This window comes from Salvelinus namaycush, chromosome 24, assembly GCF_016432855.1.
Source record: "Salvelinus namaycush isolate Seneca chromosome 24, SaNama_1.0, whole genome shotgun sequence".
Taxonomy (NCBI): Eukaryota; Metazoa; Chordata; class Actinopteri; order Salmoniformes; family Salmonidae; genus Salvelinus; species Salvelinus namaycush.
In genome coordinates, this window is record NC_052330.1 from 8,470,971 (window position 1) to 8,615,149 (window position 144,179).

A 144,179-nucleotide genomic window follows, 5' to 3' on the forward strand; every position below is an offset into this window, starting at 1 on the left:
TGTTGTAGATGCTGGAGACTTCCGTGATTCCTCGGAGGCGAGGTGGGAGCCGTGGACGAGTGAGTGTGACTGAGAACATAACTCCTCTCCCTCCTACATTCCCGTAACCGCCCATCGATGTGTATGGTCAAGGCTATGAGAGAGTTGAGGTCCATGGGAAGCTCCCGGGCTGCGAGCTCAACTTTAACCACTGCCGATAAGGAACGTGTCGAATAGAGATTCCGGTTGCGTGGTTCTCGGGAAGCCAGGGCAGGCTGGAGAGAAGTGTCACTGGTAGCGGGATTACTGAGAGTCTGGGGGGTTTCTATTAAGGCTTGCTGCCTAGTAGATAATCTGCGGAATTGCTCCAGCAATGCAGTGAAAGCGTAGTCATGGTGTCCCGCCAAGGTCTGGAGTCTATCTATAAGGGTTTAAAGTAACTCCTTGTGTCTTCCAATGGCGGCTCCTTTGAAGGAGACAGCGTTGCGGAGCTGGTCCAAGTCTGCTGGGTCAGTCATGGCCAGTTCGTACTATCAGGACTCAGGATATGACCCAGATGCAGACACGGGAGGAGGATAGTACGATTCTCTGATTATTTATTAGAACAAAGGGAGCAGGCAAAAGGCAGGTTGAGGGAAGGCAGTGGTTCGTAAACCAGGTCAGAGTCAGGCAGGTACAGAACGGAAGGAAGGCAGACTCAGGGTCTGGACAGGCAGAAAGGTCAGAAGCAGGAAGATTAGAAAACAAAAACTTGATAACAGGAAAAACGGGAAACACGATGGTACGACCGGACAAGACAAGACGAACTGGCAACAGAAAATGCAGGTATAAATACACAGGGGATAATGGGGAAAATGAGAGACACCTTGTGGAGGATGGAGACAAGCACAAAACAGGTGAACCAGATCAGGGTGTGACACAGATGTATCAAGTTTTGAGGGAGTGAGCAATTGGCATGCTGACTGCAGGAAAGTCCGCCAGAGATGCTGCCAGAGAATTGAATGTTAATTTCTCAACCATAAGCCTCCTCCAATGTCGTTTTAGAGAACTTGGCAGTACGTCCAACTGACCTAAAAACCGCAGACCACGTTTACCCACGCCAGCCCAGGACCTCAACATCCCACTTCTTCACCTGCAGGATCGGCTGAGACCAGCCACAAAGACAGTGGATGAAACTGTGGGTTTGCACAACTGAAGAATTTCTGCACAAACCGTCAGAAACCATCTCAGGGAAGCTAATCTGTGTGCTCGTTGTCCTCACCAAGGTCTTGACCTGACTGCAGTTTGGCGTCGTAACCGACCTCAGCGGGCAAATGCTCACCATCAATGGCCACTGGCATGCTGGAGAAGTGTGCTCTTCACCAGTGAATCCCGGTTTCAACTGAACAGGGCAGATGGCAGACAGCGTGTATGACGCCATGTGGGCAAGTAGTTTGCTGATGTCAACATTGTAAACAGAGTGCCCATGGTGGCGTTGGGGTTATGGTATGGGCAGGCATAAGCTACGGACAACGAACACAACTGCATTTTATTGATGGAGATTTGAGTCCACAGAGATGAGATCCTGAGGTCCATTGTTGTGCCATAAATCCGCCGCCATCACCTCATGTTTCAGCATTATAATGCACAGTCCCATGACGCAAGGATCTGTACACAATTCCTGGAAGCTGAAAATGTCCCAGTTCTTCCATGGCCTGCATACTCACCAGACATGTCACCCACTGAGCATGTTTGGGATGCTCTGGATCGACGTGTACGACAGCATGTTCCAGTTCCCGCCACTATCCAGCAACTTCACACAGCCATTGAAGAGGAGTGGGACAACATTCCACATACCACAATCAACAGCCTGATCAACTCTATGCAAAGGAGATGTGTCGTGCTGCATGAGACAAATGGTGGTCACATCAGATACTGACTGGTTTTCTGATTCACGCCCCTACCTTTTTTTTAAGGTATCTGTGACCAACAAATGCATATATGTATTCCCAGTAATGTGAAATCCATAGATTAGGGCCTAATGAATTTATATAAATTGACTGGTTTCCTTATATGAACTGTAACTCATATATAGAAATCAACTGCCTACAAACTGGTTGAGGAAGACGAGGAAGTAGACGAGAAACACGACTCCACAACCGACATCTTTGAGCACAGCCCAAAATCTATACGGAAACATTCTCAGTGCTAGGGAGAAAATAACTTCCTGTAGAAATTCTCCATATAGGTCAGGGTGAATTGCCATAAGTTGATTTAGATCCTTTTCCAGACAGTTCCCTAACTGAAGTATGATTTACACTCATCTAAGTCATATCAGAAATATCAGTGGCACCCCTCATCTCTCCCATTAACCCTGGAGGGCTGATCAAGCTGGAATCAGGCCATGATGGATGTTGGTGGGATTTCAACTTCCCATGACCCTTTGCACCACATACCAAACTTCACTGGCAAAGGTGACTGGGAGCTAACCTAGTTTACATTGTAATAACACCCCACCAAGGTTATTAGGGGACATGTACTCCATACATCATCGAGGCTACAGCTGTAAGCAGATTTTCAAACAGGGGCTATACACCATAGAGAGCAGTTTACCTCATGTATCATAAGTTCCTTCAACATAAATTCTCAATATTCGTAAAAGTCCGACAAGAGTTCTGTTGCAAGGTGCCATTTTAAATACTCTCTACATTGTTGGTTAATCAACCGGGAATCGATCTGTGAGATGGAAAATACAATGTGTCTGGGGCACAGCAACTACTCGGTACACTTTCCAGGGACAAAACAGAACCATGTTTAGCACAGTCTTTCCCATTAACCCATGGGGAGAGTACTGCGCCTCGATCAATAGTGGCCCCATTAGGGACACCCGTGGAGGGTGGGCTCATGGCATTGACTGGTCTTTAGCCATCATAATAAGAGTCTGGTAGAAGCAGTTGCGATGCTTGTGTAGCGCGCGCGCGTGTGTGTGTGTGTGTGTGTGTGTGTGTGTGTGTGTGTGTGTGTGTGTGTGTGTGTGTGTGTGTGTGTGTGTGTGTGTGTGTGTGTGTGTGTGTGTGTGTGTGTGTGTGTGTGTGAGTTAGTACATGTGTGCTAAGGTGTAGAGAATAAGAGTAGTTGGTCAGTCCAGTTCAAGTGTTCAGCAGTCTGATGGCTTTGTAGATACAGTCGCTGAGCCTGTTGGTATCAGACCTCATGCCCCGATACTGTCTACCCGACGGTAAGGGAGAGAACAGCTCGTGGTTGCCTTGTGTGGGGTCCTTGATGATGCTGCGGGCCTTCCTCAGGCACCGTTCAAGTAGATGTCCTTGATTGGGGGGAGCACGTTCCCAGTGATGTACTGGGCCATCTTCACCACCTGCTGGAAGGCCTTGAGGTCGTGGACAGAGCAATTCCCGTTCCAGGCCGTGATGCAACTGGTCAGGAAGCTCTCTTATTTTGAGAGGAACGGGGTGGCATGCCGAATTTCTTCAGCCGCCTTAGGAAGTAGAGATGCTGTTTTGCCCTCTTGACAAGAGTAGTGGTGTTGGTCCATGACAAGTCCTCAGTGATGTGAACGTTGAGGAACGGGGCATGTTCCCTCCTCGGCTTCCTGATGTCAACAATCAATTCCTTTGTTTTGCTGATATTGAGGGAGAGTTTGTTGTTCTGGCAACACAATGCCAGTTCGCTTACCTCCTCCCTATAGCCTGACACGTCATTGTTGGTTATCAGGCCTACAACTGTGGTGTCGTCAACAAACTTGATGATGGAGTTGGTGTCGTGCAAAGCCACGCAGTCAGGGGGGCCCTCTGTTAAGAGTCAGTGTGAAGCAGGTGTTGTTGCCAATCAGGAAGTCCAGAAAAAAATTATGAAACAATAAAACATTTTCCTTTTTAGATAAAACTATACTAAATATGTTCACGTCACCAAATACCTGATAAAAACACACTGTTTTGCTATGAAGGTCTACAGTAGTCTCAACAGCACACTCTAGTCTAGCACCATTGTGTAGCTGGAGGTCAACTATTCCCCCTCTTCCTCTGGCTACATTGACTTTAATATAAAACCTAGGAGGCTGTAACGTTCGTTCTCCTCCTCGTCTGAGGAGGAGCAAGGATCGGACCAAAATGCAGCGTGGGTTGAATACATAATCCGTTTAATAAAGAAAAGACGAACACGAAGCACACTTGAACAACTACAAAATAACAAACGACGTAAACAGACCTGAACATGAGAACTTACAGACAACGAAGAACGCACGAACAGGAACAAACTCACAAACGAAACAGTCCCGTGTGGCACAAACACTGACACAGGAACAATCACCCACAAACAAACAGTGTGAACAGCCTACCTTAATATGGTTCTCAATCAGAGGAAACGTAAAACACCTGCCCCTGATTGAGAACCATATCAGGCTAATTGAAAAGAACCCAACATAGAAACACATAACATAGAATGCCCACCCAGCTCACGTCCTGACCATACTAAACAAAAACAAAATAAAGGAAATAAGGTCAGGAACGTGACAGAGGCTCATATGCCTTACCCCCTTTCATAGATCTACACGGCAATTATGACCGCTTCCCGGAGGACGTCCTCCAACCAATCAAAGCTTTTGTAATATGAACTAACATGTTGTCCATCCAATCATAGGATTAGGAACAGAGAACTAACTTAGTGTGGTGTATTGTGGTTGTGCCACAGAGCATTATGGGGGTTCTATGTGTTGAGAAGCTTGGTGAGTTGGTGACATATTGGATTGAGAGTGAAGAATGATAGTTGAGCATTTTTTGGATATTATTCAATTCAAACAAATTTCTTCAAACTACAGGAGACGGAGGAGGTAGATTCTATATTGTTTTCTTTGTTTTAGGACTTTATTTTTAGTGCAATTAGTGCAATTAACTTTAGTAGCAAGTGCTAATGTTAGCTAGCTACCAGAGTGCAGTTTTCTCCTCCAGAATGGCTAGCTAATGCAAACAACAATGAGGTGGATTTTTTGTTGAAGAATCCCTTACATTGCCCACATCAGATTCAAGCTTCTTGGAAAAAGCCTCATCGAACATGTAATGGACGAACGTCTGCATATTCAAATAGCATCTGCTATTTGTATTTACACCTAAGTCCCATCCTGTTCCCTTATTAGAGGTCATGACCTCTCCACTCCACTACCATTGCATGAACTGCAGCCATGTCTCATGTGCCCGCTCATCCACTAGCACATTGAATGTTTCCTCTCCAAGCACTGTGAGTAGACCTGTCAATTTTCTCTCATTACTGTATGTTGAGTCAATCTCATACACAAACACAATCACATAATCAAACATCAATGATTTACTCCTTGCTTGGACAACACTGTGTAAGTAGCCCTCTCATTCCCAATCCCCATAATATTGTACTATAAATGTCTTTATTAAATGCTTTAGGTTAAAATAATTCATGTTTGACAATTTTTTAAACACGCTTTGTCGTGTCCGCGCCTATACCGTAGGTTTCCCATCCTCCTCAATTTTTCAAGTCACCAGTCTCCTCTGAACTGTACTCATCCATCAGGCCCTAGTTTATCTCTCCAGCCACAGCCACCACAGCTCTCTCTCCCAGGTACACAGCACTAATGGCGGCCTCTCATCTATTCTAGTGGGTTTCAGTGTTATTATGAGCTGTGATTATTGGCTACTTAGGCAGCGCATTTATCAGCTGTGTTTATCCAAATCAAGCATCCTGCGAGAGGACAGCCAAACAGCTGTTGACCACTTTTGCTGCTGGAATACTATGCATTCACAGTGTATTATTTCAGGTCTCAATGAATTGTTGCTCATTTTATTTTAGTCCTTTGGAGATTTTCTTGTGTTGTTTTTCACATTCATAAGGGCTCATGTACAATACCACTACAAAGGGATAGAGAGGGGAATTGCCGTTAATTTACATATCAGAAAAAAAATCTGCACAAGAATGTAATCGTTTTTATAGGGATGGGGTATCATGCATGTATCGGTTCATAAACAATCACAAAGCAAGATTTCTTCTATATCACAAACCCGGGTCTATCACATTTACCCAGTTACCCCTCTGCTGCCTGAGCCCTTGGCATCTCCTATAGTATCTATTCATTTTACCATGAATAATGTGGCACATCTTGTGTGAGATGGAAAGATAATGGTGTCACAAAGCTGGCACACATCTCTCTATTGACAATGGGCTACTCTGTGATTTCACTGCCTCTTCATGCCTCGCATTGCTGGCCAATGAGAGGGCTATTTGCAGAGAAGATGCATGATTGACCCTTCGGCTGACCCTCAGTAGGGTAGCACCCACGCAGCTCACAATACTTGACCTCTTGGTGCAGTGGATGGTAAAGATCAGGTCTGATTTCACTGATTTCTTCCCCACTTGCCCCCCCCCCCCTCATGATTCCCTTGAGGCGTAAAAACAGAATTGCTTTGTTATTTTCCCAGGTTTGATTTATTTCTATCCTCCCTCCTTAGAACCCAGCTGAGCAAGTGGTACCAATGCTCCAAGTCTTGAACCAATAGAACCCTGAACAGCTTTTACCCTCAAGCCATAAGACTACAAAATAGTTAACCAAATAGCTACCCGGTCGATCTGCATTGACCCACTTTGTAGTAACTCTTTTGACTCATCACATACGCTGCTGCTACTGTTTATTATCTATCCTGTTGCCTAGTCACTTTATCCCTACCTATATGTACATACTGTATCTACCTCAAATACCTCGTACCCCTGCACATCGACTCGGTACTGGTACCCATGTAAGTAGCAAAGTTATCGTTACTCATTGTGTATTTATTCCTAGTGTTATAATTTTTTTTCTATATTTTTTGTCTGCATTGTTAGGAAGGTCTATAAGTAAACATTTCACTGTTAGTCAAGACCTGTTGTTTTAATAAGCATGTGACAAATACAATTTGATTTAATCAATGATCTTTGTTCTTTGGCTGACTGACCCTTCCGTAATGTTATGGAATAGTCATCATCATGCTCTCATTACACTGCAGTGAACAGCAAAATGCAAGGAGACAGATAGGGAATATCTATGATGGTGAGTAAACACCATTGACCTCTCTGAACCCAAGAATTCTGATTCTTTAGGTTTCATAAGAAGGGCAGCTGGACATAAATGGCATTTCAAATCCTCCCTCAGCCCAAAAATGTTATCATGAATATATTCCACCATACTATGTGCAGCTACATGGCTTTGTGAGGCTCGTCTTCACAGTCAGCCATTACTGGGCCAGAAATAGAGCCTTGACTAGCTCATGCCATATGAGCTGTCTTCGCTACTGACCAGCTAATGGCAGGGATGCCGTAAATCATTTCTCTCCACTGTGTCTTTGAAGAAGCCATCAGATCTGCCAAATCCATCAGCCTTCTCCTCAGAGGCATTTGCCAGCCTGTGAAATTGATCATCTTCCCAGGGGATGGCAGTCCATAGAGGGGGGGCCATATCTTACTAGCCCCTAAATACTTAATGCTGCAAGGTGCCATGGGCCAGGCCGTAAAAAGGAAGCCGTGTGAATCCATGGTGTCCAGGCTATTCCCAATCAAATAGCCCGCGGTAGACTGATATGGTAAAAGCTTCTGAAAGGCTTTTCATACTCAAGTCATGCAGCAATCTTCATTTAAAAAAAGAAGAGATATTTTGAAAGATATTAAAATAAAAAGGATTATGATTTAGTATTCTTTGGGGTAAGACGAATGTCAACTTTGCATCAAAAACGCAAGTGACAATTATCCATTTATCTGCCTTGAGCAAACCAGGCTTCAATCAACTTAGCGTGAGTTTGCGGAGTTTATGTGTTTATTTCACCCTAATAAGGACTGGTGATTCTTATCTTTAAGCGTTTGAATGTCAAGCAAAGAAACGACTCGGCTGTCATTATCTTAGGTGAGCAGACAGAGACTGTGGTTATTATCCGGAAACCTTTCCCTGCACTTTGTTAATTATTTCTCTGCGTTTCCAGGAAATATTATATAAGCAGAGAAATTATAACGTTTCTGTTTGTCTTCTGAAGGGAAGTCGTGTCTGAGGTAGATCAGTTAAATTGATGGCAGATTGTCTCTTCAATTCATACAATCGTTATGTGAATTACATTAATCTCATTAATTCAACTCGTATTTCTTAAAGCCAAACGTGTGTTTTTAAAATGTCCTTGTATTGGATGTTCATGCTTTTAATTTGCATACAATCCTGTTCACTTGTCTTTATATGTCAAATAAATCGAGCTCCAGAGGATACATTTCTTCCTTCGAATATAAATATACTTCCTGATGTAATGATCAAACCCGCCTGATGATTAAGCCTAAATGGAGACGTTTGAGTTTTGGCTCATTCTTCTTACCTGACAGAGTTGGTGCAACATCACGTCCAACTGTAGTTTCAATGACATACCTTACAAAACAGAATAGTCTTCAATTACATAGTCTTCAATCACATATATTCACATGTTTTGTGGAATGACTAAAGACAGACTCTCAAACAATGCTATTAACAATCTCAAACAATGCTATTAAACATCTGCAGGTTTTGCTTAACAGATATTTTCAAATTATAGTGTGTTTTTGAATGTTTAATCAAATCCTTAATTGCTTTTTAAAAAATGTATCTTTTCAGAAAATATGATCAGTCTTTACCTGGCTAAAAGAGAAGGTATATAATATATTTCGTTTACAGGAACTCATTCTACACCTTTAGATGAAGTTCTATGTAAAAAAGGTCGGGGGGCTAAGAAACTCAAAAGGTGTGATGATAATTAACAATCATTTTGATCTGAATGTGCAAACAGATCTGCAAGGAAGGTGGATCCTTTAAAATATGCTATTGGACCATAAACATACAGTTGAAGTCGGAAGTTTATATACACTTAGGTTGGAGTCATTAAAACTCGTTTTTCAACCAACTCCACAAATGTCTTGTTAACAAACTATAGATTTGGTTAGTCGGTTTGGACATCTACTTCGTGCGTGACACATACTTTTTCCAACAATTGTTTACAGACAGATTATTTCACTTATAATTTACTGTATCACAATTCCAGTGGGTCAGAAGTTTAAATACACTAAGGTTAACGTGCCTTTAACCAACTTGGAAAATTCCAGAAAATGATGTTATGGCTTTAGGAGCTTCTGATAGGCTAATTGACATCATTTGAGTCATTTGGAGGTGTACCTGTGGATGTATTTCAAGGCCTACCTTCAAACTCAGTGCCTCTTTGCTTGACATCATGGGAAAATCAAAAGAAATCAGCCAAGACCTCCACAAGTCTGGTTCATCCTTGGGAGTAATTTCCAAATGCCTGAAGGTACCACGTTCATCTGTACAAACAATAGTACGCAAGTATAAACACCATGGGACCACGCAGCCGTCATACCGCTCAGGAAGGAGACGCGTTCTGTCTCCTAGAGATGAACGTACTTTGGTGCAAAAAGTGCAAATCAATCCCAGAACAACAGCAAAGGACCTTGTGAAGTTGGAGGAAACAGGTACAAAAGTATCTATATCCACAGTTAAACGAGTCCTATATGGACATAACCTGAAAGGCCGCTCAGCAAGGAAGAAGCCACTGCTCCAAAACCGCCATAAAAAGGCCAGACTACGGTTTGCAACTGCACATGGAGACAAAGATCGCACTTTTTGGAGAAATGTCCTCTAGTCTGATGAAACAAAAATAGAACTGTTTGGCCATAATGACCATCATTATGTTTGGAGGAAAAAGGGGGAGGCTTGCAAGCCAAAGAACACCATCCCAACCGTGAAGCACGGGGGTGGCAGCATCATGTTGTGGGAGTGCTTTGCTGCAGGAGGGAACATTTGGTGGATATATTGAAGCAACATCTCAAGACATCAGTCAGGAAGTTACAGCTTGGTCGCAAATGGGTCTTTCAAGTGGACAATGACCCCAAGCATACTTCTAAAGTTGTGGCAAAATGGCTTAAGGACAACAAAGTCAAGGTATTGGAGTGGCCATCACAAAGCCCTGACCTTCATCCTATAGAAAATTTGTGGGCAGAACTGAAAAAGCGTGTGCGAGCAAGGAGGCCTACAAATCTGATTCGGTTACACCAGCTCTGTCAGGAGGAATGGGCCAAAATTCACCCAACTTATTGTGGGAAGCTTGTGGAAGACTACCTGAAACATTTGACCCAAGTTAAACAATTTTAAAGGCAATGCTACCGAATACTAATTGAGTATATGTAAAGTTAAAGATCCACTGTGAATGTGATGAAAGAAATAAAAGCTGAAATAAATCATTCTCTGTACTATTATTCTGCCATTTCACATTCTTAAAATAAAGTGGTGATCCTAACTGACCTAAGACAGGGAATTTTTACTAGGATTAAATGTCAGGAATTGTGAAACACCTTAGCCAAATACATTTAAACTCAGTTTATGTGAACTTCCGACTTCAACTGTAATTTTCTTGGCTCATTAATCTATATGGTCCAAATAATGAAGATCCACACTTCTTCGAAAATATATATCATAATTTATTATGTTTACAGGCAATACATGAGGCAATTACTATGGTGGGAGATTATAATACGGTTTTAGGTACCTCAATGGACCGTAAAGGAAATCACACTACAAACTATCACCCTCATGCACTTAAGGATGTTAAGAATATTATGGATATTGGAACTAGTGGATATATGGAGGCTTAAATATCCTGACCTAATGAGATATACAGTACATGGCAGAGGCTCAGTCAAGCTGGTTGTCTTGACTACTTTCTTATGTCATTTTCGCTGGCTCCAAAAGTTAAAAGATAGGAGACAGAATGTGGTCGGACCATCAAATTATTTGTATACACGTTACTCTTACAGAATTTCCGCGAGGTCGAGGATATAGGAAATTTAATCAAAGCCTACTGGAAGACAACTTGTTTTTAACCAAGACAGAAGAATTTATAACAGACTTTTCCCCTACATAACATGGGTACAGCATATCCCCTTATTTGTTCATAACTGATTTGCCTAGTTAAATAAAGGTTAAATTAAAATAAAATAAAAAATATTTGTATGGGACACTTTTAAATGTGCCTTTAGAGGCTATGCAATTCAATACTCATCTTTAAAACAAAAACTATTTAGGTTATAATAGTTTCATCTTAACAAAGGAAATAGAGGAACAAACAGTACAGATAGCAATAAAAGCTGTAACATAGAGACATAAAACAAGTTAGAGGAAAAACAAAAAGAAATAGAAAAAAGAAATGGAAGAACTTATTCAAGAAAGATCATATTATAAAAAATAAAGCCAATTTGATGGAATATGTGGGAAAATGAACCAAATAGTTTTTTATGTTCAACATAGAAATGCTACCAAAAATAATTTACAGAAACTTGTTACAAATGACGGAGTCATCCATGATTCACTAAACAATATTTAAAAAGAGGAAGCAAAGTACTTTAAGCATATGTTTTCATTTCAGTCTCCTCCATCTCTACTAACTGAAGTTAATTGTAAGGATTTTTTTCTAATAATAGTGTAAAATTAACAGCTTTACAGAAAGAGTCATGTGAAGACCTAATTACAGAGGAGGAACTTCTAGATGCAATTAAAGCCTTCATAGGGCCTCGCACAATTGGCCCTGCGTCGTCCGGGTTAAGGTAGGCCGTCATTGTAAATAAGAATTTGTTCTTAACTGCCTAGTTAAATAACGGCTCAATAAAACATAAAAAAAAAAAAAAAAAAAAAGACAGGGAAAACTCCAGGGCTGGATGGCATACCAGTTGAGGTATATCAAATATTTTTCAATGTACTCAAAGGTCCATTAACATGTTTTAACCACTCCTATAGAAATGGTAGACTGTCATACTCAGCAAGAAGATGAGATTTCACTATTACTGAAATAGGACCCAGGTGGTAAAGATCCAGTCCACCTAAAAAACTGGAGACCCCTTACACTTCAGTGTTGTGATGCCAAAATCCTAACAAAATGCATAGCGTATAGAATTGAAAAGGTATTGTGAGATGTTAGTCATTCTAATCAGATAGGTTTTTTACATGGACCATACATAGGAGATAATATAAGTATTGGAAACAATAGAACATTATGATATCTGGGAAGCCACGCCTGGTATTCATAGCTGACTTTAAAAGTACGACTGGAATTTATATATAAATGCCTGGACTATTTTTTATTTTGGAGAATCTCTTATAAAATGGGTTAAAGTTATGTATACTCACCCCAGGTGTAAAATAGTGAATAACGGCTACTTCTCAGAAAGTATTATATTGTCAAGAGGAGTAAAAGAAGTTTGTCCACTATTGGCATATTTATTTATTATGGCCATCGAAATGTTAGCTATTAAAATCAGATCCAACAATAATATCAAGGGGCTAGACATCCAGGGCTTAAAAACTGGTGTCATTGTACACTGACGATTCATATTTTCTTTTAAATCCGCAATTTAAACATTTTTACTTTTACATTACTGTGTAGTTTACTAATAAAATGGTTTGACAGTGAAGTGGACATACACTGTATGTAAATCCTGAAATAAATGATCTCACTTCACTGTCTATTTGTGGAACAATCCTTTAGTTTTATCCCAATTTACCTATTTACTTATGGGCCTTATACTTAACGACTTGTTTTTTAATTATATGAGCCAAAAAATATTGCACTTTACTTGAAATGGCAAGCAAGACAAAACTAAACGGGTCTATTTATATAATGAGTATGAATTCAAAGGGCAGAAATTATAAATATTAAAGCATTGGACCTCTCACTAAATGCTTCAGTCATACAAAAACTATACTTAAATCCGAACTGGTTTTCTAGCAGACTAGTAAGAATGGCTCACACCGTGTTCAAGAACGGCCTTTTCCCTTTATTCAGGTTACAACCTCTCACTTTCGGTTATTTTAAAAAGAAATCATCTCCAAAATATTGCTATTTTTAAAACAAGAAAGCTGGTTGCAATTTGTGTTTAATCCACCAGAAAAGACAGAACAAATATTACAAATATTATGTTTAAACTCAAATATACTAATTGGTTAAAGAATATATATACTGTATATAAAAAAAAAGTTTAAAAACGGTATAATCTTTTAAAATCATAAATAGGACTGGTGGAGTTATGTCACACATGCAGCAAAACAAAATACATGGATATGTCTGCTCTATCCAAAATTACAACCAACTGATTGCAGCATTACAACAAAAATGGAGGAGGTAAGTGGAAAGGGGAGGAGGTAAGGAACTTGCCTGTTGGCCCTGCGATAAAGACCAATCTTGGCAAAGGAAAATTCTGATGAATACAAAAGTTTACCAGTTTCATTTAAAACTTGACAGCTGCGCCATACAGGTTGCTAAATAGCACAGTAGAAAAATATATGGCAGCTATAAATCAACTGGACGGTCTTCAGAGATAGATGGGAGGGGTTGAGGGAAGCTGAAGGCAAAAAAGAAGAGAAAAAGATAACTAATGTAAAATATACTGTGTCCGTAAGCTATAATTAGAAGCATAAGTGTTGTTGTCCATTATTTTACTCAAATTAGGTGAGGGGTGGTAGGGTTGGGAGAAAATAATGAAGGAAAATATATATTAAAAATAATATATACATGTTTACAAAAATATATATATATTGGGATTGGAAGTGATGCAGACAACTAAGTTGATAGAAGACACAATCTATCAGCAATATTACATCTGATCTACTCCCTAATTTGTATTTATTTATAAATAAATTTATATTTTGGCTGCATTAAGACCCCCACAAACAAATACATTTGCATGCTCAACGTCATCATTATTTAGTATTAACACACTCATCAATGTCGTCACCTTGGGATCAGACATTATAAATAGTCCCGTGCTCAGTCAATTACATGCCCAGATTACCTTTGATGTAGTGTCCCCCAGCAACATGTACCTTTTCTTTGTTTGGGGATTTTTTTAATGTGTGCAAATGACATATCTGCCCTTGTCTTTTTCGTTCTTACAAGTCCACTAGCTCCAGTATTCATATTTCAACCAGAAGTGGGTTATATGAGGCGTTAAGCATCAAGGAAGGCACGTTTTCTAGTTAGGCACCTACTACACACCTGACTTACATCGTATACTACATAGAAGAAAACATCAGAATATTGGATGGTGAGCACTTCCGTTATAGACTTTATTGTATCAGAATGGAGTGTAGTTTTAGACTTTATTGTATCAGGATGGAGTGTAATTTTAGACTTGATCGTACTAGGATGGAGTGTAGTTTGTTTCTTGAGTGTACAAGGATGGAGTTGTATGCATGCATTCAGTCTGGAATATCAGAGCAAGGAGGGCTGCAGTAAATGAATGATGAGCAGGTGAATGTGTATTTGCATTGTGTCCGAGAGCCCAGGATGACCATACCCTGTCCTCTCTGTCCTTTCTACAGTTGATGGGAACAAGAAGTCGGTGACCCACACTGCAGGTGCCAGCCCACACAGGCCTGTGGCCCAGCCAGAGGAGACTGAGGACCACTCCATGGCCCAGGGTCAACCCAAGAAGACCATGGAGGAGGCCAGACTACCTCCACCACAAGCTTCTCAAGCTCTTCAAACTCTGCAAGCCCCACAAGATCCTTAAACTCCACAAGCTCCACAGACCCCACAGTCTCGTGACAGGAGCAAGGCAGTGCCCCCAGTCCTGCCACAGCCAAGTCACAGTGAACAGGAGAGCCCTGTCAGTCATTGTGTAAATATTACTTAGCTATGTACATCCTAGCTATAACTCTGGGCTCCCGAGTGGGGCAGCGGTCTAAGGCACTGCATCTCAGTGCAAGAGGCATCACTGCAGTCCCTGTTTCGAAACCAGGCTGTATCACATACAGCCGTGATTGGGTTTGCAGATGACACAACAGTAGTAGGCTTGATTACCAACAACCTACAGGGAGGAGGTGCGGGCACTCAGTGTGGTGTCTGGAAAATAACTTCTCACTCAACGTCAGCAAAACAAAAGAGATGACCGTGGACTTCAGGAAACAGCAAAGGGAGCACCCCCCCATCCACATTGATGGGACAGCAGTGGAGAAGGCGGAAAGTTTTTTAAGTTCCTCGGTGTACACATCACGGACAAACTGAAATGGTCCACCCACAGACAGTGTGGTGAATAAGGTGCAATAGCGCCTCTTCAACCTCAGGAGGCTGAAGAAATGTAGCTTGTCACCTAAAACCCTCACAAACTTTTACTGATGCACAATTGAGAGCATCCTGTTGGACTGTATCACCGCCTGGTACGGCAACTGCGCCGCCCACAACCACAAGGCTCTCCAGAGGGTGGTGTGGTCTGCACAATGCATCACCGGGGGCAAACTACCTGCCCTCCAGGACACCTACAGCACCCGATGTCACAGGAAGTCCAAAAAGATCATCAAGGACAACAACCATCCGAGCCACTGCCTGTTCACACCGCTACCATCCAGAAGGCGAGGCCAGTACAGGTGCATCAAAGCTGGGACCGAGAGGCTTCTATCTAAAGGCCATCAGACTGTTAAACAGCCATCACTAACAGAGAGATGCTGCTGCCTACATACAGCCTCAAATCATTGGTCACTTTAATAAATGGATCACTAGTCACTTTAAATAATGCCACTTTAATAATGTTTACATATCTGACATTACTCATCTCATATGTATATACTGTATATTATACCATCTATTGCATCTTGCCTATGCCGCTCTGTCATTGCTCATCCATATATTTATATGTATATATTCTTATTCCATTCCTTTACTTAGATTTGTGTGTATTAGGTACTTGTTGTGGAATTGTTAGATTGAATGTTAGATATTGCTGCACTAGATATTGAAGCACAAGCATTTCGCTACACTCGGAATAACATCTGCTAACCATGTGTATGTGACCAATACAATTTGATTTGATTTGATTATAGATTAAAGGTTTTGGTCAGCTGTGAAGAAATGTAATCCATTTGGTATGACTGCATATTATTCTGGTGGCCAGGATTTTGTCTGTGCTAGCAGAGAGCAGAAAGCCTTTGTGTGTTAGCTAGTCAGCGCAGAGAGAGACAGATTGAGCCACAGAGGAGTCTGATTATCTCATCAACGGCATATACCTGTAGCAGCATAGCAGGCACATGCACAGATCGGGCTCTACCTGTGCAGAGCCCAGTTATCTAAAAGGGTCATGATCTTTTAACCTGTGACGGCATACTAGTATTTATCTACGCCAAGTATATTCCAATACATTTGAACTGCCTCTTAAACATTCATCTCAATATCAATGTTGACCTCAGTATTTGATGTGAATTGTATGAATAGTAGGGAACTAGTGCTTCAGATTATTCAAAAAATAAAGACATTTCTCCCCCTTAATCCTCTACTGGCACTCTTTCAGTTTTCCTCCCTCCTTGTCTGACAGTTGGGTTTAGTGCAGGATATCTGGGAGATATAAGCTTTTCCTATTCAGACATGGAGAGAAGGCTTTTATCAAGAAGGTCACTATTGTAACACCTCAAGCAACTGACTGGAAATAAAACCTCCCCTTTTCCAGCGAGTTTGCACTTTGCAGAGCTCCTTTTCTTTACTTGTTCTGTTGGAGTTTGCATGTTCTCAGCATTAATACTATGTCCAATCAGCCTGCAACCACTCAAAGTGTCCCCATAGTCGTGAGAAAAAAACAACCTCTACCAAAATACCTTTAACATAAATCTGACAAACTAGGAGCCATGAGGCTGGAAGAACACTCTGTGTTCCTATTAAATCAGTCCAACTTTACTGTGTATATCAAAATACCTAAACATTTCCCCGTCCCTGTTAGATGGCAGGGTGATAAGCAGGCTGCAGTGTACTGTAGGGATTAGTGGTGACAGAGGAGTAACCATGGATCCTCTCTTCCTCTCCCAAAAATGCATGGATGGGGGCCAAACTCCCCTGGAAACATATATTATGGATGTGTCTTAAATGGCCCCCTATTTGCTATATAGTGCACTAGTTTGACCAGAGACCTATGGGCACTGGTGAAAAGTAGTGCACTATGAAGGGAATAAGGTGCCATTTGGAACGGATATTATATGTTTTATGATTGAATTCCATCAGCCTCTGGGACGAGATGTTAAGATTCCACCAACTTAATAAAATAAATATTACAATAATGGGAGATATAATCTTTATAAATCCTTTAAGGTTCCTTTGTTTAGCCTACGTCCCTCAGGATGGAGCTTAATTAGATTTTTTTGTGCAAGGTTGGAGGACTGGTAATGTCTTTTTAATGACACCATCCCTTGCTGTCTTTCTTCATATATACTTTACCCACCCATGTCATTCACACACACACACACACACATCACGCAAACACACACGCAAACACGCACACACAATCACACACACACACACACACACACACACACACACACACACACACACACACACACACACACACACCATCACGCAAACACACACACACACACACACCATCACGCAAACACGAAAAAGTCATGCATTCCATTTGTTTACATTCAATCAAAACAAGTTTGATCATATTCTTACTTTAACATTCAAAGAACACTGATTAATGATTTACAAAATGGTGCATGCTGATGGATATATAAAACGAGATCCTATGTAAAGACATGACACTAATTACGATGGAAAAGACTCCAATGAGAGAGGATTTCTATAGAGATTGTATTATATTTCCAAAAATATATGTACAGTCTATTACAAAGGTTACGAAGCAAAAAAGAAACGTCTATTTAACAAGAAATCGTCTAAGTAATGATTTTACACTTCTGCTGTTTGGGGAAAATACTCTTGACCAATGAATACTCTCAATACTCTCATCACAGAAAAATAAATAATAAATTGACAATTCGTATTACTGTACATTAAACTAAAAGGCAAAAATAAAAACAAAATACAATTCTAAATGGAAAACCTATCAGCTGTCTTTGGTCCTAAATGAGAAAGTATGTACAACTGAAATCTTCTGCGTGACAGTAATCATCTGCAAGTGAGATAGAAAAATATAGTGCATTTTCAATGTATTCAGAGCTCACTACAGAGTAATGTGTGTAAAAAAACAACAACAATATAAATAAAATGTACAAGTTTTACAGTTAGAACATATACAAAGTCTCCTCGGATCTCTGATCTTTCTGACACCATCAACAGTGCTGAACTCTTTGGAATTATCCACCATCTATGCAAAGGCGCATTCACAATTTCCAACAGTTTGTCCAAAAGGTTTGCAAAATATTAACCAGTCTACTTCATATTTTAAATGACTTCTCATTCTTGAATCCAATAAACCCGCCACACAAACTGCCTTAAACTTAGTTGAAACACAATAACACCCCCATATATTGAGTTAAACATCCTCAACTACAAAATGGGTAAGAAACAATGTAAAAGCGAACAGTAAAAGGTGACATTGCCTGTGAAGGTTACAGATGATTTATATGGCGGATCGATTGTATCCACGTCTTAATCTCAATTTGGCTCAAATTGCTGTCTCTACAGGACCCCTGACTCACAGGGAGAGAGGGAAGCGGGAGCGGGGGCCTCCAGCACCGAGGTGTGAAGGCCCCCAGGGGCCCGCTGCTTGAGATCAGAGCAGGGGAGAGTAGACAGAGAGAGAACGGGAGAGGGGGAGAGAACGAGGACTTGACTGCTGCCTGCCTGTGAACTGGGGAGTTTTGTGCTGACTGAAAGCCTTTGCGCTGGTATTCAATTCAAAGGGCTGGCATAGACCCAATTGCTGAGCTTTGCTGTATGGATAAAGAGTGGCTCTGTCTATCTGTGACACAGGGCCCAGAGTAGGCTGGGCAAGGTCTGATTCCCAGGTATCCCCCTACCACAGGGGTGAGTCCCTTTGGACTGAGCACAATGGAAATGTATCTAGGAAAGAATAGACAAAATCGCTAATGGCTTTACAAATGCTAAGCTTGCAGCCAAAGTCCATGATGGTGTTTCAGGGTTGGCTTTCCGAAGACCATTTCATTCTCTACAGGCAAATGGAAGGGCATCTTAAATAATCATTGGAAAAACTGCAGCTTTAAAAATCTGTATCTATGATGAGTCCACAGGAACAAAGACAGCATCAGCTACAGCCAAATACTCTAACATTGGGTAAATATACAGTACCAGTCAAAAGTTTGGACACACCTACTCATTCCAGGGTTTTTCTTTATTTTTACTATTTTCTACACTAAGGAATAATAGTGAAGACATCAAAACTATGAAATAACATACATGGAATCATGTAGTAACCAAAAAAGTTAAACAAATCAAAATATATTTGAGATTTGAGATTCTTCAAAGTAGCCACCCTTTGCCTTGATGACAGCTTTGCACATTCTTGGCATTCTCACAATCAGCTTCATGAAGTAGTCACCTGGAATGCATTTCGATTAACAGGTGTGCCTTGTTAAAGTTCATTTGTGGAATTTATTTCCTTTGTAATTTGTTTGAGCCAATCAGTTGTGTTGTGACAAGGTAGGGGTGGTGTACAGAAGATAGCCCCATTTGGTAAAAGACCAAGTCCTTATTATGGCAAGAACAGCTCAAATAAGCAAAGAGAAACGACAGTCCATCATTACTTTAAGACATGAAGGTCAGTCAATACGGGAAATTTCAAGAACTTTGAAAGTTTCTTCAAGTGCAGTTGCAAAAACCATCAATCGCTATGATGAAACTGGCTCTCATGAGGACCACCACAGGAAAGGAAGACCCAGAGTTACCTCTGCTGCAGAGGATATGTTCATTAGAGTTACCAGCCTCAGAAATGGCAGCCCAAATAAATGCTGCTCAAGTAACAGACACAGCTCAACATCAACTTTTCAGAGAAGACTGCTTAATCAGGCCTTCATGGTTGAATTGCTGCAAAGAAACCACTACTAAAGGACACCAATAAGAAGAAAATACTTGTTTGGGCCAATAAACACGAGCAATGGACATTCAACCAGTGGACATGTGTTCTTTGGTCTGATGAGTCCACATTTGAGATTTTTGGTTCCAATCGCTGTGTCTTTGTGAGACGCGGAGTAGGTGAATGGATGATCTCCGCATGTGTGGTATCCACCGTGAAGCATGGAGGGGGAGGTGTGATGGTGTGGGGGTGCTTTGCTGGTGACACTGTGTGTGATTTATTTAGAATTCAAGGCACACTTAACCAGCATGGCTACCACAGCCTTCTGCAGCGATACGCCATCCCATCTGGTTTGGGCTTAGTGGGACTATCATTTGTTTTTCAACAGGACAATGACCCAACACAAATCCAGGCTGTGTAACGTCTATTTGACCAAGAAAGAGAGTGATGGAGTGCTGCATCAGATGACCTGGCCTCCACAATCACCCGACCTCAACCCAATTGAGATGGTTTGGGATGAGTTGGACCGCAGAGGGAAGGAAAAGCAGCCAAGTGCTCAGCATATGTGGGAAATCCTTCAAGACTGTTAGAAAAGCATTCCAGGTGAAGCTGGTTGAGAGAATGCCTAGAGTCTGCAAAGCTGTCATCAAGGCAAAGGGTGGCTACTTTGAAGAATCTAACATCTAAAATGTTGTTTAACACTTCTTCGGTTACTACATGATTCCATATGTGTTTTTCCATAGTTTTGATGTCTTCACTATTATTCTACAATGTAGAAAATAGTAAAAATAAAGAAAAACCCTTGAATGACTAGGTGTGTCCAAACTTTTGACTGGTACTGTATGTTCTTCTCAAAATACTGTGAAACCCCCCCTATTTTTTACACAACTGCAGTTGGAAATACCTATATTTTCCTTACTTTGAATGAGAAAGAAATGAGTGAACCAACCATTCGTCAGAGAATAATACAATGCTAAAGACATATATGATAACATTCATTTTGTTGTAAAAGGTGAAGACTGATGGCACCATTAGGTTGGCTTTTTAGCACATCTTTGCAGAGCCCATTCCTAATCTCTGTGTCCTGATTAGCATACAAAGGGGAAGGGAAGTAAAAAATAAAAATAAAAAAAATAAAAAAAGGATGGATGGATGGATGGAAACTCTTTTATGCATGTTACATCACCCATACTATTTGCCTCGCTCTCCTGAATGGCTAGGGCTGGGACGGTAAGTGATTTTCACAGTATGATCATCGTAATAAGGAGTATCAGGATTTTCTATATATCATGATATTGAGTTATTAGATACTGTAAGTACCTCATACCAAACTGAAGGCCTTCAAATTAAGTGTGGTGCAATGGAAAGGATGATGTCATGACTAATGCGTGTGCCTCTCTGCTGCTTGAATGTCATTTCACCCCACTGTTACAGCCATATATTCCAAATATAGTCATACACTGTGACTTCGTTATTAAGTCATTAGCATATTCCGGGATACCATTTCGTAAGTGGCATTACTATTTAATGATTTGATAACTTAGTATACCGGTATATTATCCCAGCACAACAGACATTTCTGTAAAACCTAGCACCTTCAAATCTCAGAGGAGGACCATTTCTACCTGGACTAATTATTGCTCTGTTTGGTCAATCTTCTACCCTACACTGACTGTGCCAATCATCAATCGTGAAATTCAACATACGCAGGTGTGCATGATTTTCAAGTTCAGGATGAATGGAGCAGGTTGGCATTTACTTTCATGAGTCTTGCCCTGGAGGCAGCTCTGCAGGGTGGTCACTAGCTGGCACAGCCACAAAGTCATCAAATCTGATTTTAAACTTAACTCTAACCTTAACCCTAACCTTGAGGGGTTGGGTTAAATGCAGAAGACACATTCCAGTTGAAGGCATTCAGTTGTACAACTGACTAGGTATCCCCCTTTCCCTTTCCTTTAACCACACTGCTAACCCTAATGTCTAACCCGTACCTTAAATTAAGACCAAAAAGCGAATGTTTGTTTTCATGAATTTTTACGATATAGCCAATTTGGATTTTGCAGCTGGCCCATCTAGCGGAAACTGCTCAGTTCTGCCTCCAGGGAAAGATTCGTAACAATAAACGTCAACCTGCATGAAAGGATACCACAAAGAAAATGGGGAACCTTTCCATTCAACCCTACACAAGACCTGTCTCACTGAACTGCAAAAAGCATTGCCATTGAATAGCCTAAAAATAATGTCAATACATTAGTCCAACACGTTTTAAGGCATTATTACTTCTAGAAAGAATGTACACAGCATTTCCTAGATTCACCCTCAACTATTGTATTCACTAAAATACGAAACAAATACCGTTTGCTGCAACATTTTGGGGTGGGGGGGGGGGGGGGGGGCATTTCAATGGCAACACCGTTTGCGGTGGATCAAGTCATCTCATTAAGTTTCAATACAATCTTTCTGTAGAGCTATCTGTGGAAACGTTCATTGATGATTTAAACAACGGAAATCAAAGTTCAGATTGAAAGCATATTGGACAATATGATCAAATGATTAATGTGGTAAACATGAACATGTAAAGAATGTTGCCACTTTGATGCTGGATATTAGATATAAAAGTTGTGATCAATCTTAAATCAATTTGAATGATTGGTGTCATACTGTTTCAAAATTTCTACATACAAATTTGAAATATGATTTTCCATCATAAATTGGGAGCATCTGTGTTCAGAAAAATGCATACAGCAAAGCACTCCTGTAAGCTTCAAACGACCAAGAGAATACTACTATCTCTGAAGTCACTTATCTGAGGTGCAGGATACCATTTTTCACTTCAAAAACATCAGGAGGAAAAAACACAACTCACTGCAAACAGTTAAAACAGCCAGTAGTGTCTCAAGACAAACTGGTCAAAGTACCTCTAAATCATTTTCACCAAAATGTTCAGACACCATATTCATCCTTTTGGATGGGAACGTTTACCCTGTTGTCAAGTCCAAAATGGAAAAAAAGAAGAAAACAATTGTAAGGGGAAAATAAAAATGAAAGATTACTGTACGTACCACACCATATCACTGTGGCTCCTGACACTAACAAAATGAACAAACTAGTAAAGAAAATACTGAAAAACCACCGCAAGGGGAATAAACAAATTGTTTGAAATCTTTTTTCTTTTTCCTTTTTTTAAGTGAAATCCATTTTCATGGTGCACAAATAAAAATCATTCACGAGGTTAAAAGAACAAGGTAATACGTATCAAACTCATTTTCCAAAGCTCCATCTCTATTTGATATGTTGTTGAGAGTTCCTCAGAGCGGTTTAAGTTTGGCATCATGTTCAGGTAGTATTCTGTCATTCTCTCCTTAATACCCATTCTAAAGAGGGGTTAAATCCTTCGCCAAGGATCACAGGAATTATTTCATTCCGAAACATCCGGAAAAAAATAGTCAGATAGGAGACGACATCACGTCACATGATTTTCAATGATTATCCTGGGAGGTTTTGCCTTAGTGCTGCTCTAGATAGCCCGTCCACAGGGGGCACTGTAGTCTGTCATCACACCTGGATTCCTGTGCCATGGAGATGCAGCATCTGGGCTCTCATAGTCTGTATGCTGCTCATGATCTTCTTCTGATGGCCCACTAAACTGATCCCCAAGCTCATCACATCCCTGCAAGACAAGACGGCCAATCATAAATCACAGCAGTGGACAACAGAGAGGCTCAAAACATCCCACGACGTATAGCAGCACCAGGTATTTAATTAATGGAGAAATAGATCTGAAAACATGACAGGCTTGTTTATGAATCACAATGATGAAATAAAAATGCAGTACTGCCATGTCCAATGATATTGAATGAGAAAATAATTATATGACAACTCTCCAGAACTGGCTATATTGGATTTGACCTCCACAAGTGTTGTAAAGTTCAGGTTCCTTACTCAATTGACATCCTGGCCACAGAGTCCAGTGAGCTGTAGCCAGCGGCGGTGAAGTTGTCTCTGTATCTCTCCATCTTGATGGCCTCCAGCCACTCCCCAACCGAGCGGAAAGTAGTGAAGTCTGGTGTGCTCTGGTCTAACAGGGGACTAATCGGTCTGTTGGATGAGCAAGAGGAAGCCATTAACGTCTCATGCGAAAACTGAAACATTCCCATAACAAACACAAATTGAGCCGGGAGCAAAACACAAAGACATCCCGGGGTAACAATAAATTGCATGTGAAAAAGAAATGAACACATTTTGAAAATTTCAATCGATGTCAAATTCAAAAGTGCCGATGCCATCTGATCCTGTTTAAAAAAAAAAAGCGTGTGCTAAGTAACTATCAAAAACCCTCAACATCATATGGATGGTAATTCTACTTCAAACCTCCACAAAATGGCCTTCAAAAATGCACTTTCTAACAGTTATTTTTTGAGGGGTTACGCTGTCAATCTCACCCAGATTGTGTTCCGAATGTAAATAGAATTAATTTGACAAATGTCCCAGAGGGGTCCAGAGTTCCCACAGCACTTAAAAACCCCAGGAACTCATTACAGGGATTGATTTAAAAGCCCTGCTATTGACCATAAAGCCATGGAAGCTGTTTTGGCTTATTGATTCTCCGGGATTTATCTTTCATCTGTGAACTCCTGTGGATAAATCAACCCCTGGATGCTTTGGATTGTCCACTAATGTAGCTCCATAGGAAAGAAATATGAAGAAGCAATACATACTTCCATAGTCTTACAGCTACTTTGGTCAAATCTTATAACTGAATCTGCTAATTTATTCCATTGGAGGTTTGTAGTGCTCAGTTACAGGGTTTAATGAGACAGGCTTTCCTTACCTCGTGCAGGTTCCCACTGGGGTTTTCAAGGTATTGGGATTGCGAATCATCTTATCAAGGATGCCAACTATTTGATCAAATTTGGGTCGATCGGCCCTGTCTTTCTGCCAGCAGTCCAGCATTAGCTGGTGCAGGCCTGGAGGGCAGTCCATGGGAGCAGGGAGGCGGTACCCCTCTTCTATGGCCTTTATCACCTGGGAAAACCAAAACACAGGCAAGTCTTTAACGGCTATTACCACTACCATTACCACCACATTAACACAAGTCACCATGTACTACAGTTAATTTCCATTTCATTCTCTAATCAAGATGTTTGTAAACAGGAAGTGTCAGTACAAGTCTTGTGTGGTTCCCTATTTACAGAAGTGGCGCTTTGAGGAGAAACAGGCCTAATCAGATGTGATCACTCAGTCTCAGCTTGTTAAGATGATGGTGAGACCCAAGGACCCAGAGTAGCAGGACCCAAATTAGGAGATATTGAGAGTAGCATCTAGTGTCCCTGTATGGTACAGAGATGGGTCTCTAGAACACCTGCCCATGCCTGTCATACTATACAAATAGACCCGATTGTAATTAATTAAGCAAACAGTGGCTCTGTTTTCCCTTAGATGCATCCGTCATATTGTTTGTACTCTTTGTCTCATCAATAGACTGCATTTACACAGGTCTAATGAATAATGAAAATACGCAAAGTTGCATATCTTCAAGCTACATCTATTCTCACTCTGTCAATAGTTAAAAACAAAAGTCCATTGAAAGTCAACGGCATGAGAACTTTAAACATTAGGGGCAATGGGCACCTTTGACTTGAGACTCAACCGTCTCTTCCTCTATTTCGGGGAATGTGAGTTTGTTTATTTTCCGCACATATTCATCTGTTATTCCTGTCAAGGCTATTCAAACAAGACTGAGCTACGGAAGAAAAAGTGTCAAAGGAGCTGTTTGCCAACATCTTGACAGAGGAACCGTAATCTCTGACATTGACGCCTGTCAAGCACGCTACTTCCATCACCAATCATGTTTAGCATTTCTAACAGCTGATTGTTCAATCAGCAGGCTTCTCATTAGGAGGAGCTGAGCGTAATATAATCCTATTTAGTCTTTCTGCTGAGGAGAAGACTGTTTGTCCTACTGGATTATGTCATCTTTAACTTCGCCACGGGAGAAAACTAGCACTGGAGCATCTTTCAGACAAGTACTTGCAAACGGCGGCAAATGAAAACATTTTACCGTTTAAGTATCATCGTTACTGACTTTCAAATCGGCGACCAAACCCCTCTAAAGCCCCTGTTACGATCAGCACGGTGAACAGATTTGCAATGTTCATCTGTTCCAATTTTCAGTTTCAGCAACGACCGTAGCTGAAACTGAAAGTTCTATATGACTAACTAGATAGCTCCGGCATTATTGAACTCTGACAAATAAGGTTAAATTATCATAACTCATTATAAAGGTTAAAAGCAGTTTTGAAGTCCAAAAAGTATTTTGTATGCCAAGTATCCAGTCTCGTTCTTTATATTATCATATAAAAGCATTTTATGAATATCAATCTCTGATTAAAACAGAATGAATTAATACCTAACAATCCTCCTCATTCACCTCTAAATAGTAATTGTGGCCCACGTTTAAATCAGTCCTAAGAATTCAGCTCATTCTGTTATTCTGTTCATTCTGTAATATGATAGCCAGTCTCTGAGTAACATGTGAAACCTGACATGTATTTGGTGAATGATTGACTTCCTGTAAGAGAGCAACTCACATCTTGATTGGACATGTCCCAGTAAGGCCGTTCCCCATAGGACATGACCTCCCACATGACAATGCCATAACTCCACACATCACTAGCGGAAGTGAATTTACGGTACTGGATGGCTTCCATTGCTGTCCATCGAACAGGTATTTTTCCACCCTGTTCAGTAAAATGCAGGTCAGTGGCTGGAGTAAAGATCAAATTCATTATATCCTGCATCTTCCCCTAAAACATCAATTAGAATAGAGTTACAACTTTGCACACAGGGTCAGCAAAACTTCCAAACGTTCAAAGCTAAAACTTCACCAAAGAGACTGCAGGCCTTGCATATTGAATAACTAGGCCCATACATGCATGGGCATGCATGCGTAGTTTATACTCCATTCCCATGCATTGGCTGTTGGCTTGATTTGAGTGTTCAGAGAGAGCTCAGGGAGTCTAGGCAGGGAAAGCAATACGGGCTGGTTTAATTGACTCACCGTTGTTGTGTAGACAGCCTCGGGATCGTCATCGATCACTCTTGACAGGCCGAAGTCAGACACTTTACATACGAGATTGCTGTTGACAAGTACATTTCGTGCAGCCAGATCTCGATGGACATACCCCATGTCGGAGAGATATCTCATCCCTGCTGCTATGCCCCGCAGCATCCCCACTAACTGGATCACTGTGAACTGACCATCATGTTTCTGTACACAACAGAGGAAAACAGTCAGCTAAGCAAAATCCACTCAGTTCACAAAGATATTGCAGTGGTATTATTTATAGAATAAGGAACTCTTAATGCGAACATACTGTATTACACATGTATAACTGGTAAGGGAGTTGCGGTTTACATTTAAAAAAAATATTTAACCTTTATTTAACTAGGCAAGTCAGTTAAGAACAATGACAGGCTACCCCGGCCTATCCCGAACGACGCTGGGCCAGTTGTGCGCCGCCCTATGGGACTCCCAATCACGGCCGGATGTGATACAGCCTGGATTCAAACCAGGGACAATAGTGACGCCTCTTGCACTGAGACACAGTGCCTTAGACCGCTGCTCCACTCGGGAGCATTGAACGCGTTGAAAGGTACTCACCCTGAGAAAAGCATCTAACGAGCCGTTTTCCATATATTCAATCACAATCATCACCGGTTTGCCTGAAATCAAGGGTGACACATCCATTATTTGCCAACAACAAAAAAATGTCTTGCAATTGTTTATTAACTGCTTGCTAAAATACATTTCCGCCTTTAGTGTTATATTGAACCATTTGTTTCATTGGTTTGTAATTAAGTGTTAACATCTGTTCCTTATATTAGGCTGTCTAAATGAGACAATATAAAACTGGGAGCAAGGCTAATTTTATCAGAAACACTATATGTACAAAAGTTTGCGGACACCCCTTCAAATTTGTGAATTTGGCTGTTTCAGCCACACCCGTTGCCGGCAGCTGTAGAAAACTGAGCACGCAGCTATGCAATCTCCATAGACAAACATTGGCAGCAGAATGGCCTTACCTGAAGAGCTCGGTGACTTTCAACGTGGCACCGTCATAGGATGCCACCTTTCCAACAAGTCAGTTCGTCTAGCAGGGCAGATTTCTGAGCTGCCCCGGTCAACTGTAAGTGATATTATTGTGAAGTGGAAACATTTAGGAGCAACAACAGCTCAGCCGCAAAGTGGCAGGCCGCACAAGCTCACAGAACGGAACCGCCGAGTGCTGAATCACGTAGCGCGTAAAATTGTCTGAGTTCCAAACTTCCTTTGGAAGCAACGTCAGCACAATAACTTTTTGTTGGGAGCTTCATGAAATGGGTTTCCATGGCCGAGCACCCGCACACAAGCAAGCCTTAGTTCATCATGCGCAATGCCAAGAGTCGGCTGGAGGGGTGTAAAGGTCGCCGCTATTGGACTCTGGAGCAGTGGAAACATCTGAAGTGATGTATCATGCTTCACCATCTGGCAGTTCAACGGACAAATCTAGGTTTGGTGGATGCCAGGAGAACACTACCTTCCTCTATGCGTAGTGCCAACTGTAAAGTATGGTGGAGGAAGAATAATGGTCTGGGGCTGTTTTTCATGTTTTGGGCTAAGTCCCTTAGCTCAGGTGAAGGGACATTTTAATGCTACAGAGTACAATGACATTCTAGACGATTCTGTGCTTCCAACTTTGTGGCAACAGTTTGGCAAAGGCCCTTTCCTGTTTCAGCATGACAATGTCCCCATGCGCAAAGCGAGGTCCATACAGAAATGGTTTGTCGGGATTGGTGTGGAAGACACAGAGCCCTGACCTCAACCTCATCGAACACCTTTAGGATGAATTGAAACGCAGACCGTGAGCCGGGCCTAATCAGCCAACATCAGTGCCCGACCTCACTAATGCGCTTATGGCTGAATGTAAGCAAGTCCATTACTAATACTTTTGGTCTAGAACAAAAAAAGTATGTGCACACCTGCTCATTAAACATCTCATTCCAAGATCATGGGCATTAATATGGAGTAGGTCCCCCTTTGCTGTTATAACAGCCTCCAGTCTTCTGGGAAGGCTTTCCACTAGATATTGGAAAATTGCTGCGGGGACTTGCTTCCATTCAGCCACAAGAGCATTAGCATTAGTGACGTTGGGCACTGATGTTGGGCATTTAGGCCTCGCTCAAATTTGACAAACTGACTTGTTGCATCCCATGAAGGTGCCACGTTGAAAGTCACTGAGCTCTTCAATAAGGCCATTCTACTGCCAATGTTTGTCCATGGAGATTGCATGGCCGTGTGGTCAATTTTATACACCTGTCAGCAACGGATGTGGCTGAAATAGCCCAATCCACTAATTTGAAGGGGAGTCCACATACTTTTGTATATATAGTGTATGTACATATTAAGAATGGTCTTTGAGTGTACTTGCTTTACTTTCTTGTTGTAGTTGTAGGCGTGTGTGTGTGTTTGAGAGAGAATGCAGTCCTTACCTCTGGTCACCACTCCCTCCAGATGGACAACATTGGGATGGTCAAACTGGCCCATAATGCTGGACTCACACAGGAAGTCCCTCCTCTGTTTCTCTGAGTAGCCCACCTTCAGGGTTTTAATGGCCACTGACATGTCCCGTTTCCCTGGGAGTTTCATCCGTCCACTACACACCTCCCCAAACTCTCCTGTGAGACAGACAAAGAGACAAAACCACTCATGAGTCATGAACCTTCAGAAAAACTAGCAATCATGTTTTTTTACAAAGTGCTTAGTGTATGTTCAGAGAAAACAGCTGTGCTGCAGGAGATAATAAATTGGAGTAGGACATCTTGTTATGCTCAAGCTGTGGATATATAGATACTCTCATTGACTGCAGCTCTAAAACTGATGTGGCAGCAATTCATCAGCCGTGAAGCATATTTGCTATTGTCGTACCTTTAAAAAAGATGCAGGCCCACACATTAACTGCAATGAACTTTCCCCCCCCTTTTTGCAATTGCCCTATCAATATACAGCGAGGATAAACCGTGTCCCCATTCAAAGTGTAAATATGTGGCTGTCATTGTGATGTATGAGTGTATGGTGTGACTAAACAGAGAGAGCTGGGAGACACCAGCCAGACTCACCTGCTCCAATAACTCGCTCAATCTTAATGCAGGACGCGTCCAGCTCCTTGGCAAATTGATGGACAGCCCTGTTCGGGTCCTCGTAGGTTTCAGGGTCAATGTATGTTTTGGTGCCTGGAAATTTAACTGTAGAAAGGTAAGGGGATTACTGTTACGATTAAATATGCATACAGCATGCCGGGCCGACCGGGCGCTTGTCAGACACACCATTACCAACGGCAACCATTCAGAAGGAATTGCTAAACAGCCAGCTGATGGAAAGCACCTGTGTCAAAAGCTCTTTCTACAAACACCCTTATACCAGACATTTATTATTTTTTCCTTTTTTATTTTTCCTCCAATAGAAATGAAAACGTTATTATATTTTCTTCTTAACCTCCTCACAAAAGGACGAACAAAGATTTGAGCAGCCTAGAATGAGATTTACTGCCAAGGTTGTCTGCTATACTGAGCAGGTTTTGGAGCTAGCTCAGTCTATCAAGCTCTGCCAGTGAATGAAAAGTCTGTTAGACAGACCCTGATATACAGTAATGCCAGTCATAAATGCAAGTTATTTTCTTATGGTCGTTTCTGTGGCTTGATAACCTCCTGAATCATGCTGCCCAGGTAATGGTGACTGCAGTTATATCACAGTTAGATCAGTACAACGAGTGCATGTTTTGAATCATGTATCAGCATAAAATATGAAGTAACACAATGATACTGGAATGACTCATACATATTCATGCACACATAGGGGAAATGCGTAGTACAAAGAAAAATAAGCATTTAGTTGACCGTGGTTTGAGAAAAAAAATTATATAACGCCACACTAATAAATTACACTGTTATGGTACATGAGTGTGTTCCGCTGACCTAATTTGTTCATATCAAATTCCCCCTAATTACAACATAACCTGCCAACTTCCATACCACAAGCTATTTAATGAGATGCATATAGCTGAAGACAATAACATACAAGAAAAACAGACACACCAAAACACCATAATTAAATTACTAATCAGCTCCAGGCTCAATAACGACAAGCAGAAGAAAAAAATTCTGCAATATCCTCTGTTTGCGTCCTGGAAAGCCATATTGGCCTATCCACTAACAAACACTATGCATTGTTTTCCAGCTAGGAGCTCCAGCGATGGCAGCTGATATTTCCCTCCACTCGCTCCTATAATTGCTTCGTCCATCCAAGCTGTCACTGGATCTGATAGGGAGACGTCTTATCACGACTTCTCGCGCTACACAGCGGACAAATTAAGCCTACATGTTGAATTCACGCACTATCTGGCTTCTGTCGCCCTGGCAGCGTTTCCTCATTTAATATTGTAGAGCAAGTCCCTCTATTAGGCCCAACAACAGCGGAGCGCTCTGGTTTGTGTTTTCATCACCCAGTGTTTTTAGCAAGAGGACCTGTGCCTTCCTACAGCTTGATCTGTCAGATACTTAGCAGCCGAGGACCGTGGAACGCCGACACAGCCCTCTTTCTACCGCTGTGGCCATGCCGGCACCCTGAACCTTTGTTTCCAAATCGTCAGTTTGCCTCCAGCAACAGATCATTACGGCTTCGCTTGGGAAGATGTCTGCGGCTGCATCTCCAGGGGCATCGTTAGGACAGGGTGGTGTGGTGTGTGTGTGTGTTGGTTAAAGGAGCGTGGAAGGAGAACCTTAGGATAGAGTGAATGTATCTCTATCTCTACTCCGAGGAACACCAGGAGACGAACAGTATACGCCGAGCATACGAAAGAGCCTGAAAAGTTAGGGTTTTTCATTTTTAATGAAGACTTATCACTTTGAGCTCAGCTCAGCCCTGGCTCACGGCTCTCTCGCAAATCTCATACGCATGTATTTGCAGATTGGAACTAGGCCTAATGTCCTCATCTCAACAGATTTGTCCATTAAATCCCAAACAGATGCTAGTGTGAGGGTTCCTGTCTTTCGTTAGAATAAAAACCTATCAAATGAAAGGGATCAAACATTACGGCGTGGGGGCCTTGTTGTTGGACCCATTTCCCGTGTCACGGCGAGGCCGGGCTATAATTGAGGTGTTTCAATGTGTGCGTGTGAGCTGACGGGGAAAGAAGGGACTCACATTGGAAATACAGCTCCTCGTCTCCTTCCTGGTCCGCCTTGCTGTAGCCACAGTGTCTGACAGGGAGAGAGGTAGAGGGACACACAATCAACTGATTGGGCAGAGGCAGAAGGTAGAATGGTCTGTTTTGCTAGAATCTTAATGCAGCGAAGCCATAATGCTGCCTATACAGATACAGTACCAGCGGAGAGGTATGGGAACAATGTCTGGCTGCTGATGTTGAACTAAAGTACCCTCGTGTGGTACTACTACATGCTGCTCTCTGTAAAAGACTGATCAGCATTCCTTGTAATATTAATTTGCAACACTGATGTATTGAATGCACCCTCAAGCAGGTAATTAATTGCACTATACAATAGTGTTTGCTGGCAAACTGAAAAATGGATGGATGGGAAACATCAAGTAACACATGGTTGACATGCAGGTTAATATGTCAAATGTATATAGAAATTCCATGTGTACAAGGCTCTACCCCCATGTAAGGCATGCTGTGATGAAATGCTATCCATATAGTAATGAAGCATCATTGGAGGAGCGCACCAGGAAATGGCGGTAATGGTGACTGACACACAGGAGGGTTGCTCTGGTAGGAGATGGCTAGAAGCACTGCCAGACAGTACTTCATCCTACCTGAGTGTATTACTGTATAACACCACAGATGTAACACACGCACACACATATGTACACAAACACACAGTTAACGGACACACGCACGGACACACACTCACCATCACCATCACCCTCTCACTCGCACGCACACAGAAATATGAGCAAAAACCTTTCATTTTAGAGTACACTTGTCTCTATAATGGATCCATTACAACAACAACAAAAAGACATGCAAAAAATACGGTCCGTTTTTCTTCACAGTGTGAGGACTGGAAAATGATGCATCACAAACCATTAGCACAGCATGCCACAGATGATGGGTGCGTGTGGTGTGTGGTGGCCTGACTCCACGGCTATGGAGGCCAGTGAGTGACAGAAAGGCTAATTGACAAGCAGAGACTCACAGCAGCGGAGAGTCAATGGGGCCCGCGAGAGCGTACCTTCTCCCAATGATGAAGCCGAACACCATGAAGACCAGGATGATGGTTCCCGCCACGGCTACCACCGCGATGATGATGACGGGATTCTGCTCGCTGGAGACAATGGTGGCTGCTTGGAGAGGGACACACACACGCAAGCAGACACACACACACACACACACAAACACACACACACAAAGGGCACACAGTGTGAACTTTCAGCACATCAGACGTTGGAATCTACAGGGCATAATAGAACCAATGAGGAGTGAGCGGGGAGACTGATAACCCCCTTCTCGCCCTTTACCACAGAGACAAGGGTGTCTAGTTCTATTTCTAGCCTCCGCATGCACGGCTCCACTGTTTCAGAAAGTGGGCTTAATAGTCCCAGATGGTAATGCTGGTGCCCTTCTCCTGAAACAACGACACATTCAGGTTGGATTGTCTCCCATTCAGAGACACATTACACCGCTATACTATTTGCATTGACAAACCACCAATTGCTCAAAAGAATGGGTGCAGTGGCACTTTCTGCTGTCAGTGCAAACGGTGCATTACTGGGAGAATTCAAGCATTTTAAATCAAGTGAGTTCAGTTGCTATATAAACACCAGCGACAGAGGACAGCAATGATTTCTGAGCCCTGCCACTTTAGTTGAGACCTACTGCTCCTTGTGGACGATCCTCAAGCATATTTCTAAAAGGGAAAATTGGAGCTATGAGATCAGCAGTAACTCGACGAAGGCCTGAACACACTAATCATCTCTATAGAGTGTGTGTGTGTGCTCATGCGTGTGTCCGTGCGTGCCTTTCGTGTGTGCACGCCCGTGCATGTGTTCTGCTGGTACCTGAGGCCTCCTCCTTGGTGGTGACCTCCAGCCGGGGTCCGTAGGTGCCGTAGCCGGCCGCGGTGAAGGCTCGGATCTGGAACACGTAGGCAGTGCTGGGCTTCAGGTTGTTCACTGTGGCTGACGTGGACCTGGACTTCACTGTGGAGTAGATGCGATCCTTCTGGTCCTTTAGAGAGGAACAGACATTGGCTTTGTGTTATGTTAAATTAGTCCTGTCAATCATAGACACCAAGATACAGCCATTTTTTTTAACATAAATGTTTGGACAATGATAATTGAATCGCGACCCAACATTTATCGTGTGTGTGTGTTTGTGTGTGTGGCCTATCAGTGGGAAAGCTGGAATGGTTCTTCAGTTTGATACGTTTATTGAAACTGGGGTGATGGGGTGAGGGTTGACAGGTTAACTCGGAGGACATGCTGGCTGTCCAGTCTGTTTCTGCTTTTAGTTTTCAGCACGGCCCTAGCAGAGAAGCCACTTTCACACAGATAGGTAGTGCTGAACGGTAGCATGATTCTGATTGCATGACAGGCGAAAGCAGGATACTCATTTCCCAGGAAGCGCATGCTCAGTCCGCAAACAAATGACAGCTCCACCAGCTGCTCCTCTTCGTTGCCTGGCAACGTGACGCTTCCCATCTCTCCTCGAAAGGGCTCCCGTATCCAGTCGTCTCGTCTCCTGTTCTCCTCCGGGAATCAGTTGCAAAACTTTCCCTGCAGCTTGATAAGATGCTGTTCAATGTTTTTTTTTCCAGTGTGTCGCCGTGCGCTTTGTTGACCAGATTCGGAATCTCTACATCAGCATTTTGGAAATCCTTCCGTTAGAAACACGACTTGCCCAAACGGTGAGCTTCATCTTGAAGGCATCTACTTTGTCCCTCTGTTCACATCGATTGTGCCCCCTCCCTAGCATTGACACATTGAGCGAATTCAGATGATCAAAAATATCTGGCAGGTAGGCTACCTGCACTAGCCATTCCTCACAAACGAAATGTTCAGCCAGAGGTGACTTGTTTTCCGAAAGAAACTCAGTAATCTCCGCTCGAAGCTCATAAAAATGACCCAACACTTTTAGCCCTGGAAAGCCAGCGGACCTCTGCATGATAAAGCACCTGCTGGTGCTGCCCCATCAGTGGTCACACCGACGCACCAATCCCAGGCCAGTCCCACGGAGCCCAGGAGCATATCCATTGTGTTAAAGATATCCTCTGCAGTGGTGGTGGTGGGCAAATCAGCACTAAAAAGGAACTGCTCCTCGAAGTTATTATCCCACACGTGTCTAGCATAGACCATTAGAATTGCATGGTTGGCCACATCTGTGGATTCATCAAGCTGCAGTGGATAATGGCTATTTGCACTGATGCGCTGTGATGTCTGGTGCATTATGTCCTCAGACATGTCCTGGATTCTCTTCCTCATGGTGTCATTGGATAGGGGTGTGGTTTTAAGTTTGTTGGCGGCTGACTCTCCCACGATTTCAGTGCAGATATCAACCACAGCAGGGAGTATGAGATCCTCTGTGCTGGTGTGGGCTTTTTTGCACTCAGCAATGCGCTGGGCCACAAGGTATGATGCGTGAAGTGCTTTTTCTTGTACCTTCCATACGTTCTTCAATGAATCTTGTGAGGCCTCCAGATACTGACATTTTCCTTTTTTTTTTAAAGTCAGCTGTCTTATCTTTGTGGCTTGGATGCTTGGTGTCCAGATGCTTTTTCATTTTGGAGGGTTTCATGCTATCATTAGCTAACAGCTCATTGCATAGGACGCACTGCGGTCTACATTCACCCTGTCTGTCTTCTATACACAGCACCAGTCAAAAGCTGTCATCAAGGCAAAGGGTGGCTACTTTGAAGAATCTCAAATATAAAATATATTTTGATTTGTTTAACACTTTTTTGGTTACTACATGATTCCATATTATTCTACAAAATATTATTCTAGAAAATAGTAAAACTAAAGAAAAACCATGGTGTGTAGGTGTGTCCAAACTTTTGACTGGTACTGTATGTAAAACCATATATGATGAAGTCGGGGTCGTATTTTCTCTTCTTGACAGGGACCGGGTTGTCTGCCTTGTTGTTGACATTAGAAGCAGCAGTAGATGAAGTGGGAGCTGCATGTTTTAAAAACGTGTCCATGATTTTACTCTGACAGCTAGCCTACATAAGTTAAATGACAGCTAACTATCCACATGTGCAATGACTGCAGAACACATCTGCATAGTTCGCTGTCAATCAAGCTAGCTGTCAGAAGAAAATCTGTATTATCTGATTGGACGTGTCACATTTACAACAAAACAATGTTGCAGAATGACATTTTTATTGGATCAGTGTGTGTGTCTGTGTGTGTGTGTGTGTGTGTGTGTGTGTGTGTGTGTGTGTGTGTGTGTGTGTGTGTGTGTGTGTGTGTGTGTGTGTGTGTGTGTGTGTGTGTGTGTGTGTGTTGTGTGTGTCGGGAAATCTGTCATTTCATTGGATCAGTGTGTGTGTGTTGGGCGAGGACGTTATTGTATTGGTCAGTGAGTGTGTGCAGCGCGAAACCCTGCGAGTCAGAGGGTAGCTAGCCTTTTCACCACTTCGGACGCGCTGCACGTGTACAGTCTGCACCAATAAGCGGTGCGGCAGTATTCTTTCAAAATAAATGTTTTGGTGCGGTGTTTACCTTGCAAAGTAATGTTATTTTGTGTTTTATTATTCTATCTTTTATATATATATATATATATATATATATATATATATATATATATATATATATATATTCTTGCCCAAGTCCCGCAACCCCTTAAAATCCTCCTGTGACCACCAGTTGAGAGTCACTGCTGTAAACGCTTTCTATTAAAGCCAATAGTCAGAAAAGAAGCTCTGCGATGCCAGGCTCGGAATCCGTTTGGATTCTACAGACTGCGTGTACTGTGTATTTTGTTGTTGATCTGTACATTTTTTTTGTAGGCAAAAACACCAAATGGAATGCCAAAGACTATTAGGAGAGAAGTCATGCTTGTTTCCAATTTTACAGCTGGGCAGACTACAGCCACAGTACGTGACCCAGGAGACTGATTCCTGGCAGCCTGAGAGGTCGTGCTCAAAAGGGTCTGGAACCTCAGGATCCATGGAATCTAGCCCTTTGATTTGTTGTGTTAAAACCACTCTCCTCAACCTCATCAACCTCCTCACTACCTTGCTCATCTGTTCAGAGTTAAGGCACACGGGAGCTCTATTATATATGAGGGGGCGAGGGAAGATACAGTAAGAGATTGTTAATGCTGGCAAGGTAGTGCAATGAAGTGTGTGCTGCCTGGCATGCGTGTGTGGGTGGCTGTGAAGGACCAGGGACTGATTAAAATCTTATGAGCCTCTCATTCAATTTTGAGACAAAGGACGCACTCGCAGAATCCTGCTGATTCCACTCGCAGTGTCTTGCAGATATAATGCAAAATGAAGAGTAGGCTAAATGAAACTAAGATGAACAGGAGAGATAGGGGGAGAGGGTTGAGGAGAGCCAGAGTTGTCTGTGTTCAAAGCTGCCACACACAATCACAGACAGACAGACAATCACAGACAGACAGACAGACAATCACAGACAGACAGACAGACAATCACAGACAGACAATCACAGACAGACAGACAGACAATCACAGACAGACAGACAGACAGACAGACAGACAGACAGACAGACAGACAGACAGACAGACAGACAGACAGACAGACAGACAGTCTCGCTCTCTCTCTCTCTCTCTCTCTCTCTCTCTCGCTCTCGCTCTCTCTCTCTCGCTCTCTCTCTCTCTCTCTCTCTCTCTCTCTCTCTCTCTCTCTCTCTCTCTCTCTCTCTCTCTCTCTCTCTCTCTGTCTCTCTCTGTCTCTCTCTGTCTCAAACATTAATGGATTCAGCGGGGCATCACACACTCACTTTTTCGTAGTACTTGATCTCATATTCGGTGATGACTCCGTTGGGCTGCTCAGGCTCCTGCCAGGAGAGCTGGATGCTGCGCTGCTGCACTCTCTCCTTGATGACTTCACTGACTTGGGAGGGAGCTGTTGGAAAAAGACGTGTGTCAATACGTGATGGGCAAACATACTCACAACTCACATCGTGGCACCTGTGTGCTGGAGTCTTTCTCTACTAAGTATACTTCTTTTACTTTCTCAAACTCACATCGTCTCACACACACACACACACCACACTCACGCACGCACACACACGCACACACACACACAAACACACACAGTCTTGCAAACTAACCTTGTGGGGGGACACAATTCAGTCCCATTCAAAATCCTATTTTCCCTAAGCCCTAAACCTAAATCTAAACTTTACCCTAACCTTAACCCTAAACCTAGAAATAGCATTTGCCCTTGTGGGGACTAACAAAATGTCCCCATTTGGTCAAATTTTTGTTTGTTTACTATTCTTGTGGGGACTTCTGGCCCCCATAAGTATAGTGAAACATGTCCACACACACACACATACACACTCCTCCACTAGCTGCTAAACAACAGTCTTTGTGTGTCCCTCGTGGCTTTGCTACCACTCTGATGAATATTCACATGGCCACTCTTAAATGTTTACACCTCATAATGGAAATTTCAATTACAGTAGAAACAGTGGAAGATAGCGTTATCTCAACCAGTGTAAAACTGCAACGTGGGTTATGAATGACAATTAAGTTCAATTAATTCCAGTGAGACCCCGGGTGGAACAGGCAGCACTTATTCTCCCCCATGGCAGAGGCATTCAAAAAGCATTTTAGAGAAATGCACCTGTTACCTTGTGACACCTATTTTATAGCTGAGTAATTATCTGTTGCACTGGGCATGAACTCTGACAGTTTGTCTATTTGTATCTACTTCTACTGCACAGATAGTGTATTGTTGCTGCACCTGGTGTGACGAGCAGTGAAGTTACGATTGTAATTGTACATTGTAGCAGTTCTGAATATTGAAATTCTCACACACTTTTTAAATGTCCACAGGTAAGCAAGAGGAAGTAAACACAGAGACGCGTTTCTTAAGCAAAGATAATAAACTCAAGACATTGAATTCCAATATTGGTGCAGATGGGGCATGCATTGCTCATTGCTGGTGTGAGCTTGAAGACGGACAGGTTGATGACTGATACCCTTACTTCCATCTACAGTATCAACCACACAGTCATGCCTCAAGGCTAGTTGGCTTCTGAATGAAATGTCACTTTTATTTTCACAGAACCACAAATTATGACCGATACAGTTCAACTCCAGAACTTCAACAGAAAATGGAAAATAGTCCTCGTTGAACTTCAAGTTATTGATATTTGTAAGAATACGTCGAAAATACACAACGCAGAGACAGAGGAAAAGAGGTCAAGAAGATGAGAAGTCAATAGAATTAACAATCAATGGAAATAGTGTTTTTTCTGTAATGGGGAATTATTTATCAATGGGTCAGAGTCATGGGAGGAATTTGTCTATACAGTGAGCCTGAAATAGGATACTTGTTATTTGGCCATTGGCCCAGTTGTACTGCAAGGACTTCTAATTGGTCAACCACAGGCTAGGGCTAGGTAATAAAACAAGATCCTGTCCCTTTGTTCTGGGGAGATAATCACAGGAGAGAACCACTGGAGAGAACCACTGGAGAGAATCACTGGAGAGAACCACTGGAGAGAACCACTGGAGAGAATCACTGAGAGCATCACTAAGGACAGGGGAGCATGACCATCTACTTCCAAGCATGATTTGTCCTTTTTGAATAAACCTATTTTCCTCCCCCTGATTTGCTTTGGGGTCTGTGTTATTAAAGAATAACATAAATTGCTAACAATATTGAGCAGCAATACTCAACTGGCGGACCGCAGTTCGAATTCGGACCAGAACGGGTTCAATATGAACCGAGGGTCCCGACAACACAAAAATCACATTTATAGGAACTCAGTTGGGCTTTTAACTTTCTGAACAAGGTTCAAATTCGAAAAGAATTTGCTAGTGAATGGGCAGTTATCCTCTTGTTATGTTATTCACTGACATAACAAAGAGCTATTTTTAAACTGTCAGAAATGTCCAGATGATTAACTACTGGCCATGTTAGCGAGATGGGTAAGTTAGGCTAACCAGCTACAGTTGAAGTCGGAAGTTTACATACACCTTAGCCAAATACATTTAAACTCAGTTTTTCACAATTCCTGACATTTAATCCTAGTAAAAAGTCCCTGTCTTAGATCAGTTAGGATCACCACTTTATTTGAAGAATGTGAAATGGCAGAATAATAGGAGACAATTTTTTATTTCAGCTTTTATTTCTTTCATCACATTCCCAGTGGGTCAGAAGTTTACATACACTCAATTAGTATTTGGTAGCATTGCCTTTAAATTGTTTATCTTGGGTCAACGTTTTGGGTAGCCTTCCACAAGCTTCCCACAATAAGTTGGGTGAATTTTGGCTCATTCCTCCTGACAAAGCTGGTGTAACTGAGTCAGGTTTGTAGGCCTCCTTGCTCGCACACGTTTTTTCAGTTCTGCCCACAAATTTTCTATGGGATTGAGGTCAGGGCTTTGTGATGGCCACTCTAATATCTTGACTTTGTTGTCCTTAAGCCATTTTGCCACAACTTTGGAAGTATGCTTTGGGTCACTGTCCATTTGGAAGACCCATTTGCAACCAAGCTGTAACTTCCTGACTGATGTCTTGAGATGTTGCTTCAATATATCCACCAAATGTTCCATCCTCATGATGCCATCTATTTTGTGAAGTGCACCAGTCCCTCCTGCAGCAAAGCACCCCAAAACATGATGATGCCACTCCCATGCTTCACGGTTGGGATGGTTTTCTTTGGCTTGCAAGCGTCCCCCTTTTTCCTCCAAACATAACGAAGGTCATTATGGCCAAACAGTTCTATTTTTGTTTCATCAGACCAGAGAACATTTCTCCAAAAAGTGCGATCTTTGTCCCCATGTGCAGTTGCAAACCGTAGTCTGGCTTTTTTATGGCGGTTTTGGAGCAGTGGCTTCTTCCTTGCTGAGCGGCCTTTCAGGTAATGTCGACATAGGACTCGTTTTACTGTGGATATAAATACTTTTGTACCTGTTTCCTCCAGAATCTTCACAAGGTCCTTTGCTGTTGTTCTGGGATTGATTTGCACTTTTTGCACCAAAGTACGTTCTACTCTAGGAGACAGAACGCGTCTCCTTCCTGAGCTGTATGACGACTGCGTGGTCCCATGGTGTTTATACTTGCGTACTACTGTTTGTACAGATGAACGTGGTATCTTCAGGCATTTGGAAATTTCTCCCAAGGATGAACCAGACTTGTGAAGGTCTACAATTCTTTTTCTGAGTTCTTGGCTGATTTCTTTTGATTTTCCCATGATGTCAAGCAACAAGGCACTGAGTTTGAAGGTAGGCCTTGAAATACATCCACAGGTATACCTCCAATTGACTCAAATGATGTCAATTAGCCTATCAGAAGCTTCTAAAGTCATGACATCATTTTTGGGAATTTTCCAAGCTGTTTAAAGGCACAGTCAACTTAGTGTACGTAAACTTCTGACCCACTGGAATAGTGATACAGTGAATTATAAGTGAAATAATCTGTCTGTAAACAATTGTTGGTAAAATGACTTGTGTCATGCACGAAGTAGATATCCTGACCGACTTGCCAAAACTATAGTTTGTTCACAAGAAATTAGTGGAGTGGTTGAAAAACGAGTTTTAATGACTCCAACCTAAGTGTATGTAAACTTCCGACTTCAACTGTATCTAAATATTGTAGTTTTCACAGCCAGATTATGTACCCAGTGACCTCGACCCCCGGGGGTCCCCATTGATTTCGTGGAGTCACTCAGGTATCAAAACACACAAGACATGGCAAAATGTGTAGAACTGACGGAAATTTGCTTTAAAACTGCAAAATATTCTATCTGCCTCATGGCATGGTGTTGAATTGCCGGGAATGAGCTTAAAAATGACAAAATCTTCTCCATGCCAACAAGAGGGGTGGGAACAGTTTGGGGTCACATGGGTCACGAGGTTGGGGTTTGTTACTACGCCGATAAATGACAATATCAATCCGAACCTTTGACATCTAAGAAAAATGTGTGAACAGACCTTCTCAAATAGTAGTTGAGTACCCCTGATATAAAGTATATCCTATATCCTATAAGATGAGATGGTAAAGGAATTCCCCATAGGAAGGAGGGGAGTAAAGAGCCCTGATTGTGTGAGAAGGAAGGTTGGTGTTGTAGCTAAAAGTGGATAAAGTGCTGAGGTTTCTGTGTCATGCTGCTCAGTGACCCGGTGGGAGAGGAGCTCTCGGCGCTCTCTTGCCCTAACACGGCCTGACCCCAGATTTGTTTTAAGATGCCCTCCCCGCTAATGACTGCTGCTGGATTAAAACCTTGTTAGGGCTCATCTGCATTCCTGACAATAATGCACACAGTGGACAGTGGACACCAAAGACCCTGTCACTACCCCCTGTTTTGACATGTCACGTATAATCCCATCAATCCAACCAAAATACGTGAACAATACATCCTTCTCACGATGGCCGGGCAGTTACAGGGACAAGTAAGTTTTCCTTTCCGGGGTCACAACAAGCGGTTAAGGCAGCTTAACTTGGACCAGCTTTGATGCTTGTTCTCTGCACCCTGTCATGTGACTAGCCCTTTAATTAGTGCAGACAGCCTCCCTTCTCCTGATTGATGTAAGTCCTGGTTTGAGTTTAGAACTGCCTCCAGACACCTCTAGTGTGTGTTCCTCTCTGAGGTTCTGCTCTGGCATTTTGTTTTCATATAAACGTGTCAATTACCCTGGGAGGATTTCAGCAGCCATTGATGTGGGTAGATAGATAGATAGATGCAAGCTAAAGTGACATTTGTACAGCTGAAAGCACTTGTAGCTCAGTAATTGGATCTTTTTACACTTTACTGTCGGTTACTTGGCTCCATCGACTATTTGTTTGGAGGTTGAACGAAGACGCTGGCTATTGTGTGTCTCTCTCTCGCTCGCTCTCTCTCTCTTTTCAGCTCAACTAGGACAGCAGCAGCAGCTTGCGTGAGCCACCGCTCCTCAAAGAAAACATGACAAAGCCAATAAAATAGATTGAGACGTTCAGTCTCTTGCCTGAGATCTGTAATTATACTGATGTGTTTCTATGATGAGTTGTAACACTGTGACACACACAACCAGACCTCATCATCAGCTCCACCTCATTTAGCCCCCTCTGGCCTTAGGCATTCTGCTGCTATGATTCAGTCAATCACCCAGCAGCCCAAAAAATGTAACTCCTCCATCTCACCGTTCCCTCCCCTCCCTCCCTCCCTCACTCAGCCATGGGTGACATAGAGACAAACAATTTGCAGATCAGTTCCACAGGAGAGAAAACCCTAATTCCAGGATAGTAATTCCAAAAAGTAAAGGGTAGCATTGGCCTTTAAGAACCTGCTTCTCCCCTGTGGATTACTACTCAGGCAGCACCCTGTGACAGCCATTAACGACATACTTCAAATTATGGAGGCCAGAACCCAGTCAGCCACTCTGAGACTTTTAACATACCTGAGGGGCTTAGTGTACCAGAAAATGGTATAATTGTTATGCCTGTCTCAAAGTGACTGTTTGGGGGAAAGCATTTGTGCAGTCGCTCACTCTGCAATATTAGAGATCTTATTAGTGACCCAGCAACACCTCCCCCTGTAAAGCTAACTGATCCAGAAACCCACTCTCTCTCTCTCCCACGTGCCGCACTTGAAAACCTTCATGAATACATTATGCAGGAACATTTTAATATCCGCTTCTTTCACTCAGCCGGTTGGTTCTGAGTAAGTCTACAGTGGCGGAAGCAGTGTCAGAGGCAGAAGAAAATGACAGCTCGTTCTAGAAGCTTCTTTCTTTCTGCTCCTCTGCTTGGCTTGTGAACCAAACCAAAGGCTATAAACTACTCGTCTTTTAATTACCAAACTACTAAAGTCACGCTTGAGTATCTTACGCCCATACTATTGATTGAGTATACAAGATGACTTACCGTATACCATCTTAAAAGCCACAGCTACTTGACAGCATTTAAATCCAGTACAAGGGGCCCGATTGCTGCGTCTATTCTTCAACAGGCTCTGCACAACAGACAGGAAATCTTCTGACAACAGGGCCATTTTGAAATCAAATGTTTTTGGTCACGTGCCGAATACAACAGGTGTAGACTCCGCGGTGAAATGCTTACTTACGAGCCCCTTCCCAGCAGTGCAGAGTTAAAAAGTAAGCCACATATATGATGAATAAAAAAAGGAAAGAGCAACACAATAAACACGACAAATACAAGAAATAACGAGGCCATATACAAGGAGTGTCAGTACCGAGTCAATGTGCAGGGGTATGAGGTCGTTGAGGTAACTGAGGTAATAAAATATGTACAAGTTGGCAGGGGTGAAAGTGACTAGGCAAAATCAGGACATAATAAACTGAGTCACAGAAGCTTATGTAAAGTGTGTCTATGTGTGAGTGTGGCGTCAACATGCATGTGTTTGTGTGTGTGAGCGTATGTAGTGTGTGCGTGTGTGTGTGTGTGTGTTAGAGGGTCAGTGTAGTATGCGTGAGTGTGTGGGTTGAGTCTAGTGAGAGTGCATAGAGCCAGCGCAAGAGAGTCAGTGCAAAACAATTAAGATAAATAACGAAGTAATACAGTGGTCAATGTAAATAGTCTGAGTAGCCATTTGATTAACTGTTCAGCAGTCTTATGGCTCGGGGGTAGAAGTTGTTCAGGAGCCTTTTGGTCACAGACTTGGCACTCCGGTACTCTTTGCCGTGCTGTAGCAGAGACAACAGTCTATGACTTGGGTGGCTGGAGTTTTTGACCATTTTTAGGGCCTTCCTTTGACACCGCCTGGTATAAAGGTCCTGGATGGCAGGGAGTTCTGCACAAGTGACGTACTGGCCGTATACACTACCCTCCGTAGCCCCTTGCGGTCGGCTGCCGAGCATCTGCCATACCAAGTCAAGTTGATATCAAGGGTGCAGCTGTAGAACTTTTTGAGGATCTGAGAGCCCATGCTAAACTGTTCAGCCTCCTGAAGGGGAAAAGGCATTGTTGTGCGCTGTTCACGACTGTGTTGGTGTGTTCGGACCATGATAGGTTCTTGATGTGGACACCGAGGAACTTGAAGGTCTCGACCCACAAGAACGGGGGTATATTTTGCCCTCCTTTTCTTGTAGTCCATGATCATCTCCTTTGTCTTGCCCACGTTGAGGTTGTTGTACTGGCACCACACTGCCAGGTCTCTGACCTCCTCCCTATAGGCCAGTTCTATGACCTCCACCCTATAAACCAGGTTTTTGACCTGTCTCCTCGTCATCGTGTCTTCGGCAAACTTAACGACGGTGTTGGAGTCGTGCGCGGCCATGCAGTCGTGGGTGAACAGGGAGTACAGGAGGGGACTGAGCACAAAACCTTTAGGGGCCCCAATGCTGAGGGTCAGCATGGCGGATGTGTTGATGCCTACCCTCACCAGGACTCCTCGCCTGTCAGGAAGTCCAGGATCCGGTTGCAGAGGGAGGTGTTCAGTCCCAGGGTCCTTAGCTTAGTGATGAGCTTGGAGGGCACTATGGTGTTGAACGCTGAGCTGTTGTCAGTGAGCAGCATTCTTACGTAGGTGTTCCTTTTGTCCAGGAGGGAAAGGGCAGTGTGGAGTGCAATAGAGATTGCATCATCTATGGATCTGTTGGGGCGATATGCTAATTGGAGTGGGTCCAGGGTTTCTGGGATGATGGTGTAGATGTGAGCCATGACCAGCCTTTCAAAGCATTTCATGGCTACAGATGTGAGTGCTACGGTGTGTTAGTCATTTAGACAGGTTACCTTGGTGTTCTTAGGTACAGGGACAATGCCACTTAATATAATGTTTACATACCCTACATTACTCATCTCATATGTATATACTGTACTCTATACCATCTACTGCATCTTACCTATGCCGTTCTGTACCATCACTCATTCATTTTTCTTTATGTACATATTCTTCATCCCGTTACACTTGTGTGTATAAGGTAGTTGTTGTGAAATTGTTAGGTTAGATTACTCGTTGGTTATTACTCCATTGTCGGAACTAGAAGCACAAGCATTTCGCTACACTCGCATTAACATCTGCTAACCATGTGTATGTGACAAATACAATTTGATTTGATTTCCTTGAAATCTGACCTCCACAATCACCCGACCTCAACCCAATTGAGATGGTTTGGGATGAGTTGGACTTCAGAGTGAAGGAAAAGCAGCCAACAAGTGCTCAGCATATGTGGGAACTCCTTCAAGACTGTTGGAAAAGCATTCCAGGTGAAGCTGGCTGACAGAATGCCAAGAGTGTGCAAAGCTGTCATCAAGGCAAAGGGTGGCTACTTTGAAGAATCTCAAATATATTTTGATTTGTTTAACACTTTTTTGGTACCTACATGATTTCATATGTGTTATTTCATAGTTTTGATGTATTCACTATTATTCTACAATGTAGAATTTAAAAAATAAAGAAAAACCCTTGAATGAGTAGGTGTGTCCAAACTTTTGACTGGTACTGTACGTACGGTCACTGTGGGGACAACGTCTTCGATTCACTTTATAATGAAGTCGGTGACTGTTTCGCTAGTTTAGCATCCGCTTCATTGGACCACTTCCATATTGAGTGCGTCACTGGTTCTTCCTGTTTGAGTTTTTGCTTGTAAGCAGGAATCAGGAGGATAGAATTATGGTCCGATTTGTCAAATGGAGAGCTTTGTATGTGTCTCTGTGTGTGGAGTAAAGGTGATCTATAGTTTTTATCCCTTTAGTTGCACAGGTGGTAGAAATGTGGTTAAACCGATTTCAGTTTTCCTGCATTAAAGTCACCGGCCACTAGGAGCGCCACCTCTGGATGAGCATTTTCTTGTTTGCTTACGGCCATATACAGCTCGTGGAGTGCGGTCTTACTGCCAGCATCGGTTTGTGGTGGTAAATAGACAGCAACGAAACATACAGATGAAAACTCTCTTGGTAAATAGTATGGTCTACAGCTTATCATGAGGTATTCATACTCAGGTGAGCAAAACCTTGAGACTTTCCTAATATTAGAGATCTGTTGTTAATAAAGAGACAAACACCACCACCCTTGGTCTTTCCAGACTCTGCGGTTCTGTCCAGCCGATGCATAAAACCAACTTGATTTATATTATCCATGTCCTTGTTCAGCCATGACTCCGAGAAGCATAGCATTTTACAGTTCTTAATGTCCCGCTGATAGGATAGACTCGAACGGAGCTCGTCCAGTTTATTCTCCAGCGATTGCACATTCGCCAATAGAACATTTGGTAGAGGCGATGTATTCATTCGCTGCTGTAGTCTCACCGCGCCGGCCTCTATAGGGCCTTGTCCGGGTTAATCAATATGTCATTCGCCTCATCCTCCTCCTAATCGAGGTTAGTGATAGCTGTTCTGATGTACAATAGCTATTTTCAGTCATAGGAAAACGATGGCGGAAACCGGTGGAGGATGCTGAGGGGAGGACGGCTCATAATAATGGCTGGAACGGAGCGAATGGAATGACATCAAACCATGTGTTTGATATATTTGATACCATTCCACCTACTCCGCTCCAGCCGTTACCACGAGCCCATCCTCCCCAATTAAGTTGCCACCAACCTCCTGTGGCGGAATCATTATGCACCAAAAACGTTAAGCTCAGCATCAAAAAATACACAAAGTAGCAATTGGTCAGGAGCCCGTAAAACGGCCGCCATTCCCTCCCTCGCCATTCTTTTTCCAACACCATAACCACCTACAAACAACATAGACCTACATTGGCTTATGATATAACTATTAGACTACGGAAACGGGTGTGATATCACACAGACAGGAACCACCTCAGACCTGTATTACACAGAGTGTAGTTGTTTTTCGTCTGTCCAGCGTCCTCTAGATTTCATCCTGCAGAGACCATAATTTTGATATTTATGACCCACTTTGTTAAGGCACTCAACTTTAATAGACTGGGAGCTTTTTTTAGACATCTTTTCCAGAAGTCTATGAAAACATCAAGATCGGCGACAGAATGGTCCCAGGGTTGACGCTAACGAGCTATGACATAATTCTGATGACTTCCCATTTGACATTGTGACTCCCATAAGAGAGAAAAACTCCCTGGTATTAATTGTTGGCGGCGCCCAGGAGAGAGAGGGACGTTGAAGCAGTGGGCCAGGGGAAGTAGAACTGGTGTGTGTGTATGTGTGCGTGCGTGCGTGTGTTTGTGTGTGTGTAGGTAGTGGTTGAACTCCCTCATTGTTACACCTAGGTTCCCAAAGCTATATAGCTTGATTGGCTGTGAGGCAGTGTAGTGCTGCCTGGGCTGAAACCATCCGGGGCCTAGTAGCCTAGTAGTGAAAGGTATTCAAATCACTCAGTAGGCTGCACACTGGGAGCAGACATGAAAATGAATAGCGAGGGAAAATTCCCTTTTTGTGTTCAGCGCAGTCAGTAAAGGCTCAGTGAGTTCGAAAATAAAAACCTCAGACAATGATAGGCTCGGCCTTTGATGAATGTGAGTGGAACTATCGGAATTGGCGTGACAAGGTTCTGGCTAGTGGGCCTCCACCCGTGAGTGTCCTCCGCCCGCCCTCTCTCCTGCCTGCCCGCCAAGACGAGCCACACACGGAAATGTGCTTCCCCATCTGCCGCTCACAGCTTTGTCGCCTCCATTTAGAGCCGGGGAGGGAGACAGAGAGAGCGACCACTGCCGATGTAAATCGTTCAGCCAGTTAAGTAACGCTTTCATTTTTTTGAGGGCTTCAGCTTTCATGTGGATGATATCGCTGAGTGGAGTTCTTTGTAACTGAGAAATGCCCAAGCTCTGCTCTGCACCTTCAGCTAAACGAGGCCTGTCTCCTATCACTGCCATCACTTGGCAATCTCATTCTCTTTTCAAACCAGACATTACAAACAGATAATAAGGATCTATAAATTGTAGCTAAAGCTATAATGTCATATTATTCATCGGTAGGTTACACTTCATTGATCATCTCTATAGTTTATCTGATTCTAATTCAGTGTGAGTGCTATGTATAAATGAGGATGTGTGAAAATACCCATGTATAAGTACACTTGATGGGGTGTGCTTCAAAATAGAGTTAGAAACAGCTCGAGGACAGACCACTACTTGCATAATGACAATGCTGGAATATAGGACACCTTTGCAAGGGAGGTCACGGGGGCATCTGTTTCAAAGCAATTAGCAAATACTGATTTGGGGAGGCTGGCTCTTTCATGTTCCATTGGAGAACTGACAGTTCCACAACTGAGGGGCCAATGATGAATACATATCTAACACTTCAGTACTGACAGCTAGACGGGGCCTTCAAAATGACATTTCCACATCATTATTTTCCCGCTCAAAGACCTTTTTAGGAAACCTAGTCTCCCTATCGTATATTAATTTGTATTCTCCTGGATCAGTGAGATATCAAATCCAATTGTCTTGGCTTCAGAACTTTTCTGAAAGTGTCACCGTCTATCATGTACTGTATGTTACTACTGTTTTTAAATATCATGTGACAATGATATACTATATCTTTTTAAAAAATCGAAGAAAAGCTTTCGGACCGGAATTTGAATCACCAATGAATCATTTCACGATCGCCCAATTTTATGTCTGCAAAGAAATTAGATTGAATGCGTTTCAGTAGGTCTCCTGTGTGTCACCCTCCATAACAACATGAGTAGAGCCTTGTGCCGAGCTGTGAAGCTGTGTGTGTGACTCGTAGCTGAGGGTCAGCGGGGAAAAAATTGCTCCAGACCCCTTTAATGTTCATGCTACACTGACGTGCACACATTATGCGCCATGCGCATCATTCCCCCTCCATCGCGTGCTGACAGGGAGTCCGTTCGTTCGTTCGACCCTGCCCCTCGATGGCCGGCCCATGCTGTGTGAACACTGTCCTAATCTCTAAATAGCATTCAGTTGTGTAACAGATGCATAAATCACTGGTTAACTTTGTTACATAATTGTTTAGCCAGCAGGGACCCCACTTATTGAAAATCCACTCCGCTGCTCTGTGTCAGTGGCCAGATTAGGGAACAGGGCTAACCGGGCTGGCAGCCTATCATCAGCCTCTCTGAGACACACCCCGATTCCTCCAAGAGAACAGGAGAGTTGAGGTTTTGTTTTCAAGGCCGGGGGCCAAAAGAATTCTGTCTTCATTAGGACATTTCCCTGCCTATAATAGTCAACTGGGCTAATGTACTATAATGATGGCACAGACAATAATACATGTCTGAACCCAGAAAAAGAAAGACACTGTAACATATGGAGTAAACAAAGGTTTGTGTACTACAGTACAAACCTCAACACTACACCGAGACCATGCATTCACCCCTGAAGTCAAATTTGGCCTCTTTACATGCAATAACTTCATCATAAAATGTCCACTTCAACTACGCATTTCTGTCAAATCCTCTGCTGCTCACATTGAGGAGTATACGAGAGCTCAATTTAATGCAATACATTTTACTAGCTGCCAAACGAGGGCTTTTGTTGACTTCCGTTGGCAATCAAAATTTCACTGACTATAAACAGAAGGCCTGGATGTGAGAGGAGAAGAATGTAAACGGCGCAAACGTGTTTCACGGCGGTCGTCAGAAATGAATGACACGGTCAAAAACAGAGTGAGAGCTCTGCGGCTTTGTAAATAAATCTTGGTTTTGTTTGAGTCCATCTGAACTCACTTAATTAGATGAAATCCCAGTTGGAGAACAGAACAGAACAGCCTTCCTGGAAGATGTACAGTGCCACATCCCGGATCCCGGCTCCTAATTGCAGCATTTCCCCGAGATCAACGGAATTCACCGCCCAATAATGAAGTCATAAAAATATGTCATGCCCATGCTCCTCCAAATCCCTTTTTTCTTGGGAGTCGTATTCTAATGATGATATCTAAGTCCTGCTCAGCACACTGAATGTCACAGGGAATCGTCTGTGAAACAACAGATGCGGCCCAGATGAGAAATGAAAGTAGCGGGACAGGCGGTAATGTACTAACGTAGACGCTTGGTTCTGCTTATCGCCCGCCTCAATGACCTTTCTACTGCAGGCAGCTGCCGGGCATGTCTTTTCAAATATACTAACAGGCCTAAGCAGAGATATGCGTTTGCATACACAGTGGCTTCATTATTTATCTTAATAAAACAAAGGCTCTGGCGTGAAAAGGCGCAGAGGCAGATTACAGCAGTGGCGCACACGGACAAACGTTCCTAAGAGTAGTGACTGTGGATATTTACAGGATCCGCTGCTAACCAGCCACAAGGCCCTCCACCTCCTCCTCGCTTCTATCAAAGGTCAAAGCACAGCCCCAGGCCCCCGGCGCATGCATCTAAATCCTTGATTGGATATCCAAGCCATACATTGAAACGCAAGATAATTGTAACGATTCTCTAGCTCTTCCTCCTCCTCGGACGAGGAGAGGAGAGAGGGATCAGAAGACCAATGTGCAGCGAGGTATGATGACATATTAATTTATTACAAGGAACAGACGAAGACGGAAAACTCTTGAACAACAATACAAAACAACAAACGAAGTAGACAGACCTGGACTACGAACTTACACGTAACGAAGAACGAACGAACGATACAGTCCCGTATGGTGCAACAAACACTGACACAGGAAACAACCACCCACAACAATCAATGTGAAAACACCTACCTTAATATGGCTCTCAATCAGAGGAAATGAAAACCACCTGCCTCTAATTGAGAACCATATCAGGTCACCCTTTAACAAACCTAGAAACACATAACATAGACTACCCACCCAAACTCACGCCCTGACCGTCAAACACATACAAAATAACAGAAAACCGGTCAGGAACGTGACAATAATTCATAAAATGCAGTGTGCTGGTGACTGATGGGGCCCTGCTTGGGTCAGAATCCAGGCAGGGCTATTATATAGGGGTTTGGAGTATTATGGCTACTTATCTATGCCTTCCCACAGAGGCAGCTCTGCCTGCCTTAAACTGCCTTAACCCCGCATACTCATTTCCTTATCAGCTGCGAATAAATCTTGTGTTTGGCAATGCCAAATATTAACATTTCAAATTAGACCTCCACACAACCGTTTCGCAGGAATGGGGGGAAAATGTGATCACCGAGGGTTGGCATCATAAACATCCATTCTAGAAATACCTCTGTCATCACCTAGATGATCATATTAATCAGAGTTCTTATGCCCTTAATCACAGTCTTGGACAGCATCCATCGCAGGGAAATCATATCCAGAGCCCCTCCAGCCAAGTCTGTAATTTTGCACTGAGCACTGGTTGGACGTATTGTGCTGATTGCCAACAGATCCAGGCCAAGCCGACAGGCCTCTCCCTGTCTGCCTCTACCTATTTGAAAACACTGAGTCAGGCCCATACCTGTGGATTCCATGCCAAAGGCAGACTATCTCTTCCCCCAGTGTGGAAAATAACCCTGCCTACTTGAAACAATTTGGACAGATGCGGGGGTGCAGTATGTTGGGAAAGAAAGACATCATCATCACCCCTGGTACTGCTGTGGCCAGCATGCCAGAGTCTGTCAAAAGATAAAGCAGGAGCAGCACAATCATCAAGGCTGTGTTTTCAAACACCACGTATTTGCGGTAAAAGTGTATTTTGTTCTGTTTGGCAAGCAGACAGGAAATGATCAGTGGAAAGAGGGACACATCTGTGTGAGTGGGGACATGGTACCAAAATTGGCATCACGGAATCACAACAGTGAGATGAGAGGCGAGCTGTGTTCTATTCAACAAACACTTGAATGTCGACTAAACAAAAGAAACAGAAAAACAGCTCAGATTATTAGCCCCCCCCCAAAAAAACGACAACAACTACAAATATTTTAGCCAACCCCAGTAGTTTTCACCACAGCTCTGACACCCTCCGATTACTGCCAGCTCTTGATTCAGGTGAACTGGGTTTCCAAAGCCACAGGTCACGCTCTCAGAGGGGAGGTATGCTGCCTCACAGCTCTCTCATGTCGGCCCGTAAATCCCCCCCGCAAATCCAATAAATGCCTCAGCCACAACCCCGCCTAGCAACACCTCATTCTACCTCCTATTTCGCCACGCGATCAATGAAACCTCCGTCGCTACTGCCGCAAACCACAACCCGGCTTGCGCTGAGGTGATAATGACCGTACATGGAAGTCGGAGGAATAGACCAAGTGGGCGTAGGACGGAGCATAACTCATTCCGCCCGTGACAGGCGAGCGTGCCTGTCCATGTAAAAAACAACATCAGCTTCAGCTGTGCCCCATCCGGGAAACGAAGAGAGAAGAGAAGTGCATTACTGGAGTTAGTGTGCCTAGCGATGAGGGACAGAGCTGGCACGCCCACCCAACTCCAAGCAGCCAGTAATGACGGGGAAGGCCCACATACTAGCAGCAGCGGCCGAGATGACTAAACCCTGCCTCAGACACCCAGACAAACCTAGCCCTCAGCCCGCCCTCCACTGAGCCATATAGACAGCTAAGACATAGATTGCGCAAAACAGTCTGCTTAGTCACGGTATAGTTTTGGAGGTCGGCTTTTTCAGTCTGTCATCGACGGTGAGCTGCACTATCATTCATCTGTCTGATGTGAAGCAAGCTTGATGTCTTCTTTATGTTCAGACAAAAACAAAATGACAGGGCATGACGAAAAACAGACACAGACACACATACATTGACAGGGTGTGGCCCCCTTAGCTCACTTTACACTTCAACATCATGCTTCAAACATAGTTCTTTCAGAGAATACAGTAGAAATACACTGTATTGACGGTTCATCCATCTACAGTATGTAGATGCGTTGATGATTTGAAATGTGACGGTCCAACCAGCCATATCTAGCTATTACTTCTGTCATATTAGCTAAACGGAAACACAAACTGATTGTGATTCATGTCTGCTTAAAATACACAGAGAAACCCAATGACTGTGTCTATGGGGCTTTCCCATATAACACCGCAAAACATTACAACTCCTGCCTTTTGAGAGTCAGTTTGCCACATCTCCCAGTGCAACTTGTAACAATCTGTTTTGATCACAACTGTAACCATGATTAATAATACAGTGTCAGGTAAAAGCTGTTTTTTGACATGCTAAAACTTACGTTGTTTCCACCCCAAAGTTGGGAATTAGTTGAACAGCATCAGAAAGGGCCGCCTTCCCTCCCCCTGGGATTTCAAATGGCTGTGATGTGCTACCTGCTAAAACAATAACCTCACTCAGGTAGCTTAGCCGAACCCAGAGCTGACTAGAGAGGATCTCTCTCTCTCTCTCTCTGCCCTACAAAGACCAGTCAGACAGTGTCCTTTGTCTGTCCTTTGTCCCTCCTCCGCCCTACACAGCCAGCTTCCAGGACATGTGATTGGCCACAATTCGCTGGGCACAAATCGGCTTCAGTTTGCCGTGAGAAGCGCAACACCACAGTAACACCCAGCAGATAACCAGGTTAGCTCCATTTCCCTAGAAAGCAGCCCCTTAATCCTCTTCAACACCGGGCTGTGTGGGATCAGAATAACAATAAAAACGAGAGTTTTGAAGGTAGCCGTCCCACCTCTCAGCTGGTGGGATATTGGCTAAGCTTTACTGTCCACAACAGTATGACCCTTAACCCAGGAAATAGAGCCACAGGAGGTTCTGTCTGCTGATGTAGAAGGATGTGGTCTGTTTGCTGTTGTTTTGTATTCAGTACCTGAACTGCCTGTGGTTAAACTAATTCCCCCAGACCGCAGCTCTCAGGAAAATAACGGATCTCTCAACACAATAGCTGAAATGATTCTACTGCTACACAAGCCAGGGAAATAATTAATGGGGTATTATAAATGTAGTATTTTTTGGTATTCTAACAATACTAGTAGGTGCATGTGTGAGTGTGTGAATCTGTTCTCATATTTTGACATAGTGCCGGAGCCCAGGGTCCCTATCATAATGAGTTACATTGGCATCATTATTTCATGGTAATTATCCCTCAGAACGTTATTCAGTCACCTGATGAGAGGATATATTTGGTTACTAACTCTTGGACTTTGTAATGACTCTTTCTTCTCCCCTCAATCTCTGGCAGAAAGCAATATATCGACACTATCAGTGTGGTAGCCTATGGCACTTTGAATAGAATACAAGGAAGTCTCTAGTATTGAATGACAAACGCTATAAAAGCTACAATTCAACATTTTACTCAAGGTTGAGAAACGTTACCAGCTATATTTATGGAGTCGGATTTTAAAGTAAGCACAGAAAAGCAGGACAACTTTTTTGTAAATGTTCCATTAGCTGCATAGTGTTTTCTGATTTGGGGACCAAAGCGAGACATTTTAATGGCTTTATGATGAAGTTATTGATAGTTGCTTCAAATGACACACCCAAGGAATGGTCCAATAAAACTCAGCAGATGAATCTGTTTCTCTGGTTGTATGAAAGGAGGAACAGGGCCAGAGGAAAGTATTGAAATGTAAGAGGGGAATAGAAAGGCTGGCAAAGGTCTTTGAAGTCTGATTAAAGTTTGGAGCTTGGCTAGATACAAAAAAAAAAACAATCTTACTCCAAATTTTCTCTCGGGAATTGTATTTTATTTCTCTCAAAGAGAAGGCAGGTGCAGTATGAACACAAGTTTCTTTCATGGGGGTGGGGGGGGGGGACATTCCCTAATCTAGTACAAATGAAATCGCACTCTGTTCAAATAAAATTCTCAGTACTCCAACTGGAACTAATCAGTAGTCAATGCCTTGAATCACAATCTCATTGTGTTGCTTCTTAGGGCGTTTTCACACATAATTCTGAGCTATAGTTCAAATCAGAGTTTGATTATTTGCTACATTGTATTGTTGGTTGGTTTCACATTGCCACAGTTTAAACAAACTAAACTGCCTAGACAAAACTTTGTGTCCATGCAAGTCCATTTGTTTATTGGAGAAAAATGCTCACGTTAAATCCATCTATTATCGTCATGTAGCATCACTTACGTGTCCTAATCGTCATATTACTTTCGCTTTGGTCTTCCAACAACACGCGGGAGGAAAACAGCGCAATAGACGCTCTAACTGCGTCACGCAGTCAACACGGTATATTCAGTTGCCTTGTATAGCTGTATAGCCCTGGTTTCCTCTAATCTGCAAATGGATGTTTCAGAGATATCAAGTTATGATAAGGTGTGCATTTTATCAAACGCTCGCAGTCAAACAACAAATAATACTGTTTGAATCGAGTTATTTTCCGTGTGTTTGGTCCGCACCAAGGTAGGAATGGAAAAGGTCCCGAGACCATCTTTTTTGAGCGAACCCCAGTGCGTTGTTTGATGCGCTCCTGATTCTGGACAGAGTGTTCGCACCAGTCCAAACGAACCGAACTAAGGGGGCAAACGCATTCGTATCCATATCCCACGCACTCTCCATTTTGCTTCGATGTGGATTTAGGACAGGCGATGAGGGGTAAGGGGGTGTTTGTAATGCAGATAGATATTCTACACCGAGTAGGACCACCAGCAATGCAGGAAGCACAAACAAACCACTTTTACACAGATAGTAGATTTTTTCCTAACAATGGGCCCAAGGGATAACAAAATTATCTGAAATTGGACTAAGGCGACTAAATGCTGTGCATATAGGGGGAGTTAGTGACCGAGGATCCCTCAATTGAGAGATCAAGTAAACCTTGTTGATGAAGATGAGCCAGGTGTCACTTCTATCAGCCATTGTGTATTAGAGGGAAGGATTTGCCATTACAGTAATTGGTCATTTCTGTGCGTTGTGAGACAGTAAGGAATAGGCTTAGGCCTAAGTGGGAGGGCTGGACAATCGTTTGCTTTCAGGCCGTTGAGCTTGTCTCGAACCCCGTTCCCAATTACCCCCACAGCACAGTGACAGACAGATGCTTTCACCTCTCTTTGTGTCACACTGTATGTTTTTCTTTAGCAAATCCAAATCCACTTTGTCACCAGTTAATTGGAGGATGTTGTCGTGTCATTATGTAAATATCAGGAATGTTCACACAATTTAACATGAGCTACCTTTCAGTTATCTGGAGGTAACAAACGAACACAACTACCAGTCTGGGAGATCAGCCTCCTCTCACCTGCAAGCAGCAAGCTTAGTAAAGCCATCGTGGAGCAGTATACCTTTACAGTATCAGCCCATGTGCCAGTTACCTGTAATGTCGTATCCACAGTGAAACAAGAAGGTCTTGCCAAAGTGTATTAGTCTAGCCACTATGCGACAGTATTTATTTTTTGGCCACGGCTACTCAGTGGTGCGACAGCGAGGCAATTTAAGAGGAATTCAACACATTTCATTATGTCGGTCTCTGAGGACATCAGCTCCTCCAAGTTTCATTTAAATTGAATTTTTCCTCCGAGAATACTTTTCAGAAAACAATCCCAAAAAACACAATCCTGGCTCTCTTCAAAGAAAAAGATATTGATAACTCCAGTAAGAAATATGGTCATTTTATATGCATGAGGAACTGTGTGACCTAGAAAGCACTTTTTTTTGCCTAAGCTTTAGGCACATCCACACAATCACAACAAACAACAAACACAAAGAATATCAAAAAGACTGAATCTGGTCATGCAAGAATAATGCATCCCCAACACAGACTATTGTCTAATGTACTACCTGAAGAAATATCCTGAGACACCATAGAGGGTAATTAAGCCATTTATCAAGCAGTGTTAAGTTGTGAAACCATGTTTTTGGCACCTGAGTATGAAATTATTACATTTCACTGATGCTCAAGGTTAACTAGGCAATTAAATTCCCTACTACATGACTCCCTAGTTAATATAGGACACCGAAGGAACCCTTCAAAAAAGGCTTTCTCTAGATCATCTTACAGAACTGTCGAAGGATTTCGTTTAAGACAACCAAAGATGACCACAGAGATGACTCCACTCTCTCCTCTGGGCATGAATACTGAGGAAAGGAGGCAGGGAGGAACGTTGGTTTCAAAGCCCACAGAAGGTCACTTCTCGACAGTTAGTCTCTCCAGCCCAGATGTGTCCCATCTGCTCCACAACCAGTAACCAACTCTGCGAACTCTGCGGACGCTATAATCTTTTTACTGTTGTTTTTATATCAAATCATCCAAAGCAGCCTAGCAGATGGCTGTCATATATTCCCCGTGCTTTGATAAAAGACAATGTGTTGTTGGTACGGAGCTGCTGGTGTAGCTACGTTGGGGAGGTGAGGGGCTCAGTTAGCACAGCTGAAGAGACTAGCAGCTAGTGAGATGAAACCGAGTCATAGTCGCTGTAAGGCTTTTGAGGCGATAGCTTTGGGGTCAAGAGGTCGACCATAATTACCAGCGGGCCTTTTCCGAGGTGGCAACCGATGTTTGAAGGTTTTCTGGATTTTTGTTCTTTTTAATTTTTCCTCCCGTTTTGAGCCAAAGTATTCTTCTGACTCAAACTCATTATTATTTCCAAGTGTGATGATCTGAATAAAGGGGAAAGGGTGAAGCATGGGGTTGAAGACATAATTAGTTCCTTTCACTGCAGGAGACAGTATGCTGATGAGACAATGAAAGAGTGAAACAACAGACCTGTCAATCTGCCTCTATTCTTTTCGTGAGTAATGCTCACAGACACAGAGAAAAATCTCTCTCTCTCACTGCTATCAAACTACATTGTTGTGTTATGCAACATGCAAGTTCTGCCAAATCCCTTCCCGTAAGACAATCTGTGGTTCTCCCGAAGCTGAACTGAAAAGAAGAAGAAAAGTAAGTAGGTAGCTGTTTGCTTGTTGCAGACATGTGGCAGCTCCTGTTCTGCCGCACAGAGTTGTTTGAATAGAACGGTTCCCTCTGTATAAAAGTCATGGTGACAAGTTGAAATAGACTGCAAATGGATATCAAATGTCCTTTAACCTCAGGCTGACCGAGCTGTTTTCCAGTGTGTGTCAGACTAGCAGACAGAGTTAAACCTGTCACCTTGAGTTAAACTGTCTGGGTCGTATGAAAGGTATCCCCCTAGTCTACACCCACAGCAGAGCTGGGAAAATGCCCTCTGTAAAAGGAACAAACCATCAAGGTCTTGAGATTGGGGAATGGCTTCGTGGGAGTGTGTATTTTTTCTCTCAAGTCTATGGGGATTTGGCAACTGTCAGGCACCTATGACATGCATCACTATTTAGGTTTTATTACCAAACTCCTTTAAGTTCTTCGGCAGGAAATGAAACACTTGAATGCCTATTCTGCAAAGTGCTGGAGCCCTTTCCAGCCAGGGTATCTAGCATGGACGAGCATGTGTTCCATATAAACACAGTGCCTGGGAGTCACAGGTGCATGCTGGGTTTGTGTGTGTATGTGTGTGCGTGTCAGAGAAAGAGAGAGAGTATATGAGTGTTTACTGGGGCCTCCCAGTCACCCCCATGGGCAGTAAAGGGAGTAGAGCCTCTGCATAGCATCACAGGCCAGCCCCAGCTTGCTCTACAAATACAAACTTCTATTATTTGATCCATTTGTCGCCATGAATGTGTACTGTATGTATACTTGTATATTGTATATATACTGTATGTATACTTGTATGTATATTTGTATTTGTATTTATTAGGGATCCCCATTAGCTCTTGCCAAGGGAGCAGCTACACTTCCTGGGGTCCAAACACATCAAGACAGTTACATTACACATAAAACAAAACATAAAACAGTACATCATATAATATCGCTAAACCAACACATATCCACAACAGAAAATGCACAATACCACCATAAAATAAAACCACAATGTACGTGTGTGTAGCGTGTGTGTGTGAATGCCTGTGTCGGTACCTGTACATGTGTCTCTTCACAGTCCCCGCTGTTCCATAAGGTGTATTTTGATCTGTTTTTAAAAATCTGATTCTACTGCTTGCATCAGTTACCTGATGTGGAATAGAGTTCCATGTAGTCATGGCTCTATGTATTACTGTTAGCCTCCCATAGTATGTTGTGAAGAGACCTCTGGTGGCATGGAGAGACCTCTGGTGGCATGTCTTGTGGGGTATGCATGGGTGTCCGAGCTGTGTGCTAGCAGTTTAAACAGACAGCTCGGTGCATTCAGCGTGTCAACACTTCTTACATCTTGAAGGCACCGGAGGTAATTACGCACAAGAGTTTCATACTAATGCTGAATACATTCTCAACAACTCAGAGATATACAAAAAGTGTGACGTCATTGAAAACAAAGGGTTATGCATTGCGAAATATATTCATCTGCATAAGAATGAAGGCATTGTCTCTGAACCTGTGTTATGAGTAATGTTATCGGTGCTAAATACATTTTCATTATTTTCCATTCGCGTTTCATTGTTCGCAGGTCATGCTATTATTTATCCCAGCCCTCATCCACTATTTCCACCCAGCCATGGACTGCTTCATTTAGGAGCTGTCAGTCAATGAAACTCGTTAATAATAAGAGCAATCAAATTTTAAATTAACTATATTAGAGTTACATTTTTGTGCTAAATGATATTTCTCAAGTAGACATTTACTTTGTAAGGGCATTCATTTCACTGAGCTCATAATCTGTACAACATGGAATTTTCCTATATGCCAGTATCTTCTATATGCCAGTGGACTTAAACTAATGAGCCATAGAGGAAAATTTGAGATTCCTTGTCCTAGACATAAAAAGTGAAAATTTGAATTGTTGGAACAGTTGAAAACTAGCTAGCTGGCTTAATCGGGCATATTTACAGAAATGTTGATTGATGTGCATTGTCCCTGTCAGAGGGTGTAAATGTTCTGGGACAGTGAAAAGTTCAGTTGCTGTTGCTAAGGTAAACAATAGGTAGCCTGGGGAAAAGTTTGTAGCCTCAAACTTGTTTGCAGTTTCACAGGCTTCTAAATAATGAAACTGGTTTCAATCCTGAATTCTGTGGGAAACACCGGCTAGAAGATAAAACTGAATAAGAATCAGCGCCGTAGCCTTTTAACTTTGACAAGATTCCCAGCTGGGCAAAACAACATCATAATCACAAAAGAATTGCAGTTCCCGGCAGTGTTTTCAATCCAGATATCAAGTAACATTCTTTTCTACAAATGTTCAAGCATCACTGCAAACGCAACACACTTAGACACACACACAAACACAAAGAAAGTATAGAATGAGAGATTGATAAATATTGCTTTCATCAACATTATCCTAGCTACGAACGGGTAAGGAACAAAAAGTAATTTTTTAAAATGCTATTTAGTGGACGGTAACAAATGTGTTTTTCACAGCTCCTCAACACAGTCTGCCTGTAACCGTGTCTGTAAATGTGTCCTTTCCGAGGCAGAGAGAGAGAGAGAGAAACGGGGCTGTAATTCTGACAGAGTGCATGGAACGCTTAAACTCGGTGTGTTCTCAGAGAAAGGCCCTTCTGCCACTGGGATGTCCACTGGTGGTGATAGGCACCAAGTCAAGGGGAAAGAGGGAACACTGTGGGGCTACTGTGAGAGAGAGCTCAGTCATGCACGCCAGATTCAGAGGGATTTAGGTAGCTCGTCTGCCAGCAATAAAAGACTGAAACAGGATACTTGGGGAGATTAATTACCTAGATAGGCCACGATAATGCCATTTAAATAGGAAAGTAATTAAAGTGCACCTTCCATGAAAATTATTCATTGCTGACGGATTGGGTGACAGGCAAATCAGGAGGCATTTACAGAAAGCTACAGGTTAAGTGCCGGAGCGCTTGTGCTTCGGGGAGACCACCGCTGTTTTATTGCAGCTGTTGAATCGGACTGCTTTGCCCAGCTCTCATCAAATTACTGCATGTGGAAGGACAGAGAAAAAAGAGGGGGGGGGGCTCCCAGGTAACATAAAACCACTGACAAATGCAACAAAGGAGAATCCGCTTAACTTTAAAATGACACCGGCCACGATGGCGGTGGTCAGTGGGGAATCCTCCGAATCAATCCACTCTGTCTAAGGCCACCATGACAGATTAGGACATTAAAAAGAATCAATCAATGGGCCTTTGTTTCCATAAGTGTTACTCTCACCAATACATTGAGAAATATCAATTTTGCAGTGAAAAAGTATAGATAAAGTGACCATATATATTACTGTTCGAGAACCACAGAGTATCAGCTTGCATGGTTGCCTGTTTAAACACTGCTCACTCCCAACATTTACCTAACTAATTTCACTGTGTTAAAGGGGCAATCAGCAGTTGCTACATCCCTTTTTGGACTTGTATTTAATGATATGTACCCATTGATTCTTGAAGAATATAACTTATAAATGCCTCACGATCAACTGTCGTACCCCATCAGAACCCCAGATAAAAGCTCTTTTTACTCCAATGTTTGTAAACAAAGAACATGTAAACAAACACTATATAGCCTCAACACACATTTAAAACTATCATTTCGATATCATGGGTGGTCAATCCTTGCATCTATAGCTCGGTCAATTCATTTTTGAGAGTGATTACATTCCCTCAGCTTCGTTAATGTTTCTCCTGCTGATTGCCGCTTTGAGGGAGATGAATCATCCAATGATAGCACTAATACTTGTTGCGGTAGACCTTCATACAAATGACTGACATCAAACAATAAAGTAGTCCTGACAATACCAGCAGCCCAACAACTTGTGTTGAAAGGGGGATATTTGCTTCTCACGCAAGGCTAGAGCATAGAGGCTTTTCAGATCAAAGTGAAATGCTTAGCTGACACTCATGCGTGCCACAATGCATTTTCTCACTGAGTAAAATGGTGGCAAAGGGAATAGTTTGTTGTTCCCTTTGAATGTTTAAATAGGTTTGCACTTGAGGACACTCTGATCTCATTTGAAGTAAATATGAAGTTACACAACAATAGTCCTGAAGGAGATGATCTAAAAATAAACCAGGAAAGCAACATTGTTTTATCTGAATCCATTCATCTGCAAAAATGTATAATTTTTTTTTAAAAGGCTATCAACGTGCGACCTGTTACAGTTCCACCGTGAAGGAGGATGAAATGAAGAATAAAAGACGACCCCAATCTTCGTCGAGGTGTAAATAAAACATATCGCTAAGTTATATCCCAATCCCACGCTGACTCATACTAGAGGGCTCGGAACACAAATAGCGACAGTAGAAGTTTCTATCGGTATGTAACCTGTTCGCTGCTCCTGGCTAATATGAGCTGTCAGCATTAAAATCAATTTCCACAGCTTCCCCCTTTCCCTCTTCAAAGGTGCAATGTGCAGAAATCGCTTCGCCATTTCCTGGTTGCTAAAATTCTAACAGTTTGCCTATTTTCTGTTCATATGACAAAACAAGCAATGTATAGAGAAGCAATGTTTGGGAAACACTGTAGAGCAGTGTTTCCCAAACTCGGTCCTGGGGACCCCAAGGGGTGCAGGTTTTGTTTTTTGGACCTAGCACTACACAATTGATTCAAATAATAAACTCATCGTTAAGCTTTGATTATTTGAATCAGCTGTGTAGTGCTATGGCAAAAAACAAAACGTGCACCCCATTGGATCCCCAGGACTGAGTTTGAGAAACACTGGTGTAGAGAATCATTATACCATATAAACCGCTGTGAAATACATTTTCAATAACCAAAAATATAGCATTTTCAGCTGTTTGAAGCTGTTATACAAAACCGAAAGTTAAATACTCAAAAACTAAACTTGACAACGGGAAGCATAGAAATAGAGCACATAGAACAGATCTACCGCTTCTTAGACTTCAATTAGATTCATCTATAACTCACATTTCTATGTGAATTTGGTTGGTCGCCAAAAAAGTTACATATTGCAGCTGTAATAGATTGTTTACGCCACTTTATGCTCACACCTTAACAGCATCATCCACTGGTCTGTGGCTGAGTGTCCCGTCACACATAGTGCTCCTATAGCCATCCCCCTTAACCAATTCCAATCATATTTCTACCGTGGTTCTCCACAGGGAATTTTCGGGTTGAGATGTGCACACACACTCTCTTGAATAAATACGAATGGTTATTCCATCAGCAGTTCTCACTCACAGGCTTCTGAAAGAACAAAAGTCCTTCTCTACAAGTGTAGCGGCATGAAAGCATCCGGAGTATGGAGGATCTTCGAGGGCAGCTCTCTAGAGTTATCAAGCGACAATAGTGCCCTGATTGAAATGCACTCTCCGTCTAGCTAGCCTAACTTTTTCCGGAAAAACTCCACCTCATCAAGATGTGATGACAAATTCATATTAATTCACCTGCGTAGGAGGACGTGGTGAGGATGCGAGGGGGAGAGTCGAAGACAAAACAAGATGATGAACTTGCATGCGCCGCATCTCCAACAGTAGTTATTTAAACACACTTATAGACAGAGCTGGGAGGTAATTTGGTTTCCCTGGGAACAATAAGCACTCGGCACCTTGTGCAGATCCTCAACTCATCCACGGCTGCAGACTGCCTCACAGCCTTACTCCTCACACGTCCTTTGGTATAATTAGGGAAGGTGTGAATTCCTAATCAGATGAATCACCATCTGCATTTTCGCAGTCGCCCTGCTCCTCTACTTCTCTCCTCCTCTCCCTCTGTTCCGCTCCTCCTCTCCTCTTCACAAGTTGATTATCCTTCAGCAGGAGAGAGAGGCACTACCTGCTACATGGTCTCTCCTCTCCTCTCTTCAAGGCTTGTTCAGGACCACGGCTCACTCTCTCGCTACCTCCAACCCGAGGGAAGGTTCATCAATTCTGGATGGTGAGGCGTTAAAGAGTTTATTATTGCAGTCATTCATTAACAATGTGGCCCGACTGTACATGCTCGCTCGGGAAGGGGGCCATTGTTTTGGGAAGCGCCGACGTTCCAATTAAAAAGCGCTGGAGCGTTCCCTAATGGCCCGGGCACAGCATCCGGACACGATGAAGACCCAGTGGCCAGTGCTGAAAAGCACCGCAGGACAGGGTTAACGTCTAGGCTGCAACCTGCGCAGCAACACTGATTCTGCTTGCTCTCTCACATGAGGATCTCACTAACAATATGTGTTGGCACATCATCAAACTGAAGCCATGCAGTCTGCTACATCCCCAATTGTTGAAATGTGTCATAGTGTATCTAGGCTATAGGGTAACAAAACATCTATAAACACATCTAATTACACTAAATAGTAGTGAACATCTCAAACTATGTAATTCTTACTTCAAATAGTAGCCTAATGCTAGCTTTAAGACGTAAACATAATTTCTTCCTCATCAAATGCTTCCCTCTATTTCCCACTATTTCTGATGGCTAAATATACCGCAGGGTTAACAGAGTAATTGTCTGTTGTCAACATGCCACGTGTAATTATAAGAGGCTCTGAGGGAGCCATGTGTTAATTGTTTCCCCCCATCTTTTCCTGCAGGTCTCCCTCCTTGCAGTGTCCTTGTGTCCTTGGCAAGGCAACCCCTAGAACCATCCAGCGTGTGTCTCTGTCACGAACCGTGTCACGGAACATACATCATTCCCTTCAGTTGAACCCACATTCATTCTGCTGCCTGGCCACAGTTATCCATTCTGTTTCTCTCTCTCCTCTCTCCCCATTTGACAGTGTTAGAATGGGGGTTGTTGCGATATTTCTTATTCTATTTTGTCTATTTGATATATATATATTTCTCAGTACATGCAAACAAATAACACAGTACAGTATTCTAAACGAGTGCACTCAAAAATGTCTGAAATAAAACAGGTACTGTATGCAGATTCATCTTACTGGGAGAGCATCGCCGGACATGGCTGCATGTTCAGGATTGCCCCAATTCGTTCAAGAAAAAAACTCTAAAGAGTTGCAGCTCTTCTGCATTCATGTATAGGGCTGGGTTGGGGTGAAGTTAAGTCTAATTTACAACAGCCCAAGTCTAATTTAAGGTCATCTGACAGGTGGTTCAAAGTCAAACTTAAACATATACCACAAGGGACTCGGTGTGCGCCACACAAGTCCCAGAATTCTCGTAGCTACTGGTTAGCAACATGGTTATGATGATAATATTCCCCAAACACTCTTTACAAGCTACAATGGCTGTGCAACCCTCTTTTAATGGCCCTAGTTAGTATTCCCTTTTGACTCCAACTGCGCTTCATGGATGCTTGAGCATGAAAGATAAATCTTGTTTGGTGGATCCATAGAAATAATGAATTAAAAAAAGGTGTAGTGCTGCCTTCAGTTGGGAGTGTGTCACCAAGAAAATACAGCATTTTAATTATGCTAGGTTCCCAGGGGAGTTAGCGGCACGCACTGTTTCCTATGCTACAACTCGCAGCAAGCCTTGCTATGCTACTAAAGCTTTCCACCATAGCTCTGACACACATATTAAATTAATCTGGGTAATATGCCAACTGTAAATGCTGTGTATCAGCCTATGATCATTAATGCCAATGAGGTATGATTAAGGTACTCAGTTGAACGGCAGACCTCAGCGCAAAATAACCATTTGTTTGTATGTAAAATATGCCGAACGTTTGTATAGTGCATGGCCTAAGTGCAAACGTTTACCATTATTCTGTATCCTAAAAGGGCCATATCTGCCTCGCTTATCCTGAACATCTAGGAGACCATGAAGTGCTGCATATGAAAATGTGTGTTTCTTTGTAACTTAATCATGAAGGCAATTCTAGATCACACCAGCGGAATATGAAAGTGCAAGGAATTTAGCAATAGTTATTAATTAAAGTGTACAGGGAAGGGTGGATGTTAGGATGTAGGACCTTGTTCTGGAATCGAGCCAAACCCCAGAATTGATTTGATCTCTATGAGCCAATCAGACTCCTTACTTGCTTGACTGGTGGCGATGCTGACTGCGGCGAACAGCCTCTGGGTGCGGCTGAGGTCAGATACCCCGTTGACTGCCTCGACCTCGAAGGTGTAGTTGGCGTGGGCCAGCAGGTCCACCACGCTCACGTAGGTGTCCACTAATCCCGCCTGTTGGGGGGAGTATCCCACGTTACCCCCGCACGGCACGCACTCCTCGGGCTCCCAACTGCAGCGACGGCACATAATCCTATAGGTGACGTCGTTGCGGCCGCCCGTGTCGGCCGGCGGGCTCCACTCCAGGCTGACCGTGGTCTGGTTGATGTTGTAGACCAGGTTCTGTGGCGCCGAGGGAGGTCCTGTCAGGGCGGGAGGCAGACAAAGAGGGAGAGGAGGGAAGGAAGGAAGGAGGAAGAGGAGGGAGAGTTAAATAACAGAGTGCCAGGGAGGGAAAGTGACAGCAGACTGGGTGTGTGCACTGACTGGATATGCGGTTCACTGTTCTGCTCTGTTCTCTCAGACTGACTGGCACGGGACATGCCAGCTCTGACCCTTTGAGCCACACTGACACACAATTATAATAGAGCTCAAATCTAAAAAGAAAAACTAGTGCAGGTAGGAAGAGAGGAAGTCAAACACCAGCAAAGCCAAGGTCAGTGAGGAGTAGGCTGCGAAACTGAGACAACTCATGGGGACTATTATAATGCATAATGACTGCATTCCTACCACTCTGATTTGATGTGGTACATGCTAAATATGAATGTGAACGTGTTAAGTATCGGTCATTTGTCATGTCAATTGTGTGATAGTATTGCCTTTCGAGTGTGATTTGCACTGTTAAAGAACAGGTACCTGTTTAAAGGAGTGAATGGTTCATGCAAGGTGAAGGTAAGTCCTTTTTGGATGCCCGTTCTGTTCATCAATAACCATGCATTCACAAGTCACGAGTTGTCGTTAACATTCAAACATGGAATATATCAGAAATGTAACATTGGCAGGAATATCCAGTTGAAATAATTGAGATGTCATTCCATTGTAGAACTATTTATCCTGAACAGGGGATCAGAGGGAAGCAGATACGAGGCATTATTAGCTCTCCCTCAGTCCTCCCCAATATACAATTATCCCAGTGTGAGACAAAGGGTTTCCTTTCCAATGAATCGCAGAGACAAGACACTTAAAGTTGATGTTTTTGAAAAATAGCCACCGGAATCTACAAGTGAGATTACATCTGAGTTATCGCCCCACAAAAGCCTCTATATAGAATATCACTGGAAGCACACTAACCACGAGTTCAATAAATTATCCATACTTCACTAGAACATAAACCATTGTCCTCTGAACAATAGCAAAGAATTACACTCTTCTCATAAAAACAATGATTTACAAATTGCTGCTTTTATCACTCAAATTCAAGCCCTTGTTTTTATGACCCAGATGTTTATATACTGTAGGCCTGCAATTAAGTGATCGTTTTATGTCCCTTTTAATGCACTATAGATTATGACTTGTATTCTTTGTTCATGGGCGTTTTCAAAAGCATCTTTCATTTTCTCGGTGAAATACTAAACGACTTCATTTTCATCCAAATCCAAAGAGCTTCTCACCACATTTATTTAGACAAAAGTCTTTACAAATTGGTAATACTTATGCATAGAGCGACAACTATAAACTGAGTTATTATTTATTTTATTTATTTAACCTTTATTTAACTAGGCAAGTCAGTTAAGAACAAATTCTTATTTTACAATGTCGGTCTACCCCGGCCAAACCCTCCCCTAACCCGGATGATGCTGGGCCAATTGTGCACCGCCCTATGGGACTCCGGATCACACCAGTTGTGATAGAGCCCAGGATCGAACAAGGGTCTGTAGTGACGCCTCTAGCACTGAGATGCAGTGCCTTAGTGCCACTCAGGAGCCCAATATTGCAAATTGGGTTATTTTCCTAATTCCTCCCATTAAGAAGAATGAGGCAGGCATAACAGAGCCATCCATATTCACGGCTACAGAGGGAAATGATGAGACGGAGCCAGTGATACTCTGGGCTCTGGAGATGAAAGAGACACATGTGGCAGCTGAAGAGGAGAGGCGGCACGACTCTCTAGCTAGAGCCAAGGCACGACTTCAGCACTGTCACCTACACTGGACCTGGGCTCATAAAGGACTAGTTCACTATTTTACAACTTGATGTTAGACAGTTCCTCACCCTGGAAGTAGTCTATGGGCCAGGAGTAATGTAATCCAGGGTTCAGTCTTCTTTAAACAGCCATTACAAATTTCCGCTAACCTTAGCCACCACAAGCTAACAATCAATGGAAGCGATGGGGGCATGTGTTACTTAAAGGTGATTTGGCAACAACAACAAAAATGTACATGCTCACATGCCACCATCACTCCCACTCGTTATTAGCTTGTGGTGGCTAAAGTTAGTAGTGGCTGTTTAAAGAGAACAGAACCATGGATTACAGTTTCTCCTGGCCCATAGACTACTTCCAGGGTGAGGAACCAGCTAACATTAAGTTGTAAAATAGTGAACTAGTTCTTTAATCCCCTTCAGGGACAAAGAGCGAGAGTCACACACATACACACACGTGCACGCACAAACACACAGATGCACACACACACTCATCTCTCAGGCATTTGTTTGTACTGCATTACCATGGTCACGGTTACCAACAGACAATAGCTTGTTTTATTTACTCAGCTACTCTCATTGAGTCTCAGGTGACAAAGGTCAGGGCAGTGATTTCAGAGATAACATCTGGAGGAGGATATTGAATTAGAATGAATTTGAGTGGCCTGTGTTTTGTTCTTGTTTTGCGGACATGGAATACAGTGAGTGCAAGCTTCCCTTCGTTGTCCTAGACTAGACATAGTGCTTCCTGTTCCCTGGGTTGGCTTTGTTCCCCCGCCACCACACAGTTCTCTCTGTAAGGTGAGGTGACACTGTCCTCCCCGTCTTACCTGCAGCTAGGAGAGGCGACATCCTGAGCCTCTGCCGTCTGTCTGCTGATCCTCGTAGCTCAAGGGCTTGCCGCCCTCGCTCCCTCTCTCTCTATCTTTCTCTTTTTCCGTCTCTCACTCCTCTCCTCTCTCTGTCTTATCTCTTTACGTTTTTCCCCTCTCACCCCCTCCTCCCGGTGAAGTTTCATTTCACGGATTAGCCTTCCATAGCCCTCACAGTCTGAGACGTCTCAATCACATGCTAGCTTCTTCCTTCCAACGCCGCATTGTGTGTGCGTGCGTGTGTGTGGGTGGGTGGGTGAATGTGTCCTGTCACCTCCTTCTTATAGCGTAATACAGCTGATTCTCCAGACACTGGGTGAACCTGTGATATTGCTGATGAATAACCCCCTCTAACAGCACATTCACTTGTCAACCAAATCGAATGGACCTTTTTAACTGAATGATATTGCATAAACCAAGATGGCTGACTCTTTTTGGATAATAGCAATAGTTACTAGATAATTAGGTCATCTTGCTGAGCCTGTCTCTCTGTGTAGAGCTGAGAGACCTGAGTTAGTCAGAGGGCTTAGGAGAAAAGACTAATGTCCTGATCTGCTGTGAGAGAGAGCAGAGCTAAAAGAGAGAGGTGCTCTTGGCCGTCTCAGCCCTCCACTGCCCTATTAGGGGGCTACACACTAATTGGAGGGATGGAGGGAAAGAGGGGAGGCTGGGGGTGAATGGTATTCAAATCAGCCTAGCACTCATCCTTCATCTGCAAACATGTGTCGTGACCTTTGACCTGGGTGGTTTAAAACCTGGCTGAGTGAAGCCATGTGGAAGAGAGGGAGGCCGTGATAGGAGGAAGAAAGGAGGAAAGGGACTCCTACGTTCCACTGGCCCTCATCCGTCCCCTAGCAACTACAGGCTCCAATCAGGATGGAATCTCTCTCTCTCTCTCTCTCTCTCTCTCTCTCTCTCCCTCTCTCTCTCTCTCCCTCTCTCTCTCTCTCTGTCTCTGTCTCTCTCTCTCTCTCTCTCTCTCTCTCTCTCTCTCTCCCTCTCCCTCTCCCTCTCCCTCTCCCTCTCCGTGAGATGTCAACTTGTTGAGGTTGCAAATTTGAGTGGGACGACGGGGGCGAGATGGGGGAGAGGGGAGGAAGGGGGAGATGGCTGCTCACAACTGCCCTTTTCAGACCCTGCTAGCGCCAGCACTGCTCACAGCTGTCACATGATTGATGCCCACTCCCCAACCTGTCAGCAGCTTCAAGGCTTTGCTCCGCTTCTGGAAAAATGCTCCCAGCCTTCCTGCAGTGCCATCCCCATACATTTCTCATTATCTCTTGGCTTTGCATAAGAATGGAGTGAGCAAATATTGGAAAAACAATATCATACAATGTGTTTTCCCTTCTCTCTCAACACGCAATTATTGCAACAATGATAACGGAAAATATATTGTCCGACGGACCTTTCAAAACTAGTGTCTTCATTTCCGTTTTTGCCTGTTGCAGTGAATTACCTCTCCCAATATATCCACGTTTCATCTTTATCTTCCTCTTCGTCCAATCTTAGTCTCATAAAGACATTCCTAATCCATGTGCTGCAGAGATCTGTCTCTCTGTTTGTACAGAGCCTAAGATAAGGGAGGTTTACAAGCGCCCATTTAAAAATCTGTCAATCAAGCTGTTTGCTCAAGAAATGTAAATTCACTTTCAATTACTATTGAATTCTACCCCAGACCAGACCAGACCCCACAAAGGCTGGCCCACGTCGGGGAAAATGTAGGGAAAATGGCGCAGCCCACCTTCTACAAAAATATTTGCATTCAAACTAGGGATTTCGTGGCTAATTGAGGTAAGCAGGTAATTCTGTTAATAGATTATGCATGTATGAACTACACATTGACACATCCAGCTCAAAGCGGGAGGGTTAAAAAAAAATGTAGTAGTCGCCAAAGTTCCAGAGCACGTCTTTATGTAGATAAACAGTGGAATCTATTAAAAAGACAACTTGGCCATTGCCATTTCACATGTCTGTTTCCACCAAAGTGATCCTTCACAGCAGAACAGGCAGAGGGCATCGGGAAATAACAAAATAATATAAAACGTCTTCATGGTCAATTGCGTAGCAGTAAAGTTCTTGTTTTCATCTTCCGACAGTAAACCCACAAGACGGGCTTGGTGGAGAAAGAAATGGATCAGTCTTTCATAAAAATCATCTGAGTGGTTACCGTGGAAATGTGGGCTTTTTGTTTACTACCGGTTTCTGATTGGAGAAGGTAGGGGTGGGAAGGGGGAGGGGTAGGTAGAGTCGGTCCTGTCCTTGTTTCAAGTCAAGGACTGAATTAAGACTGGCCAGAACAAATAAGGACAGAGAGAGAGAGAGATGCTGGGATAAATCAGACTTACAGAGGGAGTCCACTTTTCCACCTCTCCTTATTAGCCCAGTCCTTGCACCACCCTGCCCGCTCTACTGTTCCTTTAAATTAGGCCTAATTTCATTGTCCCTGTGTCCTCCCTCCCTCCCCCCTTCCCTCCATCTCTGTGGAGTCAGTCATTGGTTTGAGGTGGTGGTGGTGCGGAGGGGGGGGGGGGGGGGGGGTAGCCCTGTAAAAGCCCCCCATGAATCTACCTGTTTGGGAGCAACAGATGTGGATTTGGGAGCAAATGAGCCCCACCCTCTAAAATGAATCCCCTGGCCTGTGTAAACAGGTCATCAATGCCTGTCACATAATTGCAACATTGACCAGAACAAATGGAGACACAGGGTGCTGCTGTTGACTGTAATTGCAATCTTTTAGACGGGAAATGGCAAATTGCTCCTCTGATCATTAACTACCAGCCGGGAGGGGGGGGGTACAGAAAAAAAAAACACTCAGGCCCATGAACATAATTATAAAGACATATTGGGAAGCAGAGGCAGGGGACTGGTATGGGCTCTGGAGTAGATTAGATGGTGAACAGATCTGGGCTTTTCACAATCCTCCAGATTGAACATTCTCAGTGTGGCCAGTGGGGGTCTGGAAGAGAGACGTGCATGTGCACGTGCAAGCATGTGTTCATGAGTGCATAAATGCAGACTCTAAGACAGGTCCTTCCTGTATTTACCTAGCAACGCTCCAGTACTTACTTGTGCAGGCCACAGAGGGTGGGTCCGAGAGTCCCCGGTAGTAGCCGTCCTCACAGTCGCAGCGCCACGAGCCCTCCCGATCATTGTAGCTGTGTGCTGGGCAGCGCGAACACTGCAGGTCCTGGGACGAGGACTTGTAGAACCCACGGCCACATGCTATAATCAGAGGAAGAAGGGAAGGGAAGGGGGGGGGGGGGTTAGTTCACACTTGAATTCCCAGAAAGGGCATGATGGAACAGAGCATTACACTTTTGTTCACATCACAGAACAGCTGGTGTTCGGATCAACCTGCCCCTCTGGCTTCATCAACCAGCTTAACAAACCCCACTTAAAAACACATCACAAATATCACCATGTCAAAGCCTGCACCGAATGAGGAAAAATGACTGCTTATTAACCTGAGAGGGAAAATAGAGCTATTTTTGTTTAGTTTTTTATCCCCTGGTCAGTAAATAAATACTTGTTTTGTTTATCAAAGCCCAGTCTGAGCGGGTGTGTTGTCCTAGTCAGGCATACAGTGCTAAGTGAGGTGTGACTAGAGAAAACAGACCAGGTTGTAGAAACCCTGAATGGATTATTTGAGCGTTTCAGCTTCGTGAATATGCTCGTATGCCAGGGATAAGAGACAGTGTATGAATTATTCCCTACTGGTCACATGGCTGTTTGTGTGATGGGTAGAGCCCTGTTTTTTGGTTGATCATGTCACATGACCTGGATTTGAAACTTTAAGCCTTTTCCAGAAATGAGAATTACGCCACAAAATGAAAGCGTTTGTCTGAGGATGGCGCTGGACCATCTGACGTGAAAAGAAAAGAAGAAAGTTTGATGAAAGTAAAGTTTCAAATCCAGGTCACGCGACATGATCAACCAAACAACGGGCCCTAGCGATGAGTTAACTCAGCCACTTGCGAGTTATTAGGGAAACACTAAATCTGGAGGGGGAAAAAACAGGGACAGTAACTGACAAAATCCAGCAATAATGCAACAACAACAAAAACAGAACAATTCCTGTATAACAAATGAAACGATTCATACAGAGGGCTTTGTGAATCACATGCATGATCCAAATTCACTTTTAAGCATGAGTGAATAGGGAAATGTCTATTTTGGGTTTGGCTTTTTTAGTCTCAACACTTCAAGACAAGTAAGCCACAGTGACCCGCTGTTAGTGGAAAATCCAACGCTAAGCCTTATGGAGGAAAAAAAACTCAATCTAGGCCACATGATTTCTGTTCCAATCTGCAAAGGAATCTATATGCCTGTAAATAGCTCTGCATACAAACTATCAAATTATACAAAACATTTATTTTACATGAGCCGCTGGGGAAATGGGCAAAGGTTTTTTATACCGAGGTCCCCCGTTTCACATCTCCGTTACACTCTTTTTTTCAGAGGTTCAAAATCGTTGGCCGTACTTCTGTGACAGGTCTAAAATAGAGAGGATGAAGGAACCTGGTTTCCCCTCATTCTAACACCTCCACAGCGCAAGGAGGAGACCGAGGGACGGGGTATCCCCATTTCAGCAACATGAAAGCCCTGTCACTCTCTATTTATCTCACCGCACCAGCCTCGTGAAACAAGACCTTTTTCGGAGAGGGGAAAAAATAGATGATTTTATCTCTAATACTTCCTTACCTGAGAACGGCAGTAATTGAAAACAGGGTTTTAAAGCTGTGAGAGAGGTGCCTTGTGATGGGAGCTGTGTGCTGCCTACCGAAACATATTAATCACACACATTCTCATGTACCAATCCACCATAACGTTAGACATTAAGTGCAAACAATGTACCTACACATAATCCCACACCTAATGCACCACACAATTCTCTGATAAGACTACGTAAATATTCACATATGTTAGCTTGTGCCTGTGATAACACAGAGCAGTCCATTTGCAGAATGTTCAAGATTGGTCAGTGGTGCTGTTTGAAAGGCTGCTCTCTCTCCTCTCCCACCACGCATGGCTGTTTAAACACTCTGATAAGCCAGCGTGTCTGTTTGCCTTTGGGTTTGGGTAGTGGTGCTCCGCTGGGTGGCCAGCAGTGTTGAGGGGAGGCCCAGCTCTCTCCCATTGCTACTGCCACTCTGCCTGCCTGGCTCTCAGGCATCCAGACTGAGTCTCCAGATTAGTGCTATCTCAGCCACTGGAACAACAGGGCATTCAAAAGTAAACAGTACTCCAAGTTAAAGTTCCCATGTAAAAATATGGTTTATTTCCCATTTCTTTTTTTTCTTCATGATGGCCCCTGTGTTTTTCAATGTGTCTGACCGGCTGTTTACAGAAGCAACGAGGCGGCAAAGTAGGGCATCAAATCAAACAGCTGTGTGACATGGGTAACCATTTTTCTGGGCTCGCCTTGGCTCTCCCTCTCCCGTGCTCTCTCACAGCGCACTGAGTGACAAGGGCAAACACAGCCATCCCAGAGCCTGCATTCCTGTCCAAGCAGCACAGACGCTCTTGGCCAGTTCCTGGCCCTGGTATCATCAGCTGAAAACACACTCTTTAACAGAGATGTTGAAGCATTAGATGAAAGCGGGTGATAGTGAGTGATTTTCCCCTTGTCTTTCCTTTGCAGCAACGTATTTCTTCAGAGGGGGAAAGAAAACTCAGCTGTATAATTACCCTGGGTTCACTCTCTAGTGCTTGTCTGTAATATCAGGGCAAACTGTGCGCGCCTCTCGTATAGTACTTGAGAACTTCGCTAACAAAGTGTTACACTGACAGTGAAACACATTAGAACACTGTACGCGTCTCCCGACTCACGATAATCCGTAGCACACCCTAGATTGATCACATCCAACAGACAAACGTATATTTACACGCATGTGAGGGGGGGGAAAGTACATAGTGACAACTTAAAAAGGCCCTTCAACACCACTCAGATGAAGGCTAATAGGCTGTGCTTGTTGACACAGGCGAGGGGGAGAAAAACACAGAAAACACCAGCCTCATTTACACTACACTGCGAATATAGCCAGTCCTTAGAGAACAGGGCTGAGGTTGAGCAGAGAGAGCGAGGGAGGGAGGGCGGAAGAAAATACAAATCTGACATTCCACCCCGCTCCTTAGCGAGGAGTAACAGAGCCAGCATCTGTAATTTTCCTTCCAGTGGTCAAACGCTCTCATTCAGCGATGGGGGAAAACAGTGTGCAGTCAGCGTTTTTATGCACCGCACTGATAGAACAGAAAAGGCCTCAGTTAGGAATGACTATGCCCCGACTCACTCTATCTCTTCTGAGGACGTTTAAATCACTCTCCACATTGTGTGGGACAACGAGAGGATAAAACAAGAAGCCGTTATCTGGAACAGACACACACTAAGAGACGAAATTCTCAATATTTATTTTTCCTCCCGAGTCTGGCTTCTTAACATTTTTGAATTGCATCCAGACAGCGGCTCTCACTGTTTGGCGATTAAATGACAATCTGGATAAAGGACACGGAGACGGAAAAAAGGGAAGAGGATGGATGAGATTCCTGCGTTGACATTTTGTGACAGGCTGACATATCGCTTCCTGTGGCCTTACCAGATGATAATTATTCCTAATGTCCCGGCGCAATGGCACTTGAACTGTATTTCCTGCGTTTAATCTTCCATTTTGATTGACAGTTTGCATTTCATTTCGACTTCTAGCTAGCGTTACCATTACGGAAAAGCAAAGGTTTTACCTTTGTTTTAGAGAGTCGGTGAAATATGTAAACAACTCTCTTCCACTTCCCAATTAACCCTCACAACTAATCAGGTTCTCCTTATCAACTATTGAGGACAGAGGGGTCTTCAGGGTCTTAACAGGCTAGAAGTAATATAGAGTTTCACCACATCTGTCTCATTGTACTATGGTAGGGCTTCAGAGGGACAGGCGTAGCCCCTAGCAGTAGTACCAGTAATCCTGCCTCGGTTGAGAGTGGGGGGAATGATGGTGGTGGTGAGTGTTGTGCTCCAGCTCTCCTGGCCAACATTGCGATGAGATGGACTAGTGTGTGCCAGTCTGTCTCCATGGCCTGCCGTGATGACCCCTGTCAGAGCTGGGCCTCCCCCTGGCCACCCTCCCATCTAGCTTGATTATGTGTTAAATCCGCATGCGTGTCCCATTTAGCTTGATTATGTGTTAAATCCGCATGCGTGTCCCATCTAGCTTGATTATGTGTTAAATCCGCATGCGTGTCCCATCTAGCTTGATTATGTGTTAAATCCGCATGCGTGTCCCATCTAGCTTGATTATGTGTTAAATCCGCATGCGTGTCTTTCAGGATGGATGTGGAAAGAATGCAAGAGTCGGCCGGTCGGCAAGCGGAGAGGAGCGGAGGCTAAAGAGACCTGGCGAGAGAGAGAGCAGCGTGGAGAGATGGCACGCCATTAGAGTGATAAAGGAGGCCGGGGGAGAGAACTGCAGTCGACAGGACCAACAGGCAGGCCAGGCTCTGCTCGCTGATGAATGCCAGGTGGAGCGGGTCAAACGCGATAAAGGAAACAGTTTATTTTCTTATTTCAAAACGCCATTGCCTTTCCTTAAACAGTCTCCGTCGCCGCCGCCGCCGCTACGATAGGGAAATGTCCTTATAAATATCAACTATAAACACAGGCCCCGCGAAGGATGGGATTCTGGTCTTCGCTGCTTTTTATGAATCCATTTCCTCCGGGTGTCTTTCTCTCCTTCCTTGTTTCGCTTGTTCTGACCTCGGTGGTCAGTCGTCTGGCTAGACAGCATAAACACATCTACCTCCTATTCTCTCTGCTAGACATTGTTTCATCAACTCCATTATACTGCAAACTCAATGTTAATATTACCAGGGACATTCTTTCCCAGTCATTTTTTTTTTTAAACGCCCTGTTTCTAAATGTTCACAGAGCCATGACATTCTATTTCAGAAACATTGCTTTAGATCCGTGTTCGGGTTTTATTTCTAAAGCACAATTAAGCAATAAGGCACGTGGGGGTGTTGTATATGTCCAATAAACCATGGCTAAGGGCTGTTCTTCGGCGCGACGCAACCCCGAGGTTGTTGCTATTATAAACTGGTTACCAACATAATTCAATGTTTTGTCAAACCCGTAGTATACGGTCTGACATACCATGGCTGTCAGTCAATCAGCATTCAGGACTCGAACAACCCAGTATATAATATACAATTATGACCGTGACACTGTGTTGTAGCTGGAAAGGGATGCCAATAGCTCTGGAGAAGCTGATTTCTTATGCATTACTAAACATTGGCTACGGGGTGTATACTGTGTGGCTTAGATGTAACTCGTGTGCTTGCCTCAGTAAATAGTATGTGTGCACATCCATCAAGCTCTGTTTACTGACATGTTATGTACGCTACACTCTCTTTTATATGCTAATGAAATTTTGTTTCCGCCTAGCAACAGGTGTTTTTACACTTTTCCACCTCTATGAGGAAAACAATATTCAGGTAGCCTACTGCACTTTCTATTAAATCTCCCTTTTTTTTATCTATAAAGAAAGAAAAGAAAGAGAAACTAAGCTGAACAACTGGGCTTTTTCCCTGAGACATGTTAATCTTTCACCTTTGAAAGGCGAGGCGCCTAACCAGCTCCTGGAAACAGTGGCACAACACACACAGAAGTGGAGGGAGACAGAACTGGAACCCTCTTCGCAGGGGACGCAAATTTAGTTTGAATGTCTAACCCCTTCCAAACAAGCTACTTTCAAACACCTACACCTCCTGTGGGCTTTAGATGGGGGGGGGGGGGGGGTGGAGGGAGAGAGAGAGGGAACAAGGCTACTACAGTGAGCGAAAAACTACAAAATGTTCAGATTAAGAGTCTTAGCTAGAAAGAAACAGATTAAATGGTTAAAACACCTAAAAACTATCATATTGTCGATAATTCTTCCCACATAGGCCCACCACGCACAGCTGGATTGGCTGGCTTGGCACATCCAGACAACTGCTCCATTCATCGGTGCTAACTGTGCTTAGGGGGAGATAAGTAGCTTTACCATGAGAAACAAAGAGAAGATTAGCATTCCCTTACACTGTGTTAGAGGGCGCACTCCCTGAGGAAGTGTCTGGTTAGATGTACCGAGCTAAGATCAAAACTAGCCTACCGATTTAAAAAAAGATATATATTCTGTTCTGGCTAACCAAACATTCATATAATTTAAGTCTTAAAGTATTTGGGTTGTAGAATTAGAAATATACACATCATTGGGAATGAAATCTAACAGGGAAATATGGTTTCAATTTCACAGCAAAATGGAACTGATTTAAATGATTTAGGCCGCTGATTTAGGCCCAGTGCAGTAAAAAAATATATATATATCATGGGTTTTATATATATTTCCACACTATGGAATAATACTGTGAAATTGTGAAAATTCTGATAATGCACTTAAAGTAAGAGCTGTTTGAAAAGACCGCCTGAAATTTCCACCTGTTTTGGTGGGAGGGAGTTTTGGCCTTCCATGGTGACATCACCATGCAGTACATTAGACCAATAAGTAAGAGAGTTCTAAACCTCTCTGCCAATAACAGCTAGTTTTCAGTTTTCCCCTCCCCACTCAGACCACTTCCAGACAGTCCTAGCAAAATTCTTGCTTGAGAAATTGCTCTTTGCTAAGAAGCTATTTTTGTTTCTTTTTGATGCTTTTAATTGAAAACAATCACTGCGAGGTGCTTAATTGTTACCCAGAAATGATTTGATATTGAGATAAAAACTACTGCATTGGACCTTTAAGTAAAATAGCAGGGCAATCCAATTACTACTGAATTCATTATATCTCTGACAGTCCCATTTGTGTTGGCTCCAATTTGTCGTCCGTAGTACCAAAGGAAGTATCTTTAGCCTCACTTGTAATTGTTCATGTGTTAAACCTAAAGCCAAGACATCTATGTTAAAAATTAAGTCTTAGAAGAGAACATATTGTATCGGGTGTGGTGATAATCATGCCAGTACATCCGATTCAATAATCAATATGTACCGTAGTTTTGGTAAATGTCGCAGCAGTTACAAAAGTCACATGATAAGTGTGAAGAAAACATAACATCATTTACTTATAACCAGTTCATAACTAGTTTCCAAACTTTTCAAAAGACATCTGCTCCTAATGCATTACAGCCTGTGCTGCTGCATGTTGTCAGAAATACAAATAAGCAACAATAAACTCCAGCACCTGTTTCCTCCCTCAGCTTTCATATTGATTTACTGCATGGATCTGCAGATGGAAAATGAAGGATGTTATCACATTAAATCAATTATATTACAGAATTTATAGCTCTGGTCCCGCCTGAGCAGAAACTGAACATTGCGTCCGTACAAAACTACAGCCTCTTCCAGAGAAAGAGAGAGGTCTTCACTTCTTTAATTCATCATGCAGGGTAAAGGCTTTCCAAATGACTTTCCAGTGACATGGAAAATGTCCCTGCCTAATCGTCTTATATTTAGTTCATTTAACTCGCATGGCGACGGGAGAGAAAAGTCTTAAGGGCAGCTACATTTTAATGGAGGATGTGGTCAGCTCTGAGAGGACCTCTGCTGAAAGACTTCTAAGGAAAGGAGAAGAGACTGTGCTGCTCTGGAGATAAAAGCAGTGGGCCAAAGGTTTACCCAACCCAAAGCCCCCTGCAGCCACAACGAATCAGCACTCAAAATGTCCCCAGTCAGCAACTAAGCATTATGTCCAGATTGTGCCAATGCCCCCCACTCTCCCCACTCCCTTCCACCCCACTCCAATCCCCATGGTCCCACTACTGTGACAGAAAGGACTGAAACACAGGGACAATGTCAAACCAGCCGCTAGTTTCCCCACCGCGGTCCAGCCCCCTTGGCCTCCAGTGACACAAAGGTGTCCGTTTGCTCTCAGATGGCCGTGCTGCCGTGGACGCTGCTCCAGAGACAGCCAGAGCCCCTCAGGAGGCCAAGAGAACCATCGATCAAGATTTGACAACCAACCACACTAAATCTAAACCCAGTTCCTGTCCTGACAACCAACCACACTAAATATATACCCAGTTCCTGTCCTGACAACCAACCACACTAAATATATACACAGTTCCTGTCCTGACAACCAACCACACTAAATATATACCCAGTTCCTGTCCTGACAACCAACCACACCAAATATATACCCAGTTCCTGTCCTGACAACCAACCACACCAAATATATACCCAGTTCCTGTCGTGACAACCAACCACACTAAATATATACCCAGTTCCTGTCGTGACAACCAACCACACTAAATATATACCCAGTTCCTGTCCTGACAACCAACCACACTAAATATATACCCAGTTCCTGTCCTGACAACCAACCACACTAAATATATACCCAGTTCCTGTCCGTGGCCGCTCCAGTTCAAACAAATGCTAATCACAAGTTTATGGATTATAATTATCATGATAATTAGAACAAACTTGCTTTTTTGCATCTGAACAAGCAGTATCACTGAGATGCTTTGCTTACGTGAGCAGATAAAATTATTTGGAGTGGGGAAAAACAGACGGCTTGAGTCAAAAGAACATGATCTGTTTTATAATTTTTTATAACTTGCTTAAATGTTTTATTTGGTAATAACCTAGTACAGAAACACACTCATTGCCTGCCTCACAAAGTAGCTTGTATTCCTCTGTGCAGTGCTTTTGCTCTTTGTAACCCCTAGTTATGAGAAAAGGGCAGTTTCTTCTGCTTCTCATTAGTATAAAGTAGCATAGTTCCTTCCTCTGAGAAATGTAAAGAGCACAAAATGGTTTAAATTGTGAATTTGGAGAGCTATTGAATTGTACATTTGGACAGTTAACAGGGTATTCATTTTAATGTTGGATCCAATGTCTCTCCCTTTTAAATATATACTACCACTTCCGAATGAGAAATAAAATAATACAAAATAAAACTTTTCCCTGGATATCAAGTCTCCTAGCTGCACAATGCTGCCAGGCCTGACATTCTGCAGGAACGTCCACGTGTCAAATGAAATACAAATGCCTCGTTTTCCGAACAAAAAGGTTTTACTGGGCTCACTCTTTTCCATTCATTTTGGTTTGGTAAATATTTGTTTCAAAGTCATATGCAAAACTAGAATAGCCGATATCCATCGATTCACATGATTATAGGCCTTAATCTAACATTAATGCATATTGAGTTAGGGCAATATCAAACAAAAAGAACACTCTATTATCTTTCATGTTTGCTCCTACTGTTTGTCATTCTTGCAGATATTAAATCTATAGATAAAAGTGGATATAATGAGGGTATAAAATCCACACCTAAAAGTACCCGGTATAAGTCTCCCCGCAGACAACACGTTGTTGCTCGCTTGCTGCCTGGTCATCGGTAAAAGGTTTTTCTTTCACCTCGCTTGATAAGCTGCTGGAACTAACTCATGTACATTTGAATATAAATCAGATAGTAAAACATAAACCACTTAAAACTTGTCGGGACACACCAACGTGTCCAGAAGACACCAATAGATTACATTTATTTAACCCCTTCGCTGAATAACTGTTAATCAAATGGGGCAAAATCAAATATATTATCCCTCTAGTAAGCACTCTTTGAGTCATGCTGGTTCAAAATGGAGACTAACCAACTGACACACATTAATCATCTATAGATGTGTCACTAAATAAGACCTGTCAGGCCAAATTAGAGGCCCAAGTTGAATTTCATCAATAGACAGAATCCTAGTAAACGTTCTCTGTTTTGAAGCAAACAAAGACAACGAGGAGAGATATGTGGGTAGACATTGTTGACCCTAAAATGGAGACCTTTGCTATTTTGTGTCAGATTGTGTTATTTCCAATGTGACACCGGGGTCTCTCATTGGCTGTGCATAAGGTCAGGGAATATTAACTTCCTTTACACATGGCTACAAACAAGGACGGGCTGGACAATGGAGGCCTGCCTCTTGCGCTTAGTAACGTGAGCGCCCTGGATGACAGGACACTGCCAAGATGGAAGATGGATGATCGCAGCAGATGACCCTTGGTCATCAAAAGAGTCACCTCTCCGGCTCCCTCTCTCTCTGCACAACAATAGCCCCTTCCCCGTGCCTCAGCAGTCCTCATCTCCACTTGCACTAACAGGTTCAGACACCTCCATCGATCCCCGGTTCCATACCTCTTGAGATTGCGGGCTTTACTTCTCTTTGGCTATCTAAACTGTGGCACAGATGTCTTTTTTTGTAATTGCTCAGCCGCTGACTCTTGGGAGGCATGCGATCGGACAGGCGAACACGATGTCAGAAGACAACGTCTTGCCATTTAGTGGTACTGTCCCTGTGGGTGAAAGTGATATGTGACTGGGCCCGGGGTCTTAGCACCTAGCCGTGTGTCAGGGAGGGCCTTGTCTGTTGTCAGCGAGGCTCTCTCCTCTGGGAGCTCTGCAGACTGGTGGCTCTGCACTTCAATCTTCCTTTAAGAGGAAAATCAATAACTTATTACATAAGCTCACACTTTTTCCCACTTACACCCAGAGCAGGCAGAGGGGGGACTTAAAAATGTGCTTGGAAGTGCTCTGTAGCATGAAAGCCTAGTGTTTTTTCCCCCAGTGACTTGTTCTCCTTGTACAAAACAGGCACATGCTCTATTACACAGTAACTATACATTTGGGGTGTGTAAATAGGTGAGGGTGTTTACAATCTACGTGTCGCTCCAGCTATTAACAAAACAAGCATTACAATCTCCATCAAAATGAACAATAATATCCCAAGCTTGGTAAACATGTATAAGCCTACATACTATTTAGATTAATCCGCTGAAAATACAAAACAAATTCATTTTCAGATTCGATGTAAGCTGTCGACCATGTTTGTGTTCAAAAGCAATAGATACAATGGCACATCTGTGCCTATATCACGGTGCTACCTGCCAGGTCAAACAAAAAAAAACAGGAACAACCCTGAAGCTGTGGAAGAATGCAGCTATTTACAGGAAGTTAGCCAACACTGGCGGTGACAAGACTAGCCACCATCTATCACCAAATTATTTCAATCTTGAGTGATTTAAATCCAGTTGCGTCTCCTGGTGATTCCGTGTGTACCGTTATTTGCATAATTAAGCTTGGTAGCGGTTACAAAGGACGGCCATTTGGAGCATTAAATTCACACCTTATCAATCAGGAGGAGTGTCAAGATGCATGAGGTCCCCTGACTCCTGGCTTCCTTTGAAATGCTAAGTAGTTGCCTGGGCCTGGAGCTGGGCTGGGGCCTCTCTCCCCTCCAGACAGACACACCTTGGCTTCTGTGGTCAACCCCAACACAGCTAGATCCTTCCCTTAGGGGCCTCGGCCCATCAATCAGCCCCAGACTAACTCCTGTCCGACTTCCTGACACCCCAAGATGGATGGCATCAGTGTATGCAGGATGCTATATCCTTTCATTAATTCTCTTGTTAGCATGTAGCGATAGCGCTGGGATAAGGTTGTGTTTTCATCTGTTTACTTGAGGTACCAGGCCTTTCACACTGGAGAAATAGTTGAGCTAGTCAATAGTTAATCAGTTTTCAGGATAGGCTGCTAAAAAGGGCAACTCCGACACATTTAACATTTGGGTTGCTATAATGAAGTATTTAGCAATCTCCTACACAGTTTTAGGGTATATCATAATTTCATGTATATTGATTCTTTAGTGATGAGGAGGATCCCTGAGATGACGAATAAAATCTGTAGTTTTTTGATCATAGTGGAACTCCCTGCTATATGTTGCTCTGGTTGTCTAATAACATCTGGAAATATTTCAAACAGACGCTCAAAAACCTAATGACATTTACAGCCAGCTTACTCCAATATAGTTCTGTTGTTCAGGGCTCAAAGTCCCATGATTCCATTCTGCAAAACCACTCCCACCATCACCGATGAAGTTGCGTGGACATATATTTTTATGGTTACTGCTATCCGGGATCCTTGAGACGTCACTACCCTGAACCCTAACCTTAACCCCTATCCTTACCCTAACCTTAACCCTTAACTTAACCATTTTAAATGTCAACTTCAATGGGGTAGGCACGTCCCAAGGATCACTAATTGCAAGGAACATATTTTCGTAGCAAATTACTTGTTAACTTTTTTTATTAGTTCCAATAGGTCTTCAGTGTTGTTGGATGGTTGCTTGGACAGTTCTTAAGGTTATATTTGGCTTCTTTTTTTAAACACTTTATTTCAGATGCAGCAGGGTTAGCTATGTAGCTAGCTAGCTTGGCTAATATTAACACCAAAGATACAGGCTTCAAGCATCAGAGACTAGGATTCCGTAGTGATGTGCCTGTAGATTTCATAACACGCCTGCATGTTTTTTGACTGTTGTTTAAGACAGTCACTAAGATTAAACTTGGCTGTAATTGTTGCACACTATTATTTCTGATACAGCAGTCAGGCTAGCTAACTATCAGATACAGTAACTTAGTGTAATGCAATTGATTGGTGACAATGACATGAACATATATTCAGCATGATATTCATGCAAACATTATAATATATTTACAACCCAAAAGTAAAGTGAAATGGACTCATAACTTATGACATAAGCTTCATCTGAGCTTGCTAGCCAACTAAACTAACTGAAGATTGGGCAGAGCATTGCATCTTGGGAGGTGAAATGCACTCTGGGAATTGTAGTATACTGTATATGAGGGCAATGCCGATGATAAAAAAATTACAAAAACAAGGAATTGTGCAGTATGACTAACAAACATGATAGAAAATGTATATAAAATCTTACAGTTGTGCATTTATACTAACATCATAATAACTGGTTATAAAGTGGTGGAATTGTCCTTTAACAACATAATTATGTGATTATGTGTTAAAATTGGACAACATACAGGTCAATAGTTATTCAGCTCTCAGGAGTTGGTTGCTTATGAACAATTATGTGATGTGTTAAAATTGGAAAACATACATTCCAGGGGTTCGAGAACAACTCAGGAAAAAAACACAAGGGCCCTCTCTTTCTCAAAATGACTCAGTAGCTCCATTTCAGTGAGTGGGCCGCCGCTGAACAGAACCTGAAAATGAATGCCCACTATTTTAACACCACACACTTCTATGCAAATAAACCCTGCGCACGCTGCAGGACACTTCAAATGAGCCTTTTTCAAAACCCACAACACTGAATCTCCTAACACTGGGAGAGAGAGAAAGACAGGCATTTATAGTGCTGCAGATTGCCACACAAAGAGTTAAACAGAGACAGAGACAGGGAGGGAGAGGACTGAAAGACATGCAGCCCTTCTCCAGTGACGGTGATGAATGAGTGGATCACAACACGTTTTGGAGGAGGCCGCTGCATCCACAGAGGGGGGCTGCTAGTCCTCGAATGACATGACTGACAGCTCAACTCACTTGCTCCTCCTTCAACCTTCTCCTCGATATATCACAGACGGCCATTTTATAGTTGGGGGATACTGTAGATATTGAAAATGGGACAGTGAGGGAATGTATGAGGGAATGTGTATCTATGATCTATATAGCAAGGCGCAGTATACCGATCCGGAAGCTTAAAGAGAGGCCTGGGTAAAGACTGTATGAAATCCGACGCAAGTACTTAAGCTGTACTGTTGTAGGGCAATGGCCTGCATGACAAGCTAGTCATGCTTACAAAGGACAAAAACATCTTCCATTCTAGGCCCCATTGCAGTGGTGTTCAACCGATGGAAAACTTTAGTATTTTCCCCTTTGATTTGCTCCAGAGGAAACCCCTGAATGGGCAGTTTAATATCACCACATATCTGAGAAGCTGCTGATGCTGCAGTATGATGTTCATTTTATTTAGATTAACTACCCCATAATACAATAGCCAACCATGCCCCAATCGAAATAAATCTCTTGTAAAGTTAAGGACAATTTTTGTTTTTTGTTGGATCAGTTCATTGCCTGGAATGGGCAACAGTTCAGTCCAAGCAGGCCATGTGCACAATGCTTTACAAGCATAAGCAGGCATTTTTTAGACAAAGCTTTTATACTATATGTTACATTGTTTGCTCCTTTGGAAGTGAATCAGAAGATGGCCCAAATTGCTTTTTAATGTAGCTTTTGTCCCTGGGGCAGAATTGCACAGCTACTTACCAAAATAACATAAACAACACCAGAAAAAAAGACTCCTGGGTATTGAACGAGCTCTACCACATTTGAGGGAACATAACTCAAGAGGCAATTTTTGTTTCTGATAATATCACCTAAGTACACTTCACTGGGTAGAGGGTATATGCCGAACACGCTGGTGAAGGACCATGTTTGGCAGTAGTGGCCTGAAAGTGGCTAGCCTACTTGGACTTCTAATTTGTGCTGAGACACATTCTTTTTAATTATTACTTGTCAGTACCCCTCATAAGCTGATTTGATGGACGTTGTGAGGGGGGGGGGGGGGGGGGGTTTAGCTGACAAGACAGGGCGCTTAAGCTACGTAGTTCTCCTTTAATCCAACCTGATTTTTATCTTACAAGTTAGGTGGCCACTGAAAATAATCCTTTGTGCAATTATAGTGACATAAAGCATTTTAATGCTAATTGCAGAGGCTTGGTGCTAGGACCAAACAACACAGCCAAGCTTGACTGTAATTGCGTTTCCTGTTAGGGCCCTTCATAAATATCCTGAGGCCTACATGCCACAGTATGGCGGCTATTTGTTTCCCTTTCTGTCAGGGTCATTTGGATTGGGCAGAGGGATACTGAAATATTGGATGGACTTCCTTCAGACCTGTGTATTCTGCAAGTGATTGCCTTGGCCAGTAGCCATCCATAGAGGTAAGTGCTCTTGCAGAGGAGTATTGAGCTAAACTGAAGTGCAAGTTATCATTTAATCCCAGTGTCAACAGAACCACGGATATAAATTAAGAGCCCGCTAATCAAACAATTAACATGGATTCCAATTATAACACTGAGGATTTCTGGGCCTCCATACTTTATCCATCATTATTATTGCCTTCAAATCAGCTGCTTTAATTTTATTTGCCACCACAACTATTCAATGTGGCCTAACTTGTAATTTGCATGCTTTGCATAATTAAAAACTAAAATGCTCAACAGATTTTTTCTGGTGTTTAGGCATGGCATGGGTGATTCTGTGCGATAATGATTCAAAGGGAAAAAACTATTCTGAACATGTACATTTGAACGAGGCACATTTTCTGCTTACCAATAAGTTTAATATTTCCCTAATTAAAACAATGTTTGGAGTGCAGTAATATTTCTCTATATTGCAAACTGACGTTTTTTCAGAGGATGGAAAAAGTTATGCCACTAATGAAAACTGAGTATGGATAGAATATATATAGCGAGGTTACTATACTGTAACTGTACTCACGTTCACATGCATCGCCCTTCTGATGAAATCCCGCTTTGCATATACATTTCCCTATAGGCACCAGCCATTCCCCCTCTGCGCTGCAGTGCATCTTGGGAGAGTTGTCGGCCTCCTCCTCGGCGTCACTGACACACATGCCCTCGACCTCGACCAGAGAGGAGAACTCTGACCCCGTCACTGTGTCTGGGAAAGTGGCCAGGTTCTCAATGATGGACCAGCACTTCTTGTAATAAACTTTGACAGAGACCAGAGCGATGCATGCCCCTACATCCTGGAAGGCCAGGTAAAACCCTCGTCTGGACAGCGGCCCAATGATGCGCACTTCTGTATTCAGCTTCATCTTCCTCTCTCCCAGGTCCCCCTGGGTGAAGCTCTCGTCTGCTGCGATTGTGTCAATTTTCACATACTGGTTCTCTCGTATATTCCTGCCGACCTCCGAATCGGTTTCCTGATAATACAAGTTGAATGTCTCCTTGCACGTGCCCACCACACCGGGTAGACTGTTACAATCCCTCAAGGTGAACTTCAGTTCCACAAAAATCCTTTGGGCATCGCCCTTCTCTATCCAGCTAGTCCGAAGCCAGTTGTTCTGATTGGGCTCCATGACCTGACAAACCTGGTATGTGCGAATGGGGGTGTAGTTTTCATCCAACCCGCTGATCTCTTCCCACTAAAAAAAGAACAGAGCACAAGTTTGGTAAATATATATTGATTGGCTCTCATCAGCGATATATTTTTGCAACGAAATCAAAACCCAACGATGTAAATAACGGACGGTTTTTAGGTCCTACTGTGGTATTGTTTCAACGCAGTGTCTTTGTGTGTAATACATAGTAATGAAGTAGTGTAAAAGCTGCACAAATGAATAATAAAGGTGCATAAAGGTGGTGCAGCAAAATGTTATTCCAAGTACATAGGGAAAGAAAAGACCTCAGTTATTGGAGCACTTTCTGAAAAATGTGTCATCCATTATGCTTTTAATCTATTTGGAAATAAGTTTGCAACTATTATACATAACCCATAAACGTATCACTGTTATTCTGAAATCAGGCCCAAAGAAATATTAGGAAATACTAACAGAAACTAACAGAGTAAATACAGTGCCTTCAGAAAGTATTCATACCCCTTGACATATTCCACATTTTGTTGTGTTACAAAATAAATCTACACACAATTCCCATAATGACAAAGTAAAAACATGTTTTTAGAAATGTTTACAAATTTATTGAAAATGAAATACAGAAATAACTAATTTACATAAGTATTCACAGTCACATACATGTTAGAATCACCTTTGGCAGTGATTACAGCTGTAGGTCTTTCTGGGTAAGTCTCTAAGAGCTTTCCACACCTGGATTGTACAATATAATTTTTTTTATTATTCAAGCTCTGTCAAGTTGGTTGTTGATCACTGCTAGACAGCCATTTTAAAGTCTTGCCATATATTTTCAAGCTGATTCAAGTCAACGTCATCTTGGTAAGCAACTCCAGTGTATATTTGGCCTTGGGTTTTAGGATGTTGTCCCACTGAAAGCTGAATTTTGTCTCCCAGTGTCTCTAGGATTTTGCGTGTGCTTAGTTCTATTCCATTTATTTTTATCCTAAAAAAACTCAGTAGTCTTTGCCGATGACAAGCATACCCATAACATGATGAAGCCCCCACATGCTTGAAAATATGAATAGTGGTACTCAGTGATGTGTTGCGTTGGATTTGCCCCAAACATAAAGATTTGTATTCAGGACAAACATTTAATTTCTTTGCCACATTTTTGTAGTTTTACTTTAGTGCCTTATTGCAAAAAAAGATGCATGTTTCCTTCCTCTCCGGCAACTGAGTTAGGAAGGGCACCAAGCTCAATATGCTCGACTGAGGGACCTTACAGATAATTGTAAGTCTTGGGTACAGAGATAATGTAGTCATTCACAAATCATGTTAAACACTTTTATTGAGTGAGTCCAAGCAACTTATTATGTGACTTATTAAGCAATATTTTTACTCATGAACTTATTTAGGCTTGCCATAACAAAGAGGTTGAATACTTATTGACTGAAGACATTTCAGCTTTCCATTTGTAATTCATTTGTAAAAATGTCTAAAAACATCACTTTATGAGGTATTTTGTGTAGGCCAGTGGCACAAAATCTCAATTGAATCAATTTCAAATTCAGGCTATAAGACAACATCATGTGGAAAAAGTCAAGAGGTGTGAATACTTTCTGAAGGCACTGTGAGTATACCTGATAAGCATAAAAACAAATAATGGCTCAATTGAGATTACTTCCATACCTGACTTTCCAATCACATTACTTGATTTTGTATTTATTTTTTAAAGGTTTTAATTTATGAAAATGTAAAAATATTTAGGGGCAAGCTATTATGGAATATTGACTCGAGGCCTAGCCTACATCAAAAACAAAATGAACATCTCTTCACTTAAATGCCACCCATCCAATAGATTTTCAGGACTGCTACTACTGACATCAATTAACATAAACAAACATCCCACCCAAATGGTCTTTGTCGAACTCAGTCCGACACTGTGGAAATTTTAAAAAGCTTGCCTCTGGATAGCGTGGCTGTCAATTACCGAGAGGCACATATGCATGGTAATGAGTCAGCCAGATATAATTATACTGGACCGTGTTGAAATTTCCCATTCCAATTAGCCCTAGATTTTCCTCGTTAGTAGGCCTACAAAGCCCATTCCCAACACCAATAAAGAAAATCTGACTACGAGTTATGAGATAGTATGTCATAACTATTAGATAGTAAGTCATTATTATGAGATATATAAATCATAATTCTGAGATATGTAAGTCATAATTCTGAGATATGTAAGTCATAATTATGAGATATGTAAGTCATAATTATGAGATAGTAAGTCTGGATTTTAAAGGGGCAATCTGGGATTCAAACAAAAACAAAAACAAAACTTACTCCCTGCCACTTTTTTTGGTAAACAGCTGAGGAATGGTGCAGGAGAAATGAAACCACTCTCATACATAGACGCAAGGACTCTCACATATGGAAGCAAGGACTGACCATCCATGATAGTATAACCATGTTTTGAAGCTGTACCATTTTTGTTTACAATTACATTGTTTACAAACAATGGAGTAAAATAAGCATATATTTGGGGTTCTGATGGGGTAAGAACATTGCTCATGCATTTCTAAGTTACATTCCTCAATAATAAATGGCTATACAGTATATTAATAATTTAAAAGTAAAAAAATGGATGTACCAATCCCAGATTGCCTCTTTAATTGAGGCACCAACTCACATAAAAAAAACTTTTTAAGACATTAATATGGAACAATATCACCACAAACTCTCTCTCTCTCTCACACACACACACACACACACACACACACACACACACACACACACACACACACACACACACACACACACACACACACACACACACACACACACACACACACACACAACGTGTGATTGACTTTAGGACATATGTAAGGTTGTCCTTGAAAGTTGCGGAGGGCCTGATGCAAAGTGCACATTGGATTCATGTAATACAGATCGCCTAAATGCATATCATTATAATGATTTACATATCTCACAATTATGACATACTATCTTATAATGACTTGCTATCTCATAATTATGACTTACTATCTCATAATAATAACATACTATCTCATAATAATGACTTACTTTCTCATGACTCGTAGTCAGATGTATTTATTATTTGTGGTGGGAAAGGACTTCCACATGGAGCGTGATAACGGTGAAAATAATAGGGTTGATTTAAGTATTTTATGTTAATGTTCTCAGAAGTGTGTAGGCTAGTTAGTGTCCGTCCCACTTACCCCACTAGGAGGATAGGATATCCACTCCAGCTCTGTCTGCTGCGCCTTGGAATCCAACAGAATCACTAGCGACAGGAAATAAAATGGTAGAGCAGGCGATTAAATCTCTGAATGTTTTCACTGTCTGTTCGCTGAATATTACTAATAATCTATAAAAGTCTACTTTGCGGCTAGATGAGTAGACGTATGACCCACTTTCTGCAGCCAGATATTAAAATGAACAATTACAGGCTGAGCAGACGGGCATTGATGGCAATACCTTTCACCTAAATGACACTGCATGAGAATACTGCTATATAGTCAAGACATTGCAGCACCAAACACTGGATAAACACATTTTCCTTCCTATAAAGACTTTGGACAACTTGTAACGTTATCTTCATTTATCTGAAAAGTAAGTGTTGTGTGTGACAACTTTGTGTTCCATGTAGCCTGCAAACCACATAACATGAGGTAAAATAGCAACATTTTTCAAATCGATCTGTGTGTCTTTTAATAAGTATGCATGCATGCTGGTGCAATAAGGTTAGACGAGAACACCTGCCTCTATACGTAAATCTAGCACATTAAAAAGCAACGCATGAGTCCTTGCTGTGCCCGGGCGACAGGCGTACTAACAACAGGAAAATTATCCCAAAACAGTTCAGATGTAGTCAACCAACGGCGACATGAATTTGGTGTAAAGTGTCACTTGTAAAATATATCGGGTATAGGCATTCAATAGATTATTAGCGGGTAGTCACGGCCGAACCATTCACTGAATACAGCCTGAGAGCGCACTGCCGATTTGTCTCCCTAGAACGCAGGGCCGTGAGAGAGTATGTTTGATAACGGCGTTATTATATGCTTAAGTATCTGTTAAATATATTGATCAGACATACGACCATATATATAGCCCTATATGCTTTTATTTGTATTTTTTTTACAATTTACACAGCCACTTTCAAACTTCAGACGGACACTTCAGTAGACTATGTCAGAATCAATACAGTGTGTTTACGAACACAATAATCCCGGTATAAGTGAAGGTCAACGGCTTGGTGCCATTTTAATCTTATTTCTCTCCTTCCAATTGTATTTATTTATTAATACGCGTATTTCTTTAGCAAGATGAACATAACAGCCTTTGGTTTATTTCAACAGTTCATAGTGATCTTCCTTTCTTTCGCTCTATGTATGTGATATAGATAGACTTTCCTTGCGCGCTCTGAGCATGCCAGTTTGTAGAAAAACGGATTTATTTAAGGTATTTCAAACATGAACTCCTGTAATGACAAGGTTTACTGTGTACCATATTTATGGTGTCTAATGCGGTAGTAATTAGCCTATCCAACGATCATAGGAGTTAAGTCCTAGTCATAATGTATGTATGATCTGACACTGAGTGGCATGACAGTCTTCCTAAATGTAGACTTGTAGCCTTGAAAACTAAAATGTAACCATCGTCCGTACGGAGCCTTTTATTGATTGGGTGCCATGCGTAAAAGCCTGCTAAAATAGCCTACAACGGACCGTTTGTCACACAAACGCTGTGTGAATGCGCACAGAGACTGCGATCTACTGAATAACAACACTGTAAGGCACTGAACTAATAGCATGACATATTGCATTCTACAGATTTCACAAATTCAGGAATGATCGTTCGTGCGCAAGCAACAGAATGTCAGGATGTGCGCTGTCTTTGGATATCACTTCGCGCCATTGCCGATCAGTTTTCGGGATGTAGCCTGGATGATGAGAAGGTATCAAACTTTATTACATACCTTCTTTCGCATTCTGTGCTTTTCCAGTGTCCATAAAACAACATAAATGAATGCAAAATGTAATCCACAAACACGGAATCGACGTGGAACCCATGTTGTAAATGGAAGTTAGCTAGACAGTATTCGCTTTTCCACCGTGGCGTGTGCTTCCCATTGACGACGCTAAACCCCCTGCTACTTTAGGTTAATGTACAAGAAACTGCCGTCTCTCACTCAAATAGCATCAGCAGCTGCTGGGCGGGGACTGTAACACAACCGATGTCACTAAACTAAACTGATAGAGGAATTATCCACTCACGGCTCGTAGAAAAAGATCATGTGCAAGCTTTGTGACCAATACATTCTTTGCAGATTCTGTTCTTAGACATAAGGCATAAAGTATGATTTTAGGAAATGTTACAGTCTAGTCCTCTTTGGCCAAGTTGGACCTCTTTTGGGTAATATGATGGTAAAAAGCTTTTATTTCTGTACAAGACAACACATATTTTTATCAGCATACATTTCCTTAGCCTAGACCAAAAATATCAATAGGCCTATTTGACCCCGTCTCTCTCTCGCTCGCTCGCTCGCTCTCTCTCTCTCTCTCCCTCAATTCAAATTCAATATAAGGGCTTTATTGGCATGGGAAACATATGTTAACATTGCCAAAGCAAGTGAAGTAGATAATAAACAAAAGTGAAATAAACAATAAAAAGTAACAGTAAACATTACACTCACAGACGTTCCAAAAGAATAAAGACATTTCAAATGTAATATTATGTCTTGTAACGTATTGCAAATAGTTAAAGTACAAAAGGGAAAATAAATAAACATAAATATGGGTTGTATTTACAATGCTGTTTGTTCTTCACTGGTTGCCCTTTTCTTGTGGCAACAGGTCACAATTCGTGCTGCTGTGATAGCACACGGTGGTATTTCACCCAGTATATATTGGAGTTTATCAAAATTGGGTTTGTTTTCGAATTCTTTGTGGATCTGTGTAATCTGAGGGAAATCGTTCTCTCTCTTTGTCTCTCATCTCTCGAAGTAAGGGTTTGAGGATGAGGGTTGGAAAAGGTAACATACTCAATGGTGGAAAAAGTACACAATTATCATACCTTAATAGAAAATGACTCAAGTAAAAGTGAAAGTCACCCAGTAAAGTACTACTTGAGTAAAATGATAAAAGTATTTGGTTTTAAATATACTTAAGTATAAAAAGTAAATGTAATTGCTCAAATATACTTAAGTATCGAAAGTAAAAGTATAAATCATTTCAAATTCCTTACATTAAGCAAACCAGACGTCGCCATAAAAAAAGAAAAGAAGTACGGATAGCCAGGGGCACGCTCCAACACTAAGACATCTTTTACAAACGAAGCATGTGTTTAGTGAGTCCGCCAGATCAGAGGCAGTAGATGACCAGCGATGTTCTCTTGATAAGTGAGTGAATTAGACCATTTTCCTGTCATGCTAACCATTTAAAGTGTAACAAGCACTTTTGGGTGCCAGGGAAAATGTATTGAGTAAAAAGTACATCATTTTCTTTAGGAATGTAGTGAAGTAAAAGTAAAAATTGTCAAAAATATAAATAGTCAAGTAAATTACAGATACCCTAATAAACGACTTAAGTAGCACTTTCAAGTATTTGTACTTACATACTTTACACCACTCTATATCAAAGCATGTGGTACATTAACTTGAAATAACAACATATATACACTAAACTTAAGGGGCATCTGGGCAAATAATGTTGTGTTCATAACTTGTTACCATTGTTTACCATGTTACCGCTTGATTCTGTGCTGTAATGTATTGAATTGAAATTAATTTATTTGGGTTAACAGACATATACAATAAAATGTACAATGTGGACCCAGAGGATATCACTTTGAAATCATTCATTAAAACGCTTGTTTCCAAAGTGGTCCTCGATTGTAAAAACAATAGCACATATAATGCAGTATGGAGTAACATGTTAGTAAGGAGCCTCCATTTTAAACTCCACAGCACCATGTATTTTTGTATTTTCTGAGAAGAGTGAGTAGAGACAGTGAGACACAGTTGTGTGCATCATCTTCAGAAGGTCACCTTAAAGATAGGAGGAGTCCCACTGAGTCTGGTCATTGGGAGGAGGAGAGTTTGACTCATTATGTTGTGTGTTGTGTTTCTGCATGAAAGACTGCTACCATACAGATTGAACTAACTGCATCCTGGGGTTCTAAGTAGCGCTCTAGAATCAAGATAAACACAAAACACAATTAAAAAGTGTAAAGTTCATCTCCAGTCGCTCAGATGACTTGGCAAATCACTGATAAATTGCAGCATAAAAGAGAAACTCATTAGCCCTTTACATATACAGCATGTGTTTCAGGTCACTAATTAATCTCCATTTACCTCATACCAAGTTAAAAACTGCTATAATTATGACTCACAAATATTGATTAATAAACGATGTACATCATGAATGGATGGTAGGAGACAAGGACTAACTTCAAGGTTTATTTACATCAATTTTTTGTTTGGCCTGTTTATTATGCAAATTACTGTTAATCCTCTTTACCCTTGATACATGTTCCACCATGGCATTATTCTGTATGCCGCATAATTAGAGAATTAAAATGTATTAAAGTTAACTTCATTACACAGCATTTTGTATTATTTATAGCTTAACTTAACAATATAAATTGTGCCTTTCATTTTTTTGATTCGAAGAAGAAGAAAAAAAAAATGAAGGAAATATTAGGAGAAAATATCATGTTCAGGGGGCCATCGTTTCAGACCTGTTGCTTGTGTTGTTTTACTGCACCACTGACTGTCAAAGGTAGATAGTACTCTGCCACTTGGATTTGTATCAAAGACATTTGAATATTCACGGTTATTGGTAATTCACTCTCCATCTTTTGCTTGATTCCCATGTGACAAACTAAGGCATTACAAGGCTTCCTCTTCCATTTCTCTAGACTGAATCACTGGATAATAGATTCATGAGGATATATACAAAGAGTAAGCAATCCATATATGGTTGCACATTTTCATTGCACAATAGTTATATGTAAGGCGCGATGCAGTCTTTTTTTACGATATTATTAACATTTGGGCATTGCTACATCATAGAAGATCTATATTCTGTATCATGCCAAGGAATCGTCAAGCTAGGTCAGATCTCAGGTCATTATAAGCTTCTGAGATGAATTAGCTATATTTGCTTTTATTATCTGTTGCTTGCTGTTACCATGGCACTCTCTAATTGGGTTCTTGTTATTATACCATGCTGTGGTCAGGTGGAAGTGACACTCTGGACAAGGGAATAAGACTTTATTATTCGTGGGTTCAGTGTTTTCTAGTAAAGCTATCAACAGCAACTAGACTATCCTTTGGTCTGGGGTGTGGATTGGTTATTACACAGGAACCCATATAACCCATACAACATGGGACAGATGAAATCTTTGTTTTTCAAAGGTTTCATATTTAAATTATAGTGGGTGAGAGTTGCACTTGAAGCTAATTCAGATTGAAACGGCTGTCCAACTGCCCATCATATGGGGAAACAATGATGAGGGAGTGTCCGGAGGGAGAGATGCAGCTGTTGCTGCAAAAACCAAGTGTTATTGCAAGCTGTGAACTGACAGACACTTACCGCACCCATTCAGTCTGTTTGAAGACCCCCCTGGTTGTCGAGATATCAATGGAAATGAATGTGAAATCATTAGGCAAGTGAACGTAGCTAGACCCACTCCCCAAAACCAAAATAAATAATAGAGCCTGAGAAAAAATGACCACCTGTGACCAATAATTCACAAGAGTAACTACAGGTTTAATGACACAGACACAATAGTTTATTATACCGTATTAAACATTCATTACTTTTCTGGTTCCCTTCCAGTGAAAGCCAAACCTCCACCAACCAGACTGTCCTCATCAGCAGGAAGTGACACGCCACTTCTTTTAAAGCTTCTTTCCCTGCAGGACTGAATGATGTGGTTCTCACCCAGAGCAACCTGAAGACTGCTGAGATGTAAAGAGGGCGAAGGACTACTTCTGTATACAGCTCTGTCTTGTTCCCATGTACCTCTGGTTGTGTTAGTAAGTAGTGGGAAACACCTTCACAGCAGCATGCAACAGGCTGATCCTGGCATCCTGCATGGCTGGGAGGGGGCAGTCGGAACGTCTCTGAGGCCCTGGAGGAACACACCACCCAGAGGTTTAATAGCGACAATGAGGAAAAAGCCATGAGGCCCTGTCAAATGGTGGTTGGATTGGTCTAGCAGGTAATTCAGTTATTTTTATAGTTCCCTAATATGGAATTGTGGTCCCATAGGAAATCTCAAGTGTTGAAATTCACTGGGGCTGTGGGGCAGCTCACACCCATTTGCACCTGACACCAGTTTGTTGATATAATCACATTCCTGTCGGAGTCTGTCTCTGTTAAAAAAAAATGCAAAGCACTGAAGAAACAGTAATCATGCCACCCAATTTCCCCAGTGTTAAAACAGATAGAAGCCTCATATTCATGCCTTGGGTCACAATTAAGTTAATATGAAAAAGTTAGTTTTTTTTTAAATAGGGAAGTATGCTGGAAATCCTTAATATGCAGTGATCCAATTAAACAGTTCAAATAGAGCGATATGCAAACGTATCTTTATTAAGCATGTTCCTATCTGGCATATATGTCTATTCCGAGATAACAGGAAGGATATAGCAGGAAGGTTCCATTCGAGGCATATGTTTAAAAGAGAGAACATAGACTGTGTTCTAGGCTACTTGTATAGGCCATTGGACCCACCAGTACGATGATCTGTCAGTGTATAAAGGCAGGCTGGTTAGTGTGACTAATTGTAATAGCAACATAAACAAAAAATATTATCTTTAATTTAATTACATGAAGAGCATAAGTCAGAATGGAAAATTACAGACACAACCGAAGACTAATGGAGCCTCAAACAACACAACAGTGTCACCAGAGGACGAAAAAACATGCATTGACCGATGTGCTCAGATGAAAGTTAAGCAGCAACAACACGTGTGCTTTCAATTCGAGCATGTTATTTCATCGCGAGTGGAAATAAATTCAAACTCTCGAACACTATCTGTACTGTGTATGCAAAAGCACTGCCTTTACGCAACGATTTCAAATGAATCTGACATTTTACCAACTGCAAATGGGGATAGAGCCAGTTGGTTTTCTGAAAATGTATACTCTGCTTCCCATCAACATTTATAATTCAAGTTTCAGTAGTTTTGAGGGGAGCCCTTGAGTTCTGCTTGTGTCCTGTGAGTTCTGCCTCTTCGTGTCGGTTCCTTAGAGGTCTTCCTTACTAATGACTGGGTCAGTGCCTGCACCATGGGTCTTTGGGCTAGCCCAGACATGGAGGGATTCTTCTAGTGACAGCTGAAGACATCCAGACATCAATATGTATGGAAATCATGTGGTTGGTATGTTTCAGGAGAAGCAATTTGATTGGCTCAGCCAGGATCATTAATGTCTCCCTGTGTATTTTGGCATTGTGAAAAAGACCCGCCTACACAGCCTCAGATGTTTACTTTACACGGCTGCCACTTTGTAGCTGGAAAAATTAGGAACAATAAGGTTCCTTTGAGCCAAGAATAAATTCTCAAATCAACCGTTTGCATAAACTGTAGAAGGAAGGGTGGGGCATTGTTGTGATCAATGATTGAGTCGTTTTTAAGTGTGAGAACATTGTGGTGTAGCAATGATATACATTACAATTTGTCTCCCTATACCTGACAATAAATGTGATCTTTACATCCTCTGAAACACAGATGAAAGCATAAGGTGAGAACTGATAAGGTTAGAACTGGATCAGATCATAAGGCCGCTATATCTTCTTATGATATAGTAAACCCTGAGGAGTTTAAAAGTTAAGACTGAAACGATGTAAAAGGATGAGGAGTCACAATGTCACTAAGAACCTATAATCCTCCAATTACTGTCCATGTTGCATGCAGATCACTGTTCCACGAACTGTACGCGTGTACACTATTCTTCTCTAATAATTCATGCAAACATAGCGTCTATGTATGTATTGTGTAATATAAAGTGTTACCATACATGTATTAATAACCTGCTGAAGTACTTAAGCATGGGGTATGTGCTGCAAGGTTTATGTGGTGGAGACAAAGTCACAACTGAACTCATAATTTAAAGTTATCATTATTCAGCTGTTCGTGCAATGATAAATCTAATTTTACCGACAAAAATAGGTACGGATTACTGGGCTCAAATAAGGGACGCATCCCAAATGGCACCCTATTTCCTAGATAGTGCACTACTTTTGACTAGGCCCCAAAGTCTCTCTCTTTCAGGTATTGCAGCTCTGTCAGACTGTTACTGTACGTGTCACCAAGATCCAAATGTGGTAACAGTATAGCATTACTCAACTGTCTCTTATAAATCAACTACCTCAGAGAGAAAAAAACAGCCAGGGAGTTGGTAAGGATTTCCATAGCGTGAAATAGTAGTCGGTGGCCCCTGTGAATCTGAAGGATGCCCAGCAGAAAGGTGTTTTATTTCACTGTTTCTCCAGCTGCCTGCTCCAAAATGCTGACGGCATCCACTTTGGTGATGGTTGGCTTGCGTCTCCCTGGCCTGTTCAGTCAGTCAGCCAGGCCAAAGGGGGCCCACAGCCCAGACAGAAGCCAAGCTCGGCTAGCTGCTGTCTGGCAGCCATGGCTCCTGAGAAATATTACCGGTCCTGTCCTCCAATTATGGTTTAATCAGTTCCCTGCACAACATATTGACCAATTCTAATTCCTTTAGGCCTTTTTCTTTTGGATATTGCAACAGTATCCTCTTGTGCCATTGTCTCACTCTTTGGGGAATGTTATTAGATGGCAAGGCTATTTTTGGCTAATTTTCTTAGGGGCTTAGTCTGCAACAAACTTGCACAAACCGCAAACTTGTCAGAAATAAGAGATTGTGGAACTTGCTCAGTGCAAAAATAGTGTATTGACAGGAAAATCATAGGGGTTCAGCATAAACAACAAAAGAATGATTAAATAATCAACAACAAATTAATTTAAAACTTTAGTCCTACCAGAACCTCTGGTTGGGTCTGAGTCTTGAATGGAAATCCAAGTCCAGGTCCAAATAACTATTTGTAATCCAATGGAAAACCCCTAAAAAATACAAAAAAAACGAATCCCAACAAAATCCCGGATATTATAGTTTTTCCGGTCGGCACAACTATAGCATGGGATTGGTTGAAGCTCAATGTTAAATTCAAATATCCCTACCATTATATTTAAGCCAATATGACTTGTCGAGGAAAATTCGCAAATCAACTTGATTGTAGGTACACAAAACTCTCCTCGCCTTTCATCATGATCAAAGAACCACTATACCTGATTTTTGACAGTGTCATTAGCATTAGGGTCGCAAGACAATTTTTTGCCCAAACTTAGCTCAAATTCTAGACGTTGGGTTAAAACGAGGTTGCAGCATCCATAAATTGACCAATAGACTTAGATACATTTGGACTGAATACGTTTGTAGGTGCAACACATTTCTGCCCAATAAAAAACAACGATATGCTACCTTTTTGTAGCATGTATGACAATGCTAACATCTTTCTCAGTGTTCTAAAACTGGGTTGAGCAACTTGGTTGCTGTGCAACAGTAGCAGCTAGCTAGTAGAAGGCTAGCAGCTGTAGCTAGCTAGCTAACACCAGTTGGATGAGAAGCAAAAGAAAGGTATATTCTACTATGGAAGGTGTTTCATAGTCATCGGTGTAAACTGTTGAGCTGTGGACAATTGCGTGTAATCAGAACACAAACAAATAAGCAAGTGAATGTCCTTGACTGCTATTATATCTGACCAGTTAGGTGCACAAAACTTTGGGAAAACTGCCATGCTGCTAACTTCTGTCAGTACAATTTTCTTGATGTCATTAGAATCCAAATTTGCGCTGACTTTTCAATGTGCTCCCGAAAACCTGAAGTCGCCATCCGCAAGTAAAAAATAGCAGGGGTGCAGGTTGCACACGAAGCATCCAGGTAAAACAACAACAGCATCCTAATGATCAGTGCTTGCTTGCGCAACCTACGCGCAGTCAAAAGAAAACGCCATGCTTGCTAACTTGGTTGGCTACGTGATCAAATGAAACTGTTTTCAACACGTCAACTCTTTTACACAACAACAAAAAATGACCAAGCAAGATAAATAAACATTCAATCAGTACTGGGTGAATTAAAAATATATATAACTGGAATGAACACGTGCTGACATCACCAGACTGTACATTTAAATAGTGTCAAGTTGACAGGGTTTTGTAGTGTAATGGTTAGTGTCACTGCCCTGGGATTTGGTTCTGGATTTGCCTACCAGAGGAGATATTTTGACCGTTCTCTTTCGTGTATAGTTTTTGACACCCACTTCCTTTCGCGACACACACACCGGCACCCACACATATGCACGGTGTATGCTTATTTTCATTTATTAGGTGCCTATTAAAAGAGCCATTGGGTTGGTTAGGCATCATTGAAGTGGCAAGGGACAGGGAGTGTGACGTGTACTAGTAATAGTGCATGAGGAGAGAACGTAATCCCCTTTACCCCCCTTTACCGACATGCAGGGAAAGCCCCAGTCTGCTTAATGGCCAGGATAGATGCCATTTATAAAAGTGTGAATGTGTACTCTATGACTGGAGTTGGACAGCTGTGTACAGCATTACTAAGAACATTTGTAGCTAAAGGATTTAGAGCACCTATCCAACGCCATATTTGTAAATATGTATTCCTAAGTGTTTTGTACTTGTTTAATGACTTTGTATTTTACAGGTGTTTCTTAGCAGTTTGTCATTTGTCACAGTGTTTGAATCAGGAGTTACCAAAATTGCTATTGACGAGCCACAAGGTTATGCATGTTTTTTTGTTCAAGCCCAGTGCTACCACACCTGATTCTACTACTCAGCTGTTCATCAAGACCTTGAATAGTAGAATCAGGTGTGGCAGAAATGGGCTTGAACAATAAAGCCTGCATAACCCTATATATGTTTAAGTGCAATTGTGGACATTCCTGAATTGTATGACTATATATTATATTTTGTAATAACTCACCATTGTTTACAGGTAATGAAGTACTAGGCTTTTCTTCAGTAAACTTTATAGTACATTTCATGTTAATAGTTTATAGTTTATAGATTATTTGTGTATTTTCCAGGAGCTTTCTCGATTGTCTTGTTAAAAGAGATCATGGACATTTTTTCCAGGTTATTACATATTGGCTTAAATGGGTTTCTGTTTTTTCGCATCCCTCCGGTAAATCAGCTGTTAATATTAAATAAATAATAATAACTACATTATTTCTGTTGCAATTTGTCATTATTGTGTACTCTTACTTTACTTTTATTGCTGTATTATAATTTATTTTTTTCACCTTTATTTAACCAGGTAGGCTAGTTGAGAACAAGTTCTCATTTGCAACTGCAACCTGGCCAAGATAAAGCATAGCAATTTGACACATACAACAACACAGAGTTACACATGGAATAACCGAAACATACAGTCAATAATACAGTAGAAAAAAAAAAAGTCTATATACAGTGAGTGCAAATGAGGTAAGATAAGAGAGTTAAGGCAATAAATAAGCCATGGAGGTGAAGTAATTACAATATAGCAATTAAACACTGGAATGGTAGATGTACAGAAGATGAATGTGCAAGTAGATATACTGGGGTGCAAAGGAGCAAGATAAATAAATAAATACACTTTTCACGATCGTTATAATGAGTGGACCAAGATTCAGCGTGGTATGGTTCCATCCTCTTTGTTTGGAATTGAAACTCAAAGAAAACAAACAATTGCAAAATGAAACGTGAAGCTCATGTAGTGCTCGCAGGCAACTATACATAGACAAGATTCCACAAAGCACAAAGGGGAAATGGCTGCCTAAATATGATCCCCAATCAGAGACAACGATAAACAGCTGCCTCTGATTGGGAACCATACCAGGCCAACATAGAAATATAATTACCTAGATGACCCACCCTAATCATACCCCGACCTAACCAACATAGAGAATAAAAAGCTCTCTATGGTCAGGGCGTGACAACAGTATGGGGATGAGGTAGATAGATGGGCTGTATACAGGTGCAGTGATCTGTGAGCTGCTCTGACAGCTGGTGCTTAAAGCTAGTGAGGGAGATATGAGTCTCCAGCTTCAGTGATTTTTTTCAGTTTGTTCCAGTTATTGGCAGCAAAGAACTGGAAGGAAAGGCGACCAAAGGAGGAATTGGCTTTGGGGGTGACCAGTGCGATATACCTGCTGGAGCGCGTGCTACGAGTGGGTGCTGCTATGGTGACCAGTGAGCTGAGATAATACGGGGCTTTACCTAGCAGAGACTTGTAGATAACCTGTAGCCAGTGGGTTTGGCGATGAGTATGAAGCGAGGGCCAACCAACGAGAGCGTACAGGTCGCAGTGGTGGGTAGTGGATGGCACTGTGATAGACTGCATCCAGTTTGTTGAGTAGAGTGTTGGAGGCTATTTTATAGATGACATTGCCAAAGTCGAGGATCGGTAGGATGGTCAGTTTTACGAGGGTGTGTTTGGCAGCATGAGTGAAGGATGCTTTGTTGCGATATAGGAAGCCGATTCTAGATATAATTTTGGATTGGAGATGCTTAATGTGAGTGTGGAAGGAGAGTTTACAGTCTAACCAGACACCTAGGTATTTGTAGACGTCCACGTATTCTAAGTCAGAGCCGTCCAGAGTAGTGATGCTGGACGGGCGGGCAGGTGCGGACAGTGATCGATTGAATAGCTTGCATTTAGTTTTACTTGCATTTAAGAGAAGTTGGAGGCCACGGAATGAGAGTTGTATGGCATTGAAGCTCGTGTTGTATTATTATAATGTTGTATAATCACCTAAACCACGAAAAATCAACAAAAAGAAACAAAGTTTTAAGTGAAAAATAGGTATTGGTCTGAAGCCGAAAAATAAAGGAAATTCTCATGATCACCATAATGGGTACTTCACCCATGCTCTACCAAGGTTTTCCAGCACAAAGATTTGACCTACTACAGTAGCTATGTTGGTCTATTGTACTTCCAACAATGTGTAGGCAGATTGCTTAGGATACTAACCTTCTCAAAAAGCCCAATTCATACTCTTCAGAGGGACAATGGATTTTACAGTATCCTGCTATTCAAATAAAGTATATACATATATACAGTATATACTATACAGTTGAAGTCGGAAGTTTACATACACTTAGGTTGGAGTCATTAAAACTCGTTTTTCAACCACTCCACAAATTTCTTGTTAACAAACTATAGTTTTGGCAAGTCGGTTAGGACATCTACTTTGTGCATGACACAAGTAATTTTACCAACAATTGTTTATAGACAGTTTATTTCACTGTATCACAATTCCAGTGGGTCAGATGTTCACATTCAATAAGTTGACTGTGCCTTTAAACAGCTTGGAAAATTCCGTAAAATGATTTCATGGCTTTAGAAGCTTCTGATAGGCTAATTGACGTAATTTGAGTCAATTGGAGGTGTACCTGTGGATGTATTTCAAGGCCTACCTTCAAACTCAGTGCCTCTTTGCTTGACATCATGGGAAAATCAAAAGAATCAGCCAAGACCTCAGAAAAAAATTGTAGACCTCCACAAGTCTGGTTCATCCTTGGGAGCAATTTCCAAACGCCTGAAGGTACCATGTTCATCTGTACAAACAATAGTGCGCGAGTATAAACAACATGGGACCACACAGCCGTCATACTGTTCAGGAAGGAGACACGTTCTGTCTCCTAGAGATGAATGTACTTTGGTGTGAAAAGTGCAAATAAATTCCAGAACAACAGCAAAGGACCTTGTGAAGATGCTGGAGGAAACAGGTGCAAAAGTATCTATATCCACAGTAAAACGAGTCCTATATCGACATAACCTGAAAGGCTGCTCAGCAAGGAAGAAGCCACTGCTCCAAAACCGTCATAAAAAAATCCAGACTATGGTTTACAACTGCACATGGGGACAAAGATCGTACTTTTTGGAGAAATGTCTTGTGGTCTGATGAAACAAAAATAGAATTGTTTGGCCATAATGACCATCGTTATGTTTGCAGGAAAAAGGGGGAGGCTTGCAAGCCGAAGAACACCATCCCAACCGTGAAGCACAGTGTTGGCAGCATCATGTTGTGGGGGTGCTTTGCTGCATGAGGGACTGGTGCACTTCACAAAATGGATGGCATCATGAGGTAGGAAAATGATGTGGATATATTGAAACAACATCTCAAGACATCAGTCAGGAAGTTAAAGCTTGGTCGCAAATGGGTCTTCCAAATGGACAATGACCCCAAGTATACTTCCAAAGTTGTGGCAAAATGGCTTAAGGACCACAAAGTCAAGGTATTGGAGTGGCCATCACAAAGCCCTGACCTCAATCCAATAGAAAATTTGTGGTCAGAACTGAAAAAGCGTGTGTGAGCAAGGAGGCCTACAATTCTGACTCAGATACACCAGCTCTGTCAGGAAGAATGGGCCAAAATTCACCCAACTTATTGTGGGAAGCTTGTGGATGGCTACACAAAACGTTTGACCCAAGTTAAACAATTTGAAGGCAATGCTACCAAATACTAATTGAGTGTATGTAAACTTCTGACCCACTGGGAATGTGATGAAAGAAATAAAAGCTGAAATAAATCATTCTCTCTACTATTATTCTGACATTTCACGTTCTTAAAATAAAGTGGTGATCCTAACTGACCTAAGACATGACATTTTTACTAGGATTAAATGTCAGGAATGGTGAAAAACTGAGTTTAAATGTATTTGGCTAAGGTATATGTAAACTTCTGACTTCAACTGTATATGTACTATAACAGTACCAGTTAAATGTTTGGACATACCTACTCATTCCAGGGTTTTAATTTATTTTCACTGTTTTCTACATTGTAGAATCGAAACTATGAAATAAAACATATGGACTCAAGTAGTAACCAAAAAAGTGTTAAACAATAATATATTTCATATTTGAGATTCTTCAAAGTAGCCATCCTTTGCCTTGATGACAGCTTTGCACACTCTTGGTATTCTCTCAACCGCTTCATGAGGTCAAAAGTTATTTATTTCCTTCTTAATGTGTTTGAGACAATCAGTTGTGTTGTGAAAAGGTAGGGTGGTATACAGAAGATAGCCCTATTTGGTAAAATATCAAGTCCATATTATGGCACGAACAGTTCAAATAAGCAAAGAGAAACGACAGTCCATCATTACTTTAAGACATGAAGGTCAGTCAATACGGAACATTTCAGGAACTTTGAAAGTTTCTTCAAGTGCAGTCGTAAAAACCATCAAGCTCTATGATGAAACTGGCTCTCATGAGGACCGCCACAGGAAAGCAAGACCCAAAGTTACCTCTGCTGCAGAGGATATGTTCATTAGAGTTAACTGTACCTCAGAAATTGCAGCCAAATAAATGCTTCACAGAGTTCAAGTAACAGACACATCTCAACATCAACTGTTCAGAGGAGACTATGTGAATCAGGCCTTTATGGTTGAATTGCTGCAAAGAGACCACTACCAAAGGACACCAGTAAGAAAAAGAGATTTGCTTCGGCCAAGAAACACGAGCAATGGACATTCGACCAGTGGAAATCTGTTCTTTGGTCTGATGAGTCCAAATTTGAGATGTTTGGTTCCAACCACCATGTCCTTGTGAGACGTGGTGTGGGTGAACGGATGATCTCCGCATGTGTAGTTCCCACCGTGAAGCATGGAGGAGGAGGTGTTATGGTGTGGGGGTGCTTTGCTGGTGACACAGTCTGTGATTTATTTAGAATTCAAGGCACACTTAACCAGCATGGCTACCAAAGCATTCTGTAGCGATACGCCATCCCATCTGGTTTGGTCTTAGTGGGACTATCATTTGTTTTTCTACAGGACAATGACCCAACACACCTCCAGGCTGTGTAAGGGCTATTTGACCAAGAAGGAGAGCGATGGAGTGCATCAGATGACCTGGCCTCTACAATCCCCCAACCTCAAACAACTTGATATGGTGTGGGATGAGTTGGCCCGCAGAGGGAAGGAAAGCAGCCAACAAGTGCTCAGCATATGTGGGAACTCCTTCAAGACTGTTGGAAAAGCATTCCAGGTGAAGCTGGTTGAGAGAATGAAAGAGAGAATGGTTGAGAGAATGTGCAAAGCTGTCATCAAGGCAAAGGGTGGCTATTTGAGAATCTGAAATATAAAACATATTTTTATTTGTTTAACACTTTTTCGGTTACTACATGATTCCATACGTAATATTTCATAGTTTTGATGTCTTCACTGTTATTCTAATAGTAAAAATAAAGAAAAGGCCTTGAATGAGTCAGTGTTCTAAAACTTTTGACCGGTAGTGTGTATATATATATATATATATACATATATACATTACTGTTCAAAAGTTTGGGGTCAGTTAGAAATGTCCTTGTTTTTGAAAGAAAAGCAAATTTCTTGTCCATTAAAATAACTACACTGTAGTCTACACTGTATTTCTGATCAATTTGATGTTAATTTAATGGACAAAAAATGTGCTTTTCTTTCAAAAACAAGGAAATTTCTAAGTGACCCGAAATTTTTTAACGGTTGTGTATATATATATCTCATTAGGCTGTATGTATTGTTAGATATAGGCCTATTGTAAATGTGTATTATTGTAACATTGTCATCTTTATTGCAAAAATAAATACAAATGCACACAACGTTAAGCTACATATTCATTTGACAGAGGTAATGAACTGCCCATTGATCAGCACAGCAAGGACCGTGTTTGAAAAACAAGTGGTTCTGAGCTTATGTCAATCACAGGTAAGCTTACGGTTACAGAAATTATGAATGAAGGCATACACGCTCTGCAGACCTCTGTATCTCTATGAGTGACTGTGCCAACACACCACCGCCTGTTGTTATGTTGGGTACCTACTGACCAAAAATTATGTCATGAAATATAGTACAATAGACCAACATAGCTACTTTAGTAGGTCAAAGCGTTGTGCTGGAAAACCTTGGTAGAGCATGGGTGAAGTACGCATTGTGATGCTCATGTGAAGTTCTTTCTTGTTTGGCTTCAGACCAATAATAAAGTAAACAATACAAAAGAAATGGAAGGTGGTGACTATTCAATGTATACCAAAACAGTGGAATATGGGAGGAAAGAGGCCTGAAATCCATTTGAGCAAACAATGCTAACTCTCAATGGGTCTTAATTTTCATTGTATGCTTTCATGGTAACACATTTTACAACTCTACTATACTTCATTGCAATTTACCCCAAAAGTAACATTCACCAATTCGACAGATGGACATACACTGTAATTTTCACTGGATTAAGCTGTGAGATGGTAAGTGTAATTTCAGAAGTTTTGTCCTAAAAGGCCAATTAGTACTTACAGTACTCCCTATCCATCTCTATTATTAATTTAGTATGTCTTTACCCATGGAGAAAAATGGCCAAGGTCCTTAATCTGGTGAGTCAAAGTAAAATAATTCTATCCTCTCTAGATTTTGCAGAAGCCCTGAGCTTTCATATAATGAACGAGTGGCCTTGGGAAGAACCTGCTATCATAAAAAAAAAAAAATGTCAGTCTGCTTTTCCTTCAGCCCTTTCTTTTTACTCAGAAAACCCATTTTCTAACCTGTATGCCTTAGCTCAGAAGGGAGACAAAATAAGGGACCAGGAAGAAATCCTTTAACACCGCCTCTAACCTGTGAGACACGTTAATGAGATACCACTGGCTCGCTACAAAGTTTCTGCTCATCTCTGTCATTAAGGCACCCGAGTTGACTTTTGACTTCAGATTTAGTTCATTTTTCCTGCAGGGAAACAAAAGGGATCATGTAAGCTTTAAAGAGATTGGCCCGCATCTAGCCCTGCTCCTCTGTTCCGTTTCATCTCCTGATTGGGTCAATTTTTGGTTGGGGAAAAGGAGGACAGAGAAGTGCTGAGTGATAGAGAGAATGACTTTAAAGCAGGGCCAGACATGCCATGCTGCAACCATACATACACTGTTCTACCAGAGCACTCTCTCTGCTCCGAGTACACAGGCTGAGGAGCCACTCTCCTTCTCTTCTCTCTCTCTCTCTCTCTCGCTCTTCTCTCTGTCCGCCTCTCGTTTCTTTCTACACATCACCATGTGTCTACTGTCTCTACCTATATTTCCATACCTCTCTCTCTCTCTCTCTCTCTCTCTCTCTCTCTCTCAATTCAATTTAAGGACTTTATTGGCATGGGAAACATTTGTTTACATTGCCAAAGCAAGTGAAATAAACAATAAAACTCTCTTTGCGTGAGTGTATTTTGCGCCAGTTCTCCCTCTCTTTGCACTGCCCCACTCCCCCTCTATCTATATGTATGTACAGCATTATGTGAAACTTCCTCCTTTCCTCTACTACTCCCTCTGTGAAGCCACACTCCTTCATTTCTTCCTGTGTACATCAGTTAGAGAGAGAGAGAGAGAGAGAGAGAGAGAGAGAGAGAGAGAGAGAGAGAGAGAGAGAGAGAGAGAGAGAGAGAGAGAGAGAGAGAGAGAGAGAGAGAGAGAGAGAGAGTCTGACTATGCTTGAGCTGACAGCCATGCAAACCCCAAAGTCACACGCAAGTTAACAAGTGGCATATTTTCATATGCTAATTCAGGTGCCCTGGGTAGTGTGGGTATGCAACGGTGATCTCTCTCCGAGTCAATGTACGCCAATAGCATATTAATGCCAACATAAACATACTCCAGGGGTAAATTACACTAGTAGGGCAATACCACCTACATTTTAATCAATATGATGTATTATTTCACATTTAGGGTGTTTAAAATGTCCACTTACTGTAACATGAAAGGGCAAGAAAATAAATGCAAGATAAATTACGCCAAGCAAGCCCCTAAGGGTAGTACCATATTTGCATTTTTGTCCCCACCCCAGAAAATACAGCAATCATTACAAAGTGACCACAAGAACCGCCAGACTCACCTACACTCTGAGAATAAAAATGCCTCTATCGAGAACCTAAAAGAGTTCTTCGGCTGTCCTCATATTAGAACCCTTTAAAGTAAAACCGTTTTGGGTTCCATGTAAAACTCTTTCCAGGGTTCTCCCATGGGGACAGCCTAAGAACCCTTTTGGAACCCTTTTTTCTAAGCGTAGACAAGGCATCCTGAGGGAGTGTGTAAGGTGGTAAATATAATAAGGTAAAAAATGAAACGCATGCTAGACCTACCAAGCCAACATTGTCACAAGATTGGATAGATAACAGCTACAAGACAGATGAGGCACCTGGGTCATGGGGCCTGCTTTCTCCGACACACATTTGACCTTTGTCTCAAATTACAAACACGGTGGCACAATACACATTGCAATATTTTTTATCAATGAGATACCCATAGAAAGAGCTAATACAACATTTTCAATGTGTAGCCAGAGGTTGACATACAGCCAAAACGGACATTGTCAAAACGAATATTATCATATGTGACCAAAAGGAAAAAGCAGATAAAGCATCAAACGATTTGATTTGAAGATAGACAAAATACACCATTAACTTTATGACCCTAAGGACTGTTGGGAAAAGGGGAACAAAGTGTTCGGGCTCTTGTGAGGATTGACAAGACAGATCCAGATACCTGGGATTTAATTGGAAAAGTATACCTCTTACAATGTTATCAGATAATTAAATCATAGAACAATTGTGTTTCACATGTCCTTAAATGTCTGATTCAACATGTGAAATCTAAACTGGCACTCAGAGACACAAAGCACAAAAAAGAACAGACACTTTTAATTCCCAGCGATAGCTCAACATCAGAGGATTAGAAAGCTCAACGTTATGAAGAATTACATTACCAATCGTTCCCCGTTCCGAGAGCTTTCGCTTAATAATAGCCACTGTATAATAAAGGGAGCACTAAAGTGCACTTTATGGGTTTAAATGGATATAGTTATATTTGCTGTTAAAAAATAAATTCCTGTTCCCTTGACATAACAGATATGGCATTGAAAATAATAATAAGTCATTTTAACAGCTCATCAACATTGCCCCGCTAGCTTGGGCTCTGCTCAATGGACATTTATGTCTCTTTGGCTTGAGGGGATAATGTACTTCCTGTCAAGTTGGTGGTAGAGTGATATTCTAAGACAGCTATTAGACATTCCCTCCTAAGCATGTCTTTTATTAATGTCCTCAGAGTATGAAGATGCAGGGTGAGGCAGACATTGTTGAGTGAAATGATCCTTGCTCCATGCTGCTTTCGCTAAATAAATGTGTTCTACTCCCCTGGGCTAGTCATCAGTGTTAGCGTCGTATCGCTACATGACACTCATATTAGTTCCCTCAGTTACATAGCAGTGCACTACTAGACTTTATAAGACTGTTAACGTTTCTCTCTAGGCCCATGCATCTGCAGCATGTGATTGTCAGGTCCGAAATGATTGGCACTTGATAAAGATGACCAAAAAAATACTATTAAAACAATTTGTCAAATACTGAGCTGTATTATATGCTAACAAAAATGGTACATTACATTATTTTATATTCATACAATTGCTCAGAGAAATATATTTTATTATTGTATTTTATATCATATTTAAAATTTCTCACAAAGAGCCTTTTTCTAAAATGTTTAATGAGATTGGAGAACACGTTGGTAGGGATCTATGACCATTCCTTCATACATAATCTTTCCAGATCCTTGATATCCTTCATCTGCGCTTATGGACTCCCCTCTTCAATTCAAACCACAGGTTTTCAACAGGGTTCAAGTCCAGAGAATGGCCATTGCAAAATGTTGATTCTGGGGCCAATTGATCCTATAAAAAAAATAAGCTTTTCATTTATCTGCATGTCCAGCCCTTATATTTAGCCTCACATTGATGTGTTTTTACCATTTTCTTTTCAGGACAACCAGGGCTACAAGTAGAACACAAAACGATTTGACATAAATAGTTGCATTCATGAGTTTTATTGACAAATGTCCGCCAAAACAAAAACCTGATAAAAATGAATTTATATGAATGCTGTAAGTACAGAAACCGAATATCCAACTGAATATGAATATCAGTGACACGCTGTGTGGAGGTTGGAGTTTGTGACGGCAACTATGTGAGCTTATTACAGTATGTAGACACTTATCTCCTGGGCTTTCCTATGACCTTCTATGAAGAAAAACCCCTTACCTTCTAACGACTCTTGCGTAGCTTGATGTTATGGCGCTATTTTGCCTTCCACTGGTCCTGGAGCCACGTGTTTAGGTCAACAACATCATGAAACTTACCCAGTATCACAACATTTTAGCCAAAAACCTGGTTGCCTCTGCCAGGAGGCTGAAACTTGGCCGCAAGTTGATCTTCCAGCAGGACAATAGCCCCAAGCACACATCAAAATCCACACAGAACTTGTTAATTGACCACAAAATCAACATTTTGCAGTCTCCGGACTTGAACCCCATTGAAAACCTGTTGTTTGAATTGAAGAGGCCAGTCCATAAGCGCATATGAAGGATATCAAGGATCTGGAAAGATACTTTATGAAGGAACGGTCTAATATCCCTCCCAATATGTTCTCCAATCTCATAAAACATAGAAAAGGGCTCAGTGCCATTATCCTCGCAAGGTGAGGTATTGAAAGGTATTGAAAACAGGGGTCCCAATCATTTTGAACCCCATCTTTTTCTTGTGAAAAAAAGTATTATTGTTAAACATGTCTGCTTGGTATGGCAACATCACCACCCTCGATGGCATGACGCTACAGAGGGTGGTGTGGACAGCCCAGTACATCACTGGGGCCGAGCTCCCTGCTATCCAGGACCTCTATATCAGTGTGAAAGGAGGGCCCCGGAAAATTGTTAATGACTCCAGCCACCCAAGACACATAGAGCACGTGCCCTCATTGATTTTGTTAGTTACTCTCACTCGGAAATCATTAACATGGCTTAAGACATGGCAAAATGTGCTTTAAAACTGCAAACATTTCCCTCCGCCCCATGGCAAAATGTGTAGAATTACAGGAAACTTGCTTTAAAACTGCAAAAATGTCTCTCTGCCCCATGGCGAAATAAGTAGAATTGCATGAAATGTGTTATACAATTTGCAAAATGTTCTCTCTAACTTCAAAAATGTTGCCCGCTTGGTGGGGGTTCCTCCCAACCAAATCTCACTTAGGGCCTCCAAAAAGATAGAGCTGGCCCAGTACAACATGAGGAACTCTCCTAAATTCAAAGTGTTTTTGTCTTCAATATTTAATGACTCTAGGCAAAACGGTGAACATGCAGAAGTTTAGTCCTGCACAGGCATGTCGTCGATCACAGCGTTGTGCTTTTCCCCATGCCTCTGTGTTGAAATACTGTTTATGTGACAAAGGTCACATCCATTCACATCTCTCTCACTGATCAGACAGAGCTGACCATTGTGGCTCACTACACACATAATGACATTTACCCTCTGGCATTCACAAACATAGTCATCAGCTGGTAATTGCTTAATGGTGCCGGGGTGCTAGGTCAAAATGAATGTGTTGCTGTTAATAGCTGAGCCTCATGCTGTCTGTATGCACCAATGTAATCTACATGATTACCTTGACTCTGTAATAATACAGTGCCTTCAGAAAGTATTCATACCCCTTGACCTATTCCACATTTTGTTGTGCTACAGACAAAATTCAAAATATATTTAAAAAATATATAAAATCTAACCCATCTACACACAATACCACACAATGACAATGTGAAAACATGTTTTTAGAATATTTTGCCAATCTATTGAAAATGGAATACATAAATATCTCATTTACATAATTTGGCAGCAATTACAGCTGTGAGTCTTTCTGGGTAAGTCTCTAAGAGCTTTCAACAACCTGGATTGTGCAACATTTGCCCATTCTTTTTTCAAAATTCTTCAAGCGCTTTCAAATTGGTTTTATTGTTAAACATGACTGCTTGGTATGGCAACATCACCACCCTCGATGGCATGACGCCAAACTGGTGCAGTTTTATCATTGCTAGACAACCATTTTTAGGTATTGCCATAGATTTTCAAGTAGATTTAAGTCAAAACTGTAACTAGGCCACTCAGGAACATTCACTGTTTTCTTGGTAAGGAACTCCAGTGTAGATTTGGCCTTGTGTTTTAGGTTATTGTCCTGCTGAAAGATGAATTCATCTCCCAGTGTCTGGTAAAAATCAGACTGAACCAGGTTTTCCTCTAGGATTTTGCCTTTGCTTAGCTCCATTCCATTTATTTTATATCATGAAAAACTCCCCAGTCCTTAATGATTACATGCATCCCCAGAACATGATGCAGTCACCACAATGCTTGGAAATATGGAGAGTGGTACTCAGTAATGTGTTGTATTGGATTTGCCCCAAACATAACACTTTGATTTCAGGACAAAAAGTGAATTGCTTTGTCACATTTTTGCAGTATTACTTTAGTGCCTTGTTGCAAAGAGGATGCATGATATGGAATATATTTTTATTCTGTACAAGCTTCCTTCTTTTCACTCTGTCAATTAGGTTAGTATTGTGGAGTAACTACAATGTTGTTGATCCATCCTCAGTTCTCTCCAATCAAATCAAATCAAATGTTATTTGTCACATGCTCCGAATACAACCGGTGTAGACCTTACAGTGAAATGCTTACTGAAAAGCCCTTAACCAACAATGCAGTTTTAAGAAAAATACCTAAAAAAATAAGGGAAAAAAAATCTGGCAGTGCTCCTCCTTGCACAAAGGCGGAGGTAGCGGTCCTGCTGCTGGGTTGTTGCCCTCCTACGGCCTCCTCCACGTCTCCTGATGTACTGGCCTGTCTCCTGGTAGCGCCTCCATGCTCTGGACACTACGCTGACAGACACAGCAAACCTTTTTGCCACAGCTCGCATTGATGTGCCATCCTGGATGAACTGCACTACCTGAGCCACTTGTGTGGGTTGTAGACTCCGTCTCATGCTACCACTAGAGTGAAGCACCGCCAGCATTCAAAAGTGACCAAAACATCAGCCAGGAAGCATAGGAACTGAGAAGTGGTCTGTGGTCACCACCTGCAGAACCACTCCTTTATTGGGGGTGTCTTGCTAATTGCCTATAATTTCCACCTTTTGTCTATTCCATTTGCACAACAGCATGTGAAATTTATTGTCAATCAGTGTTGCTTCCTAAGTGGACAGTTTGATTTCACAGAAGTGTGATTGACTTGGAGTTACATTGTGTTGTTTAAGTGTTCCCTTTATTGTTTTGAGCAGTGTATATCCACAGTAAAACGAGTCCTATATCGACATAACCTGAAAGGCCGCTCAGCAAGTAAGAAGCCACTGCTCCAAAACTGCTATAAAAAAGCAAGACTACGATTTGCAACTGCACATGGGGACAAAGATCGTACTTTTTGGAGAAATGTCCTCTGATCTGATGAAACAAAAATAGAACTGTTTGGCCATAATGACCATTGTTATGTTTGGAGGAAAAAAGGGGGAGGCTTGCAAGCCAAAGAACACCATCACAACCGTGAAGCACAGGGGTTGCAGCATCATGTGGTGGGAGTGCTTTGCTGCAGGAGGGACTGGTGCACTTCACAAAATGGATGGCATTATGAGGTAGGAAAATTATGTGGATATATTGAAGCAACAACTCAAGACATCAGTCAGGAAGTTAAAGCTTGGTCGCAAATGGGTCTTCCAAATGGACAATGACCCCAAGCATACTTCCAAAGTTGTGGCAAAATGGCTTAAGGACAACAAAGTCAAGGTATTGGAGTGGCCATCACAAAGCCCTGACCTCAATCCTATAGAAAATGTGTGGGCAGAACTGAAAAAGCGTGTGCGAGCAAGGAGAGCTTAAAACCTGACTCAGTTACACCAGCCCTGTCAGGAGGAATGGGCCAATATTCACCCAACTTATTGTGGGAAGCTTGTGGAAGGATACCCAAAATGTTTGACCCATGTTAAACAATTTGAAGGCAATGCTACCAAATATTAATTGAGTGTATGTAAACTTCTGACCCACTGGGAATGTGATACCAGGCAGTGATGCCACCCGTCAGGATGCTCTCGATGGTGCAGTTCTAGAACCTTTTGAGGATCTGAGGACCCATGCCAAAGTTTTTCAGTCTCCTGAGGGGGAATAGGTTTTGTGGTGCCCCCTTCACGGCTGTCTTGCTGCGCTTGGACCATGTTAGTTTGTTGGTGATGTGGACACCAAGGAACTTAAGCTCTCAACCTGCTCCACTACAGCCCCGCCAATGAGAATGGAGGGCATGCTCGTTCCTCCTTTTCCTGTATTCCACAATCATCTCCTTTGTCTTGCTCACATTGAGGGAGAGGCTGTTGTCCTTGCACCACACAGTCAGGTCTCTGACCTCCTCCCTATAGGCTGTCTCGTCGTTGTCGGTGTTCAAGCCTACCACTGTTGTGTCATCGGCAAACTTAATGATGGTGTTAAGAGTCGTGTCTGGCCCTGCAGTCATGAGTGAACAGGGAGTACAGGGGGGACTGAGTATGCACCCCTGAGGAGCCCCCGTGTTGAGGATCAGTGTGGCGGATGTGTTGTTACCTACCTTTACCACCAGCGGGCGGCCCGTCAAGAAGTCCAGGATGGGGTTGCAGAGGGAGGTGTTTAGTCCCAGGTTCCTTAGCTTAGTGATGACTTTTGAGGGCACTATGGTGTTAAACGCTGAGCTGTAGTCAATTAATAGCATTCTCACATAGGTGTTCCTTTTGTCCAGGTGTGAAAGGGCAGTGTGGAGTGCAATAGATTGCATCATCTTTGGATCTGTTGGGAAGGTATGCAAATTGAAGTGGGTCTCGGGTTTCTGGGATAATGGTGTTGATGTGAGCCATGACCAGCCTTTCAAAGCACTACATGGCTACAGACGTGAGTGCTATGGGTTGGTAATCATTTAGGCAGGTAACCTTAGTGTTCTTGGGCACAGGGACTATGGTGGTCTGCTTGAAACATGTTGGTATTACAGACTCAGACAGGGAGAGGTTGAAAATGTCAGTGAAGACACTTGTCAGTTGGTCAGCGCATGCTTGGAGTACACGTCCTGGTAATCCGTCTCGCCTTGTGGTCTTGTAAATGTTGACCTGTTTAAAGGTCTTACATCGGCTGCGGAGAGCGTGATCACACAGTCATCCGGAACAGCTGATGCTCTCATGCATGTTTCGGTGTTACTTGCCTCCAAGTGAGCATAGAAGTAATTTAGCTCGTCTGGTAGGCTCGTGTCACTGGGCAGATCTCGGCTGTGCTTCCCTTTGTTGCCTGTAATAGTTTGCAAGCCCTGCCACATAAGACGAGCGTCGGAGCCGGTGTAGTATGATTTAATCTTAGTCCTGTATTGACGCTTTGCCTGTTTGATGGTTCGTCGGAGGACATAGCGGGATTTCTTATAAGCTTCCGGGTTAGAGTCCCGCTCCTTGAAAGTGGCAGCTCTACCCTTTAGCTCAGTGCGGATGTTGCCTGTAATCCATGGCTTATGGTTGGGGTATGTACGTACAGTCACTGTGGGGATGACGTCATCGATGCACTTATTGATGATGCCAGTGACCGATGTGGTGTAATCCTCAAGGCCATCGGAAGAGTCCAGTCTGTGCTAGCAAAACAGTCCTGTAGCTTAGCATCTGCTTCATCTGACCACTTTTTTATTGACCGAGTCACTGGTGCTTCCTGCTTACATTTTTGCTTGTCAGCAGGAATCAGGAGGATAGAATTATGGTCAGATTTGCCAAATGGAGGGCAAGGGTGAGCTTTGTATGCGTCTCTGTGTGTGGAGTTAAGGTGGTCAAGATTTGTATCCCTCTGGTTGCACTTCACAGCCATTTCTCTCCAGCAACTGGTTTAGGAAGGACTCCTGTATCTTTGTATTGACTGGGTGTATTGATACACCATCCAATGTATAATTAATTTATTATTTTATTATTTTTACCCATCTGCCAATAGGTGCCCTTCTTTGCGAGGCATTGTAAAATCTCCTTGGTCTTTGTGGTTGAATCTGTGTTTGATTCACTGCTCGACTGAGGGATCTTACAGATAATTGTATGTGTGGTACAGAGATGAGGTAGTCGTTAAAAAAAATATGTTAAACATTATTATTGCACACAGAGTGAGTCCATGCAACTTCTTAACTTCTTTTACTCCGGAAGTTATTTAGGCTTGTCATAGCGAAGGGGTTGAATACATTTCAGCATTTCATGTTTAATTAATTTGTAAACATTTTGAGAAACATAATTCCACTTTGACATTATGGGGTATTGCGTGTAGGCCAGTGACAATACATCTCAATTGATTCCACTTGAAATTCAGGCCGTAACACAACAAAAGTTGGGAAAAGTAAAGGGGTGTGAATACTTTCTGAAGGCACTGTAGATCTCATTAATGCTGGACTGGAAGCTTTAGTTTCATGAGTTCATTGGTTTTACCTTTAAGCTTTTCCTCTGCGTGTTATTTGTTATCTTTTCTCATCTTTCAGATCCTCCTGATATCTCTCCCTTTCAACATTCTGCCCTTTCTTTACCTGTCAGATGAAGAAGTGCAAGCTGTCAAAGGGATGCATCCAGTTTTTGTCTTTCTTACCCAGGACACACTGCAATCACACACTCAGATAGGTTTTCCATTCCCTGCTTTTCTTTCACTTCTTCTGGAAATAGCAACTGTAGACTTCAGGTCAGGACACCGCCTATCCCATTTTGACAACGGACACGCACAATAATTTATCTTCTTAATGTCTCGGAAAACAAAACAATTTAGACATTCCATTAGAACCCTGCCCATATCATTTCAAATGTAGTTTTCTTTTGTAGAACCAGAACATAAGAACTAAGCTAGGAAAAGCCTGAGTGTAGACGTCAAGTTATTTGACACCGACGACAGCCCAGATGACTAGATCTCCCATGGGAATGCTACTGTACAGTATGCATAGGTGGTAGACTATATAACATGCTTTTGATGCAGTGTCCTCTGCATTTTGCAACTCGGCAACATTTTTATACAGGCTAGTCTAAAGGGATACTTCGGGATTTTGGCAATGAAGTCCTTTATCTACTCCCCCAGAGTCAGATGAACTCATGGACAGCATTGTTATGTCTATGCATACATTATGAACGAAGTTAGAGTTATTTTTGCGAGCCAATGCAAACTAGCGCAATGGCTGGAAGTCTATGATAACAGCTAGCATGCTAACTGATTGCGCAAACGCTAGTAGCAGTTGAGCTAACACTAGTTAGCAACTTCCTTCAAACTGCACGCAGAGACATAAAAATGGTATTCATGAGTCCATCTGACAGTGGGGAAGTAGATAAACGGCTTCTTTGCCAAAATCCCAAAGTATCCCATATATCCAGCAAGTTCAAATATTTTATTATTACAAAACATTTACAAACAATTATATCTCATTACAAAAATCTAGCTTTTAAACACCAGCAATAACAAATCTGTACATAACCATAGTTTCAGTTTAACCTAAATATTACATTTTGTTCATGTCACATTCATTTGACACAGAAACCTATTTCAGGCCCTCTAAACGATCTACAAGATTACAACATTATCAAATTCAGACCTGAGACATGACATGAGCACCATCTGTGGTCATGTGATATCATTATGAAATGTTTAAAATGGTTTTGGTGAGGAAATGTATATGGTTATTGCACCTGGTAATATGGGGCTAAACCACAATATTTTTTATGCACTATCAGTGGCTTCAAACATAATTTAATGACCTTTATAATCAAGATATATCTCCAACAGAGTAGATTGCTGTAGGCTACGACATTGCAAACATTTGTTCGCAATTCTATCGTTGCAATTGGCAAAAGACAATGACCAGTCAATGCAGTTTGTATTCAAATGCATTGGTCCTCATAGGATTTACTGTCATTCAAATACATACAGCCTTCCATTTATAAGCCTAAACCCCCACCTCCGATTCTCATCCCCATCCCAACAGCTAACCATGATCTGCCTGAACATTGATACACACAATACTGCACAAATCTAATTAAAAGTCACATGAGATCATTGCATTCCCTATCATTTTATTTGAGTCATCTGGCACAAATAATAATTTGACTCACGTTTGGATGATTCAACAGATGTGCACCAAATAAATACAGTAAATGGGTATATTTTGGGAATCAAAATAGTTTAATTGTGATTTCCTGTATTCACTCACTCGTGAAAACACTACTCATTGTCTATCCCCTTTTAGATTGAAATCAGATGAGTCTAACATGAAAATATGAATTACAGTACTGCGTCATGAGCAATGGTGGGGGAATTTATGTTGTCTTTGAAGAGTGCCCTCTATCTTTGGAGCGTGGCCACCGGCTTTGGAATAAGGTGGTCACCCCCCCCGCCATGCTGCTGGGAGCCTATTAGGAAGTCCTACAATAACCAAAGCCTTATGTCTCTGTGTGTAACGACCCCAGCACTTCCCCTTTTTGTTTTGGGCATGACACACCCACCAATGAAAGCTCGTAACCTGAAGGGAAAGGGCTACAATCGGCTGTCTGTTTTGTGCAGGTCTGCAAAGCTTATATCAGAGGAGGGTGGAGGAAAAACAGAGCAGATTCACAGGATCACTTCTGTTACCAGATTTCCCAGCAGGTAACAGGCCCAGATTGCTTATCTCCCCACCTGGGTGTTATTTTCTTCCCATTCCCCTCTGCATTCCCAGCGGCTCCTGAGCTATGACGCTGTGTGGACGTTTTGTTCACGTTCTTTGGTTTGTGTGTTGTTTTAATGTACTGTACATGCTGCCAGTGCTTCATACAACCTGTCATTCGCACTGGCCTAACAGAAAGCATGAAAGACATAAGTGGTGTTCTTTTTCTCAGGGCTTGAGAATAATGTGGGTTTACTTATTCCCCATAGTGAACCTGCATTGCAGTCCTGTTTCCTATGCCAGGGATACATTTCTGTGTTGTATTGTGTTTTGGACGATGTTAATATAATACAAGCCATTTCTCATTTATCTTCTCTAATTCAGATCCGTCTGTCGGTGGCAAGTAGTGCGGGGTCTTGCAGCGCTCCCAGTGATTATTTCAGACACAGACCTGGCTTTGACTCACATCTGTCACTTGTATTTTCAGAGCTCCTTCACAGACTATTACCATAGCAGTACATGCAGGCTAAGAAATGAAATGGGAACAGTAAATGTATGTTATCCAACCACACAATATTTGTCCCACTTTACGGTGCCTGTTCTCACTGAGTCCGTATTTTGTATTCTGTTCTCACTCTACACCATGCCTTTAGTGATCAGGGAAATCAACTCTGCAGAGCATATAGTTCAGTAACACAGTAACTGCATTTTCTGTAAAAAAAAATCGCTACTTATGAGGTCCAAATAAGTCTGACCGAATAAATTGTGGAGGTACTGTGCAGTAGTCTGGATTTGACATTCTATTAAATGGCTCTGTCTGGGCCCTTGCATTTGCAGTGAAGCATTTAAGGCACTGTGCACTGCTAATAGATCCACAGCTAGGGCTGGGAGACCAGAGCACGACGACGACAATGTCTGTGGGTCTGGGATCAGACGATACGCTGAAGTCTTAACTCCCTCTGGTCACATGGCACTTATCTCAAAGAGGATTATCATTAACCTCTGCATACTGGACAACTTCCCTGCCCACTTCTCTCATTGTCTCCATCTAATTATCCCAAAGTTTAATTGGCTAAATAAATCACAGCCAAGCCTTAACAACTTCAGTGTCGGGGACTAGTCTGGAACTCAATGGGCAGTGTGAATCAAATCACCCAGGTGATTTAAACATAATTGAGAAACATAGGTCACTTCAGGGCTTTTGTCTTAGCGTACTATGGTGTTGATTGTGGTAGAATGCTAACTTGAACAGATATTGTATAGATGTTTCTTTTTTTTTAATAGATAGCCAGCATTCATATTCGTATAAGAGAGTTGTAAGGGTGTATCAAGTATGGTTTCTAAAAGGGTGCCATGTACTCCCTTTATACACACCATGCAAACTCAAAGGGCTACCTGCAAGCGGTTTGATTAAGCCATGGCTTGGTTCAGAACAAGGTACAAAAGGTTTTTTGAATTGCAGGTGTAATGGTAGTCCGCTATTGAAGTCCCCCTATCAGGTGGTAAACATGTTGTCAAGCAGAACCTGAAATATCTGTGGTGGATTGAAGGCATAGCACCCTTCCCATTTCATGCTGCAACGGTTTAAAGAATTCTAAGCAGTCAATTCATGGCTCAGGTTAGACACGATCTGAGGTGCACCTCAGAAATACCTGGTGAGATCGGTCACAGATGAAAACCATGTTTAATAAAGCCACTGTGTTGTCAGCTCATAACCAGAAAGCTTTTTTTCACACCATGCCATTTGATCTTGGGGGATTTTCGTGCTCTCACCTTTTTTGTTGTTGTTGCAACTGCTTAACCCTGTGAGACCCAACATTGCAAAAACCTTTCCTAAATTGCATCCTGTACAGGGCCTAAACCAAAAAGTAATGTCAAACACTACGTAGTGGATCTTAGACCCAGAATCTCTTAGTAGTATGTGTTGTGTGTCTGTGTGATTATAGTGGCTTCTGAAACATTAGAAACTGTCCTATCATCTGACACCACACTGGTCCCCTACACAAGCATATGTTGTAGGCCATCCATGTAAGTACATGATTTCAATGACAAAAAAATCCTGTCTTCTCTAAGATGTAGTGATTATGTAGAAAATAAATTGAGAAGCAAACATTCAGAGCTAGATGTAGTTTGTAAGTGTTGCAAAAATGCATCATCGGGCTTAAGGACTGTTTGAAAAGACGGCCTGAAATTTCAGCGTGTTTTGGTGAGAGGAGGTGTTGGCCTTCCATGGTGACAACACCATGGGGTTTATTAGACCAATAAGACAGAGAGTTCCAAACCTCTCTGTCAATAACAACACATTTTCAGTTTTCCCCTCCCCACTCAAACCACTCCATATTGAGAAATGTTTCTTTTGCTAAAAAGCATTTTTTATTAAAAAAAAAAAATGTTTTAATTGAAAACAATCACAGACAGGTTCTTAATTGTTACGCAGAAACGATTTGATATTGCGATAAAAACCGCTGCATTGGACCTTTAAGATTTCTCTCTCTTTGTGAGGTAGAAAGTCCAATGTAGTGGGTCAGCATGGGTCTCTTGTTCTGTGGGGAGGGAATGTCTGATACTAGATTGACTCTGACACATTCTTTACCAACTATCTCTTTGTGATAGAAACCAATGAATAAAAATCATAAGCCATTTGTTGTCCAGTAGAGAACACTGAGGTACGGAGGAGGCTTTTTTAATCCATGTAATAGGTTATTGACTTTGACCCCTTGGGAGCTCAGTTTGAGGACATTGGTGTTCCTATTTTACTTACATTACAGTTCTGCAATGAGACAGTCAGAATACACCTATTTACTTTCATCTGTTTAAGAATTTGAAATGCGTTTGAAGCATTTCTTTTCCAAGGGTGAAACAAATTGCTTTCAGAGCCTATATAGGTGTATTTACTGCTTTGATTTATCCACTAGTTTTCTCTGCGTCTCAGGCAGATCAGGAAGGTAAAACGCGAACACATATACTTCTACAATTATTGTTCAAACACAAATACCATTTAAATTTGTTGTGACAGCTTTATACTTTTCTCAATGTCATCCGGTAATTTTACTACAATGGCATTTTTATAAATGACAGTGAAATCAAACGTCAAGAGATCTCTAATTGATCTACCTCAATTTTCTAAAATAACATTTACAGCAGCCTACATTTTCTATGGAACACTGCCATGTTAACTATATAGTATACACATTTTGGATGGACTAGCTACAACACAAGGCAAAACGATGCTATAGGTTTGCTATATCTTTTTATTAGTTGGAGAATGCGCTTATGGAATATCACCTGTGGAAAGCCATTACCTAGTAGCGTAGAAAGGCATTTGTGATTATGTTGATTGCCACTGTCAAAATCTCATGTCAAAGTTTGTTTTAATTATACTAAACAGGTGTTGCTAAGCAAGAGACAGATAACGGAATCATGAACCACATTTGCAAAACAATGAACATAATGCAACAGATTTGGCTGTCATTTTAAAGACTTTGCATAATTTCGCTCCCATTGAATAACTCTCCATAATTGCCCATGCACTAATGTTCACCAAGAATAACACACTATTCAGTAAACCAGAAACCAGAAGTGTGTTTGTCTTTAATTGCTGTCCATTCTTTCTAACCTCATCTTCAAAGGTCAAGTGTATTTAAATCTATTATATTGTGTTTTCATATATTTTACATGTCACATTGTCTAATAAAATGCATTAAATAATATTTAATGAAGCTAATAGTAAAGAACGAATTCAAGGTGGACAAAGGTGCCAAATCAGCTATTCTCCCATAAGCACTGTTCATTAATATTTTCAAAGGTGATTAATGTGTCCTTTCTCCCCATCCCTTCTCAGTAACATTGTGTGTGTGTGTGTGTGTGTGTATTGAGTTGGCCTGAGGAATATGCTAAAATCCAGGGTCCATACAGCCCATCTCCAGTCAGACTCTGGCAGCCCCACTGGGCCCTAAAGCTTCAGATGAGGTGATTTCAAACCCACTATTGTCAATTTCACATTTCTGTCTTGAAAAGGTAGAAGAAAGCAGACGTGAGTGTTTTTTTATTTCTTCTTGGAAGTGTGGAAAGCTGAAGGTAAACAACCTACAGGACGACACGGGGGTCAGCAGCGTGTCTGGACCGAGCCTCTCCCCATAGACTGAGGCTGTCAGAGGCCTGGCTCGGCCCTGTTTGGCTGAGCCACCTGGGCTGACTGTCTGACACGCCGTCAAGCTCCGGGGCAGGGATTGTCATGGAGCAGAGCTGCCTCGTGAATCCCCCGCCCCTTTTAGCATGCAGGGTTCGTACGGCATGGCTCATGTTCTGGGAGCTCCCTCTTGTCAAAGGCCGGGGGTGGCTTTGGAGGGCTAAATGGCTGGCCAAATGAACCCATAATCCCTTGCAACCGTTCAAAATGTATGGGCAGAGAGAGAAGACAGGGGGCTCAAAGGGGGGTGCCCAGGTCTATCAGAGTTGGGGACTTCTGGAACAGCACATCAGCAATCTCATCTGTCGCCCTGCAGGTAGCCTCCCACCCAGCCTCAGCACTGGAGACATGCAGAGCTGAAATAGCATAGAATGTGTTCCTTCTCTGTGCCCCTGAGGAAACAAAGTACAATGTCACCAAGTTAGTTTCAGGATCCGAGTTATGGAGATCTGTTCAAAGAGTGAACTGAGGGAATTATGTGTGGGGGTTGTTACATAGTCATATCAACAATATCAAGGTTCACATCGGGAGATGTTAAATTAATAGAAAATACTGTATAACATTTCTCTTTTGTTAGTCACTATAAACTACTTGAAATTAGATTTTTCAAACTTTTCAACCATCTACTCAGTCTTTCACATATAGTATAACGAAGAGGACTAAGTAAGTAAGTGCAATGCCATCCTCACACTGTTTGGCCTGGTTGAGCTGGAGGTTATTCAATATGGTCAGGTCTTAATTAAACAGGCTCCCCTTTTAAAGTCACAGTGAATCACGACTGGCTTGAGTGTCTTTCACGTCAGTCTTCTATGTGTATGTAGCATCAGATTCAGTTAATTGACCCAGAGCGTTCTCAAGTATTATGTTGATGGAATCTTCATTTAAATTTGCCCTTGAGACATGTAGAGGCTATGAATCTGGTTATGAATGAGTCGGCAACATTGTCATATTTTCTATCCAGTCCAGATATGTTAAGAAAAATTATATAATCTTCATGATGGATTTCTTCTCTTTGTGAACAAAGAGTCCCAAAGCATTTATGTAACTCACTTGGATGGCATCGTCTGATCACATTGAGACCGTGACTGTTGTGAAGTTCCCACCTCTATCCACTGAATCAAAACCCAGACAGTTTAGCTTGTTTAAATATCTTCGTTGGGAGAAAATGAAGCAGTGAAACTTTCTCAGACCCAGCTGACTGGGAGCCCCCCGTTTCAGGGAGATTAGTTTGCTTGTGTATCAGCTTAAAACAGGGGACAAGACAAGCACCCTGACCTGACCTTTTCACATCTGTAGTGGGCCTGAATGTCCTGCAAATCACCGACATGGGCGGGAGCATGTATGTCCAAGAGCTTAGAGCTCAGTAAGACCTGCAGGACCTAGGCACTTGACGACTTATTAAAAGCAGAAGGCATAGAAGAGGGAGAATGTCTGCCTCATCACCCCCTCAATAAGGCACCAGATGTCACCCAGGCCAGCCCTGTTCCTATGGCATTTGATTAAACCATCATGTCAAAATGATGACTTGTGGGGAGAATATTGGGTAACACTTTACTTGACACCTACCGTCATAACACGTAACTTTGTCATAATCAAATCAAATCAAATTTTATTTGTCACATACACATGGTTAGCAGATGTTAATGCGAGTGTAGCGAAATGCTTGTGCTTCTAGTTCTGACAATGCAGTAATAACCAACGAGTAATCTAACCTAACAATTCCACAACTACTACCTTATACACACAAGTGTAAAGGGATAAAGAATATGTACATAAAGACATATGAATGAGTGATGGTACAGAACGGCATAAGCAAGATGCAGTAGATGGTATCGAGTACAGTATATACATATGAGATATGTAGGGTATGTAAACATAAAAGTGCATAGTTTAAAGTGGCTAGTGATACATGTATTACATAAAGATGGCAAGATGCAGTAGATGATATAGAGTACAGTATATACTGTACATATACATTATATTAAGTGGCATTGTTTAAAGTGGCTAGTGATACATTTTTGATCAATTTCCATCAATTTCCATTATTAAAGTGAGCTGGAGTTGAGTCAGTATGTTGGCAGCAGCCACTCGATGTTAGTGGTGGCTGTTTAACAGTCTGATGGCCTTGAGATAGAAGCTGTTTTTCAGTCTCTCGGTCCTAGCTTTGATGCACCTGTACTGACCTCGCCTTCTGGATAATAGCGGGGTGAACAGGCAGTGGCTCGGGTGGTTGTCGTCCTTGATGATCTTTATGGCCTTCCTGTCATAACCCATCATAATATGGTCATAACACTGTCATGACCCAAATATTTACACCTGTTGTGACATACATTACACTATTGTACAGCTGGTTATGACACCAACATAAGAGTGTCAAAACCCACATTTATTCAAATGTGTTTTTTCCCTGCCAAGAACTTCCCTTTCATTTGAAAGTTTGTTTCTTAAATCCGGTGTTGTTGTTGTAATTAATCCTATAAAGTCATGTTTATACACTTTATGACACTGTCAAGAAGCATTATGACCCTCCTGTGTCACTTTACTTGGACAAAGAACATACACTTTATGACACTGTCGGAAAGCATTATAATCATCAGAATCTTACAAGCCAGATAGGCCTATCATGTGCATGCACCTTATATCAATCGTGTTATGACGCTAGGTGTCAAGTAAAGTGTTACCGAATATTGTAAGTTAAATCGTTTCTGATATACAATCATCCACTGTAAGATTTAGTGTATGCTATTATGCATAAAAGCTCAACAGTACAGAGGCAAGAAAAAGTATGTGAACCCTTTGGAAATACCTGGATTTTTTCATAAATTGGTCATAAAATTTGATCTGATCTTCATCTAGGTCACAGCAATAGACAAACACAGCCTGGTTAAACTATTAACACACAAATAATTATACGTTTTCATGTCTTTGTTGAACACACCGTGTAAACATTCACAGCGCAGGGTGGAAAAAGTATGTGAACCCTTGGATGTAAAAACTGGTTGACACTCCTTTGGCAGCAATAACCTCAACCAAAGTTGTCTGTAGTTGCAGATCAGACCGGCACAACAGTCAGGAGAAATTTTGGACCATTCCTCTTTACAAAACTGTTTCAGTTCAGCAATATTCTTGGGATGTCTGGTGTGAACTGCTCTCTTGAGGTCATGCCACAGTATCTCAAATCGGGTTGAGGTCAGGACTCTGACTGGGCCACTCCAGAAGGTGTATTTTCTTCTGTTGTTGATTTACTTCTGTGTTTTGGGTCATTGTCCTGTTGCATCACCCAACTTCTGTTGCGCTTCAATTGGCGGACAGATAGCCTAACATTCTCCTGCAAAATGTCTTGATAAATTCATTTTTCCGTCGATGATAGCAAGCTGTCCAGGCCCTGAAGCAGCAAAGCAGCCCCAAACCATGACGCTACCTCCACCATACTTTACAGTTGGAATGAGGTTTTGATGTTGGTGTGCTGTGCATTTTTTTTCTCCACACATAATGTTGTGTGTTCCTTCCAAAAAACTCAACTGTAGTTTCATCTGTCCACAGAATATTTTGCCAGTAGCACTGTGGAACATCCAGGTGCACTTTTGCAAACTTCAGACGTGCACCAATGTTTTTTTTGGACCGCAGTGGCTTCTTCCGTGGTGTCCTCCCATGAACACCATTCTTGTTTAGTGTTTAACGTATCGTAGACTCGTCAACAGAGATGTTAGCATGTTCCAGAGATTTATGTAAGTCTTTAGCTGACACTCTAGGATTCTCCTCATTGAGCATTCTGCGCTGTGCTCTTGCAGTCATCTTTGCGGGACGGCCACTCCTAGGGAGAGTAGCAACCGTGCTGAACTTTCTCCATTTATAGACAATTTGTCTTACCGTGGACTGATGAACATCAAGGCTTTTAGATATACTCTTGTAACTCTTTCCAGCTTTACGCAGGTCAACAATTGGTAATCTTATGTCTTCTGAGATCTCTTTTGTTCGAGGCATGGTTCACATCAGACAATGCGTCTTGTGAATAGCAAACTCAAAGTTTGTGAATGTTTTTTATAGGGCAAGGCAGCTCTAACCAACATCTCCAATCTCGTCTCGTTGATTTGACTCCAGGTTTGCTGACTCAGGGTTAGCCTTTGGGGTTCACATACTTTTTCCAACCTACACTGTGAATGTTTAAATTATGTATTCAATATAGACAAAAAAATACAATCATTTGTGTGTTATTAATTTAAGCACACTTTGGTTGTCTATTATTGTGACTTAGATGAAGATCAGATTAAATTTGATGACCAATTGATGCAGAATTCCAGGTAATTCCAAAGGGTTCACATACTTTTTCTTGCCACTGTATAAGATAATGACGTTTATAACATGATCATACATAGACAGAAGTATGCCAGGAAGACAAAAAAACAGATAGATATTTAATGGACCAACTTGCCAACAGCACACACCGGCAAGCACTCAACCTTGACTAGTATCAGATCAAAGCCTGTGTGGCTCTTCAGGCCATCCGTCATGCTTTTTCCTGTATACATTGTCTAATGAGAGAGCCCTCAACACACCATTACAAGTCAGCCCACAGTTTTATAGAGCTAAACTGCCATACTGCATGTCACATTTCAAGTACCTGGAATGGCGTGTTAGGCAGCAGAGCTGTACTCATCAGTGAGGAGAGGAAGACCCTCTGCTACTGTAGGTGGTAGACCACTTGGCAGTGGATGAAAAGTCATTTTTATTTCCCCTGCAGTCGGAGAGTAATTAAAATGCATGCCTGTTTCTCTTCATCATTTATCCCAAAACTCCAGATACTAAATAATAATCCTACTTTAAAGGGATGTAACTTTGAAATATTCATGGTAGATTAATTAAATGCCTGTTTGTGTCTTATTTTAAAGCCCATGGCACTGTAATGCACTTTGGCCGAACCCAAAGATACTAGCAGTTTTACTTTGGGTCTGTATCAGCAAGATCAGTTTGTGTGTTTGCGTGTGTGGGGCTGGGTGTGTTTGTGTGTTGTGCTTGTTTGAAGTAAAGTCCAACCCCACAATTAAAGTAACAAACAACCTCAGCATAGTGGGGGTGATGTTGATGAAATTAGATCTATGACTAGAGTCAGGCTCTTTGGTGACTAACATCATTGCTTGTTATTTCAACTTACTCTGATCAGTCCTTAAAGCTAAAAGTTCACCACAAAAATTGTCGCAAAAAGATCCAAGAAAAAAAAGCAGAAAAAAGGCTTGTATTCCTTTTGGTAGGTTATAGTAGGTTATACACTTCACAGTGCATACTACATAAATAGCTCATCTTTAATGTTGAAAATATGTTAAATAAGCTTGTAACACATGCCTGTTTGTTGAAAGAAATACATGCTGTAGCCACAATGTCTCCTTTCCTTTCTGTATGCGAACATAAACTAGACACATGAAGAACATATCAAACATCCAACCCTGGCAAGCGAAAGAAGAAAATGGCGCAAGTGACAAACACATCTGAAGTGCTTTCCAAATCACCTGCGAGGATTAGTGAGGGGATTGAGTCTCCCCTGCACCAGCTGCAGGTCTCTGGGCTTCCTGTCCTTGTTTCTGAGGCTCGATGCACTGCAGGAGACTGTGGCCCCACTGTGCTGTTTGTTACTGTAAGGCAAATGTTCTGTGTGTCAGAAATTTGTCCCTGGCACAGGCCCCTTCCCCACAGCCACAACGCAACACAGCTATGTGCCATGGCAGCAAGTCACCTCTGCAGGCCCTCCGCTGAACAACAAGAGAGAGAAGGGGGGGAAGGAGAGAGGGGGGAAGAGAGAAAACGAGGAGGGAGGAGTGACAGAGAGAATAAGAGCGCACTAAAGAGTTCTATTGATCAGGTGCTGATCGAAATTTGCCAATTTGATTTATTGACCGTGAACATCATCAGGGTGGATATTTATGGGCTGAACTATCATTTTAAGAGGCTGTGTTGTCACGATAACAGCCATAAACTTTGATACTGTATTTAAAATGGGTTTCTGTCAAGTGATCCTAGATTCATAGGACAGATAGAGGCAGGTTGTCTTCTACTCGGGAATCAGGAATGTATGTCCATCCAGCCCAGCAGACTAGGGCTGGATACGCCATCGCATGACCCTTCCCCGCCCAGCTCTCTTCACTGGAGGACTGAATGAACTTGCAGCGTTATTCACGCTCCACAGATTTTCCCTCTGCTTTTTCGCTTTTCAGCTGTGATTGAGCGTGGCTGGACAGGGGGAAAGTGTGTGCAAGTCCGGGCCACAGGAAACATGAAAATCTCAGTTTACACTCCGAGACACGTTTCTGTTTCACACCAGATACTCTTGATCTCCCGTGCAGCCATTTTAGTCTTCCCTCTCACTGTCAAGGGTCCCCCCAAGACTCTAAGATCCACTCTCCAGCCTCTAGCCTTACTGGCTCTACACGTCTAGTTCAGATTCACAAAGCCTATGTTCACATCTTCAACAGACTAACAATTCCTCCATCTTTAAAGGAAGGACTATGAATCATGGATTTTTCTCTCACTTTATATGGCCTTCTTTACACCATAAAGGCAGTGGTTGTAGAAAAGATACCTCATTAACTTTTAAAACAAAGATCTCCTGCAGTTAAAATTGGTAATCAATGGAAATTGTTTCCTCAAAGACATTTTAAGTTAGTTAACTAAACAATAAGTGGCCATGGTTAGACAGGTATACTCTTGGGAAACATAGATGTCACCTAGATGCATGCATATATGTAGCCTATGTAAGGGATTTACCAAAACAACAACACAAAAGCCATCCACGCCTATTATAAAGGTACAGTATGTGCTTAGAAAGCAGTTTCTGCAAAAGCACATTATAGCTGCTCTGAGAAGTGTCATGTATAATTTCTGTAGCAGTTTACACAGTTCTTCCAATTAGCAGTCCGGTGTACACAGGTCTGGGGTCAGCCGGGAAGCCTTGAGAGTGAAATTGGAGCTGACTGCTTCACATCAGCTCTCAGTGTGAGCCAGATTGATTTACTCACAAGCAAGCCTCTACGTTTTGTCCTATACGTTTTCTCACTGGTATTTCTGCTGCACAGCACTTTTGGAATCGATAACAATCCGCTTTGTCCTGGTATCGGTAGGCGTAAGGTGAGGACACAACATACTGCTTTGTGTATTCCATGACTTAGATGAATGTTGTGGTTAGCAGCTTAAAGAAAATCAGTGCACAGATGGCGAGGTGTTAGATGTCCCCTCGACGGTGTCTTTTGACACAACAAACACGAAGGATCTGATAGATTGACGGACAGATTCAGCCTTCTGGAGTTCACTTGTCAACTTTGTTTTTTATCAAAAACAATGTATGTGCCGACGTCTCTGTTCTGTCAACCTGAGAATCTTCCCTTCATCCATCCATCCATCTCCTCACCTTACCTCAGATCCTCTGTTACGTCATGTCGTTCATAGGTCTGATGTGGAGGGTAGTTTAGACACGAACTCTTGTCATCCTGTCAACATCAATTATGTGCAAAGCAGAGGCATGCAGATGCGCTTCAGGGTCAGTCACGGCACTGACAATCAACACGATTAATGACATTGCGAAGAGCAAGGCCCCGAGATGTGATGCGAGTGTCTGCCATCCGGTCTTCTATAGGTTATTGAAATGTGGGCAAACAAAAAAGCCATTCTATATAGTCAAAGATCATCAGATCAACAACAGGTTGATGTCAAGGATATCCTGAAAGGCACAGAAAGTTTCATGATTTAAATGTTATTGTTTATGTGTGTATATGTCTGCCTGTGTGCTTGCATGTGCTTGAGCATGTGTGTGTGCATGTATTTTCCAAGTCACCCTGAGAAAGGACTGTAATATACACAGAACAAAAATATAAACGCAACACGTAAAGTGTTGGTCCCATGGTTCATGAGCTGAAACAAAAAGCATATTTCTCTGAAATGTTGTGCACAAATTTGTTTACATCCCTGTTAGTGAGCATTTCTCCTTTGCCAAGATAATCCATCCACCTGACAGGTGTGGCATATCAAGAAGTTGATTAAACAGCATCATTACAAAGGTGCACCTTGTGCTGGGGAAAATAAAAGCCACTCTAAAATGTGTCACACAACACAATGCCACAGATGTCTCAAGTTTAATGTTAATTTCTCTACCATAATCGTTTTAGAGAATTTGGCAGTATGTCCAATGAGCCTCACAACTACAGACCACGTGTAACCACACCAGCCCAGGACCTCCATCTCCGTCTTCTTCACCTGTGGGATCGTCTGAGACCAGCCACCCGGACAGCTGACGAAACTGTGGGTTTGCAGAAACCAAAGAATTTCTGCACAAACTGTCAGAAACCATCTCAGGGAAGCTCATCTGCGTGCTCGTCGTCCTCACCAGGGTCTTGACCTGACTGCAGTTCGGCATTGTAACTGACTTCATTGTGCAAATGCTCACCTTCGACGGTCACTGGCACACTGGAGAAGTGTTCTCTTCACTGATGAATCCTGGTTTTACAGTCTCCTAACCAATTGTGCTATTATGTGGGGGTTTTTTCGCGATATTTGTAAATTATTTTGTACATAATGTTTCTGCAACCGTATCTTACTGAAGAAAAGAGCTTCTGGATACCAGGACAGCGATCACTCACCACGGATTAGACGAAGATTTCTTCAACAAAAAGAACAACAAGCAGGACTCACACGATATTCTCCAAACACCCCGCAGGGTGTTTACGTCTCAATTATTCGCAAAAGGAAGCGACGCAGAGGACGAAGAGCCGGATGCCTCGTCCGGACCCGCAGAAGACAACTAGGAAAGCTGCTGTTACCGTCAATATTACTCGCCAACGTGCAATCATTGGACAATAAACTAGACGAGGTACGATCACAAATATCCTACCAACGGAACATAAAAAACTGTAATATCCTATGCTTCACGGAATCGTGGCTAAATGACGACATGGATATTCAGCTAGCGGGATACACGCTGCACCGGCAGGATAGAACAGCACACTCAGGTAAGACGAGGGGGGGGGGGGGGTCTGTGCATATTTGTAAACAACAGCTGGTGCACGAAATCTAAGGAAGTCTCTAGATTTTGCTCGCCTGAAGTAGAGTATATTGTGATAAACTGCAAGACACACTACTTGCCTAGAGAGTTCTCAACTATACTTTTCGTGGTTGTTTATTTACCACCACAGACAGCTGCTGGCACTAAGACCGCACTCAGTCAGCTGTATAAGGAAATAAGCAAACAGGAAACCACTCACCCAGAGGCGGCTCTCCTAGTGGCCGGAGACTTTAATGCAGGGAAACTTAAATCAGTTCTACCAAATCTCTATCAACATGTTAAAAGTGCAACCAGAGGGGAAGAAATTCTAGATCACCTGTACTCCACACACAGAGACGCGTACAAAGCTGTCCCTCGCCCTCCATTCGGTAAATCCGACCACAACTCTATCCTCCTGATTCCTGCTTACAAGCAAAAATTAAAACAGGAAGCACCAGTGACTCGGTCTATAAAAAAAATGGTCAGATGAAGCAGATGCTAAACTACAGGACTGCTTTGCTATCACAGACTGGAACATGTTCCGGGATTCTTCCGATGACATTGAGGAATACACCACATCAGTCACTGGCTTTATCAATAAGTGCATTGAGGACGTCGTCCCCACAGTGACTGTACGTACATACCCCAACCAGAAGCCATGGATTACAGGCAACATTCACACTGATCTAAAGGGTAGAGCTGCCACTTTCAAGGTGCGGGACTCTAACCCGGAAGCTTACAAGCAATCCCGCTATGCCCTGCGACGAATCATCAAACAGGCAAAGCGTCAACACAGGGCTAAGATTAAATCATACTACACCGGCTCCGACGCTCATCGGATGTGGCAGGGCTTGCAAACTACTACAGACTACAAAGGGAAGCACAGCCGCCAGCTGCCCAGTGACACGAGCCTACCAGGCGAGCTAAATCACTTCTATGCTCGCTTCGAGGCAAGCAACACTGAGGCATGCATGCATGAGAGCATCAGCTGTTCCAGATGACTGTGTGATCACGCTCTCCGTAGCCGACATGAGTAAGACCTTTAAACAGGTCAACATACACAAGGCTGCGGGGGCAGACGGATTACCAGGACGTGTGCTCTGGGCATGTGCTGACCAACTGGCAGGTGTCTTCACTGACATTTTCAACATGTCCCTGATTGAGTCTGTAATACCAACATGCTTCAAGTAGACCACCATAGTCCCTGTCCCCAAGAACACAAAGGCAACCTGCCTAAATGACTACAGACCCGTAGCACTCACGTCCGTAGCCATGAAGTGCTTTGAAAGGCTGGTAATCGCTCACATCAACACCATTATCCCAGAAACCCTAGACCCACTCCAATTTGCATACCGCCCAAACAGATCCACAGATGATGCAATCTCTATTGCACTCCACACTGCCCTTTCCCACCTGGACAAAAGGAACACCTATGTGAGAATGCTGTTCATTGACTACAGCTCAGCGTTCAACACCATAGTACCCTCAAACCTCATCACCAAGCTAAGGATCCTGGGACTAAACACCTCCCTTTGCAACTGGATCCTGGACTTCCTGACAGGCCGCCCCCAGGTGGTGAGGGTAGGTAGCAACACAACTGCCACGCTGATCCTCAACACTGGAGCTCCCCAGGGGTGCGTGCTCAGTCCCCTCCTGTACTCCCTGTTCACCCACGACTGCATGGCCAGGCACGACTCCAACACCATCATTAAGTTTGCTGACGACACAACAGTGGTAGGCCTGATCACCGACAACGACGAGACAGCCTATAGGGAGGAGGTCAGAGACCTGGCCGGGTGGTGCCAAAATAACAACCTATCCCTCAATATAACCAAGACTAAGAACATGATTGTGGACTACAGGAAAAGGAGCACCGAGCACGTCCCCATTCTCATCGACGGGGCTGTAGTGGAGCAGGTTGAGAGCTTCAAATTCCTTGGTGTCCACATCAACAACAAACTAGATTGGTCCAAACACACCAAGACAGTCGTGAAGAGGCCACGACAAAGCCTATTCCCCCTCAGGAAACTAAACAGATTTGCATGAGTCCTGAGATCCTCAAAAGGTTCTACAGCTGCAACACCGAGAGCATCCTGACCGGTTGCATCACTGCCTGGTATGGCAATTGCTCGGCCTCCGACCGCAAGGCACTTCAGAGGGTAGTGCGTACGGCCCAGTACATCACTGGGGCAAAGCTGACTGCCATCCAGGACCTCTACACCAGGCAGAGGAAGGCCCTAAAAATTGTCAAAGACCCCAGCCACCACAGTCATAGACTGTTCTCTCTACTACCGCATGGCAAGCGGTACCGGAGTGCCAAGTCTAGGACAAAAAGGCTTCTCAACAGTTTTTACCCCCCACGCCATAAGACTCCTGAACAGGTAACCAAATGGGCTAACCGGGCTATCTGCATTGTGTCCCACCACCCGCCAACCCCTCTTTTTACGCTTCTGCTACTCTCTGTTCATCATATATGCATAGTCACTTTAACGATACCTACATGTTAATCAAATCAAATCAAATCAAATTGTATTTGTCACATACACATGGTTAGCAGATGTTAATGCGAGTGTAGCGAAATGCATGTGCTTCTAGTTCCGACAATGCAGTAATAACCAACAAGTAATCTAACCTAACAATTCCACAACTACTACCTTATACACACAAGTGTAAAGGGATAAAGAATATGTACATAAAGATATATGAATGAGTGATGGTACAGAACGGCATAGGCAAGATGCAGTAGATGGTATAGTGTACAGTCTATACATATGAGATGAGTAATGTAGGGTATGTAAACATAAAGTGGCATAGTTTACGGGGCTGGTTTTCTTTTTGTAATCCGTGATTGACTGTAGACCCTGCCACATACCTCTTGTGTCTGAGCTGTTGAATTGCGACTCTACTTTGTCTCTATACTGGGACTTAGCTTGTTTGATTGCCTTGCGGAGGGAATAGCTACACTGCTTGTATTCGGTCATGTTTCCGGTCACCTTGCCCTGGTTAAAAGCAGTGGTTCGCGCTTTCAGTTTCACGCGAATGCTGCCATCAATCCACGGTTTCTGGTTTGGGAATGTTTTAATCGTTGCTGTGGGTACGACATCGTCAATGCACTTTCTAATGAACTCGCTCACCGAATCAGCATATTCGTCAATGTTGTTGTTGGACGCAATGCGGAACATATCCCAATCCACGTGATCGAAGCAGTCTTGAAGCGTGGAATCCGATTGGTCGGACCAGCATTGAACAGACCTGAGCGCGGGAGCTTGCTGTTTTAGTTTCTGTTTGTAGGCTGGAAGCAACAAAATGGAGTCGTGGTCAGCTTTTCCGAAAGGAGGGCGGGGGAGGGCCTTATATGCGTCGCGGAAGTTAGTATAACAATGATCCAAGGTTTTACCAGCCCTGGTAGCACAATCGATATGCTGATAGAATTTAGGGAGTTTTGTTTTCAGATTAGCCTTGTTAAAATCCCCAGCTACGATGAAAGCAGCCTCAGGGTGTGTGTTTTCCAGTTTACAAAGAGTCAGATAAAGTTCGTTCAGGGCCATCGATGTGTCTGCTTGGGGGGGAATATATACGGCTGTGATTATAATCGAAGAGAATTCCCTTGGTAGATAATGCGGTCGACATTTGATTGTGAGGAATTCTAAATCTGGTGAACAGAATGACTTGAGTTCCTGTATGTTGTTATGATCACACCACGTCTCGTTGATCATAAGGCATACACCCCCGCCCCTCTTCTTACCAGAAAGATGTTTGTTTCTGTCGGCGCGATGCGTGAAGAAACCAGCTGGCTGCACCGACTCCGTTAGCGTCTCTCGAGTGAGCCATGTTTCCGTGAAGCAAAGAACGTTACAATCCCTGATGTCTCTCTGGAATGTTACCCGTGCTCGGATTTCATCAACCTTATTGTCAAGAGACTGGACATTGGCGAGTAGTATGCTAGGGAGTGGAGCGCGATGTGCCCGTCTCCGAAGCCTGACCAGGAGACCGCCTCGTATGTACATACTACCTCAATAAGCCTGACTAACAGGTGTCTGTATATAGCCTTGCTACTCTTTTTTCAAATGTCTTTTTACTGTTGTTTTATTTCTTTACTTACCTACACACACACACACACACACACACACACACACACACACACACACACACATACCTTTTTTTTCGCACCATTGGTTCGCACCATTGGTAAGTAAGCATTTCACTGTGAGGTCCACACCTGTTGTATTCGGCGCACGTGACAAATAAACTTTGATTTGATTTGATAGCGTGTTTGGCATCGTGTGGGCGAGCGGTTTGCTGATGTCAATGTTGTCAACAGAGTGCCCCATGGTGGAGGTGGGGTCATTGTATGGGGAGGCATAAGCTACGGACAATGAACACAATTGTATTTTATCGATTGCAATTTCAATGCACGGAGATACCGTGATGAGATCCTGAGGCCCATTGTCGTGCCGTTCTTCCACTGCTATCCACACATTTTTCAGCATGATAATCCATGGCCCCATGACGCAAGGATCTGTACACAATTCCTGGAAGCTGAAAATAAATGTCTCAGTTCTTCCATGGCCTGCATACTCACCAGACATTTCACCCATTGAGCATGTTTGGGATGCTCTGGATCGACATGTACGACAGCATGTTCCAGTTCCCACCAATATCCAGCCATTGAACAGGAGTGGGACAACATTCCACAGGCCACAATTATAACCGGATCAACTCTATGCCAAGGAGATGTGTTGCGCTGCATGAGGCAAATGGTGGTCATACCAGATACTGACTGGTTTTCTAATCCACACCCCTACCTTTTTTAAAGGTATCTGTGACCAACAGATGCATATTCCTAGTCATGTGAAATCCATAGATTAGGGCCTAATTTATTTATTTCAATTGACTGATTTGCTTATATGAACTGAAATTGTTGCATGTTACGTTTATATTTTTGTTCAGTGTAAATTATCACAACACAAAAAATCTGAGAAACATTCCTCCACAGTAATTTTCAGTCTTTTGAGATTGATTGGTCACATAGTTTATCCCAGAGATATCTCTGTCTCCTTGACCCCTCAGCAGTCCCCAGTTGGAACCAAAAACCAAGATTTCAAAAGAAGAATTTCAGAGGATATTCCTAGACTACAAAAAGTTGAATAGAGAAGATTACATGGTCAATTCCATCGAAGTATACTTTTGTATCTATTGATATCCTTTACATAATCCTTTATTTTTTTTTGAAAATCCATTTTGGTGTCATGAAATGCATGCCAGAAACTCTTTCTCCCACATAACAATGTCTGTTTTGGAGATTGTCAGTGCATTTCATTGCAGGCTCATATTGTGCCTGAGGGACAGCGCCTCCTCATTACTTTAACCCACACACCACTCACCCGGCGCTGTTACAATGATTCCAGGAAAACAATGGGCTGCCAAACTTTCTGTTGTCACCAAAGGGAGTGACTGCAGTGTTTGATTTCAGTCTGATAGGCGATCTTCCCGGAGCAGACAATTAATATTTAACTCGATAGGCTAGGAGAGACGGGCTTGAGCAAAGTCAAGACGCACAACAATAGAAGCAATTTAAACGTGCAAAACGAAACCATTCAAAAGCGTTCGGATCATAAGTCATCTGATGGAAATGGAAGGAGGGCCTGGTTTGCTGGACTCAACATTCAATTAAAAATTGCTTCTTTTTACCTTCTGCTGGCAGGCTACTGTAACGGTTTGGCCTTTGTGAACCTGTCACACTCATCCGTTACTCAAAAGCAGAGAGAAGTAGGCTAGTGTGCTGTTTCCATACTCCCTCACAAGGGTATGCCCTAGCTGCCATATTCAATTAAAAAAGTTACATCGTTTGGTAAATATGTGAAACACTTGTAATTCCCATTTAATTGATTATTCATCCTGTGTGTGACCTCTGCCCCGTTCTCTCCTTCCAACTCACTCCTAAGTCAAATCCAACCATCTCCCCAAAATATTCTATGAAGCCCCCCTTGGAGAGGCTGACATTTTGACCTTTCCATATCCAGAGAGCAGCATTCCAATGTTCACGTTACACCACAACACTCCCAATAGCAAACACACTATACACAAGCAATGTGACGGCCAACATATCCACAAATGCAGTATATTCACTGGAGATGGGAAACAAATAATATTTTTTGCATCATTAAACTAAAATAGTACACATCTCAAATAGATACAAAGTTACTGCTTGAACATGAGAGTTGTTATTTCCCCCTCAAATCTATCTCAACGGGGTTTGCCAGAAAGAGTAGATTAGGGACTGTTGTTCTATCCAAGTATTTAGCAACTCATTTGCAATTGTGGCGCTAGGTCAATATTTGAATCTGCTGATGTATCCCTTTCTCTCCTCTCTCCCTCTTTGTGAAACTGTCAGACATTGATGGCTTTGTTAGTGATTCCATTTTGGAGTCTGGCCTGAGTGTCTGTAGGTTTAAAAGAAGAGGTCTGGTGTATAATTGCAACACAAGGAAACTAACGTTGTTAGCCACTGACTGACAGCTAATTGATATACAGTCCCTTCCTAAGATATATATTCATCTTGTCATATATTTTCATCTTTTACTTGTAGATATTCCTTTTGAAGGATATAATATGGATTTACATGCAAAGTCCATTTCACTTGCTTGCTTATTAATTATTCATTTCCTCTCAGTCCCAAGAGAGCTATATACGCTCACAACATGTAAAAATCTATGTGGCTAATTGAAACACCAGAATTATGCCTTTGTGAGCGATTATTTATTTATTTAAACTTTCGATGTGTTCATATCTTGTAGACTGCTCTAAATTACACTGGGAGGCCGTAAATATTTTTGAAGCCATTCTGCACATTTTAACTGTCAGCCTGCCAACCATTCCCACTCACATATAGTTATATTCCTGTACAGCTCTAAAAATACAACGGCCATCGAATTCTCAGCCCTTTGAAGACCTGACGGTGGGGCGTGGAGAGGCTGGGAAACACACCATTAGATAGATTTGAGGAAGACAGATGACCAGCGGCGAGCTGCAGGTTGGAGGCAAGGCCCCAGCACTGTGTATTTGGGCACAGATATATCCGACTATCAAGGAGCCATTTGGAAGAGGCTGTCACCAGGAGAGAGTGCAATTCCCCGACAGATAGGCAGAGGGGAAGACATTAGTGTGAGAGTGAGAGCAGGAGAGCAGAGGATGAGAGGGAGAGGGGGCTATGTTTCGAAGGGTTGGGAGTGAGGCTCCTCTCAAATGGAACACTAGGGACGATTATCACATGACCACCGGCAGGGGGGTGAGAGCTCATGGGAGGGTGGCTGAGTGGCCTGGGGCGGTAGGGGGGAGTTAATGACGCTCACCAGGATTACAGGGAGGTTTGGGGAGGCTGGTGCGAGGCCACTTTACTACACGGAGACACGTACTCAACACCGGAATCAGCCTCAGATAGGATAGATTAGTGATTTGTCCATTTGTTTGCTTCATTATCAGCACCTTTTTCAATTGTGTGGACCGGTCCGGTCTGAAAATAAGTTCTATAAGCAGGGTGAATGTTTAGAATCGTCAGTCCACACAGACGTTCCCTAATAGGCTAGATAACCCCTCCCCGTACGTATAGGCACAAGCTCCCATTTACTCGCCTTGGGACAGCTTAGAATGCAAATGTGTTGGCTTTCTTGTGTAAATAACTTGTTTCTCCTCATTCAGCTTTTCATTCAGTAAGTTGTTCACCTCCGCTGCCTTAATGGGTTTGCTAATTACTCTCACACTCCGTTTTACAGGATCCAGCCTTGTTTGTGTTCATCTGGTAACTCTTGTTTAGATAGAGGATGGAGTGTGATTCGAGAAGTCTGGTCGTCTTTTCTGCACACCAGCTGGAGTTTTGATGAGAGGCAGCGAGCATCGTTCCCCTCTCTCTCTCTCCTCATCTATTCTCAACAGAGTTTTGCAGAACGAACGTCGTAACCATTGGGCCATATATCTGGGATGGATCTGTCTCTGGCGATGTGGAAAGCAGTCATTACTAGGACAAGTGATTTCTCTTTCAGCCCGGGTTCATGGGTCAATTGCTCTTTCCCATTCTATTAGATGGCAGAGTTGGTGGGATTGGAGCCTCGTTGCTAACCTGAGCTCTCCATTCCCACGCATTCTTCGGGGCTATTGAGACCTCCGGTGGCTCACAGTTGGCTCTTCAGCTTTCGTAGCGCATTGTGTTTTACTTTATTGATTCTAACAAGGCAGCGGTTGGTTTGTGTGTCATCTAAACAGGACCCTGTGTTTGTCCAGATTTATGTGCCCTGCTCTAAGTGAAAATCCCTGCCCAGTAAAATCATTAAAACCCCATGTTGTCCTCTTATTGAATAACTGTCAGCTGTCTTTAGATGACAGACTTTGGGGTTTAATTCCTCTACATGGCTATAAAGGTTTCATCAGCCACAAACCCAGTAAAGGCAAATAAATAACGGACAATAAAAAGAGTGAGGCTCATCATCGGAGTTAAAGGGCTGAGGCTGTCTGGGCATAGATCTTCGAACATTTTCCATAATTAATTACGACAGGGCAATTCCATTCCAGAAGTGTTACAATACTGCATATTTTAGCGGCTCGTTTTTAATATTTTAATTATAGCAGTATTTTAAGAAGGACACAGTGAGTGCATATTTGAGCAACTTTCTAGAAAATCTTTAGGCCTTCACAATCTAGCCTTTCCGAGAAGGAAACTGGTAATGCGTGAGTTCAAGTGGAAAACAAGGGACGGGCATTGTCCTTGGTCTTCCGGTTCACCTCTACATAAAGTGTTCATCCTGACAGAACAAAGACAAAGGTCAAAGGTGCTCTCCAGACTCCACAAGCAACATGGAGCTGGTTGGACAAGACTCTGAGAATACCAACAAACAGGGGCATTGTCATTTTACACCTCTTTTTTTTGTCTTCCATGTGGTGTCCAGTGGTGTGTACAGGAACATTTTGATCCGTCACATCTCCTATGGAGTGATGCTGAGTAAAGCTTCTGTACTGTGTAAACATATGTGGAATGTGTTTACGGACAGTTAAAGTCAGAGTTCAGCTGAGTCACTGATTACGTCCCAAATGACACCTTAGTCAAAGCCCTGGTCAAAAGTAGTGCACTATAAATGAAATAGGGTGCTATTTGGGACGTAGCCACTCTGTAAATGGGGTGGCAGGTAGCCTAATAGTTAGAGTGATGGGCCAGTAACCGAAAGGTTGGAGGATCGAATCTCCGAGCTGACAAGTTAAAAATCTGTCATTCTGCCCCTGAACAAGGCAGTTAACCCACTGTCCCTAGGCCGTCATTGTAAATAAGAATTTGTTCTTAACTGACTTGCCTAGTTAAATAAAAAAATGAGGGGTCCTGTGCATTTCTTCTTCTCTCCTCCCGGGAACAACATGCCTGTGCCTCCTGTTGTAGTACGGGTTAGAGGTCAGCCTCCAGCCTCATTACATCATCGTGTCCCTGTCGTAGCACCCCCACTCTCTTACCCTCTTTTAAAGACAGCATTAGTGTAAACACAGCAGCGTTGTTGACATTAAACGGCCGTGGCGCTTTGAACCCCTCTGAAATATCAGCGGTCCTGCAATCCCCCAGCCAGAGTACACATGTACCCTTCCAAACAAAAGCAAGGCATGTGTAACTGAATCTCCTTAAAGCTCAGGTGCAACAATTCACACTGTTGTTTAGCATCAACAAACAAGAACAAACACTGGCTGCTGTTGAAGAGTGAGGCAGTTAACACACTGGTTTGTTTTAGTACCACAGAGCTGACGACAGACTGTAGGCCCTGCAAACCAGCATCCACAAGGATGTGGACGTTTGGCTAATTATTTGTATACGCAACAAATACCTACAGTGCCTTCAGATAATATTCATACCCCTTGACTTACTCCACATTGTATTGTGTTA

The 144,179-nt window shown here is 42.3% G+C and overlaps 1 protein-coding gene across 1 annotated transcript; it reads right to left on the reverse strand.

Moving 5' to 3' along the window:
- Window positions 1-21,841: 21,841 nt before the first annotated feature.
- On the reverse strand, window positions 21,842-93,660 carry LOC120019659 (ephrin type-A receptor 7). The gene is made up of 17 exons (XM_038963029.1): window positions 93,495-93,660; window positions 91,732-91,796; window positions 87,898-88,567; window positions 72,641-72,796; window positions 66,590-66,925; window positions 37,817-37,941; window positions 33,908-34,076; window positions 33,082-33,190; window positions 32,033-32,088; window positions 29,950-30,075; window positions 29,323-29,508; window positions 27,455-27,516; window positions 26,852-27,061; window positions 26,382-26,597; window positions 24,623-24,816; window positions 23,734-23,889; window positions 21,842-23,461 (listed from the first exon to the last, which is right to left on the reverse strand). The coding sequence occupies exons 1-17, from the start codon at window positions 93,586-93,588 to the stop codon at window positions 23,347-23,349; spliced, it is 3,045 nt and encodes a 1,014-aa protein (XP_038818957.1). The 5' UTR covers window positions 93,589-93,660; the 3' UTR covers window positions 21,842-23,346.
- Window positions 93,661-144,179: the final 50,519 nt, after the last annotated feature.

What these genes read in the sequence shown, in the direction of transcription:
- LOC120019659 (XM_038963029.1), bottom strand. Translation starts at nt 93,588, where the DNA reads ATGGGTTCCACGTCGATTCCGTGTTTGTGGATTACATTTTGCATTCAT. An exon ending in GAAGGGCGATGCATGTGAAC is followed by an intron (nt 72,797 to 87,897) that starts GTGAGTACAGTT and finishes CTCTGATTATAG; the next exon opens with CATGTGGCCGTGGGTTCTAC. An exon ending in GGCTTCATCATTGGGAGAAG is followed by an intron (nt 32,089 to 33,081) that starts GTACGCTCTCGC and finishes TCTCCCTGTCAG; the next exon opens with ACACTGTGGCTACAGCAAGG.